The 144,179-nt window shown below is 36.9% G+C and overlaps 4 protein-coding genes across 8 annotated transcripts; 1 reads left to right on the top strand and 3 right to left on the bottom strand.

Moving 5' to 3' along the window:
- Positions 1-52,682: 52,682 nt before the first annotated feature.
- On the bottom strand, positions 52,683-115,795 carry trmt11 (tRNA methyltransferase 11). Of its 3 annotated transcripts, none has more exons than XM_030157751.1 (13): positions 115,380-115,794; positions 114,947-115,012; positions 114,758-114,831; positions 114,517-114,598; positions 114,305-114,397; positions 114,073-114,207; positions 113,556-113,712; positions 113,384-113,464; positions 112,554-112,718; positions 111,944-112,016; positions 111,573-111,707; positions 106,524-106,644; positions 52,683-54,018 (listed from the first exon to the last, which is right to left on the bottom strand). In XM_030157751.1, the coding sequence occupies exons 1-13, from the start codon at positions 115,455-115,457 to the stop codon at positions 54,001-54,003; spliced, it is 1,278 nt and encodes a 425-aa protein (XP_030013611.1). In that variant the 5' UTR covers positions 115,458-115,794; the 3' UTR covers positions 52,683-54,000. The 3 variants fall into 3 exon arrangements, with proteins under 3 accessions (XP_030013611.1, XP_030013610.1, XP_030013607.1); XM_030157750.1 differs by lacking the exon at positions 52,683-54,018 and adding an exon at positions 99,158-99,259 and having other exon boundaries at positions 115,380-115,795; XM_030157747.1 differs by lacking the exon at positions 52,683-54,018 and adding an exon at positions 103,531-103,731 and having other exon boundaries at positions 115,380-115,793.
- Positions 115,796-115,950: 155 nt separating this feature from the next.
- Positions 115,951-119,803, top strand: LOC115435377 (actin-binding Rho-activating protein). Of its 2 annotated transcripts, none has more exons than XM_075353515.1 (2): positions 115,951-116,124; positions 117,045-119,803. In XM_075353515.1, exon 2 carries the CDS (start codon positions 117,053-117,055, stop codon positions 117,581-117,583), a length of 531 nt encoding a protein of 176 aa, XP_075209630.1. In that variant the 5' UTR covers positions 115,951-116,124; positions 117,045-117,052; the 3' UTR covers positions 117,584-119,803. The 2 variants fall into 2 exon arrangements, with proteins under 2 accessions (XP_075209630.1, XP_075209629.1); XM_075353514.1 differs by having other exon boundaries at positions 115,952-116,108.
- On the bottom strand, positions 119,770-123,325 carry hint3 (histidine triad nucleotide binding protein 3). Its single transcript, XM_030157752.1, has 5 exons — positions 123,153-123,325; positions 121,580-121,697; positions 121,408-121,477; positions 120,921-121,047; positions 119,770-120,675 (listed from the first exon to the last, which is right to left on the bottom strand). The coding sequence occupies exons 1-5, from the start codon at positions 123,288-123,290 to the stop codon at positions 120,628-120,630; spliced, it is 501 nt and encodes a 166-aa protein (XP_030013612.1). The 5' UTR covers positions 123,291-123,325; the 3' UTR covers positions 119,770-120,627.
- Positions 123,326-126,657: 3,332 nt separating this feature from the next.
- ncoa7a (nuclear receptor coactivator 7a) lies at positions 126,658-130,902 on the bottom strand. Of its 2 annotated transcripts, XM_030158670.1 has the most exons (7): positions 130,766-130,902; positions 129,873-130,065; positions 128,650-128,802; positions 128,411-128,563; positions 128,203-128,298; positions 128,024-128,097; positions 126,658-127,840 (listed from the first exon to the last, which is right to left on the bottom strand). In XM_030158670.1, exons 1-7 carry the CDS (start codon positions 130,789-130,791, stop codon positions 127,702-127,704), a joined length of 834 nt encoding a protein of 277 aa, XP_030014530.1. In that variant the 5' UTR covers positions 130,792-130,902; the 3' UTR covers positions 126,658-127,701. The 2 variants fall into 2 exon arrangements, with proteins under 2 accessions (XP_030014530.1, XP_030014531.1); XM_030158671.1 differs by lacking the exons at positions 129,873-130,065; positions 130,766-130,902 and adding an exon at positions 129,366-129,780.
- Between the last annotated feature and the right edge of the window lie 13,277 nt (positions 130,903-144,179).

Here is a 144,179-nt window from a genome sequence, read left to right as displayed (position 1 = left end):
GATGATAAAATAGATGGAGGTAAACTGGATGTAGAACAACAAATAAAAACATATCTGTATTATGATTATCTTTTATTAAATAATGACTAGAACTCAAAAAAACAATCAGCAGGACAAATGATTCAAATTATGAGTCACTCTCAATGAACCCATAAAGACCCAAACAGCCACCGCTGAACAAAAGCATCAACTGATATAAAATGTTTAATACCTGTTGATCCATTAATCCTATCAATATATGTAAATAATTGAGGGAAGATGCAGTTTTTCAGCTTTAAAATCATCATCCGATATGACCCATTTGGACGTTCAGAAGCTCCGTAGTGAACATCGAAACGCAGTCAACTACAACATTGATTCACTAGTAAAACCCATGGAGTTGGATCAATGACAGTGGATGGAGACACTTAGTTTGTGTTCAGTTAAGGATATCTTTGTTGAAAAAGTCTGTTTTTCTTCAGTTTTCTCAGTTTTTGATATAATAACCCTCAACTTTAATCTGAACTTTTATGAACATTTATATGACTAGCAAATTAAAAATAGGTAAATACTTGATTTTCATTGAGAAATTCAAATACAGAGGATAATTTTATAATAAATGATGATAAATCATGTAGAACAGGTTAATTACACAGAAAGATTAATTGGTAACTGCCGCCAAAGTAGCACTGGGTCTTCATGGGTTAAATTCTATATAATCCATCATGTTGTAAATCTTGTATTTTAACCCATCAAACCTGATTTTCTTTTTTTTAATACACCACATCTTATTTCTGTAGCATGACAAATATCTTTCTCTCTGAGCCCTCACACTTGATATCTTGTTTAATAAATTTTATATAAAGTGATTGAATGTTCAATAAACTTCAAAACCCCACATTCAAACAGTCAGATTTGTCTCATGAACTTTTCTATCGTTACCTAAAGCACGAAGGACAGATATCGGGAAAAAAAAAAAAAAAAAAAAAATTTCAACGTTTTTGTCATCCATCCAGTTTCTCCAGCTGTTTCCATAGCCCCTTGACCACAGCGCCTTTGAGATCTGTTAAACTAAGTAAGAAATATTACCGATTGTCAATACATCATACCTTAAAATATGAAAAGGCAAACTTCAAATTATGACTGATTTGACTTCAGAAGCCGGTGTTATTCTCTGCCAAGCGTGAATCTCCTGGTTGATCGATACCGCAGTGAGCTGGACGGAGCGAGGAAGTCGTCATCTGGATCCAATGAGCTGCTTAGAGAGAGTCAGCTTGTTGAACTTGTTGAAGGGGCTCCCTGACAGAGTTACACAAACTTAATTCTCTTGCTCTCTGCTCTTTCTTCTCAATCTCTCTTTTTTATTTACCTTCGTGTGCTTTCTGCTCTCTGCCTCTTTCACTTCTCTCGTCCATGTTTTTCCACTCTTTCTTTCTCAATCCATCTTCCATTTAGTGAGAAAATATGGATCCAATCAGACACTTTGCTGAGCCAGTCTTAGTTGGCCAGACTTTTCTTGAAAACACCTCAGGTTTGGTCTGATCTGCTGCATATCAGAGACTCAGTGTTGTTCTTAATTGCAGCTATTTGATTGCATCTCCTGCTAAGGTCCTTGACATATTCTTGAATCCCGTATTTGTTTTCGTACAGCCAGTGAGTAATGCAGACTGTTCTCATTGGCTCTCTTTTCTTATTAGTCTGTAACTCTAAAATATTACTCTAATGATATTAAAGAAGGGAAATTTCAATGCATGCACGCATTAAGTGAACAGAAGGTTAATCGCTCAAATGCATTACCTCAAGTGGAAACTGCAGTAAAACATTGAAAATTCTGTGTACACTTTACATATTTTTTTCCCTTTCCATGATGTTTTAGAAGTTTTGATTACACTAATCTTCCCACATATTATTTTTGATCCACATTTTGACCGTGGATTATTTTTGGCAAAAACACGTCTTTCCTTTTCAAACATACTGAAGCCCTTAAAGGGTTCGATTTCACTCCCTGGTGTCGCTTACATAAAACTACACACAAAATGCAAAACATTCAATATCACAGCCATAAAAAATGACAAAAAGGCTAAGAAAGCAACATTGAGAGAAACCAAAGCTACACATGAGATCTATTAGGACCGAAAAAGTCTTGCACTTGACATTTCCGCTGCTGCTAGTATGAACATGACCCTTTGCTGGGGACATGATTTGATGTTTTTTACTGGCTGTCAGATGATTCTTACTGATTTACCCTCATGACTGTAAAGGCAAAGTGTGTAGAGATCGATTTAAGTTTTTCTTTTGAGATGTCGCAGTGTGTGTATACAGGGTGGGGAAGCAAAATTTACAATGAACATTTAGTTATTTTTTCTCAGCAGGCACTACGTCAATTGTTTTGAAACCAAACATATATTCATGTCATAATCATACCTAACACTATTATCCATACCTTTTCAGAAACTTTTGCCCATATGAGTAATCAGGAAAGCAAACGTCAAAGAGTGTGTGATTTGCTGAATGCACTCGTCACACCAAAGGAGATTTCAAAAATAGTTGGAGTGTCCATAAAGACTGTTTATAATGTAAAGAAGAGAATGACTATGAGCAAAACTATTATGAGAAAGTCTGGTAGACACTATTAAAGAAGAATGGGAGAAGTTGTCACCCGAATATTTGAGGAACACTTGTGCAAGTTTCAGGAAGTGTGTGAAGGCAGTTATTGAGAAAGAAGGAGGACACATAGAATAAAAATGTTTTCTATTATGTTCATTTTCTTGTGGCAAATAAATTCTCATGACTTTCAATAAACTAATTGGTCATACACTGTCTTTCAATCCCTGCCTCAAAATATTGTAAATTTTGCTTCCCCACCCTGTATGTGTATAAGTGTGTAGAGTAGGGACAAAGCGGATCTGCTGTATCACGTAAGGCTCGTCAAACAATAAACTCACTGTTTTAATCTCGTTCCCCAAAATCCTTATGAGAAGGGCAGTCTTTTCCCCCACTGCCATGTCTAAACACATAGTGTGCTCTGTCATCGCCTCGTCCACTACTGCATAAACGGAGCTTAATTGGAACAAAATTCCACTATGGGCAGCAATTTTCTCAGAGTCCGGGAAAAAAAATGAAATGTTTTTCTGACCAAACACAGCAAAACACAGAACAAAATTCCAAACTCTGGATTGTAAAAACATCCAAAACGCCTCAGTACCTTCTCACTGTCACAGCGGTCAGGACTTAATTTATTGGTTGGTCTTCACTTAAACCCTGAAAATGTTTGTTCCTGAGGCCTGGCATACAACCCTGAGGAGTAGTTTCCTCTCTTTCCTCTTCTCTATTCCAGAAAAAAAAAAAAAAAAAACTTTCATAAAAGGAGAGTGATTTATTTTGCTGTTGGTCAGCCAGTGTGTGAACAGTGACAAGGAGGACGTCCAGGCATGTCTCTGTTTCTATGTGTGTGTTTATGTGTGATTTAGACTTTTTATGTGTGTCGCATTAGCAGAGGTTTTGTTATGGTCTGTTTAGGTCATGGGTGAAGGAGGCTGCCTCGAGGAAGACAACTGCTGAGTGTGTGTGCAAAAGACAGAGGTAGAGGGAAAGACGTACAAATACCTTATTACCGTAGAGCTGTATACATTTTAATACAAATACTATTTTCCACTCTTTACATTCTCAAATGCACTTATCGGTTTAGATTTGATGCATTTTAAGGGACTCATCTGGGCAATAAGGTGAATTTCAACTTAAAAGGACTGGACAATAACACAAAAAAAGACAGTTTTGGGGTGTGTCATTATTGCAACAAGTGTGAGACAAATGTGACATAAAAGACACAAGAGGAGGGGAAGTATTCTGCAAATAAAATGTATAATAATGTCCTGCTGATGACAATGAAGACTGATTCGCAAATTGGAGTGAAATTAATTTTCATTGCATGGTTATTTAATTTTATTTGAGTGTTTTATTAGTCTTCATATTTTGCTGAAATGACAGTTCGGGTAGATTTGCACAGAAATGGCAAATAGTACATGATCTTTGAACACTGGAAAAAAAATCTAAATCTTACCAAATGTATTTTTCTCATTTTTAGTTGAAATATCTCATCACACTTAAAATAAGACATAATCACCTAAAGAGTAACTTTTCAGTGAGACATAAGAACTTATTTTTAGACAATAGATCTTGAAAATCTTATTTCAAGTAATCACTTGTTCCATTGGCAGATTTTTTTTTTTTTTTTGCTTAATTCAAGATTTTTTATTTTTTTGCTTAATGCAAGATCTATTGTCTAAAAATAATTCTTATATCTCACTGAAAAGTCACTCTTTGGGTGATTATGTCTTGTTTTAAGTGTGATGAGATATTTCAACTAGAAATGAGAAAAATACATTTGGCAAGATTTAGATTTTTTTCCAGTTACTTTTTTACTTTGGGGACATTTTAGAGCTTTTACTTCTTCACTTTTCTTTGAGTAAATGGTTAATTTGATACTTCTACCAGGGTCTTTTAGTATCTGTACTTGTACTTGAGTAAAGAATGTGTGTACTTTTGTCACTTCTGGCAAGAGGATCTGCAGGGAGGCACATGGAAATCTCAGTCGTGGTGAAAGAGCAAACTAATCTTCTCCTTGGTTTGGCCTGATGAGGACTTCATGTAAACACACTCACTGTAATTAATGACAAAATTCCCTTGTGTTTTCTCCTCCTCATCCATCCTTCTTTCCGCATCCTCGCCTCCTTCTGTTTGGTCGTGCACTACTTCATCACCCAGTCAGTCGGCCTATCTGGGCGGCCATATTGCTTGTTTTTCTGCCTGTGTGTCCATCTGCCTCAGTTTCTGTCTGCCTACCTTTTCCATCCGTCTGTCTGTCTGGACAGGCCTCAGCACCCTTGTTCAGACCTAATCTGTCTGTCTGTCAGTGCCTGGTAATTGGAGCTGTTTAGGGGGTCATCAGGCCCAGGTGGGCGGGCTGTGGGAGTGTGTCTGTGTGTGTTTCTGTCTGTGTGTGTGTGTTCCTGCGTGCACTCAGGGACAGGAATGCGTGTCGGACCAGGAACCACTTCTTCCCACGGCCGTGCCACCCGTGAGCCGTGCATGACAGGCATACTGAAAGGCAGACGTCATACTGAGGAATCTTACAGGTGCACTGGAAACCTTACACTGGTCAAAATCGACACCAGTTTCCTCTGGCAATTAGGATTCTTCATCATTTACGCCCTGTCCACACTAACACGGATATTTTTCTAAACAGATATTTTTTTCCTTCTTTTTTTTTTCCAAATCTGTCTACACAACCATCATTTTAGAAAGTACTTTATCTGTGTTCACATGACAACACAATAACAACTACAAACTGGTAAAAACACATGGACAAAACCTTATTTTTCTGGTGGTCTTAAAACTGCAGATACAACAGATAATAAAGTTAAATTACGTCAAGCTATTAGTTCAAGTTACCTTAAGTGTTAATTAGTGTATTTTTTACATCATGTAGATACTGGAAAAAAAAAAAGCTGGCTCACTCTAGTCGCTTTCCATTTACCCTCAAATTGTGTGAATATAACTTACGCATAAAAATTTACCTAATGGAAAAATGACAATTTCGCCCAAACTGTCATTTCATTTGTGCTGGAAAGAGGTGGTGTTTCAGATGTAACACAAGTGGTATATCACGCAAAACTGCAATGGAAAGGCCTTTTTTTGCAACTAGTGTCACGTAAATAAAAAAAAAAAAAAATGGATGTTGACAGATGTTATAACAAGCGGCGAAGAAGAGTTTTAAAAGAAACATGGCACAGTATGTGTGGACACACCAGGAAGCTGAATCATTTTTTTAAATTTAGTACAGGATAGAGGGGTAATATATAATAATAATGAATATATCTGTAAATCAACACAATATTTCCGTTCGTCTCCATGTTTATGGAATGACTTCTTGTGTCATCTCGTGATAATAAATAAACAAATCATCGCATTTGTGATTTAATGGAAAAACCGACATTACACAGTTCTGTTTTTTCGACATTTAGTAAATATGGGTAAAGATTTGTGCAGATGTCCAATGGAAAGTGACTTCTGTCTTCGAAAGGCCTCGATCTACTGCATGTCTTAACTGATTCATACACCTGGATTTGATGCTACAGGTGCACATTTATTACACGTTTATTGGAATATCTGACTTTTGAAAAATAACAGAATTTCTAATCTCCTTTTTCCCTGTTCACACACAAAAGTCTTAATTTTGAAAAGAGGTTTTAAAAGCTCTGTTTTTTTTTTTTTTTTTTTTTTTTTTTACCTAAAACAGCATTTACTTTTAAATGAGAGGAACAAAAGGAATAAATATATTCATATTGCAAAATATTAACATTATTGTGGAAGGTGCATTAATTTGAACCATATTAATTTGACTATAGGGCAGAGATGCAGTTCAAAACCATAGAGGATTAAATAAACCAGAAGAAGCTGGAATCAGAAGGTTTTGACATTTTTTCTTTGACTTTAATTAGAATCATTCCATTTCTTCCTGCATATAAAACGAAGATAACATGGCACCATATCCAGAAAGCACCTTGTGTTAGTCATTTAGTGACTTTGACATGGTTTAACTTAGAATGAATTTTCCACTGCTCATGTAGTCCAATACATCCATTTGTCACTGTTGATTTAAACCTTTAAAGCGGATCAAAAGGTGTTACACTCAATAGGGCATGTCCGGTTTATCTTGACAGAAATTGGAGGGTATTTACAATATATCACCATTGTTTCAGAGTTTGTGAGCCTTTGCTTGTTTTTGTGCTGTGTTGAAATCGCAGATGGAAAGCCCTGATATCATTGTGCACACATGTAGTTTCAGGGAAGTCTTTCCCAGGGATCGCATGCCTCAGTTGAATCTAATTATATTGATAGGGTACATACATATAACAGAGAAGCATGCACCAAGGAAGTAACATGCTCCTCGGAAACCAAATGGAAGATACTGGAAATCAACAACAGATTGATGGAAAAGCAAGAAAATCATTTCCATTGCCTGAAACAAGATCTGCAGCTTTGTTAATAGCCAGGGTATTTTCATTGGTTTTATAGATTTCAGCCACAGACTCAATTTATTGAACTATACATAGATGCAAACAAATGCTAGAAGGTCGAGCAAAGTTAGGATGTTAGTTCAGTAAAAGGTAACTTATAGTCAGTCAAAAATCAGTTCATGTAATGTCAAAGTTTCAGGTTTAATTAACAGTGTATGTGTTAGTTTAAAGACACAGCACCTGGAAGCTGAGGGATCCCAACTCTGATGTTCTGGGAGTTTACAGAGCTAATTCAACACAATGGCAGCCTGTTATTCTGCTGTGTTCAGTCAGTCTGTCTGTCTGTCTGTCTGTGTGAGTGAAGTTGAACAGCAGGGTCAGATGAAGCCACCCATACTCTGCTGGAAAGAACTGATCATTTATCACCTGGTGATTCACAGGGGTTGGGTTTCCAGAGCAAAGGGAGGAAGGCTCAAAAGGAACGAAGGCAAGAGGCGCACAGAAATTAGAGGAACATGTAAAATACTGGATAGTTTATTTGTTCTTTTGAATGCTTTTCTTACTAGTAATAGCTGATATGAACAAATGAAGTCCTGTATGTCTGATTGTATCTGTAAAACATTCCAGTTGAGTTAGCTAACCTTGCACAGGTGCATTCGGACCAAACTGATGCAGGTGACAGATAACAGATCTCTTTGACATAATTCCAGTAACAAATATATATTAACCCTTTATAGGGCACTTATAGAAATACTCTGAAATTCAAAATTCCAACCTTAGTCTGTTATTGGAGGACATAACAAGACTTTATTACTTTTGCATAAACTCTCTGAATTTTTCATTGTTATGTAGAAAATCAAGGTCAATAAAGTTACCATATTTGGTTCCTTGCCCATAAGTGGCAAAAAAAAAATTAAAAAAAATCCAATAAGTATTTCTAAAAAATACAAGAAAAACACATGTAAGGTGAAAGGAACATGCATTTTAGAACATTAGAACATCAGTTTTACAACATTACACCAACTGTAGTTGTCAGTAGTCACTTTTCCACTTACCCTCAAATTGCACAAATATAACTTACACATAAAAATTTACCTAATGGAAAAACGACAATTTCGCCAAAAGTCAAATTTTTTGATTAAAAGTTTTTGCGCTGGCAAGAGGTGATTTTTTGGGCGTAGTGCAAATGTTATATCACGCAAAACTGCAACGGAAAGACCTTTTTTCACAACTAGAGTCAGGTGAATTAAAAAACCGGGTGTTGACGTATGTTACAACAAGTGAAGAAGAAGAAATATGTGTGGACACACCAGGAAACCCAATCATTTTTTAATTTAGTACAAGATAGAGGGGTAATATATAATAATAATGAATGTATTTGTAAATCAACACCATATTCGTTCGTCGCCATGTTTATGGAATGACTTCTCGTGTTATCTTATGATAATAAATAAACAAATCATTCCATTTATGATTTAATGGAAAAACCGACATTACGCGCTTCTGTTTTTTCGACATTTAGTAAATATCGTAAAGTTTTGCACAGATGTCCAATGGAAAAGCAACTACTGTCTTGTAATGTATGCGGAAATTACCAAAAGTAGTCACTTGCTCGATAAATGGTTAAGCACAGGCAGAAACTCAAAGTCTTTTATGGTGCAACACTTTAAATGAATGGTGTCAAAGCCCATTTTGTAATGTCTGACACTGTCATATTTTCCATAAAATCGGTCATTTGGACTAAATGTTAGATCTGCACTCTGGAATACAGTCAGTTACACTAAGTGAGTTTCCAGTATACGTAGAGTCATTACTTGTAACATGTTGGAGAGTTGGATTATCGGTCAGACACAGCTACTGGGAAAAGGTCAGGATGGAAACAGTGTTGGAGCGGAGCTGGCGCATCTATTTCAGCAGCACTCACATCAGTTGGTAATTGGTAGCAGGTAACATCTGTTCATGGGGAAATTAGGATCAAACTCCAGGCCCGCTTACTCATGTCCTCCAAACACCTTGCCTCTGTGTGTCTATGTGTGTGTGTCCGTCCTCTGAAGTACTCCGCTGACAGTAACCAAATCCCCGTCGATGTGTCTAGCCAACAGACAGATCAGTGAAGGCTGCCTGTCAGGAGCAGTGACCCTGGCCTCCTAGGCTCTTTAGCTGTGCATCCACCATGAAGACTGGAGGTCAATGACAGAGGAGGGGGGCTGGAGGCCAGAGGGAATGGGCAGGATGATGGGGGTGATAGTGAAGCTGAGGAGGATAGTGGGCAAATGCAGAGATGACAGAAAGTGTGTGTAGATGAGGCAGAACATTTCCTACTTCAGTATTCATTTGAAATTTTTTCAAATAATAAGCAGCCACAACCCAGTCATCAGAATAAAATATGACCCCTGTGCACTTCTGCAAACTACTTAACTTTTCTAAACCAAAATATCAACATTTAAAGGTATGTATATATCACACGTTTAGTGTTTTAACTGATCATGGTGCGTTTGGTTTGAAAGGGAATGTGGCTATGATGACAACCATAACTCCCAGAAACAACTTAGCATAATAAAGGATAAGATAAGATAAGATAAGATAAGATAAGATAAGATAAGATAAGATAAGATAAGATAAGATAAAGCCATTTAAATAAATAGTGAGTAGTAATGTAGTGAATAGTAATACTCCGAAGTGGTTTTATTGCTTAAATCTAGAAAAAAATATTAGTAACAACAAACACAACTCTTAGAAATAACAGCATTATTAATCTTTTAATGGGTACATGTAGGCGTAAGGTAAGGTAAGGTAAAATAAGATAAGGTAAGGTATAATAAGATAAGGTAAGGTAAAATAAGATAAGATAATTACTTGTGACATTGACTTTGTTTGGATTTTTCCCTTATTTCAAGAGAAAATTCATAATAACCTTTTTACATAAAAAAAAAGAAAATTAATATTCCACCAGTATTCCTACTAACATGTGTAAATCTGTTAAATCAGAGATGTTTCATTCCCTCAGAAACCCTCTTTTTGATATTTGCTCAAATCAAAAAACAAACAAACAAACAAAAAACACAATGATATGCTGTTTCATGTTTATCAGTACTGGTGTTTCTCCTTCCAACCAGAAGTGTAGACTTTTCCTTGGGTTCATTCATCTTCATCTGTTCTCCAGCTGACTGTAAACAGGAGCTGTGTGTTGCCACCAGCAGTTAAAACAAGCAAATGTGACAAGCAAATGTGTTGTATACATGGTCAAAGAATCCTCATAAAAGTGGAACAATTTCAGCATGTTCTTCATGTCTTAGTCACAAACTGGTCCAGTTGGAAAAGGGCCTGATTCTGAATATCTAAACAGAGTATACTGTTTACATCACTCCTGTCAAATTCAGAGTAGTGTCAGAATAGTGTCACTGAGTAAACATGCTCAGTGTACAATATTTTACTGAAACTGGTAAAATAAACTGTCGCCATGTGTATTTTATTATTATTTTTTTTTAATTTAACTGTTATTTAACCTAGAAAAAAATCCCATTGAGATTCAGAACCTCTTTTTCAAGTGTATACAACGTTGCATGCATCTCTCCTGCTGGAAAAATGTCAACAATATTCTAATCATTTTCCTCGTGTCTGGGGCAGGGGATAGCACTTGAGAACAAGGCTGCGGTACAGTGTATTTTTGGCACAAAAGTACAGATTGTATGTGCAAAGTGAAGTACCAGGATACGGCAGTAAACTGAGGAAACCCAAAACCACACTATCATATTTGTATATTTAATTGTATGGAATTGACTTCTTATTGGGCACATTTATTTATTGGATATAGTGACAATACTGGGTTTAGTTACGGATGTGGGTTGCATAATACAGTATGTTACCCTCCGCTGCAAAAGTCAGCCGACATTACGGCTTATTTAGACATTTTCTAATCAGGACAATCCTGCGAGTGTTCAGATCCTGTTTCTAAATCTTTGTCTAAACCCCTTTTCTCTGATTGTTCTCTGTCTTCTGGCTTTCTTTCTTTCTCTGTTTCTCAATCCATCTGTTTTGTAATGGGATCCCTCCATCGTTATGAGTTATAGAAAACAGTCGTGGTGGCTTCCCAGCTATGTGACTGTTTATCTCCTCTGTACGCCACAGCAGGACCATGTTATTGGGATAAAAGACTATCACGACAATGGACTTGGCTACACTTTCACATTTCTTCGGACTCTAATCCACGGTCTGACAGGTTCAACTCTCTCGAATAAACCTCTTACAGAAATGTCACATTGTTAAAATCTAATATGATTTATATTTTTGGTCCAAATATGAAACCAACACCACATGAATTTTTTGAGATTAATGTTGTTTTACTATTTTGTTCTGGCTGAAGAATGATTGATTACATTGTGCAGCCACTGAAAGTTAAGTTTGGTTCAGCTCAATTAGACTGGACCATCTGAGTGGAAATTTACAGTTTTCCAGTTAAGCTGAAATCAATACTCACAAAGTCTGATTTGATAAATCTATACAATGCCTTTTAATAGTTCTTTGCTGATATTGTAACCTTATTTTAAAATTGTTTGATTCATGATGGTGAACCTAATTGGAAACATGTTCTCAGAGGTGGGAAGTAACAAAGTACAAATACTTTGGGTATTATCGATTATTTTATTTTGCATCATCGCATGCTTTCTCAACATCATCATCTGTCGCTCAGTTCATTGGTCAGATACTCGCCATTACATTTCAAACCCAATATCTCAGGAACTGTTTGACAGAAATTCTTCAGCTCTGGAAGAAATATCTCCAAGGACACAAGGATGAATTGGAAAAACAGAATTCACTGTGACCACATGTCTGTTGTTTCTAATGACACAACATCTTAGGAGCGTTTCATTGGAAGCTCTTCAAATCTGGCACAAAACTCCATTCAGACTCAAGGAAGAATTGATTACATTTTGGTAGCCAAAGGTTAAAAAAAAATCAAGGTTGCGACTTTGAAAATCATGCTTTGAGGGAACCGTACCAAACAGATTACAATGCAAGACTAATCTGATTGAACAGCTTTATTTCAGGCTAAATAACTGATGCGAGGTTCATTTAATCATAGATATGTCCTTCAATGAGTTCATTTTTATCATAATAGTGTAAGTACATTTTGCAGGCTGCAGTTTTTCCTGTTTTACTTGAGTGTGGGGCTTGAACCAGTGTTGTTTTTTTTTTTCCATACTTCTGTTTGAGTAAAGAATGTGTGTACTTTTGCCACCTCTGGTCCTCATGGCTAATGCACATTCTTTATGCCTCAACATCAGTGAAACAACACTTTGATTGTTGGCTTCTTCATTGTCTCAGAAGCATCCTATTGTATTTTCCTAAACCACAGAACAACCACTAGGAATAGCAAAACTTTGTGCTCATAAAGCTAATCTGTATGATTGCTGACAGATTTTCAGCTACATATGTTCTCGAACATCAGTTGTTTATATGCCAATGTACAGTGAAGCTGAAGTGATGGACTGGCAGCACATATGAAGATTTATGTCTTGACCCAAATTCACCCAGTGGAAATTGAATCCCACATGATAATTACAACATAGTCTGCTGAGCATATCCTGAAATCCAGTCATTTAGGTTACAGTGTTTTCTTTTGTTTGAGGATTCAGTAGCTTTGAGGTAAGTCTGGTGGAACTAGTCCTTTCCTCATATTTCTGGTTTCATCAAGGCTGCTTGGTGATACCCTCCAGTTTCCATTCCACAATTCCTTCTTTGTGAAACCATGGAAATAGTCATGTAAGCATATTATTATTATTATTATTATTATTATTAATAATAATAATAATAATAATAATAATAATAATAATAATAATAATAATAATAATATGTGGGGCAGCAGACAAGAGGAGAAACAAACCAGATACTAGAATTAAGTGTTGTGACTTCATTTCTGCAAATGGCAGATATATGTAATCTTGATGTTTCTGAATTATTCATTCATTCATTCATTTTCTGAACCCACTTTATCCTCATGAGGGTCACAGGGGTCGCTTGGAGCCTATCCCAGCCACTTACGGGTGACGGCGGGGTACACCCTGGACATTTCGCCAGTTCATCGCAGGGCTAACATATAGAGACAAACAATTATTCTCACCTATGGGCAATTTAGATTAACCAGTTAACCTATCAGTGCATGTCTCTGGATGGTGGGAGGAAGCCAGAGTACCTGGAGAGAACCCACGCAGACACAGGGACAACATGCAAACTCCCCACAGAAAGGTCCCACCCCCGTTGTCTGGTGTTTCTGAACCAAAAATGTTTATATCTACATTTATAGATATGTGTTCATCATTGTTATACTACTTTAACCACTCACCGAGCTTTTCAAATGCATTTCTTACAAATTATGTTCATATATAACTGACAGTTTTTGCAAGTTAATCTTGGGGACTACAGGACTTGGTTAGGGTTAGCAAAAGACACCAGGGCTCGGTTTAATACAGAAAGAAAAAAAAAAAGACTTACATTGTGTTTAGTCATATTTAAACCAAACCACAATCTTTTCAGAACTGTAACCAAAGCATTTTTATTGCCAGAAAAATGACTTAATATATTTAGCGGTCCTTCAACAAAACCTCAATCTCTTCTAAATCCTGAATGGAGCGCTTTTGTTGTCAAAAAATGACTCACAGTGTCTTAAGTAAAATTTAAACCTCACCTCATTAAATCACATAAATATAGTCTTTCTAATGTATGGTTCCAAGTGGTTTATGTAATTTTCAATGCTTGATGCCTGAAAATGTGTTTGATCAAAATGTTGCCCCTCCCAAAAAAACAAAAAAACTGTGTATCACCGTTAACAGTGTGTAGACTTTTTTTGTGAGTGATAGTTTTTCATGTTTTCAAGATGAATACTTGGAATATTGGGACTTTTGGTTTCTTTTTTAAAATATTTGAACCAAACTATGATGTTTTCTCAGCTTTCACCAAACCACTTTCTTTGTCCAAGTCTAAATCTGTGGGAGTCGGGATGCAGAATCCAGTCTCAAGTGTCAGAGTCCTGGGGTTTTTCAATCTACCATCCATCCCAACCACCTCCTGTCTACTGAGGAAAGTAACAAATCCTCTAGTGACAAATTACGTTGACATTATGCATATCTGTGGTTTGCAGAAACAAACAATGGTAACATTTTATTCTGGCGACTGGTTCGGGAGACACACTAGGTATGTGGGTCATCTAAAAGGATCTAAAACATTCCCACAGACTACATCCACCTTGTTCCCACCAGTAATTTATCACCCACTAATCCATTAATTGGCTTATCTTTGTAGTGTGTGAGTACTTTTGTTATTTACTACTCAAAGGAAACACGTCTATACAGAGTCAGCAGGGCAGGGGATCAGATGTACTTTGGCTTTTTGACACTGCACTCTCCCTTTACATTTTCCAAAGCATAATCACACCAAACCTCCTGCATGAAGCATCCTGCAGGTCCCACTGCATCTGCACCATGAGTCAGAGGGCAGGCATATCCTGGCCTGGCCTGGCCTGGCCCAACTTGGCCCAGACGAGGTCTTAAATTCTGTCAGTGCTGAGTATTAGGTTACAGGCATGTAGCTGGGGGAAGTAAATACCATCTTTATTGCAGCTCATCCATTTGGTTTATGTCTTATTACAACAGGTATGTCGGGCAAATTTCCCCCCTCTAAGTTTATATTATTTCCTTTTGGGAAAAACAAGTTGGGGAGAATTTGTTTTGCCCCAGGAGACCAGCTTAAAGCTGAGTTGGTGAGCTGAAAGAGTCTATGTGCCTGTGTCTCCAAATCTAAAAGACCCCACATGAAAACACACCTGTGGCCTGAAAAAGAAACAAGCAATGGTATATTTTACATGGATGTTTATTTATTTTATGTGTGACCATCAAAATACTGCATAAGCAAGCAACAATCAAAGGTTTCTCTTAAATTATCAAAGAAACTCTTTCAATGAATTCCTTGAATTCTTCTTTAAGGGTCAAATCAAAGGTAATAAATTGATATAACATGTAAGTATAGACTCAGAAGAGGTACTGACAAATGCCTGGTGTATAATTAGAATGTCTAAAGCAACTTCATAACTTTACATTAAAAGTTTTATTTGGTAAAAATACAAATGAAACATATGACACATTTATTTTCTACTTCCACATGAACACAATCATACAATAGAATTTAAGTATGCAAGTCTGAATCCCTGCAGAGGAAGTCTTCCTGCATAGGTGACCATATAGGGGTGTAAACTAACTGATCCTGTGACCTTGAACTTTAACGTTTTGACCTCAAACTTTATGGGTGCCCAGAGTGAGTCATGATCAACATTGCTGGTGAATTCTTTGTCTATCTTTTTGTAATCAAGTTATGGTGTAAACAATGACCACTGCATTAATATTCCAGACGAGCCCCCATTTTGTCACGACCAGAGTTAGGACAAACTATGAAGCACACACCAAACTTTTTGAAGTAAGTCAGTTCTTTAATATTGTGTGTAATGTGTGCATGTGTGAACCTGTATAGGTGTTAAACCAACCAAATTCTAACCAAATAAACAAACCAGAGAGAAGAAGAGGGGCTGACAGCACAGGCATCAATACTGTATATCTACTCCTTTTCTCAATTCTCAAGTTCAAGTAGCTCTTCAGTTCTTTGCCTTGACTCCTCAGGCCTCAAACCACCCAAAGAGAGAGGAATCCAGACGACAGATATTTAAGTACATGAGACATCCTTACCTCAGACCCATCATTTTTTAATTTGATGTCAGCTAAATATGTAATGCCTGGTTGTTATTTAGATGTAATGTACCATTGTATTTTATGATCTCTGTCAGACGAGTGCTCACATGACCCTGTGATTAACTTTAATTCTATTCACAATGTGGCATAATGTGTCCATGGGGTGATATTTGACAAGTTTGATCGGTCATTTAATCATTTTTAATAAGTAATACAACTTCCAATTGAAGAAAACATTTATATTTAATGTTTTACTCCTGTTGTTTCTATAATACAGAAGATTGTAACACTGTAACTCTTTTACACATCAGTGGTTTTATTGCAGTAAAGACTTCCACAAAGCTTTGACCAAGTGTGTGATACACTTGTGTATCACACCAAAGCCTGACCTCATTTGTGTGTTTAATGAACAGAATATGCTTTATTGTCCAGCAGAGTCAGGAAAATTGTCTTTGTGATTTATAGCCTTTGCTGTCATATTGTATATAAGTGAATAAAAGCTTATCAGAACATAACTTCCTGCTACAATAGTCCTGTTACTGCCAAGACTGATAGGAAAAGAGAAAGATAAACACTCCCCATTCGCACCTCTGGCATTTCAACATTTCTCTCTGCAGATGCAGGTTTAATCTCGACAGTATAACGGTGGTGATGGTGTCTCTACAGTACAAACTGTGCAGTAGTGAGTTCACAGAGTTGTATATCATGTGTAACCTTCCAACAACTGGGTACAATAAGCATCTTGTGAGAACATCAAGTTAAAGTCATTATCCTTCTGAAAAAAGGCTTGTTCTACAACACTTTTTAAAGAAATATTTTGAGCATGTTTCAACCACTGCGTGTAAATTCATGCAGCAGATAGATTTCAATCACATCTATTTGATTTGCGAAGAGTCAGTGTACGGTCAAGATGGTTTGTAAGAAAAAAAAAAAAAGTTAAATTATGCAAAGTCTGTCATTTGAACAGGGATTTCACACACTGGTAAAATGACAAACAGAAGAGGACATTTACTTCTAAGCCAAACTGAGAGGAAATGTTCTTGACATCCAGAATGGTGGTTTTACTGTAACCTTTCCAACAGAGGATTCAATTACACAAAAACAAACATTTCCATGTCTGTCAGAAATACAGTATGTATCAAAGCATGTGTCAACAAGAGTGAAAGAACATTGGCTTCGTATGTACGCCTCTTGAACTACGGTGGTTACTGTCTCTTATTTTATTTAATGATATGTTTATTTATGAAGCATTTTAACCCTGTAGATGCCTGTGTTGCTCATAGGTACGTGTTAAAGGAAACTATTAGCTTGAATGGATTTCATAAATCATTTCATTGCTTTACACAACATGTCTTTGATAACTCATTCAGTTACACAGCTCTGGCTCTGCCCTTAGGTTTGCCCAAAGTGCCCCATTTAGCCCTCACCGTACATCTTACTCTTGTACAAACATATTGTACCATATATAATACAGTATATACATTTGTTTAATGAGTGTGTACACCGAATCAAACAAGAAATCACAGGCAGAAAAAAGGAAAGGTCAAGTTCCTTCCACATGCGCAGGGGTACTGACCTCGATATATCAATGTTGTAATTAAAGCTACATTTCATGTCTCAGTGGCTTTCCCCATAATATTTACACTCCTGATGCTGCACTTCAAGAGAATTCCCCCCTGTACATGATACAGACGGGAGGAGAATTCAAATAAACATCCACTCGGAGGTAACAGGTTTAAGATGTCACAGTCAGACAGTCATCCATCTTGCGGTTGAGGTCTTTGTCACCTGCACAGCAAGTGAACAGGAGGGTTCTATGTGTGTGTTAGCACAGCAGCTATGTGCATACACTCAGGACTTGGCATGTGTGGCTGGATTCATCAGGAAAACGGCTGCCCCGACATCCCCCAGAAGATCAAATATGGAAATAATTAAGCCAACAGTAAATAAAGCAGAGATGAAACAATAAACAGTGAGCTGCTCTGACACAGATGCTGCAGACGAACATCAGGCCTCGCTGTTTGATGTCTGATGTCTGATGTCTGGTTTTACCAACTGGCTGTCAACAGTATGTGGAAGACGGAGAAAGTACACTGAAAAAGTACACTGAATACAAGCTGTGGAGGTAGTGTAGCTACTGAAGAACCTCATATCACAGACAGGCAGACTGTTGAATGGCTTTCAAGGGTAGGGTCTGGTTTTTGACTTTGGTTTTATGGAGTTTCACGAGTGCATAAGCTGTTGTCGCTGCAAGAAATGTAGTTTCTATTTAGTTTTTGTTGATTATTATGAGGAAAGCTTTACATTTACTTGGGAAGGAAGGATGAAAAATGTACATCAAAACTATTCTCATATTGTGAAAAAAATATACTGTTGGACAACATGAACTGTTGAAAGAGACAAAACTGATTTCACCTGCAAATACATTTAGTTAATGTTGGTATTGCATTGATTGTTTCATTTATTACCCCGCCCCCCGAAGGGGAGGCAAGGGGTATTGTTTTCGGTTCGGTTTGTGTCTTTGCTCATTTGTTTCTTTGTTAACACTCTAGCTGCAAAACTATTGGTTGAATTCATACCAAATTGAGCTTATAGATTGCCAGTGACCCAGAATAGATGTGGTTACATTGATATGTTTTTTTTGTCCCATTTACTTATAATGGGTGAAATTTCAAATGTCTACAAAATCGGCAATTTTGTTTCAATTTACTTCCAACTTGGTACATATTTAGAGGCAATTGATATGCTAACATCACCACATGCATAGACTTGATGACATCAGCTGGATCGATGCCAAAATAAGCTACAATACTTGCAAGGGGCGGTGTTTGTTGTGCCTGGCACCACTTGTTATTTTTCACTCTCTTATTTCACTGCTAGTTTGATGTTTTTATTAACTATGGTCAGGTCCATAAGTATTTGTATGGTGGCACATATTTCATAATGATGCCTCTGTCCACCACTATAGTAAACTTAGAATGAAGCAATCCAGATATGAATCAAGTGTGAACTTTAAGCTTTAATTCAAGGGGTTAAACAAAAAAAATATTGCATGAACCATTATAAATTATAACCATTTTCAACTTGAGGGGCTTATGGACCTGACTGTATAGTAATCACACTCATTATTACTGTATGACATTAATGTCTTTTGTGTCCATTTGTTTTCAAAATAATACATTATTACAATAAAGTAATCAGTCAATCAATTTACACGCACTAAATGAATAAAGTGGAATCATTTTAAGTAAAAGGTACTCGGCTAAATGCATCTTGAACCCAACACATTAGCTGTGTAATATCTGTGTACATTTACATGAGGTTTTTCTCTGCAGCTCCAGATTCCTCCCATCGTCCAAAGATACACAACCTGCAGTTAGTTCAAAAAGGAGTGTGTGTATGCATGTGTTTATTTTTTTTTTTTTACTAAGACTATGGTATTAGTCCTGTGATAGATAGTACTTTGCCACAGACCCAGTGCATGCTGAGACAGAGCAGATCAAATTCTACACTAGAATTTCCGAATATGTTCTCAGGGGACCCACTTGTTAAAAATACATGCCATATTCACAGTAGATCATATTTTTAGCCAAAGAGAAGATAAGATAAAACAACGAGAACGAACCTGATATTTTATTCTCATTTCCACATTATTCTCTATAATTATGCTAAATTCTTAAAATAGGTTTGGAAGTGTTATTTCAGTCAATTATTTCTCCCCTTAAAAAATACCAATTGGTTTTGTATTATATATGGGTGCTGGTCCCTAAAAACAGGACATGGGGGCTAAAAATTCAAACCAAATGTAGACTAATGTTATGAAACAAGTTTGGAAGCACTTTGGGTGTATTTTAAAACTAAATATTTACTGAGATAAAAGAGAAACTATTTTTCAGATATAACACATTTTTATTTTTTTTTTGTAAAATAATTTTTTATACATAAATCCGTATGTAACACGGTAAAAAGGAGATGAAAATTACGTGCTATTTTTTATAGCTAGAATTATTTAATGTGTTTTGTTGCATATTTAAAATAAACTGAACTGAACTGAAATCACAGCTACATTTTATACACGTTATTGAAAACACATACACGTGTTGAAAGCTTTACAAATAGGATCAAACAAATGCATTAAGGCAAAATAACTGGCTCTCGTTTTTTCCCTCTCATCAGTAAATCTTCAACAGTGCACACCAGCCTTCCTTTCAATGTTCAAAGTATAGTTATCAGAACAATGCAAATATTCAGTACTATCAAAAACATGCGTCTTATCAAATGTTTTGAAATGTTTGAAATGCAAATGTATTTGGCAACACTTAAGATCTCATATGGGCTAAGTCTTTGGAAGTGGATGTCATTATTGTTAATTATAGACTGAAGATCAGACAGTGTGTGAAAGATTATGAATATTTGGATCCAAAATGATCAGGGTCAATGTCAGTGACGCTTTTTTTTTTTTTTTTTACTGTAAACAATGACAGAAAAGGGCTGGAGGATCTACAAAGCTACTGTGGCTTATTAGTTGAAATAGAAAAAAAAAAACAGCCGCTATATCTGGTCTTGCCAGGAATATGGAGCATCTCTGCTTTGCATTTTGGGTAGAGGTTAGCGAAACCCCAACAAAAAACTCAAGACAGAGAAGCTTTTTCCCCCCGATTCTGTAGGGCATTAAAAATTGGATAGTTCTTCAGTGTGTGAGACTCGAGTTTTTCATGTGCATCATATAACTTTGAATTATGACGTCAATTAAAAGCTGCAGATCCACCAGGCGACCGGTGACTTATGACCTGATAGCAGACAGAAAGAGTGTGGTCGAAAATACACAGCTAGTGTTTTGCACATGATGATTTCTTGTTTTTTGCCCTATTTCTTCCATTTTTTTATATGTGTGCTGCATCTTTTACTCACGTACCTCAACTTCAGCACCTCGTCTTACTGTCAGATCAACTCCTCGACTACACTAACATGACCTGTGTACTATTCAGAGAGAAAACACCTTAATTATCAGTGATGGAAAATGTCAAATCAGGAGTCCATCGTTAATATAAACTGCCTTAGACATATTAAAGCGCTAGAGGGGCCAGCACATGATCTGGAGTTGAAACACAGCTCTCACAGCTTAGATGGGCCTTACACAAACACACACATTCTCGTACCAAAGGCGGTGGGTCCTCAGCACTGACCGTGGATTGTGGCGATAATAGCATCCACATGTTCTAGGACCTGTTTTACTGTAAATACACATGCACCACTGCACACTCTGAACACATGCAGAGGAGCATGAGAACTAATGCAGCACCATGTGTAGGATACCCGTGTTTTCTCTCTGGCTCTGTGTCGTAATCTCTCGTTTCCAGCAGATTTCACTCTCCAAGTCCTTCTAGTTTTTAATCACATTGCACTGATTCATAAACCTTTTAGCAGTGCCTGTGATCAAACAGGATGAGGTAAACGAAGACACTTTTCTGACCTGTACTTCACAGAAAAATACAAGCTTATTTATAGCAACAGCTGTTGGAAAGGGTTTTCTATAATCAGTGAAAAGATAAGCTGATAAATAATACCATTTCAGTTCTTACACTGATATGTGTTTTACAATCTGTTGGCTTGATTGCAAAAATTGACTGACTCCATTGTCTGGCATCTATATGAAGTGTTTGGCTCAAGAAGAGTAGATTGATATCATATGTTTTTATATTGCAATGAATCAAGATGCAAATATTTGTAAGGTCAGTCCAACCAGAATAATTGTTAATAATATGCAGAGAAAGCAAGCCATGTGCATTATGGTAATGAGGGCAGCTCGAGAAATCAGTAACAGTGTGTGTCTGTAAATGATGGAGTATTTGAGCGATGACAGAAAAAAATAAAATATGAGGTGGAAGACTGTTTTGTTTTGTTTTGTTTTGTATTCTGGTGTTGAATGTGCAGTGTTAGTGCCAGGCATAAAAAGGGAGAGGATTTTTCTTTTCTTTGTTGATGATCACGTCAAAATCCTGAGACTAAACATGACATTTCAAGATTAAAGTAAAACTTTTGGGATTCATCAAAGGAATTAATCAATTTAATTTAGCGTGTTACTGCAGATGGCTGCCTCTGCCATGTATAAATGAATTAGTACAATTGCACTTCAGAGATGGGTTTAACAACAAGGATATTGTTTCTGTTTCAGCGCATAAACACAGTATGGTAATAGGCATCGGGACTTTGAAAAGAGAAGAAAATAGCATCTGTTCAGAGGAAGAAACCACATAAACTTGGAAGAGGAGGACACAGTCATGCAATCTGAAATAGCTGGTAATGACCAGATGTACAGGACCGACAGTTACACCTGTGAGCGATAGAGGATATATCGCATCACAAAACACAGTAAGACAGTTAATCAAGTACTTTGATTCTGAAGGTGTGGAGCTCAGGTGGGCTCAGGGTTTGAGGGTCAAACATTACCACTACAAAGATCCCAACACACTGTGGCATATGGATCCATTTGACAAGCTGAAGCCATATGGGATTATCATCAAGGGCTGCATTGAACTGTAAAGAGGAACTGATTAAATGATTATGCAGAGTCAGATCAGACCAGAGATGGAATCTACACAAGTCAAATATAGAATAGAATAGAATAGAATAGAATAGAATAGAATAGAATAGAATAGAATAGAATAGAATAGAAAAAAACAGTCATTTGCAGCAGATATTGGACAGTGAAGTTCTGCTCAACAAGTAATTTTGTAAACGTTGAGTATAAAGTAGGACCATATGCCTATAGTCTAGTGGTTAAAAGAACTTACAAACACTTGAAAAATACCAAATAAAGGCACAAAAACACCATGATGTTGTAAAGTTGCTGGTTAGCTTGTAATGAACTACTTCTGATGATGTGTTGTATGAACTGTTTACAGTGTTACTTGAAAGTATAAAGACTGAAACAGCAGCATCTGGAACATTCACACTGTAATGATGCAGATACACGACGATATTAGAATCTGAGGTTTGGACTTACACAGATATTTAAGTTATAATTAAAGTATGTTAATATCACAGATATTTTAAGATATAAACAGAAATTATAATTTTTTCACGGCACTATGGGGTTTCACTTGGATTTTGAATCTGATTCCCTAAAAAATTGCAATAACTACCAAATACAGACAAATACATTTATGCATATTGTCTGATTATATGATATGACTGAATGTAATAAACTGAATGAATAATGTATTCATTTTTTTATTACTTGCACATTTCTAACAATAACTACCACTACTGGCTGTTTTATGAATTGAAAAAACTGCACAACTGGACAGATTTACCCACAGATGTTGAAGCCGTTGTTTTACTGAAGTCAGTGCATTCATTTATATTTCTATTCATGTAATTGTTTTTCAACAGTTTTGAGATGAATGTTTAATTAATATTTGAATTTGACAATCATTTTTGTATGCAGTTACCACGGACAATCAATTATTCATTTCTTGTGCAATCTGTATCTAAACCTTCTATTTATTTGGCTTGTAGCTAAGAAAAAAAGTTGGACTTTGCATAAGGGAAAAATAGAGCATATGGGTCATGGTAACCTAAAACACAGAGGAGTATTGACATTCCTTCACCAATGACTGATGAGTCCATTCTTGATGAGGTGGAGAAAGAGCAACAAACTGAAAACCCTATCAAGAATTCAGCAAACCTGAGCTGTGTGGTACAGCTCCATGTATGTGTGTGTTTAAGGGAGAAAGGTATCAATAATTCCCATCAATCATCCACTTCCTGCCTCAGTCAGCAGCTGGTATGTAGTAGAGCTGTGAGAATCATTAATTACACACACACACAAGCTCACACACTACATCATTACTGTCAACAGCTGCCGAGCAGGCCTTGCGAGTACCCAAATAACATCATTATCACAAGTATTCTTCAACAATGTGCCCCCTTTCAGTCCCCCTGGCCCTTTGCTCCACAAGGAACCAAGACGAATATGACTGGACACCTCAGTCTGGTTCCCTCCCTGACCCCACCGCTGCCCCCCTACAACCCCCTGCTCTTCACACTACTGAGGTGGCCTTTGACCCCGGGGGACGTGTCAGAGAGAAGTCGAGGGCGAGCGCCTGTCAGTGGACGGTGGCTCAGGGGGTAAGAGAGTTCTGGGTAATGAGTGAGAAGTGTGTGTTAACGTGTGTTTATGGCTTGAGGAGACGACTTATGCGTAGATGTTTTTTTGTGACTTTTTGTGTGTATGTGTGGTTATGAGGGATAGGAGACTATGCTGTCATGTTTGTGTATTTATATGTACTGAGGGTAAACATGAATAAGTGCGAAAGTGTGTTTTTGTGACAGGGTTTTGCCTATTTAGTGGTGAAAGACGTCTATGACCTCCTCATTTATAGCTGTTACAGAGTGAATAAATCAGTTAGTGACAGGATTATTGTAGCCCAAAACTAAAACCAGCAGTGAAAAAAGAAATAATAATAAAAATGACATAACTAAATCAAACATTACGAGGAATAATGCAACACAAAATGAAAATAATACAACCAGATTTATCTTTGATCCAGTCCAATGTTACTAGTTCATGGTTTAGAAGAGTAAAAAGTATGCAAATCAAATTAGATGTTGCACATTTAACCCTTCTCAGCATCTATAAACCAACTCTTTCCTCATAGTAGATGAAAAACTGAAGCAAACACTTAGACCAAATAAAACCCAAACAAAAATTGATCAATTTCATAAAAGTAAAAGTAGCTTGCTCTTGTGAAACTAAAATAAAAGTGGTGAGAAATTAAATAGAAATTAGTGACAATCTGAAAACTATAATAGCTTCAGTGAGTGATAGCCTTTGCTCTTAGCTCATAAATCACATATGTCTCTTCACTGCAGATGAACAAGTCAATGAACATAATTACACTGGTCTAAATGACTTCATAATAAAAGTAATGAAACTAATAAAGAAGAATTCAGTCAAAAATGCAAATTGGATTAAAACATTCAAGATGTGGTATTGGATGAAATTCGAGGCTTTATGATTTAATGATAGAATGGGTATTAATCCAAAGGAACACTTGTTTCCGAGCTATAGGCTGACTTAATATCTAAAATTTCATTCTAAAATGCTCATTTGTGGGTTAAAACAGTATTTTAGCCTTTTAAATATGAATGAAACTAATAGTAATTTGGAGCATGGAATCCAGTACCTGGTATGTAGTTTTACACATATGTTGGTACAGTCTGTAGTATTACATAGACATGGGCAGTCCATAGAGATGAGATGGGCTGGTTACCATGGTTACAAAACCCTAACTCATGAGGAAGATTTCAGGAAGTGACATGAAATATACATTCTACTATTTACACAAACGCATGTTGAATGTTAATATAGATTTTGTATATTCAGTGCATTGTAGAGGATTTTGGAAGGACCGACTGCACATTAGAGAACATTCATTTCCTTCTAGTGTAAGATTTAGAATTCTGTTATATATTATGTACTGTGCAAAAGTCTAAGGCCACCTTTAGCTTTGATGTTTTTGCAGGGTTGAAGTGAACATACATATTTATTTCTCTGCTTTTTCCTTCACATACAAGAAAATACAGGGAATATGTGCACAGCCTTAAATGACACACAAAAACTGAACTAAATGAGTTGTAAGGGTTGAAGCTGGTATTCACTGTGACCCCTGACCTCATGACAAGAAGCAGCACAAACAGTTAAGAACATCTCACATGTGTTGAATGAAACTTGGTTTTAAAAAATCTGAAAATTATGCAATAAATCTCATAATGTCTGATGTAACCTTCAAAGGGAGGTAACACTAAATACAACTACTTTGGTTTATAGAAGCTGTGTTTTTTCTCTGAAATTAGAAATGTATATGTGTGGTCATTTACTAAACTGACCTTGCCAGTATTTTCTCATTTCTTTTCCAATTCATCTTATCAAAGTATACAAAATTTCACACATTTTATCCCTGAAGCAGATAAGTTCCACAAACTATAGACCGGTGTTATGAGCGCAGGGTGCTGAACTCAGTGTTTTCAAAGGCCCAGTTTACATGACAGCGCTCTCAGGTGAAAATGACAAAATATTTTATCAGATATGCCTTTCGTTTAGACAGCAACAGCATTTTTGGGGGTTGAAAATGCAAAAAAAGTGAAATCACCTTTTAAACGCTCCACTTTCGCGACACCATCTAAAGCAGGGGTGTCAAACTCATTTTCTTTCAGGGGCCACATTCAGCCTAATATGATCTAAAGTGGGCTGGACCAGTAATATAGTATAAATAATAGGTTAAGAACTTATAAATAATGTCAACACCAAAGTTTTCTCTATGTTTTTTAGTGAAAAAAGTAAAATTCCATAAAGAAAATGTTTATATCTACGAACTGTACTTGAACATAACATGAACAAATATGAACAACCTGAAAATTTTAAAGAAAAATAAGTGCAATTTTAACAACATTACACCTTAGTTTATCATTTATACATGTGAACCACAACTTAGAGATCACAGTAGATCTACAAATACACAAAATATTTAGTAACAGGCAGAATATTGGTAAAATTCTACATACGTCTCTTAAGAAATTTCATATTGTCCAATTTTTTTCCACGTATTTACATTTTTTGTAAGAGGATAGTCTGTAAATATAAAGGTTTTTGTGTAACTTAACTTTTTTTACACTAAAAAAAGACAAAAATTTGCATTTTTCGTTATTTTTAGGTTATGATTGTATTTAACTGGTCTGACCCACTTCAGATTGAATTGACCTAAAATGATTTTCACATCCTTGATTGTTAATATCTTCATTATAAATTTTGCATTTCACAAATTCATCCGATGGGCCGGATTGGACCCTTTGGCGGGCCGGTTTTGGCCCCCGGGCCACATGTTTGATACCTGTGATCTAAAGGGTTGAAAACGCAAAACTGTGTTTTCTTGTCGCGTAGAGTTTACATCACAGGAACGCACCAGTACAGGAAAACAACAACATGTTGGATTATTTCCCTGCGACATACCTTCAAGTTGCCCTAGCCCAGTGGTTCCCGACCTTTTTGGCTCGTAACCCCATTTTAACATCACAAATTTCTGGCAACCCCATACATTCAAAACAGAGACTTTTTTCTCTTAGAGATGTTTTAGCAGGGTCAGGTGGGTGAAGAAATCTTTCCATCCTTTGTTCAGTCTGGTTTTCTGACTGTGACTGTGCCCAGGCAGGTTGAAGCATAGTAACGTACGTACGTGGTCACATGATCGGGTCAATCAAGATATGCCCTCTCAGGTATTATATCCTGCATTGTATTTGAACTTGATTTTTATTAGGAAAAGTGTGTGGTGTTTTAATTATAATGAAATACATATCGAATCATTAAAAAATATTTTTATAAGTTCTTTTTTTTTTAATCAATTACTAGAAATTTCAGGCAACCTCATTTGAATTCCAGGCGACCCCAAGATTGAAAAACACTGCCCTAGCCACTCTAATTTACATCCAAGAGTCGTTTCAGCAATTGTCACAATTCTTTATAGAGAGTAGTGTTCTGTTTCCTGTTTTGCGATTGTGTTTCATGCCACAAGAGAACAGGAAGAGAAGTAGAAAGGTTCTATGCAGGCATTTGGTCTTGGTGGGGGTGATGCCACCTAGTCAGCTGGTGTGCATACTACATTGATAAATAGGAAATTTCACACACTTTTGTGAGTCCGTCTGCATGCAGATTTTCTCGTGAAAATGCACGTCTAAATGCGGAATTAAAAACTAGAAGCACTCAGAGAGCACAGACCTCCGCCAAGGCAGATCAGTGCCCCCCCTCCCACCCCACCACCAAAATTTACTCATTTGTTCCTTGTGCCAGTGTCAACATTTCCTGAAATTTTCATCCAAATCCGTCCATAACTTTTTGAGTTATCTTGCACACAAACAGACAGGCAGACAAACAGACAAACCAACGCCGACAAAAACATAACCTCCTTGGCGGAGGTAATGAGAACGCAACCCCACTTCTGCATTTTCGGTTCAGGTTGTTACCGTCTAAATGTAGCCTAAGTGTAGAGACTGTAATTCAGACACAATACAGTTTTGAAATACTGAGTTGATAATCACTCATTAAAAGTTATCCCCTAATGCGTGCCACAGAAACTTATCAAAGAGACAACAGCCTGGTCTTGCTTGCTTGACCGAGAGCTCGATGACCCCGGGAAGCACATAAACAGACCCAGCACTAGAAAAAGACACAACAAACTCCCCATCACGAGCCCCAAACAGACTCACACATACTGTCATAGAGCCCCCACTTAAACCGGCGGAAGAGCCTGTGGAGGATGTGGCAGGTCAAAAAGATTAGCACGGCTCCCTGATGGTGAGGTGTCAGGGTGGTGTGGTGTGAGGAAGAAGGAGAGGGACCAAGGAAAACCCAGGAAACGGACAACAAAACATGAAAAGAGAGTTGGAGCCAGTGATGAGGGACAGAAAAGAAAGCAAACAATGAGCTCTGGAGTTAATGCAAAAATAATGGATGCTTGTTTCAGTTATTTTCACCTCCTGATATTGCAGATACATACATTAATCTACTCCACATTTATTTATTTTTATCTTTTTTTTTTTTTTACGTGAAATCTCATAACACATCACTTGATTTTAAAGCAAACTTGTCAAAACGATTGCATTATGAAGTTTGCATTGAGATGATTGAAAAAAAAAAAAAAAAAAAAAGAGTACAATAATAAACGATAAGGGTTTTTTGGTTTTGTTTTTGTAGAAATAAATCCCTGCATCAGTTCTTGCTTTAATCAAATACTCTTACACAGTGATAAATCTTTGCAGCTTTTATCAGAATTCATACGTATAAGATAAGATAAGATAAGAAAAGACTTTATCGATCCCACCGTGGGGACGTTTGACCGTTGGCAGCCGCAAGTTACAAAAATAAAGTGCATGGAAAGACAGGCTGAAAATATACAATATGAAACATGAAATATAAAGAGACATAAATTTGCAACATTCTGTAGATGCAGTGTGTATGATGTATGTTTTCCTGTGTGATTACTGTGGGAGTCAACAAGGGTTCACCCTGTTTGCAGACTGGTTAAAGTGGTCTGAGACCCAGAGGAACTGGTACTCAAGGACAGTCATGCAGGGTCAAGAGTGCCAGTGTGATAGAGCTGCCCCGGCTGCTCTGCCTCTTACTGTTGGCGGGAGATAAGCAGTTATTTGTGACACTGAGCTCATCTTCTCCTACAGGGATGTGATTCATAGACGATACAGATGGTAACTGTGACTCTCATGAGATTTTATTTCATTGGTTTAATGTTTACTGTTAGTGGGTTTTCTTGTGTTTTTTTTTAACAAAGTCTGAGAAATGTAAATGTTCAAGTGATTTCTTGCTGTACTGTTAAACTTTTTTTTTAAATCCTCATGTATAATAATGCATAATAATACATATATTTTTGATGTACTCTCTCGAATATTTCATCATATGCTACATCGATAAAAGTATTGGGACAAACTGAAAAACAGATGTTTCGCTGCTGACAGGAAGTTGTTCTACAAAATGATAATAACACATGTCCGTATAATTTTATCTTACACTCAGTGTAATTGCAAGGAGCATTTTTAATTTAACTTTGGGGTTAATTTAATTTACAGTCAACTACACTTTCTTTCTTTCTTTTTTTTTTTTTTTTTTTTTACGTAATTTTACTCGAAGTACTACCTCTATATTTCTACATTTGTATTATTTTTTCCTCTTATCAAGAAATAATCATGACAACATGATTTATTCTTGATCAATAAAGTGTGACTGGAACTCAGTGTGGAATCACCATCATTGTCAAAGATGATACTGATGTGTATGAATAGGAATAAACAGAGTGTCTGAAAACAAAATTTTTCCAACAGTGTGTTTGTGATGCACTAGCCATAAATAATAATTTCATTCATTCATTCATTTTCTGAACCCGCTTTATCCTCACTAGGGTCATGGGGGTCGCGTGGAGCCTATCCCAGCTAGGGCGAAGGCGGGGTACACCCTGGACAAGTCGCCAGTTCATCACAGGGCATAATAATTTCACACCATAAATAAATTGTTTCTTCAAATCTCAGTCACAAAGAAAATCTGCTTTTAAACTTAAAATAAATGTTGATTTGATGTTTATTCTGATAATTATTGACATCAATATTTTTATCATAATATTTCAAATCAACAATCTGTATTCATGTATTCTAACATTTCTGTCCTTAAAGTGCATCATCTTTATTTTATATTTTTTGTTTTAGTGTTTGCTACACTTTTCAACCACGTTGCTTAGAAATTATGTAACTATGAAACACTTTATGGCTAAGTTTTTGAAATTGCAGAACCTGTTTGAGATGAAGGAGACACCAGAGTTTAGTTTACATAATACAGAAAGCAAAGATGTGAATTAAAAAAAACAAAACAAAACTACAATATGATTAGTGTAACAAACCATGAGCCATCCAAAACCCTACCTAACATTTACAGGAGGCAGGATGTGATCCTCAAACTCTGGTGGCAAAGTCTGACGTTTTGTATATCCACGATAATCCATCCTGCTTATTGAGGAGAGGCAAAATGTCGCAGATCATTCAATGAAAAATTATGTTAAGACTATACGTATCCATGGTTTACAGAAGTGAACAGTGGCAACATTTTATTCTGGCAACTGGGTTGTTCATCAATCTGTTATTTTTGTAATAAGTGACAGGTTTAATCTCAGCTCTCAGAACTAGACCATCTAAATTAAACCCCCAACTGACAAAAAATATTAAATGTTATTTTTAACAAATCTCACATTGAAACCCTTTATAAAATGATAAACTGCTAGTGTATTTCTTAGAATGAATGTATACAGTTCAGCTTTGTGATGTATGCTACGTGAATATTTATATCCATTTATGTCTCTCCCTTATGCCTTATTCATATTCCAGACAATCAAGTTTGTTCCTTAATTTCATTTTATATCTAGGTAGTTAAACAAAAGGGATGTTTAAAAAGTGATCCAAAGGGTGGAGAAGGGAACCACTGGACTGAAGTAGTTGTGTTGTGTCGTAGCTAAAGTGTTGACCCGCATGTTTATTAGCAAAAACTATAAAGTCCATAAGAGCTACACAGAACTCCTACTTCTGGATATTTAGTTTTCCTTATACACTATAAGCCTAGATAAATTGAGTTTGCTTAAAGAAATTGAGAAAAGTGGTTGCCTTAAAAAATTAAATAATAATTAATGAACTTTTCAAGCACATTAACTTAAAATCTTTTGTAACATCAACTGCTTTGCATAGTTATTATTACTAAATATTTTTAGTAAAATCAACTTGGAATTTAGCGCATTAAACTTAATTATTTTAGTGTAATAACTATGCAAAACAGTTGATATTACAAAAGACTTTAAGTCAAATTTACTTAAAAGTTCATTAATCATTATTTAATTAACAATTAAAACACATTATTGCAAGAATATATTGATAGAATGCTGCTAAATTTAAGAAACCAAATTTTTTTTTTTTTTAATTTAGTACAGGATAGAGGGGTAATTTAAAATGATCATGAATATATCTGTAAATCAACACTATATTTATGTTCATCGCCATGTTTATGGAATGACGTCTCATGTCATCTCATGATAATAAATAAAGAAATCATCACATTTGTGATTTAATGGAAAAACTGACATTACACACTTCTGTTTTGTCAACATTTAGTAAATATCAGTAAAGTTTTGTGTAGATGTCCAATGGAAAAGCGACCACTGTGACCCTATGCCTGTCCATTCTTGTGACTGTGGTGTCTCAGAAACATCTTGGGGATTTTTTTTTAATATATTTAATTTAGCACAAACGTTCACTTTGGACTGATTATATTTCATTGGTCAAAGGTCAGTGTCCGAGGTCACTGACATCTCATACGCATTTATGGCTTTAACAGTCAGTAATTATAAGAACTGTACTGTAACAGATTGTAACGCAAAGATCATAGCTGCATCTGACTGAACTCTTGAATCCTTTTTTCTTTTTGATCTGATGCCTGATAAGCTTCTCAAATTGATTCCATGTTTAACTGATGCTCTATTTATGATCAAAACATATGTACATCAATCACAGGCACTGGCACAGTAGTATCATAAACATATGAAAGTGTTTAGCAGGAATTAAATATGTTTTGAACTATTATGAGAAAACTAAAAATAAGTGAAAGGATTTTATTGTTTAAGTCAGTGTTTCTTTTTAGTCTTCCTTTCTGGAAAATTGATTCTTTAAGTCTGTTCTTTCTGCTTTCTGGAAAAATATGTTTTTTATTTTTAGTGTCTTTCACTCACAAAAGCTTGAGGAAGGTGAGTTCATAAGATGTCAACGCCGATCAGTGCCGATTGAATTACGGCTGCAGTATAATAACATCAGCTGATGACTCAAAGCTCAATACTCTGCAGTCTGAGTGAGTCTGTACATAAAATTGACAAAATATAACTGACACCCTTTCTTTAGTGATATAGTGATGCAGCTCCCTCATACTGACATCACTTACACATTCTTAATGTCATCTCAAAATGAACCTTTATCACTGCACCTTATGCTGATGTGTATTTTAAGATTTGCGTCATGCTTATAAAATTTGACCTCAGACTGTAAAGGTAAACATGAAAAACAGAACTGGATTTTTTTTTTTGTTCATTGGTTTATGATTCCCTGATGTCATCTCTTATCCTATCCCATTCATGTCCTGATGGTGAATCTAAGTCATAAATCACAGTCACATGTTCTCAATGACAAGCAGATGCTCTCTAAAGTTCAATAACCACATTGTGCCGCATGCAGGATTCAGTATATCAAGCGGGTTGATCACAATAGCAGAGTAAAAAAATGCATTGTAAAAATGAAGAAGAATGACTCCTCCTGTTTATATATTTTATCATCCCAGTCTGACCTCTAAATCTTTCGTTCATGCTTGTGTTTTTCATCTGAGGATGAGTTTTGTAAATCTTTTAAGTTAGTCACAATACTGGAGTGTTGTGTCAAAAGTCTTAACTTACATGAAGTGTGATCATGGATGGATGGATGGATGGATGGATGGATGGATGGATGGATGGATGGATGGATAGATAGATAGATAGATAGATAGATAGATAGATAGATAGATAGATAGATAGATAGATAGATAGATAGATAGATAGATAGATAGATAGATAGATAGATAGACAGACAGACAGACAGACAGACAGACAGACAGACAGACAGACAGACAGACAGACAGATAGATTACTGCCTGCAATGTACACTCACACTGGAAAAATGCCCCTCTAAAAACAAGTTTTAAAAAAATTATACAAGTTTTTTTTTGCTTGAATTAAGCAAAAAAAAAATAAAAAATCTGCCGGTGGAACAAGTGAAAATTATCTTGGTAAGATTTCTTGAACTAAGATTTTCAAGATCTATTGTCTAAAAATAAGTTCTTATATCTCCGTTACAAGTTACTCTTTAGGTGATTATGTCTTATTTTAAGTGTGATGAGATATTTTGACTAGAAATGAGAAAAATACACTTGGTAAGATTTAGATTTTTTTCCAGTGCAGAGAGGATCATGTCTTCAAACCTACATAAAACTGTTAGCACTGACTCCCAAAATGACATATATGCACCAAATACCTGTGAAAATATAAAAGATGCTACGAAATTGCTGCATTTAGTGCTAAAATAAGACAGTGTTGTGACAAATATTGTAAAAATGTGAAAATAGATATGACATTTAACTTGATTTAAAACAGTTTTCATACACTGATCTCATAATGCTTAAATTCACAGAGTTCCTTGTTCCATCTCTAACCACAGCCTTCTGAGGACTGTCAATATTGAATGACGTCACCTGGATGGAGTTTTACTTTTTACAAACATTTATTCATACAAAAACAAGAGGTCAGTTTATTCCCTCTCAGAAATCATCCATCATTGTCATTGTTTGGTAAGGTTGAGCTGGATGAGGGTGCACATGCAAGAAATATATTTTAAAACTATTTTTACTCTGGATTACATCTCCAGTCATTTGTGTGAGACTGAGAATCCAGTGCCTAGTTTGCGACATATTTTTGACATTCAAATGAAACACACACCCTTTAAATATCTTACATGTTCACACTTAGACTGTGATGACATGTTAACATACTTGTTTATAAGTGCCAATAAGTCAAAAAGGTTGGCAGTAACAGATCCAAATGATACAGATTTATGATGAATTTTGTTTGAACAGCATCCTGAGCAGAGAAAAAAAATTAAAATAAGCTTAACTTGGTCAGGTCTGTAGTATTACACTACCTGCTGCCTTACACATCTTCAAATAAAAGCAAATTCATCACAATCATTTTGTCTTAATGCCTACCAGATGGCCTGTTACCGAGTTCACAATCCACAGAGCCCTATAATTGTATCAAGTTACTGTGTATAGCAGGACAGACGTATGTCATGGGAGGTTAGTCTCAATAGCTTTGGCCTTGTGCCCAAATATGCCAAGCAGATTTCATAGTGCAGGTCCTTTATGGTGAAGGCACAGATTTGGCTTAACACATTCACTGCAAATGTAAATGGTCATCATTCTCTGTAACAGCATCAGATGACATATCATAAGACACGCATATAGCCCACATAATCCAACAACGAGTGTAAAGCCTTTAACATATACCCTCTGTGGCATCAAAATGCCTGCTTACACTTAAAGTGGAGCGTGCAGAATGGTACTCATGAAAAAGGAATGTTGAATATAATGGTGCTATTGATCATTGTCTGTCTGCAGAGGTATCAGCTATCAATTCCACTTTCCATCTGGACCAGAAAATGTAAAAAATCAGTTTTAATATATTACTTTTGAATAGGATCATTGAAAAAAGGATGAGAACATCAGTCCCTTATTGCAGTCTACATCATGTTTTGGGCTTTTTGATGTTTTCTGAATTTACAGGGTGTATAGCTTGCTTTAAAAAAAAAAAAAAAAACACCAAAAATGTTCATGCATGTGTAATATAGATTAAAAATATAAATCACAGATAAAAAGGAAAGAGGGAAAATAAAAATGAGTGAATGACTCAAACAAATGAATAAAGGATAAGACATTAAAAGCAACTTCACTATATTAATGATGTATCAAATATTTATAGTCAAATAAATTAGATGCTGAATGTCACATAAACCACTTGGGTGAAGTGGAACTTGACCCTCTGCTCTTATTGCTTTGTGACCAGCTGGGGAAGTCACTGAGGTCAAAGGTCAAAGCTATGGGAAAGAGAATCAGGTCATCAGTTGTTAAGTCGGTCAATACCCAAGGGAGACCCTCAAGGAGAAAACGGTCAAAGAAGTAAAGCACTAAGTTTGTCTTTTCCGATTTTTTTTTTTTTTTTTTTTTATCATTGTGTTCTTTTTCCTCTGTCTCTGTTTTTTTTATTTTGTCTGTTTCCGGCCTCTTCTTCCTTTGCTCTTCCTTCCACTATTTCTCCTTCTCCGACTTCTCTTCCCACTGCCAGACCTCAGCCGGTGTAAAGCTGCCTCTATGTTTGTTATGTTTTGTTTTCTCCACCTCTTCCTCCTCCCTCTCCTCCTCCTAACCCCTATTTCTGGGTGTTGTGAATTCGAAGGAGCCATAAAAAGGGAAACGCAAAGCTCTCAGCCATAACAGCAATGCATCCCCTGTGAAATCCTAGACGGCCATTAAGCTAATGGGGCACTCTGGCCCAGCCGGTGGTATAACTCAGTTCGCAAGCTATAGGGCCGAACCAGGCACAATGGGGCCCGTGTTCCAGTGTGTTGGTGTAAACATTGCACAATGACTCGGCTTCACAAAGCATTAAATAGACTTGAATGGGCAACTCTCACGTAAACAGAATTAAACCCAGGTGTCAATGGTACTCTGATTTTCCAGAAAATTATTCAGAAGTGATAGCTACTGTACGCTATAGGCAAGAGCTGGACCAAACCCCTGAAATACACATATTATATGCAGTACTTTCAGTTGTAAAGTAAAGCCACAGATGTCACAAAACCACTTTTATTTGTTAAAATAAACACTAACTCACATGCTAAAACCAATACATTGCCACAAGTGATCATTGTAACCTACTTTTGAAAAACTAGTGTGGTTTGGACACAGGTAAGAACATAATGCAAATGTTGACAAAAATTACATGTGACATTACATTATATAAAAATGTAAACTACAACTGACAAGTGAAATTGGTGGACGATATCTAAATGTAATATTTACGAATTTAAATCTTAAATCTTAAAATAAATTTTGGTTCAATGTGAAAGATTTAAGAAGATGTTGTACGACTTAGCTGTGGTACAAATAGAACAATATATTAATAATTTCACTTGCATTACTGTGTAACTTTTGTGTGAACTGTCACATATCGTTACCTTACAAATCAGCCCCCTCCAGTTTCCATTGCTATGCAGGCGTTTTTCTACAATAGCCCAAAACAGACTTCATCTTCTCCTGTTTTGTGTTTTATCTTAGGTGGTATCCAGCTTTAGGTAAATTACTGTCTCCTATGACTCAGCGCAAATCAGAGTTAACACACATCAAACAGGGCCTAAAATGAGGGTCTTTATGCATTTTATGTGGCCACAATAGAAGAGGGAGATGTTCAGATGGTTGCAATGTGAAACATCACCCCTAGATGTCACTCAATATCATTGAGTGACCCTTTAATTATTTACTGGCTGTTTAAGTTTGTGGCTCTCCTGTATTAAAAATAAGAAACAAAAAGGCAAAGAAAACTAATTTCTGCCACTGCTCATTTTTATACTGTAGACCTAAAACTTTAAACGCGTTTTAGTTTTTCTGACCACCATCGAGTGACTCACTACTCCCTCTAGTGGTCACACAAACACTCATTGTGAACATTCAGTTCATATTTCTGCAATCCAATACACTAGGGACCTTGGCATAATTTCTTCTAATGATAATTTTGGGTCATTTTTTTAAAAATATTTGAATGTATAAATATGACATTTAGTCCTGCGATGAACTGGCGACTTGTCCAGGGTGTACCCCGCCTTCGCCCCTGTGTAGCTGGGATAGGCTCCAAGTGACCCCCGTGACCCTAGTGAGGATAAAGCAGGTTCAGAAAATTAATCAATGCATGAATAGGACATATAGCCTGTTTAAGGAACTTATCATATCCATGCCACATTTTATTTCTGTGTAATGCATCACATGGACAAGTTGTAATGATCTTATAACCTCTTAGACAGAGGTAATAAAAAGGGACATTCAGTAAACGATAAACCCTAAAGACTAATAAAAGAAAATCTGCATAAAACAATGACGGTAAAAAATAATAACCAACTGAATTTATCAGCGGGTGTCACTGATCATTTGAATGACTTTCACTGAACTGGGACTTCATGGAGCTTGTCTTACTGTGTCTTGGTTGGCGGAGCCAGAGCACAGCACTCGACTGCTCCCTCCTCGTGAGAAAGGCCAGCCGAACTTAAGCTTTTACAGTCAAAACCATTTACTGTGTTTACTCATGGTTAGCAGGCCAGCACGCACACAAAGACCTCAGGTGGTAGGAGACCGCTCACTCGCTCTCTCCCTCCTCCTCTGTTTGTTTTCAACAGGGAGGGGATGATACCGTCCTCAATTACAGGGGAAGTGCTTTTTTATGGGCTTCTCTTACTTTACACACAGAAACACAATGCAAGTGTGAACTAATGAATCCAGAACAAGGGAAATTTCTTTACAGAAGTATTTACAATAGACTCCCCCCTGGACACTGGAGTTCACAGACAGACAATGAAAACGCTGATCTGATTTTCCCTGTACTGCTGTTACCGTTATTATGGGTGTAATGTGGCCTGTTAAATGAAGAGAAGTTATCTGTGCAGAGGGATACAAGCTTTGGTATTCAATTAAGGAAAAATACTGAGTGGACATTATGGTCTGAAAATACAGAAAACTAACTAACTTTTGTTTTAGGAAAGATACTGATATACACTTAATGATATATTTTTTAACTTTAAGAACCCTGCAAGAAGCTCGTAAAGTCTCCTTATGAGACAGTCAGTGGGTAGTTACAAATACTTAGCTGCTTTACTTCAGTAGAGTTTCAGGTATCTTTTCCTGTATTTTTCTGACTTCTTAATTTTATACTTTGCATTTTAGGAAAAAAAAAAAAAAAAAAAAAAAATCTGATTTACTCTTGTTATTTAAAAGGCTTCTGACTTTACATTAAATATACTTGATCTGCAATTTCAAATATTTTTGTTTTTCATCATCATTGTCATCATTAAGGCTGATTTCAGTCTAAATACATGGGACACTACCAGTGCATACCACCTCTAACAAACAATGTAATAAATGTAGACAGACAAACCAGACAAGAAATGGAGCAAAGAGAAAAGGCATTGTAATGTCTGTGGTTTTGCTGATGACGCTTGTCCCTCAAAGGCTGGTTTGCTTTCAACCTTTAACAGTTTAGAGTTGCGCTTTTTACATTTGCTGCATGAAGAAGCTGAATCAGTTCTCTACTTCTACTTGAGTAAACAATATGCTTTTGTACTTTTGCCACCTCTTAGTCCCTCCAAGATGCAACAGATCACTTTAATTTCTTCTCTGTTTGCCTGTGCTCCTTGCCTCAGACTTATGTAGGACCTCCTTCTCCTCCTCCTCCTCCTCCTCCTCCTCCTCCTCCTCTTCTTCCTCCTCTTCCTCAACAATGGGAGGGCAGAGGAGTGTGGATCCCATCCATTCTCAGGGCCAGGGGTGTAAATTCCACCGCAGCCCCAGGACTCCGGATAGAGAGGAGATTGAGCCCCGTCTGCCCCCACCTCCCCATGGCCCTCAGGGGGCCAGAAGGTAATGAAGACTGGGCGGCAGGGGCTCGTCCCACTGCAGAGTGTGTGTGTGTGTGTGTGTGTGCAAGAGTTTTTTGGGGGGATTTCTCCACAGACATGAGGGAGGGGATTCCAGGGCTTGCTCTCCTCATCACCTCTGGTGACCACAGGGCTAATTACACAGCAGGTCACACACACAGACACACACATTCTGCTGTCTCACACATGGAACTTCAGATCTGAGGGTCTCTATATGGTTATTTCACTTCTGCCTCATTTTTTTTTTTTTTATTAAATTGGTTTAAACACATGCAACTCCTACTTTATTTAACTTCTACCATGAACTGCAAAACTATGGCATAGTGTTGACTTACATGCAGGTTTTATAAGGATTCTGAAACATATATATCTTTTTTTAGTGGGGGTTGGGGTTGCAACATATGGCATATTCTACATTTAACAATAAGAAGGCATAAAATTTCTTCTAACATCAAAATATATGATGACATAAGTTAACAGCAGCAATAACTTCTGATAACTCTGATACATTAATTTCATCTTTACTTTTTTGTCAACAATGTGTTTTATTGGTCATACTTGATACAATAGGAAACTTATGCTGATAGTTAATAAGTTAAATCACTCACATAATATGATATGATATGATCATAAATCTCCCACCAGCAGTTATTCCATAATATCCTTGTGGAAAAAAACGTGTATTAATAAATATAATTTCCTTGTTATGTAATGATACCTATATTTTGTAAAAATTTGACAAACCGTGTAATACACAGCATGAACACAATATGCAATACCATTCATGATGGGGGGGTCGGATGTTATTCTACAGCAAATTATGTAATAATCAACCAAAACTGATGTTTTCATCTCTTTGTTATATTTTTTTCAGCAAACAATCAAAATGTTAAACTAGACAGTATTATAATCTACTCTTATTGAGTCTAAGAATAAATAGCTACTTAAAAACAGCAACAGTTTTTTTTGTTTTGTTTTGTTTTGTTTTTTTTAATGATGTTTATCTTAATTACAGGCGAATTCAAGGATGCATGTCAAAATCCTTCCTAGAAAAATTCATTCACATTTGTTGTGGGGTTGAAAAATACTGTTTTCACTGGTATCAAAAAGAACCATTTAAATTTATTCAAAATATAGCTGAGGCAGCTGCTGAAATCAGAACTTAAATCATTTTCAATAACCATGGGAATGTTAAATAACATGTTTGAAAAATTAGGGGAATTTTATTACATGTTATTTTCGGGTTGCTTATTATTACAATGTGATTGATATTATATAATGAAGTTTGTACAATTAGCGTCATTTATGTTGTTGCATAGAGACAAAACAAAGCAAGACACCACACACTCTGAAACACACTGACGTCCTGTCTCCATAAAAGCAGATTAACACTAATATTCTGCTAACATGCTATAGTCTCCAGGGGTGGGCTCTGCTTTGTCAGACGGAGAAGCACCAGCAGCTTAAACTGTACTTAATTACTACTTTCTCAACTGTTTACTAGCCCAGTCGACTACCTCAGGCCATCTTCAGCATGCACACTCAGTGGTCGTCGGGTAGACATACTGTATGTACATCTATTATTGTAGTCAAAATGGAGGAACACAAGCACAGACATTTTGGCTGCACCTTGTATGTGGTGTGGTCACCTACCTGCAGACAGTACCCCACACAAAACCCCTACAGGTACAGCTAACAAAGCAACAACACAGCAGGAAGTGCACTTTTATATCTTTTACACCTATCTGATTATCCTGTAAGTCTTTTTGTGGCCTGGGAACACCTACAGACCAGCTATTTTAAATGCAGAGTCACATATTTATTGCAGCTTTTAATACCTCTGGCATGAGGTAGATTATGAGAAAAATATGTCTCATTTTTTAAAATATAAAACAGCAGAGACTGTACCAGCATTAAAAGTTATTGGTTTATAATAAGTGAAGAAGTGCATAATTGGGAAAACATTAAATCACCAGGATGAAGAGAGGAAGAGCTATAATCACTGAGTCAGTTTTGTTATATTTTCAGTAAAACATGATTATAATAAAGTCTTAGATTGAAATTATTATCTGTTTTTGATCATCAATACCATGACAAATTTGACCCCATAAACATTTCACCTGCAAAGCCTTGTACATGGTGTGCACGTAAGTATTATCTGCACATGGACTTAGACTTTGGCACAATTTAGCATCAGGGTGAGTTATGGAGTTAACAGAAGTGTGTACGTGTGGGAGATTACCTCATGACAACAGAGGGCAGATACCAAGAATCTCTGCCTCAGATGGTTTCCACTTTGTAAACATGCGCATATATCCAAATTCATACATAGAAAGATGACACATGATACATAAATTATTTTACTCAAGGAAAACTACTGTTACTGTTGTAAAATTTTACTCAAGTGAATGTAAGTAACTTACTAAAAATGTACTGTATAAAAGTGACTTTTTTTTGCATTTAGTAAAAGGATACTAAATTTAAGTTGTAGTGTTAAAGAGGACTACTTTTGTCAATTCTGTGAAAAAATAAAGGCAGTATTGCCAGGTTTGCCAAGTAACAATTGCAAGACAAAAGCTTAAAGTATTAATGAACAGGCATTTTTCCGTAATATGACAAATGAAAAGAAAGTAAATGAAGTGAAAGCTTCTTAAAAGTAGTCAAAAACAGCTTTGCAACAGTTATAAGAGTAACTGTAATCGATTACTTCCATCCTTGGACATTTAAGTGAATCAGTCACCTAAAAATCAGCAGGTTTGCGTTTACTCATCTCTTCTTAAGGCAGTTCAGTGGGAAGTGGGAATTGAAGAAAGGCTACATCTGTAGTCCATAGAGGTAAATAAGATTAATTTCTCAGCAGTGTAGTCATCCTCCTGTGTGGTGAGGCTGCCTGATGTGAACAGGATGAAGACCAGGCGATGGGAGGAAGCACAGGATCTGTGGTTGTGACCACCATGCAACACATTTGTCCCTTGCACTTTAGAGAGAATTTAGCATTTCTTTCATGTTGTCATGCATGAACATGCCTTAAAATGAAACAAAACCTTCTATTTATAAATGTGTCTATTCATCAGTGTGTCCCTGTGTGTCTATGAGTTACATAACTGGACCACTCTCTTTAAAACTTGCTCCTTAGGAAATAGTGGATGGCAGTGTTTCACATTTTGGGATGACAGGTTTATGGAGTCATATTGTGTTCCTGCTTTTGGTGAGCGTGTGTGTGGCCGTCACAACCACACAATCAGCAGCCCCACAGACAACGGCAATGACTAATAAAAAAATATGGAACCGGTAATATGACTTATAACATAGCCTAAGGGACATGACTACTCCTGATTTAATGTCACTGAGACATGCATAGTCAGGCCCATAGGATTTGGACATGGATTAGAAATGAAGGTGTGACTGAAGAGTGGATTTTCAGCTTTAATTTAACATAAATATTGCATCAGTCATTTAGGAATTACAACCATTTTAAATGAATTGTTTTGATTTTTCCACTCCTAAAGTTGCAACTTTAATTTTCAATTCAAATTCTGTATTTATATAAATATTTATATAAGTATCAAATTTCTCTTTATATTTTTCATTTTCACTTGTGTGGTTTTTCTACCTGCTTTTTGTCTCTGCGATTGCTTGTTGTATGGTGGGATAAATAAAGCCTTATCTTATCTTATCTTATCTTATCTTATCTTATCTTATCTTATCTTATCTTATCTTATCTTATCTTATCTTATCTTATCTTATCTTACCTTATCTTAGCTTATCTTATCTTATCTTATCTTTACTGGAATAAATAATTTGCATGCGATGTAAGTATTGTAAGTAAGTATTTTTTTACTGCTGTAATTCCTCTCACATTATCATACATTATTAGAACACTTAACTCAGGTTATTGTAAGAAGAGATAGTCGAATGGTCAAATTTACCTCCACATTTATTTTTAACACTGTGGCAGCTGTGGAGAAAGGCCTGGCTGAGCCCTTTATCATTCAGGATGTGGAAGAAAATATATCTCTGGCTTTGTTTTTTTCTTTACCAGTCATAATAATCTAAGTTTAAGATGCAGAGATGGTGCCTTTACATGAAGTGGAACATTCACACATAGGGATGTGAGCCCGAGCATTAAAATGGATAAATCTCTCCAAAAGAAAAATGCTACACAGAACCATACAGGCCTGCTTCATTGCCTGAGCCAAATTTATGTCAAATCTTTTCATTGTCAACTTAGCGTAGAGGTTGGTGCTGCTTCAGGATACTTTGAAAAGAGTAACTTTCAGGTAGTGGAAGGAAGAAAATTCAGACTGACCAGTATCAGTAGTGTTCAAAATTGCACCAAATTAATGTTCAATTACACTTTCTACCAAAACAGACAAGTTAGAACCATGTATATGTTTGTTTTTGCACATTTTCTTCAAATGATAAACCAATGCAACTACAAATATAAATACTGGTATAGATTTAGACATGTTAATATACTAAGAAAAATCAACAGATTTCTATGATACTGATATCCATGAATGTATACATCTGTATATTACCTGCAATTTTACATACCCAGTACACTTTCACTCCAATAGAATCTGAAGGCCTCTAGAAACAATGGTTTTCAGACAACTTTATCTTGTGATTCCATCATTACTACTGATCAAAATATTTCCAAACAATGTTTTTTAGACCGCCAAGTGTGCAAATAACTCTCCCCGTGCTTATAAACTTTCTGCCATTGGTGCAACAGGGTTGGTTTGGAATCATTCACTCACTTCAATTTGATCCACACTTTTTAAAATTAAAGCATGTAAAGTAACGTTTGTGTGACTCCAGTCGCTGTTCATCATACATTGCACTCAGTACAGTAGCCTGGGCCCATCGGAGATTTCATAAGACAGTCACAGTGCTGTATAATCAAATATTAATTGTCGTAGTCAGATGTGTGTTTTTACATTGTATGATCGAATTTAGAATATTCACTGACAGCCCTAAACTGCAGGCTTATTCCAACAAACCATTTCCTGTGACTCAAACTGTCTAATACAATAGTGATTGTTCAAAAAGAATCTGAGTCCCTGGGTGGCTTGATAAACATAGTCACACACAGTTTCAAATTCACCCTCACAGTTTCTGGATGGGTGGCCTTCACTGTGTCTCTTCTCAGTTCCAGAGAAAAAAAAATTTACAGTGACAAGATGAACTCTGTCGCTAGTTAAAAAATGATGCATCATTGTTGTATTTGTAACATTCCCGCCAGGGAGGAGATGATACTGTTGAGTCATCCCAATTATGTCATGACACAACTGCTGTAGTTTAGCAGATATCCTCAAGGGACAAAGGGTTTAAAGTCAGGACACAGATTTTTATAGTCTGGACAACAACAGTGGACAGGACACCACATTTAGACTAGGCTATAATTAGACTTCCTTTGGCAAATCTGTTTGTGACTGGAATAAAACAATGGACGTCCACCAAAAAACATATTTACAGAGTGTTTTTGCAGAATGCTGTGAACTGGGTGGAAATATTAAGGAAAACCATATTATTTCTTCAGTGAAATCACAACAACTTAATGAGATTGATTGGATGAAGGGCTTTAAAACCTCAAAATCCTCTAACCAGCTCAGATAAAATGGTGATAATGTTGTCAAGTTCTCTTATCTCTACCTTACTCAAAAATTAAAGGTTGAATAAAGTGGTGTTATCACGTGTTTATTTCTATAAAGAACAAACAGGACATAGTAATTTTCTTTTATCACTGTCCTCCACTGGCCATTTATGTATATTTTAGTTTCTCTCCCTCATTTTTTAAGTGTCAGTTGTGCAGGGCGATGAGGACCAGAGACGCTGTTTGACGTCACAGAGGCCAGGAGAGAAATCCCCTGTCTTCCCACTCAGGTCTTTGTTTCTCCTCAAACACAAACAAGAAAACTCTAAGAGGAAACAGGTACCAGGTGTCTTCTAAATATGTCTGTTTCCTGTAGGATTCAGAGGCCAGACAGGCACGTTGTTCAATTCGTCTTTTTGGGAGGCTGACACTGACACTTTTAGATGGACTCATACACACTGACTGCCCACAAACACTCAAAGACACCAGATGAAACAGAGTGTGGCAGACGTAGACACAAACACACCATCTGATAGACAAAGAGGAAAACGTGTATACAGATTCTAGTGCAGACAAGCGGTATCTGACAACCAGATGGACTGTAGCATGCATGAGTGGAAATACACACAGCTCTGTATTCATGAGGCGGCCACATTGTCAGAACCTCTGGATCCACTGTAACCTTTCATCTGATCCAAATAATGTTTTATGTTAGTATTTAGTAATACTCTTTCATTAAGGAGGCTGTATGCCTTTATAAGATGCTTAATAGGATTCATATATTTGTAGGTTTGCTAATAGTAGCATTAAGAACATATTTGAGTTTAACCCTTTAAGACCTAAACAGCTACCGAAAGCATCTACTAATCTAAAATGTTCAATAACTTTTGAACCAGTAATCCGATGAATATGTAATATAGATCATTTAAAAGTAAATAAATAACTATTTCAGGTAAAATGCAGTTTCTCAGCTTTTCATTATCATCACATTTGACCCATTTGGATGTTCAGAGGCTCCATAGTGAACATAATACAATCATTCACCAATAAAATCCATGTTGTTTGACAAATGATAGTGGTTGTAGATGCGTGTTTTTATGTTCAGTAAATTATGTGTTTTGCTGAAAAACTCCCTTATTCAGCTTTCTCTATTTTGATATAATACATTTGAATTTACTCACATCAGTAGATTACACATCACACATCAGACAATTAAAAATAGGAAAGTTTTCACTGAAAAATGCTAAATTAAAATTAGAATAAATAGTGATGGATCACTTAAGAAAGGTCAAATGTAAAGAAATATTCATTTGGAAATTGCCACGAAAATAGGTCTAAGTCTTTAATGATTAAAGACCCAACCTACCTATTATGTCTCTGTTACATATTCACTCAGCTTTAGCATGTCTATCTAAAGGGACCTTGTTTGATGTAATTGTTATTAGGATGGGTATATACTTTATATGTTGGTCATCTTCCTGTTTTGAATGTCAGTAGTGTCTTATAAGCCTATATGTGCTGGGCACGTAAGTGTGATGCTTAAAATATTCATTCATTCATTCACTCTGTTGCTTTTTTAAGTTTAAGACAAAATTCCTTATTCACTTACCTGCAGTTAATTATGAATTAATTTGGAGCTAATGTATAGTGAGCAGAATGCCTTGTTCGGGTTCATAAGTCTCTTGTTTTGCACTTATTAATTGTTAACTATGCATTTTACAGCCACTAGATGTAAAGCCAGGTACTTTGTGGAGGTTAATAAATCCTTTATTAAATTCACTGAAATCATCCATGGATTGAACTATTTGAGGAAAACTAACTCCACCTCCTACAGTGAAATGTACTTATTAATACATTATGTACTTTTCAGATACTCCTATTTGTCATGAGTTCATCCATGTTGTCAAGATTGATAAAACATAGAAAAAATAACATATACATGCATTTTTTTTTTAGCAGTGACACAAAAAAACATATATAACATAACTTGAAAGTCAGAATATCTCTTACAATATGCAGTTTACCTTTTGTTCAAAGGTTCTGTAATTGTACTACATTCCATTTTATAGCTTTGATTTACATGAAAGTGATAAAAAGTACAAAAACACAGTTTCAAAAGTGCTGTCTCTTGTTCTTCACTAGTATTATATATGCTGTTTATTCTTACTTTATGATTTTAAATGGTATTGATGTGACGTGGGGGCTACAAAAAGCTCCTAACTATATACAGGGGTTGGACAAAATAATGGAAACACCTTAAAAAATCAACAAAATATAATTTAATATGGTGTAGGTCCGCCTTTTGTGGCAATTACAGCCTCAATTCTCTGAGGTATTGATACATACAACTTGTGAATTGTTTCCAAAGGAATTTTAAGCCATTCTTCAGTTAGAATACCCTCCAACTCTTTTAGAGACGATGGCGGTGGAAATCGACGTCTTACTTGAATCTCTAAAACTGACCATAAATGCTCAATAATGTTGAGGTCTGGCGACTGTGCCGGCCATACGAGATGCTCAACTTCATTAGAATGTTCCTCATGCCATTCTTTAACAATTCTAGCTGTATGGATTGGGGCATTATCATCTTGAGGTGAAGGTGTTTCCATTATTTTGTCCAACCCCTGTAACTAAACTCCATGTCACTGTGGACAGCTGAAGTAGAGAGGGTTTTACAAAAAAGGCCTTGTCTGAATTGAATTGTCCTAACATATATGGTTTATTTGTTATTAGATATCAACATATCTCAGGTAATATGGATAACTTTAATGGCACTAAAGTACACAGCTAATAAAGCAATATTACTCTTTATTCTAAGGAATGGGGTGAACAAGGGAAGATGGTGGTCATGAAGGTAACATCAAGTTTTCAACACCTCTACTTATTCCAAAGGCTGGTGGTTTCAGAGTCACTGCAATTTGACCTGAAAGGAAAAAAAGGACGATCAGACAGGATATTATCTAAGTGCAAGTAATAAATGTAGCATAAAGAGATGGAGAGTGAAGGAATTTGAGGGGCGGCTGGTGAAGAGTCCTTTGAAAGGCGAAGCCGTTAGCCCCCTTCTCTGTGACCATGCAAGCCACTGATGACAAGGCCAAGATGGCATCTGCTGATAGGAGCTGATCATCAGCACCTTTATTTCATGGGCCACAGATGGGGGGGGGGGGGGGGGCAGAGGAGGTATACATGTCTGGGTGTGTGTTAAATGACTGTGTGAGAGATGGGCTATCAAGAAGAGTATGGAAACTCTGACTATCAACATTTCACAACGAATGACAGTTTTATGACATGTGCAGGGAGTGGACTTGGTAACGTGGTGTGTCATCAACAACAGTAAACATGTTGTTCACAACAAATGATAAAAACATGAGATAATTGGGATTCCCTGTGGATTTCAGGTTTTTTGTGTTGGGTAATTTAACACTTTTCCTCAAGTACTGCACTTTGGTACAAATTTTAACTACTTGTTCTTTATTAGTGTTTTTTCACATAATATAACTTTAGTCCCCTGTATTTCAGATTTGCCTTCAGATTAGAGTTTCTACCTCCTTTTTGTTGCATTAAAACCATGTATAGCTCTAAATGTGTTGACTTTGAAGGATGAAATGAAAAATTCAAAAATTCAAAAAGCTGTTTTTCTCATGGTCTACATGGTTCTTACAGGACAGCGATGCCAAAAAACAGATTATCTTGTTTAATATCATACTTTGCTATGTACTAAACTACCTATAGCATGTAACAGTGGCGGCCGCTCGTCTTTCAGAGAGGGGAAGCTCATTGTCTGCTTGCATAAAAAAAAAAAAAAAATGTCAAGTTATTTTAATTTGGCCCTCCGTTCCTTTTTAAGAAAATGGTCAGTGACCTTATCGTACCAAGTAAACAAGAAAACATTGAAATTATGTTAAATTGAAACAAGGAAGTACAATGAGTATATTTTATTTACAGTGCAAGAAATGAACAAGTAATTTCGTAGTGGTTTCTCTCTCGATTTCACAAGCAGAATGCGCAACGGTATTAAACTGAACTCTGTCAAGTGAAGGAGTAGATCTCAAAATAGCTGTCAATCAAACTGGATTCAGCCTTTCGACTGATCCTCCAATCAGCACGTGGAAGCCCAGCGTCCAGCCCAGCCGAGGTCCGACCACAGCTCCATTCACCCCCAGAGACACTGAGCGTCCAGGGGCGGGACAACATCGTGACATTTATCCAATTACCGTCCAGTTTTGAGGCAATGAAAAAAAGTGTTCCACTCAGTCCCATTGAAGTGCATGGATGCTGAGCGTCTACGGGCAAATGCACTGAGCAGAGATCATATGAGAAAACAGCACAACGGGAATGGATGAGAAGTGAACAACATCGAGTCCATTGATTTGTGATAAAGCTGATTCTGAACAAACTCGTCTTTGACATGAACATGTTGTAACACATTTGTAGTCAATGAAATGTCAACACAACCGGTTACGCCCCGGCCTAGGGGTTTGCCAGGGTGAACATAATATGCTCTACTTTGTCCCCTCCCAGCTCCCAAGCGCACACGTCAGTCACAAACTAAAGTTCACAATATTTATTTTTTAGCAACTAAAGGAGGGTTAGGGGAGGGCGCGGCTAAAACAACAAACAAAATATCTTCTTCGGAGTTCAAACTAAATTACCTACTCCAAAATAAATGCAAGAAATAAAATACAGAAAAACTAACCTAAACTCCCTAACCAAAAACAGGAGAAAAGTGAAACAACAAAAAGGCCGACCTCTCCTACCAGAAAAAGGACCAAATTACAATAATACTATTTACAACTATAAACAAATACAAAGTCACACTCGAACACACAACGACTGACGCTCACACACAGGAACACATGGTTGGAAGCTGGCAGGAGGCAAGAGAGAGAGTGAACGGCTGGATCCAGGGCCATTTAAAGGGCCGGGCAATCATGCTCCACCAATCAGCTTCCTGCAAAACAAACAGACACAAAAAGGGCACAGCACACCTATAGGACGGGGGAGAACACGCACACTAAACAGAAACATACATACATAAACACAAATAGCCAAATTATGACCTATGGTCATAACACCATACATATTTAACCATTTACTTTTCATAATTTTAGGGGAAGCCAAGCTTCCCTTGCAGTCTATGAGAAATCGCCTCTGGTATGTAAAGTCTAAAAAAATTACCTAAAGCAGTGAATGATAAGATACACATTAATGAAGCAATAAAATTAATCTAAAACATGATGTTTAATAGTAAAATGCTAAACCCATGTTGCTGATAATACTTGCATAATATTGTTACATAACTTTTTGAAATGTGAGCTTGTAGTGGAATATTTTCACAGAGTGGTATTTGTACGTCTATTTGAGTAAATATGTTAATATTTTTTCCACAACTGCATGTAACAGGTTAAACTATATTGTGCAGTGTCTTGTGCAACTGAGCTTCTGAAAAGAACATGGACAAAAACCAAATAAACAAATAAAATACATGAACAAGTGATACAGATGAGGTTATTTGGTATATCTTACCCAATGACTTTGTACATCAGGGTCTCAGGATGATCAGGATCAGATGGACTGGGTGTTCCTGAGAGTCCAGTTTTATATGATGAGAGCAAACATGAGGAGCATGTTAGGAAAAAGCAAAAAAAAGACATACAGGGATTCAGGGACTGGCCTCGTGTGCACCGACTCCCCCAGCCAATACTCTTGCTTTCTTCACCCCATTAATACACCCCCTCGAAGCACACACACACATTTGGTAAAGGGGTTTCAAAGCAGGTAAATAAACCCTGGGGATTGAGGACAGAGGTAATAAATAACAGCAGGATGACAGATGGGGGAGGTGGGGATAGACAGAAATGGGGAGAGGGTGAGAAGGAAAACAGAGACGTTCATTTTAGTGAACCATCAGTAATGACCATGAGGACCACTACTTTTTCCTCATCCAATTATTCCTTTTAATCTCTCCTTTTCTGTCATTTCCATCAAGTTGCAGAGCTTTTAGCTTGAGCTACTGCTATATGAGAGACATAACATCTATTAGCATGTTACAAATCATCTGACAAAGAATAATGAATGAAGCCTCTGATGCCTTATCATTTTTCAAAGAATGCATCTGCAAATGTTTTAGGTACATTACCTTAAGCCTTAAAGGTTTTGGTGGTAACATTCAGAAAATCCTTGTTATTAATGATATAAGTGACCCTAAAGAGAGCAAAAGTCAGCACTGTCACCCATGTGTTTATGGAGTTTGTGTTGGAGTCTGTGTTACAGGCAGTTAATAAAGTTAGGGAAGGTGCTGACTTTAGATACATTCTAGTCTTTCCACACATTGGAAAAGGAAAAAAATAATGTTTTCAAATTGTTACACATTGCACTTTTCAGTTTTTAGTTCTCTGTTGCTGGTAAAGGCAGCTTGCTTCTGTAAAGCAGCTTAATCAGAGCAAATATTTAAAATTGCAACTCAACAATATCATTATTACAGCTGAAAGCTAACTGATCCAATCTGTGCAAGGTGTTAACAACAAAAAGCCTGGACAAAAACATGTTTTAACTGAATCCAGTGGACAGCAGTGAGCTGCCAGTTTTTTTTTTTTCTTGCAGGGAAAGCAGATACACCTCTTTGTTTAGTTTGGCACCAAACATGACCTCTATTCTTGGCCAAACATGTTCTGTCTTGGACTGAACAAGCATGAAAACCTGCTTAGATGACATAGATGTATTTTACACATACACTATGCACAGCATGCACATATGTTCATACATAAACAAACACACATAAAGGAACAGGCAAGTGCAAACACATTGGATTCTCTTAATTCTGTCCTGTATTCACTGTAGATCATGTGGACATCCCACAATGCACAAGTCTCTTTTCCCGGAAAATCAGCCTAAAAATACATCTTTCTAAATGTGTTTTTATACACCATCACTTGTCACAAAGGGATCGTCACATCCAAAATGAAGAGATAATTACATTTTCTGTACACCTGTGTCTATAGAGCTTGCTTCTGTTTGTCTGTCAGTGTCTAAGTTCGGCAATGCATCCTGCCATTAGATCCGCTATCTATTCGTCTTTCATTTCCCATGTTAATCTGTGTTCTCTCACATCCATCCATTAAACTATCACATCCACATTCCTCACTCGGTTCTTCATTCATCCATTTGTCACTTTACTTTGTTGTTTTGTGTATGTTTCCACATGTCCTTTTAACAAGTCTGTATGTCTGTTTGTTTTCTAGTTGGACTGTCTGCATGTCTGCATACCGATCAAATTTAACTTTCCCAGAAATGTCCAATTCTATTCTATTCTATTCTATTCTATTCTATTCTATTCTATTCTATTCTATTCTATTCTATTCTATTCTATTCTATTCTATTCTATATGCCTGTCTTCTGGCTTGTCTTTTGGTTGTCTGTCATCCACATGCTTTGTAACAGTAACATGCAGTTGGTGTAAATATATCGATATACAGTATATTGCCTAAAACATGAAAGTGTTTTTGGGAAAAGCAAAAAGCTGGAGAGAGCCTGTCTGCTGGGGTCTCCCCACATCACTGCAGTTTGACACAACATGGCAGCGATACCCAAAGGTCTGCCAGCTGTGGCTGCAGCCCATTGGATCTGCGGTTTGTTTTCCCATGAGTCATCATTAAACAGCACTCAGGTGCACCTCTGGCAATCAGAATTACATCGTACTCCCTGTTTCTGATTTTCTTTTTCTGGTTATTTTTCCTTCTTCTGATCTTCTCATCTTTCTCTGTCTCCAACATCAAATTTGTCAAATTCTAAATAATTTGTACACTTCTTTCTCCTTAGCTTTCACCTTTGATACTTTAGTTTTTGGCAGTCTTGCACAACTAGATCTGTTTTGCAAACTTGCACAGGTGATTTGAATAATGATACCTCTGAAAATCCTTAGGCAGCTGTTTTTCGTCTGGGTGAGAGTGGGAAATGTCTGCTTTCAGAGTAAGCACTGGTCACTGGTTTTCTGGTTGTGCAAAAAAGCAAGTTCTGCACAATAAAGACTTTCATCGTGACCAAAAAAATACGAGTTAGGTTTAACAAACAGAAATATCCATAGTGATGGTCTGAACGTCTGTATGTGTTGTTACTACGCACTGGAAGGCTGAAAATGCCCTAGCGTGCTGCATGAAGGCAGCTTTCTACACGTGGTTTGAAGAAACGACTAATGCTTGTTTAAATGGAAGGCAACCAAAAACATCTCTCACAGTTCCGCTGTAGGTGTAGTTCAAACCAGTGTGTTTTCCAAGTGCTGACAAAGCACACATAGTGTAACACCTTCACACACACACATAATACAGGGTCAGATTACGTGCTGTGCTGGGGTATGGTTTAGCAGCTGCACGACCTGCTTGTGGCCAGAACTTAGATGAAGTAAGCACCAACAGGTAAGCAGCAGGTCACCTTGACCTTAGACAGAATGCTTCACTATGAACTTCCTTCTGTGCAAACACAAAACCTTAGCTTTGTTCCTTAAGCTCTGGAACAACATGTACTATGAGCAACACGAGGAATGAATTCCTTCATGTATGTCTTTTTTTTTTTTTTTTATCTAGATGTACAGTTGATGAAATCCAAAAAAAAGTGCACTCACTGTCTTGCCTTCTCTCCTTCTTCTCAGTCCACCTCTTTCTCTCTCTCTCTATTTTCCCTTTTCCCTTAAAAATAGTTTTTTAAACAAGTGGTCCTCTCACACGGCCAACATCAACATCTAATAAAGCCCAAAGATAAACATGGACCTCGGTCTACGGCAGAGTTGATTTCATCCCCAGGGAGCATCAGCCAACTCCCGTCCATCTGCCCAAACACAAACCTGCTGTTTTTCACAGGGAAAAAAGAGAACATCAAAACAATGCTGTCAGATCAGCGTTACTTGGGCTCTTTAAGAATATGATTATGCAGTGGTCTGTGAATATCAACTACTATGCCTTGTCCTCAGTGTTATTATCTCTGTCATGAATAGTCATCATGTCTGGTTTCTTGACATAATGCAATTTACTGCAGCCAAAATGCAGACAGAAGAGAAAAGTAAGGCCAAAAAAAGACACACAAACATATAAGGAGAGATTTGAGTTTGGTAACCATCATCACTATCACAGTCTGTCTTTCAGTGGCCTTGACACTTTTGTAACAGTGAATAAAATCTTTATGTTGGAATGAATTTCAGCACAGCACACGAACAGCAGGTGGTCCATCTCATCCCGAACAGTGGAAAATGGTTTCAGTCGTAGATATACAATGTTCATAAAAGAAAAACATGAGTGGGAGAGGCTTAATAACATCTTAGTCTTAAAAACAGCCGCCAACTGGAACAGTATCGCAGCTACAGTAAAACAATCACATCTGTGTCCTGGAAATTGGGTGATAACCTTTTTTTCCTGATTTGTGGTCTTTCTAACTTAATTTTGCATTCACATCTTGAGTTTCAAGGACTGAGTAGGTTTGCAACAGGATTTGTCATGCTTGCCTTTATTGTTTTCTTTCTAGCCGGCGGTCTCAAGGTGAGCTGTGAGTGGACAGAAGGTGTGTTTGATTTTCAGCATGCCTCTCCAGCTGCTACACCTCTCTGAGTCTGTGTTGAAAGTTGACTTATTGAGCACCTGCTAAATACATATCAGTGAGTGTTTCTGGACGTAGATTTTTATGCTGTATGTGATGGAGCACCTCTATGCGCAGAGGCGTGTGTATGTGAGTGTGTTTTTCCATGCACATTACCAATCTGCAGTAGACCTGTCGCTGCTCAGTGCCAGCACACAGATGTTTGGCCACTGTCCTTTCAGCAAGAGTCTGGAATCTGTAAAGATAAACACAGAGAACAGTTCACACAGGACAACAAGTCTGTGATGTCTGACGGCGGAAAAGTGATACTCATGTATTGTGCTTTGAAAATGTTAGACATTTTATCATTAGGACACTTCCTGATTTATTCCAAGATATGTGATACTCTGATGGATATTTAACTGCTCAATAATACCAAACAGAGAGACACCTAGTTAACGTACCTTTACAGGATATTAACCAAGTGCAAGTGGTTCAGATTCAGAGTAATTAATCGGGCTGTACGTCATTATTTTATGGAGTTATATGGAAGGTTTTTCAGGAACTCATTTAACTGAAAGCAAAGTTTTGTATTGACCTTCTTGACTTCAGACAAATTTTCTGATGGGAAACCCTGATGTGCACTTTTCTGATGCCTGAAAGGTATCACACATTCCATACAAATCATTAGATTCCAAAACCAAATGTGTAAATACTGTATGAATGAAGAAACATGTGCGTCCTCAGAGTATTAAGCTTGAAACTGGCTGATTGCACGTACAGCGAGGAGGCAACTTAATAGAGATAAATTGAAAAAGAAGAGGAACAAGTGGGGGGAAATAAGGTTGTAGCTTAAAGGAAAAAGATAAAAACCCACTGTATGGGATCCCATAGACAAGGGGGGAGGAGGGGCTTTAGGCAGTGACGGAAAGACAAGTCGTTTCTCAGACCACAAAGCACAGGATGCTCCACAATTATACCACTGCCCTTGAAGTGGAATTGTATCTTGTTTAGTTCAAACCACTGTTATTCAGCATAAAGCCTGGCAGGAGATGTGCTACAAGGAGCAGCGCATCAAAACAGCTATACCCATACACAGAGTTTACTGGTTAATTCACATGTGCTGCTAATAAAATATGAATATATGTATGTGGTTATAGGACAAAGACAAACCTTCATGATAGACTGGAGGAATCATGTCACTGTAAATATGCACAAATACACTACATCTCATCTGAAGAAGACAGAGCTACAAGAAGGGAAAATATTTTCATCGCTGTCATCATGATTATATAACTGCTAAACCTTCATCATCAAGATCAGCAGGACACAATACAGCAAGAACAATGACTCAGAATGACTAACGCTCTTTCCTGCCTCTTGAAAATCTGTGTAATGTTTAAAGTCTTGAGTGCTCCTGCAGGGGAACTGATCAATAGTGTACTGTTTCACTCATACTGAGCAGTTTACTGCTATGCCATTATGTCATTACAAGTGTTTATAGCAGACTGATGATAAAGTGCAGGTACGTGCAGGTAAGTCATTCCTTTTCCCTTCATAAGTCACGAATACAACAGGAAAAAAAAGATGACATTCATTAAGAATTAACAGTAATGATATCAAAACATCCTCCACCTGCCAGTTGCAGTCCAATAATCCCAGTGACTATCTGGTACAGCCTGTGCTCTGTAATCAAACCCAGCTGAGTCATGGTGCTAATAGTCATACTCTGGCTAAGAAATCCAGCAGCTGCAGTTACATGATGGCAAGATGTTTGCCCAGGGTCACAACAGCCACTAAACACTTGTTCTACTCATTCGGTGCAGCCGCTCATTCATCATCAAAGGGGAACACTTCTTTTCTCTGTCCAATATTTTGTGTATGTCCATTCTGTCTTCTTTTTCTCACTTACATAACGCTGCTCTGTCCATTATTCATTTATTGACACTTTCCATCTGTTCTCTATATGAATTGCTTTAATGCTGTGATGACAGATATGATGCGGAAAACACTTTTGAGTATAGCATATGAACATACTGACACCGTTCAAAGCACTGGCGTGTGTTTTAAGGAACCCTTTGTATTTTTACCCCCAAAATGAATGGATCATGCTAATTTCATAGTCTTTCCAGATTGTGCAGGTTATAGACTTTGTGGCATGATTAGCTATGGATCTAGCAGCCTATAGGGAACACAATAGGTGTACACACCCTTAGTGACTTCCAGGGTAGAATTAAGTATGCCATCTCCATTCTTCATTCCCATCCCACTACTTTCCCCTTTCTCATTGCCCCTCTCAGTGTGAGGTGCATTGTTGCGTTGGGGATCATGCAGTGCCAAGCACCAACTAGCCCTCCTCGTAAAACCCCCATGTCCAATTTCAATTCTCCAGCACTTTCCACCAGTCCCCTTATCTAATTAAATCTGCACTGAGTGGGCCCTGGGCACTGGAAACTGCATTGTAGGGTCCTGGACAAGCAAAACAAATGGAGACCCCGGCATGTGGAGATTAGAAGCAGACCCTCCATGTGGCCTTTGTATGTATGCAGGCAATGCAACAAGGCAGGTGACACTGGGAAGTGGGGTGAGGATTATAGGAGGTGGGGAATTTGAGGAAGGTATAACAGGGGAGAGGGTGGGAGGTGGGTGTAGTGGGTAGAGTTAAACAAGTGAAGGACATTGGAATTAAAATTAGAACCTAAAAATATAACCCCAGAGTCAATTGTCACCATTGTATATTACTGCAAACTACAGATACCCACATATGTCTTCTGTTTTTCTGAACCAAACACATAATCAACTAACAAACTCAGGCACCCAAGTAGGGTCTTTGGAGTCAATGGGGGATACATACAATCCAGGACTTTGAGAGCGTGAACTATACATCCAAATGTAGTAAATGCAATGAAAACACATTGATTAGAATCCAGATATTCATCACAGTTTGGTTTAACCCCTTCATGCATGAATTATAAGAACCTTTGTCAATATTTTTTTCTTGAGTGATTTTATTCCTCTTTAGGCATGAAAAAAACAATGCAAGTGAAATTTTTTAATGAACCTATTTTTCATGGAGTTACAAAAATGTCCACTCAGTGGGACACCATGCGTTTAATTTTTGAAGCAAAGAAACCTTTATTTAAAGCCCATCATTAGAAAGTGATATACTGTATGAAAACTATGAAATAAAAGCATTTTTAATGCCGCTAATGCCGTTTTCTCACATTTTAGTGTACTCTAATACTAGTTGTTACTCACTTCATGGAGATAATATGCAAAAAAAAACTTTTTGTATAAGAGAAACTGTTAATTTCAGTCTAATAACAATCAGCAATTGATTTACCCTAAAACATGTTCGTTTAGATCAGGTTTATCAAGAATAGCAAAGTTAAGAGTAATGGTATGAATTGCAGTGTTTGGGATGATGCATAAGCATCCACTGTGTTGGCTGATATGGAACTAAAACAACAAAACCAGTGAATATACAAAAGAACAGCTGTCCACTGTAGTGACCATGATGCATGAAAGGGTTAAATATTACTAAATAAACAGTGCATCAAATTTCACAGACTTCATTAAAAGTTAAAAGTGTAATATTTAGTGTGGAAACAGCCACTTCATTGTCTTTTGACTCTCTGAGCTAAGCTACTCAGAGCTCCAAGCTAACTACACACCTGCTGTTAACCTGTGCTAAATTCATTGCTTGTGTCCCTTTTAGGCTTTTTGGTTGAAACATTAATAACTCTTGCCCACACCCAAATAGGGACGATGGTAAGACATGTTAACACTGGATGCTACCCAGCATAAAATGATGAGAATAAGTAGAGGATGCCCTTTCAGAGCTACTGTAGAAACAGAGGATTCTGTCGAAGGGCTGCTCTCTCTGTACACACAAGCTTTTATTTTAAGCAAATGAATGCACAAGAATTCTTCTCTATTTAAGTTCTTTCAAATGTCCAAAAACATTATTAAGAATGATGTATTTCATTTCTGCAACTGGATCTTGTTAAATCCCACTAAATAGTGCACACACTGAATCTTTAAACCAAGCCCTGGTCTTGTTCACTAACTCTAAACAAGTGCTCACATAACATATAAAAATATCTAATTCATGCACAATAAACATCATTTCCGCCATTACTCTGACCCTAAAAATATTGAAGTTTTAGAAATTAGTGTAGTTTCTGAGACAGTTGAAAAATATTACAGGGGATACAATAAATATGTCTGGTTCAGCTGTTCACTTTTATTTATTTATTTATTTATTTATTTATTTATTAGGATCCCCATTAGCTGATGCAGGACTTCAGCTACTTCTCTGAGTGATTGTATTCATGTTGCTAAAAAAAAAAACCAAAAAATAACAATGCTAATAAAACTTTCCTTTCTACCTAACATTGTTTTAAATGCCTTGTTTATTAGTGTAATTTCAGTATTTACAAAGAGCATTCCAATAAGTTGTGGGTTTGTAACATTAGTGTTAGCACAGGTTGCTAAACTGGTGAGTTTATTTCAGTGTGTTTATACTTGATTTATACAGTTTGTGTAATGTGTTGTTTTGCTGCTGCTGAAGAAATGATGGCATGAAAGAATAGCAGCTGAATCTGTCAGCTGCTGGTCCTGCTTCTGAATACTGATGTGCAGTGAATTTGCAATACAAAGATGCTTTAAAGTTATGTCTGACTGTAAAAATGTTTATTCTACATAAAAGTCAGATGCAACAGTCAGTTAATGGAAGCAATTAATGACAACACTGCAGCTGTCACAGATGTATGAAGAGTCTGTAGTCAGCTAATAACAACACAAAGCCATCACACAGACTACGCAGAAAAATATCTGACATGTTGGTTGTAACTTAACTATATTTCACTATATTTTGTTGAAAGTGACAAAATAGTGATTCAGATTGTGGGTTATGATGCAGCCTCGAAAGTTCTTTATATATTCTTTTGCCAGGTTGCTCAGCTCTAGTTATATGTATTTTATGGTTTGCGGAAATTCATAGTTGTAAAATTTTGTTTTACCACTTCAGTTAGAGGCAAATATTCAAAATATTCAAAGACAAAAAAGAGAAATAATGACCAGGATGTCACACTTCATTTGTGCTTCTCCTTTAGCATTAACATTAAACTGCTTGACCACAAGTGTCTCCCTATCAGTTCATATCCAGCTGTGTAAATATGTGGATGTGTTAAATGAACCACAAGCTGAGTGCCCTGCGTAAGGGCATCAGCTAGGCAAACAAATAAACACAGGCACTCTAACCTCATAACCTGCTGTTATGTTATGGTGAGCGCACACAGACACACACACATGCACACGCATGCACACACACACACACACACACACACACACACACACACACACACACACACACACATACACAAAATATGTCTGCAGAAAAACCAGCAGCTACACACATACAAAATAACATGCATGGACACACTGTGTTCATGGAAATGCCTGCACACATGCACAGAGGTAGATGCACACACACTGATATGTAATCAGATCAGGCGTAACAGTGGTTTCTGTGGTCGTGTTTCTCTCAGCCCATTACCTGTCTAAACAACAGCTCTCTCTCTCTCTCTCTCTCTCTCTCTCTCTCTCTCTCTCTCTCTCTCTCTCTCTGACAACTCAGACCAGTCATTCAACTGTCATTCAAGAAATCTTCAGAGACTGGATCAATCATAGAAAAAAATGTTTGTGCTGGAACAGCTCATGCACATTCTTGAGGCAAATGTGAACGGAATGTGGGTAGGAGTGGATAAAAACCAAAATGGAGATATTTTAAACATTGATCATAACAACGTGTACTTCATGGCTGAATAGTTATAGTGTAGAAACAATTTTAATCAATTCACCACAGCAATGTAACTTACTAAACTTAGGCTGGTTCAGATACCTAAAACCAACATTAGGTGAAGTCCACAGACACTATTTATAGTAAAAAAAAAAAATAAAGTCTTCAGTTACGGTATTTAATTCTCAAAGTTCTAGTCATAAAGAAATGTCTTCTTTTGTCTTTTTTTCCCTTTGGAACTAATTGCTTTCCATGGCTCTCAGTACAAATCAAAGACATTGAAGGTACATGCCATACCTTTTATATTCTGCTTATAGACTTCTGACCATATAATAATATATACAGATGTAACCATTTCTAATGATCAGCATGTGATTAATAACAGTTATATCTTATTACATATTTTCTTGCTGTAACTGTAATGGATTAGTGACATTCATAATTTGATTGCATTATACAATAGCATTTCATGTATCTACTTACTGGCATGTAAATAAGGACATGAAGTGACATCAGTAAAACTGATGCAGAAACAAAGCCACTTGAAGAAGAGACAATTTGCCATAACTTCTAGTTTATATGCTGCTTTTTCACACCTGGCAGCTATACCATCTATTTTATTTGTTTTTGTTGATGAGACTGAAAATGTCATCCTACTTTATTTCACTCATCTTACACCCAACCTGTAAAAACTCACTATGTCATTTATATAATTTTACCTTTTTAGGTTTACTGGAATCTCAATGAAAAAGAAAAAGAAGTCAATAAAACTGGCCAGAGAGTAATTGCAAAACTAATATAAAGTGAAGGCATCCTGTTTTAGTGTAAAGTGTTTCTGGAGTTTATTGTGTGATTGAAGTTGTTTTTCTTAGGCCAAACTGTGAAAAAAAAGAATAAAATCTTCCAAATGGTGAAAAAGGAGGAGAAAGAAGCAATAAAAACATATGTGTTGGAGTTTGTTGTTTTGATGGATGTCTTTAGCGATTTGCAGTGCCAAGTCTGGTTAGTTTCACCCAGCTGGTCACTTTTTCATCCATTTCTCCCTTTTGCATCTTGCAGTGTGTCTTTCCTTAAGCTGTTCACCTCCAGCTCTCTGAAAATGCATAATTCAGTCTGAGATAAAGCAACTTCCCTCACAAAGTGAAGTGCACAGATGAATGGCAGTCGAGGGGATGGAGATCTTCACCACAATTGTGAACTGCTTTTGCCTTGAACATAATGATGGGTCATGTGTGTCATGATTTACAACCACCTCCCTTGTCTCTCTGCTGTTATAAGACACACCACAGCTTCATTTGCTTTAGTTTCTTTCTTTGTTCAACTAATATGTCTTCCTTAAAAGCAACAGAGATAATGGATCTGTTTTGTGTGTTGGAGTGGGAGTGAGACATCAGTTATTGTAGTTTTAACTGCATTGCCCTCTACTGGTCAAGCCTTTTAATCTGGGTATAATGTGCTGTTTGATGATAATAACCATGACTTACAGAAATAATACAGGTTGTTTAGGACTCATCTGTTGCTTTATAGAAAGGAAAATGTAAGATATCTGATTATTTTCAGTGAAATACAAATATATCACAAATTTATAACAACATGGTCTTTTGTGCTGTAAGTTTAGAAGATGGGCCAAAAGTACACATATTTCCTCAAGTAGAAGTACAGCTATATGTATAAAAAACAAGACTTTGATTAAAATGCTGATTTGACTTTTTTAATTATGGGAAAGCAAACAAGTAACCTCTACTTGCAGTTTAAAAAAAAGCACATATTACTATTATAACATCATATAAAATAGAAAAACTTACTGAAAATGAAAAACATTATCATAGCTATAAAATGCAAATGTGTTGTCAATGTCAACAACAGAACTTTTTGTCTAGCAATCAGTCCTCTTTATGACTGTTTTGTCCTGTTACATCTTTTTGCATCATTTTCATCTTGTTACATTTGTTTTGTGTGATATGCACCAATGCATACACTGCGGGATTGCCTTTTTGTCATGTCATTGTCCCATCTATTAAGGATGTAATCAGTGTAAATGTTGGGAGGGTGCCAAATGATGCAAAAAAAAAAAAAAAAATCAAATGGATTCAAACTAATGCATTTACAGAACAAGCTTGTTTTGAAAATGTGAACAGTGTAGAGTACAGTGATTTGGGTTAAAACTCAGAGTAAAAGTCTAAATATGAATATGTATTCAAGTAAAAAAAGATACCTGAAAACTCTACTGAAGAGCAGTAATGATATATTTGTACTTCATTACTTCCCACCTCTCTAATACATTATAGAGTGACCAGTTTTAACATGTAAACTGAACTAATCACTTAATAAATCACTTTCTTTTACTCATGCCTAGATTCTCTACCGTGTGGAGCCAGATAATGAACTTCAGCTAAGAGGCCATGTAGGGCACCGGCAGATGCATACACACACACACACACACACACACACACAGAGGGCAGAGTAGATCAATCCCCTACTGCCCAATTAGGACTGACAGTAGGATTAAGGAAGGCTGACTCCCCAGGTCACGTGAACTCTGTTGTCTGATACAGTTTCCCTCTGGAGACCCACACAGGACTGATAGCACACGGAGCAGAGGGTGTGTGTGACTGTGTGTGTGTGTGTGTGTGTGTGTGTGTGTGCGTGTGCGTGCAGAGCGGGAGTACGCGTAGAATCATTTGTTTTCCTTCGACGTGTGTGTGTGTGTGTGTCTATGTACTAGATGGGGTATTTGTGTGCGCAACTGTCTGTGCAGGCACGTTGGTTCATACATGTGCACTGGTGCAGGAGGAAAACATGCATATGTTATGCTTTTTACTAAATCCTCTGGACCCCCTTCAGGTGTATTATATTACCATATAATCCATCATCATATCATTACAATCTATCATTATAACGTGAAACTTCTGGATACCCAGAGATATGCTGTCATATGCAAGTAACACTGAAGTTATGTCTATTTCATGGAGCTTTAATGGTGCTTATATTTGCTTACATGCTTTAACGTTTAAAAATCTCTACAACAGCTGCGTAGTCGGTTGAAAAATGTGATGGTGACTATGCTAACAGCCTAATTGAACCACAGCCATATACAAGTTTTATTAATATACTATCCATATTTCATTACACTTCAGGTTATCTGATCCCTGATGCCTGGTCTTCAGCGGAGGCCGTGCTGAACGCTCCCTGTTTCAAAGCTGCCTTCGTGAGCATGTAGAAGATAATGGGCCTCAGTGTTGTCTGTGGCTCAGAGCCAAGTATTTTGTTTTTCACAACTGGAAGAGGAGAGTGAGAGAAAGTCAAGGTGGTTACTCAACCGTGTGTCAGGATATAATGTATTACCCCCGTTAAGTGGCATAAACTGTTTATTAACAGCTATTAAGTAATAGTGAAATCCAAATATGTGAGGGCAGAGAGGGCTGCCTGGAGATATACTTACCTGATAGTGTCAGTCAGGAGGTAAGAGCACATGCACATGTACACATGCACCGACACAGACTGGCTGGGATACAGGTGTTTGTGACACCTTTTCTCTGTCTAGAGTGTTTAACTTGGTGTTCACTGAATTTTAAGTCACAAGTGTCAAATAATGTCTAGAAATTTTACGTGGGGTATTAAGAGGTTTTCAGTGTGCCATCAGAATCAAGGTTATAAGAGCTTTGTATTTTTCATTATAATTTAGTTTTATTTAGTTTTGACTTTTTTTTCTCTAATTGAGTTAGTTTTAATTAGTTTTTAGTGCAGGTTTGCTAGTTTTTATTAGTTTTTGTTTTTTCTAAATGTTTAGTTTTAGTTTATTTTGAGTGTTAGTTTTACTTTTTCACATCTTTTATCTTACTCGCAGTCGTATTCAAAGAAATCCCATACAGAACTCTGCTACTTTCTCCCAACTTTAGTGTCCATGTTATCAGGTCGAGTGGGGACAATAAGACAATTCTAAATGAGAAGTGACGAACCGTGAAGCGCCATATGGTGCCTCCAGCTAAAATTGCTAGAGTGAAATAAATCAATTTTACATCAGTCTGACTTTTTCCAAAGAGGAAAACGAAGGAAATTTTATCTATAATTTTAATATGTTTTAGTTAGTTTTGTAAACACACAATACAGTTTCAGTTAGTTTTTGTTTTTTTCTTTTAATTATTCATTCATTCATTCATTTTCTGAACCCGTTTTATCCACACTAGGGTCACAGGGTTCGCTTGGAGCTTATCCCAGCTACATAGGGGCGAAGGCGGGTACACCCTGGACATTTCGCCAGTTCATCGCAGGGCTGAACATATAGAGACAAACAATCACTCTCACATTCACATCTATGGGCAATTTAGATTAACCAATTAACCTATTAGTGCATGTCTTTGGATGGTGGGAGGAAGCCGGGGTACCCGGAGAGAACCCACGCAGACACAGGGAGAACACGCAAACTCCACACAGAAAGGTCCCACCCCCCATTGACTGGTGTTGGAATCAAACCCAGGACCTTCTTGCTGTGAGGTACGAGTGCTAACTACTGCACCACCCTTCTTTTAATTATAGTTTTTATTTATTTCAGTTAATGAAAATATTTTTTCAATTCTGGTTTTTGTCATTTTGTTAGTTTTCATTAATGATAATGACCTTGATTGGAATCCCCATATATTTATAAAAATATTAAACAATAGATTCTGAAAAATACTTTTAAACTACTTATTTTTATATCATGCCCTGTATCAACACCAAGAGGGAAAGACTTCAAATCCAGAACGAAGCTAATGCAGAAGTATTTTAATGTTGTAGTTGGCTCCAAAAAGCCCTGGACTTCCACTGCACATATCTCTAATGATACTACGTCAGTAATTTTTCCAGAAGCAATTCATTCATTTATTTTGTTTGGACCCTCTAATAAGAGATCTGGTCGTTCATTGTTTTTTCCTCTATTAATTAGCGTTTAGGTCAGATTGAATGTTATGATGTCGGACATTGATTGACAGGTCTGTATGACAGCTCACTCACCTGTTGAGTCAAACTTTGTGAGTTTTACTTTATTTACGAAAACACATTTTTCCTTGACAGACAGCTCCACAGTAGTTGTGAATAACAGGCTCCACTTACAAGGGTTAAAATGTTTCATTATATTTACTTCCACTGAGTAAGTAAATTAGTCTTTAGCATTAGTTCACCTCTGACCCCCTGGACTCCTCCTCAATCCACCCCTTTTGTCCAATTATGGTCACTTCTGACTCTCAAACATCAACATGGCAAAGGCAAAAGTACAAACTACTGGTTTCAAAATGGGAGTTCAGAAACCGATGGGGGATGTCAAGATTCCTTTGTCCCCTAATTATACAGTCTACGGTCCACACATTAGCTAAACACTTTTAATGTACAACAGGAAGGAGACTAGTGTTCAAACAAAACAAAACTTTGTAGATTTTAAAAGTAAAACTATCAACACCAAAATTAAATGTAAGGATGGAATAGAAAATTAAATCTGTACCTGAGTCATTTTTGGTTTCATTATATTTACTTTCTACTGAGTAAGTAAAGTATGATTAGCCTTTAACATTAGTTCACCTCTGACCCCCTGGACTCCACCTCAATCCACCCCTTTTGTCCAAATATGGTCATTTCTGACTCCAAAACATCAACATGGCAAAGGCAAAACTGCAAACTACTGGTTTCAAAATGGGAGCTCAGAAACCAATGGGTGATGTCAACATTCCTTTGTCCCCTAATTATACAGTCTACGGTCCACACATTAGCTAAACACTCTTAATGTACAACAGGAAGGAGACTAGTGTTCAAACAAAACAAAACTTTGTAGGTCTTAAAAGTAAAATTATTAATAGCAAAATTAAAGAATTCCACCACCACTTTAAATGACTGTAAGGACAGAATAGAAAATTAAATCTGTGCCTAAGTCATTTTTGTTCAGTTATTATTATTTTTTTCAATACTCTAAAACACTTATGGACATAGTGGCAGTTTGGTTTTTTATAATTTTTTTGAAGGGGGGGGTGGTCTAGGCTCTACTGTTAGACGGCAGCCACTTGCCCCCCACTCTTTTTGCCAAGGTAAACTTAAGGAAAGTATCAGGCCAAGACACATCTGCACCATACAGAGCTCAAAACCAATCAGACTGAGATTCTCCCAAAAACAGCAGAAGCCCTTCTCCAAAAACCGACCGCATTTAATCAAATGACCCTTGGCAGAGATAAAAGGATTTAGTGAAGCCCTGATGAGACCTAGAGATATTGAAATGTCAGAAGGATGGATTATGTGTATATGTATCAGTAAAACTTCTTGCAGGTCATAAATAAAACTACAAAGTGTATTTCCTTCAGTAAAATCAATAAAACACCATAAAACAGTGAGTCAACACATAACTGCACATGCTCATAATATTAAGATTAACATGCAAGTGAGTGTGCATCCCATATGTAAAACAGTGTATGTAAATGTACTCCATGGAAGCCTTTAAATGTGTATAAATGTGTAATTTGAATGTGAAAGGCAGCTTCGATATGTCTGTAATAGTCTAAATGGGTGTATAGTATGAATGTGAGTGAAGCCTTCATAACCCCAGGAATCTCAGGAGACTCTATTACAATCAGCAACAGAATGAGCGTGAACATAGTCAATTTTTCAGACCTTCCAACAAATGTAAAATCATGTTTCGTGTTTCGGTTTGAAATCCCTCGTGTAGTGTGAAACAGGCCCTGAGCTCAACGAAACCTCAGCCAGCACCAAAGCTGGACAGCAGCTCGGAGCTTGTAGTGTAATCGAACATGAAAAAGGCCTCCTCTCTAAGCATTTCCTTGGCTCTGACACCGCGCTAATGAGGGTATTGATTGCAGTAACACATGCTGATGAAGGATCAATGGCCCAGACGCCATACAGTGACATCTGTTAACAATGTTGCATGATTAAATTAATATGTGGCTAGGAAATGTACTCTTAGTCTCAGCAGTCACTCTGGAGCTATAGCTTCTACCAGGAAAGAGTCGCATATATATTGTTTCTGTTGAAGTGTAACACATAGTTCTGCTTCATCGAAGTTACAATTCTACAGAAGGAGGAAAAAACAAGGAAGAGACCAATAAAAACAGCTTCAGGAATATTATATGTATAAATCTTTCCTTTTCTATATTTAAAAAAAATTGAGAAAAATGGGAGAAAATTAACACATGTAATCATTATTATTAACATTATGATGTTGTTTATGTTCAACTAAAATTTTATTTGTTTCTGTCTTATTCTTATGTTTTTGTCATTTTAACCAGAACTGGGTCATTCATCTTAAAATGACCTAAGAATTTTAATATCAGTTAATATTTTTAAGAATCCCAATGAGAGAAAAAGCTTTATTTGTCATAAAATTGGCCATGGATTATACACCGAAACTGTTCTACAGTTATCACTTGTAGAAACACAGCACATATTCAGTTGCCTCTCCTAACTCTTAAACACTTCACTGGCAGTGGTGGGATTTGAACCCACAGCTACATAGGGGTCTTTCTCCCCTATGTAGCTGGCATAGGCTCCAAGCGACCCCCGTGACCCTAGTGAGGATAAAGCGGGTTCAGAAAATGAATGAATGAATGAATGAATGAACCCCCAAAGAGACTAGAACCTTAATCCAGTGCCTTAGACCACTCGGCCACACTACCTCACATACAAACCTTCAACCAATATTTATTTACAGTATTAATAATACTTTTTTGGCCTGGGTGAAAGTCAAAGAAAGCAGATGATTATTTGTGGGTTTTAATTATTCATCAAAGAGGAAAAAAGACAAAATAAGATTAAAACAATATAAAAGATGATATAAGGCATAAATGATATAACATAAAAAAAAACAAGACAAGACAAAAACACACATCTCCTTTAGTGCTTAGTTTGTACTACACATAAAAACAAATACAGTATATGAAGTAAATTAGTGAAACAACAAAATACTGAAACAAGTGTTTTAGCATAGAAGAATAAAGAAAACTGTACACCCCAATAAATATAACTATCAAAATCTAAAAAAAATTTAAAAAAAAAAAAATATCACAACAGTAACCAATTTTATATATGGAAGTTGTTAAAGAAAAAAATGAAATTACCAATAATGCATAAAAGAGGACAGTGGTAAATACTCACTCTGGGTCTCCCCCTGTCTCCTTTCTTAGTCTCCACCTGGGATTAGTTCAGGAAATTGTCTTGTTTTTAGGGTCTCATCCATCTTTCTCTGGCTCCTAACATGAAGCTAAGCAGGGGGTCCACGCAGGAGCCCAGAACTAAAGTCCACTAAAAAAAACTATTTACAACAGAAACCTATATGTCTGCTGTTCTCAGAAAATCTGATATGATTTACCATTTCCAATTGTGATCCAAACAATCCTAAATACCTGCATTCTCATGTACAGATGTCATGTAAAGAACAATGAAGTATTAGTATAAGTCAAAGTTTATTGTACAGATGATGGAACAGAGCAGAGTTTTACTTAAATCACTCAGTTTTATCAAATAGTTCCCTCTCAGCCCAAAGAAAATACTTTTTTGCCAAAGAGGATAAAAAAGGGACTTTTTCTGACTGCTACCTATTAAATCTCTTCTTAAACTTCAAAGTATTCCCTCTTTCACTTAACTTTGAAGCTCAGCAGAGCTAATTGATGCATTGCAGAAATGAAACATGACATTTTCTTCCCACAACTGGGGGAAAAGGGAGCTTTGAATGTCTTAGAACAGAATTTATTCAGCATTGTTATACAAAAAATGACAAATAATGTGTTGTTGTTTTTTTTCCTCTTTGCAAAACACATCCCTATAAGCAAACACTTGGACACAAAGCAACTGAATATCTGCCATATACTTGTCAAGTCAGGCTTCAAGGGTGAGATTTTAGATACTGAAAATACGGACAAGTTTACAGGCATACACATAAATTCCCCACTGCAGGGAACAGCAAATGTCCAGAATACCTCTGAACCTCATCCAAGAAAATTTTCCAAACTCTGCTAATGATTTCAATGGAAAGAAAAAACAAACAGGTTTTTCTTGTGTGCTTGCATGATACCCATTTGGGTGCAATTTGAAGCTATTAATACTTCATTTTCATAATTGTGGGGTCATCTCTGGGGTGTCTGGATATTTCCCCAACAGCTGGCTGCAAAGCACAGTTTAGTCTGGCTTGGGAGATAATCAAAGCACCGAGTCTGGTTAGAGTTACACAGTTAAATCAAAGGTGATTTTTTGGCACTTGTTTTATTACAGTATACAATGAAGACTGACAGTCGAGGAGAGAGTGGCAGAAATAACCGTATTAGTGTCTCAATATGCAGCCACCTTATACTAACAAGAGTAATTTGGAAAAGGAAAAAACTGTACAAAACAAACAATTCACTGATTTCCTACCAGGAAAAAACACAAACCACACCAGAGAAATGATGTTTGATTTTTGAAGGGGAATTAAATTATCAGTATTTGTATATGCACCCTCTAGCGGTCACATAATAATAATATGCCAGTGACAAGGAAACGCCATTAAATAAGTACAGTCCTTAGAGGGAGGTGTGTTAGGACAAATATGGCAGAAAAAGAAGGTCTGTAGACATGAGGTCATTGTTCTTGTCACTTTTCCAACTGAAGGTAAATGCTGCATTTGTTTGTCCTGCACCTTTATTATTTGAACCCTTACCACAATCTATTCCTAACATGAACTGAGTTGTCTCTGCACCTAAAAACATCCAGAACTGTGAGTTTGTTTCTGATACCATAGCATATCTACATATCTGAATGACAAAAAAGGCTGAGGGACAATCACTCCGAAAATGTCATATGAGCACAAAATTTGCAGACACTTAGTATTATTGACAGCATTACAAATGTTGTTGTAATGTTATAGAGGTTTCCCAAATGCTTCCTCCCAAAGTTAGTCCCCATTTACTTATGCCACCAATGCCACTTTTTCTTCACACATAAGTCTCATTTTTCTGGTGAAGTCAGGCTGGTAATTTTGAATGAACTAATCATGAACCTTCTTATTTTAGCCTCAATATTATCCTGACTCTAACCAAGTCTTAATCTGGACATTAGTTGTTTCCAAAAAAAAAAGCATATTAGATGAAGAGACCAATGAAATGTGATCATATAAGAGCAACTGAGGAAGAAATGCTTTGTATTTCAGGTCCCCAATGAAGCTCAAGTCATGCATGTTATTGTATTAAATTCCATGTCTAATACAGCATACGAGTAGTGAATGGAAACATGAATAGAATTGCAGATATTTTTGGAAAATTGGGATTACTTTGCATAAGAAATAGTTGAAACAGAATGGAATAGCTCAATTAATTTACAATGGATAAAGAAAAGAAAAAGACTCCAATCTGAATCAAATCAAGTACACTGATTTCAAATCTGAAATCCGAACTTCAAATTAAATGAAAATGCAAGAAACACTAGGTTTTTTTTTTTTTTTTTTTTTTTTTTTTTTATCTTGTACTATTGCTTTTTACTGTGAATCTGAAGATAATACGTGCTAAATGGGACGACAAAGCAAAGCCCTTCACCTTGTTCCAAACTGTTCCAAACTGTATCAGACACTGTCGCTTGTGTTTATAGGTTGTGGTATGTTTTGCTGTTGGAACCAACAGTAATCACCAACATGTTTGGGTTGAATCTCCTTGGCACCTGGTTTCACATCACAAATATTTGGACAAAATCATTTACCTTCTCATTACTTACATCACTCTAACAGAGAAAACTCAAGGTGTGCGTGGAGGAAATGAATTTTGAATGAGATTCTGCAAACCATCTAACTGATCATAATTTGGGGCTTTATTGGTGACCAGAAAATTTTGCACCATTTGAACAAACACATCCTGTGTTATTAATTCTATGGAGCTGAGCTTTGAGCGGAATTTGAGATCAACAAAGAGTTCTTGAGGAAAATTCTCACTTTCTGCTTTGCATGAGTTTGGACGGCACCACATTTTTCTTTCACTTACTCAAAGCCATCTGATTTGTGATCACACAGAACTTGAAGAACTAAAATGCTGGCGTGATATGGCGATAATGGCAACATATTGACTGACTCAAAATCCTCACATGCTGGAGATATTGTATGTCAAATTTGGACTCAGTGTATCGGATTTGCGTAAAAAAGAGATGTTTTTCTCACAGTAGCAAAGTCACTGATGACCAGCATCATTAGTTATTAATTAATTAGTTATTCTATGACAAAAATAATAAATTTGGAGTCAAGATTCAAAAGTTTATTTTCCATTTGTGCATATACACATGAATTCTTGTGCTGTCGTTCAGAGTCAGATAGAATACACTAGAAAAAAACACATAATTTTATTTTTTAAAAAAAGCATGTACATCTATAAATATACATATATATAAGTGCATAAAGACCAATAACAGTGCACAAAAACTGACCCTGGGAACAATAAAATAAAATAAATCAATTAATGAAAATCAGATTACTCTCACAGCATGAACACAACAGTTACCTAGAATGTTATCTGTGGTTTGTGTCATTTTGGGACTTTGGCAGTCGACTCCTTTTGTCTTATAGGTATGAAAATGTGTTGCATTTGGAAAAGAAAACCCAAATCCCAGTTCTGCTTCCCATTAAATGTTGTGCTACATGAGAGCAAACAAGTGCACAGGCTTTAGTAGATTCTCATTAACTTGGGTGTAAATGATGACCTGCAGAGACTGAGGAGTGCTGAGTGTCAGACTATGAGAAGTACACTGACTCCCATTTCTCAAAACTAGTCAATTTACTACTCAGCACTTCTCTACTGGTTGTCAGCAAGGGTTTAGAGTGTTGAGGTTTCGAACATCATCTGTCTGTCCACCACTGTCAGTATCAACTGGAGTACACAGAGGGAAGGGAGACTGACAGTTTCACGGCTTCCTCACAGAATGCAGCCGAGTGTTTTCGTGTTCAATCAACCATCAAACGTGGCCAAGGCAATGCCAGTGCAGAGGGAAAACAACAGACTGAGCCCAAAGCCGCTGCAACCACCCTGAAAACTCTGCATGTGTAAACACAGGACCGGCTTCAGCGCCGCCACGCACATGAAAGTGGGCTCGAGGAGGCTGCATCGTGACATCCACTCATTTTTAGAAGTCAACACCTTTCCACTCCACCTCTGAGGCCTCTGCCGCTTTAGGTCGTGTGTGGCCACAGGATTTTTTGTTTTTCTAAGTAAAGCAATCAAGACAGCTTATCCCACAGGTGCTTAGGGAAATCTGCTGAAATAGAAACTTAAGAATCTCACAGTGACATTTTATAAAGTGTCCAGCTAATTTCCTCAACTGTATCTATTTTTTTGTGCATGTGTGTGTGTTTCAAACATAAGGTTTTCATTCATTTGACTTTTATTTAATCTTTTAATAAATTGAGGAAGAAGTTTCATTTATAATACATCCAAGAAGCAAAAATAAAAACCGAATAATGGACTATAGAGACACTGAAATAAACAAAGGTCTTTAACTTCTTATACAAATAACGTCTAAAAGCAGGTCTGGGCGTATACAGTTCTGGAGTAGAAGGGGCCAGCTCACGTACATGGGACACAACTTTTGCAAATTTAAGCCGCGTATATTTCAAACCCAATGACCCCAGTGTAAAAACTGAAGGAAAACAAACGATAATTAACTCATGGAAAAATATGTGAAACTTATGGCACCGGAGGCTAGATCAAACCAACATGAAGGAAAGAGTGGGCCGATGTAAAAGTACACTGACTGTTTCTCTGTGTTTTCGTCTTTTTTATGTCTTTATTGCTGGATTAGACCCCTGTAAAGAGCTGCACCTTGCAGACAGGGTCTGCTTTTACATGCAACAGGGGTCTCAACCTCAAGGCCTGTAAAATCGGACCAGCAGGCCCCAGAACAGATGAATTTAGTCATTACATTACATATTGAAAAAGGAAGTCGGGAAGAAAGCTGGAAGTTTTTCTGGTGTGGCCCTGATTCATCAGCCTCCTCTTCCTCAGTTGTTGAGCACTTTAGTGACCGCTAATGATCTTGGTCTCCAAGTTCCAGTAACACAGAGTGGACATACAACTATATATAAAAGCAGAACAGAGTCCACAGAAACCACATGAGACACGTATATACTGTGCTTCATTACCTGAGTCATTTCTGTCTTTTTAAACCGGTTATAAGTAAAATGTAATAAAACTTTCCCCAACTGACCTCCTAACCGTTCCCCTCATAACAGAAAGCATCCACTCATTCCTTTCCAACACAATGGGCCAACAGTTGCAGCCGTGGAACAATATGTCAAATTTTGCTTCACAAAAAAGCAAATATTTCACAGAGCACCTGTTTATTACTGTCATTAGCCAGATATCTGAACAAGAGGCTGTGGGTTCAGTGCATCTGGCATGGCTTAATATAGCACGCAAACTACTGCAATGGCAAGTAACCATAAAACCACACATGTAGTAGTTAATATCCACCTCAGTCTTTACCATTAAAAGCTGATTAAGGACTTCAAACAGCCTCTATTACAGAAGCGGTCTTCTGCTTTGGTTTAGGAGAAAACACTAAGGTCTCTATAAACAGTTCTGGTTTGGACTGTTGTGGTCTGATTGGTGTTCTACTGTATTAATGTGGTCAAAGTTAGTCATGATGATTGTTCTGTACTTTGCATCTGAGCTTTGTGTGTTTCTGTAGGCAGTATATGACTTTAATGTGTTTTTGGACATAAGTATAGACGTACTACTGGATGGATTTAATGACAACTGAGTTTTTGCAGAGACTGAGGGAACATTTAGTCACACAACACAATGTTTATTCTACTTTTCTAATCCCATAAGCACTGCCTTTAAACCTCCGTATATATAAGCCTCTTAAACATACACCACATACACAGTAATCTATTTCTTATGTCACGTTCTATGAGCAAAATACAAAAAAATTAAGGTGAAAGAAAAGTCAGAGGGATCCAAACTCAATACAACTTCTATCTTGCACACTTGCATATGGTACAGGGGAATTTCTGATTGAAATGCACCTGAAAATAAACTGAAACAGGCTACACTTTAAAAGCTGAGCATTTTTCTTTGCTACAACTAAGTGAGAGGGAGAAAAAAAACACTCAGCATATGTTAGGTACCACCACCATTCTTTCATATCGTCTCCCAAAAAGCATAAGGTATGTGAAACATCTGCAAAGCATTTGCAGAATTAAAAATAAATTAATAAATAATAATGGTTGTCTGGTGCACGGCCAGGATTTTGAGTCCAGTTTAAAGGCACATGGCTTCATGGTTCGTATTAATTTACCCTGGGCTTTGGCGTTTGGCAGCAGGCTGAAATGAAAGAGAGCAGCCCTGGGCAAAATACTTCATATTTACTAATAAAAATATTGGAGCTGCAGGTTTTTTGACCTCACTTTTTCCATCCTAAATTACTGAGCTTGAAGTGCAAATGTGTCCGTGCCTGGTAAGAGGTTAATTTAAGTGTGAATATAATGTTCCAGCCACGCATACCAGCAGAAGATGATAAGAAACCTGATAAGACATTAATGCTCTTATGGAAACACAACTCAAGCATGAAAACACTAACTTCCAGCACTGTTGTTAAGATTTACTGATACTAACACTTAGTGCTCATGATAAGTATTTGGTTTTTATTAAAGCTTTTCACAGATTTTGATCATAGTAATTGCATCCACTCGGTAACACTTGTGCATTTTTGCAGCACCTGTTAAATAAAACATGAATACACTCTGATCTTAAGGTGATGCTGTTTTTTCTGTATTTGCTTGTGTTTTTAGTACACTGACGTCATATATAAACATTCATTTCTAGTGCGGAAAAATTTCATTATGATGTGACAGTTTCATTGTTTTCTATGTGGATGCAACTTTTACAAGCAGCCTGAATAAAGGAATCTGCCATTTAATGAAGGCCATTTATAGAGTACAGATGCTATCGTAGACCGTATTACTGATGAAAGGTTATGGAAACTGTTTTTCAGTTTGGTCGAGAACAGAGGCAGCTTGACTGCCATCTTGGTAACAGCTGCTATTCGAGTTTTATCTTTTCATAAATCAAATAGTGACTCAGGCCTTTAACAGTAAATTGTAATGCTGAAAATGAAAATTGAGAGAAGATCAAAACGCTCTAAAGGCTTCGTGTTGTTTAGGGATTGTTAGGGTTTAATTTATTCACATTTTATGTGTTTGGACAGACCAAGGAAGCTATTTTAAAGTCATTTTGTAGATAACCACCGTAAAAAAGAAAGGGTATTTTTGATAATTAGCAAGTCATTTGCTGGCCTCAGCACATTTTTCTACTCTCTTTTTGCTGTGATGGTGGCTTAAGGCTCTGAAAAGCGATCAAAGGCTCTTCATACACCATTAACCAGGAAGTGGTGCCATAACGACTCTAGGCTGTTGCCAGTTTTGACACCCTTCCTGAATGTTTGCACTCACCCAGAATTAATCCTCCTAGCTCAGGTACACACAGGCAGTTTTTCATAGATGTAACATACAATACCACAACAGAACAATCAATAATAATTTTAGATTTTCAGTTCAAAATGGTGTACTGTACTGCTCAAATACTTTAAAATAAAATTAGTACATTTACGTAGCTGCTGTATATGTTCAAACATGTCCATAACAATCAAATCTGTCAATCAATTCAAACAATTCCTCAATATTAATAATTTGCTTTGCTTTTCAACACAACCAAATATGATATTCATCTACTCTGTGTCTTTCTTTTGCTTGTGGGTGTGTTGTGACTTTTCCACTGGGGTTTACTGCTGAGATGAAATGGTTTCCAGTCCTCTGTGAACAGCCTGAAAGCAGCTTCTGGATGTCATTTGGGTCCAAGAACAGGCAACTGTACCACACATAGACCCATGCACACACACATCCATACATTTACACACACAGCATAGACTTCCCTTTGCTCAAGGGCTTTTAGAAACCAGTTAAATGTGTGACAAGTGCCGTGTCTACTCTGATTACGTACGTCCAGCAGAAATGCAATCGCAGAAGAAGTTACTAACATACAAGCAGATATTTTAATTAGGATTAAACACAAAAACAGCAAGAATACTTAAATGTTTCTCATCATTGTTGGTCTTATCAGTTTGAAGGTGTTGCCTCTCCTACTGGCATTTCTCTGTCTTCCCTCACTTGAACCGAAAAGCCTGGAGGCTAATCCTGACCCAGTGAGAGGCATCTGTTGACTATTGGACTCTGCAACCTGCTTCAGAAGACCTCCAGAGTTGATAACTAAGAAACATAAAACAGGTGCATGAAAAACACACACACACCTACACACATGAACACACTCGCATAAACAGAAAGAGAGGAAATGGCCCCCAGATTCTGACAGAGAAGGGGGATTTCTCCTGGTCCAGCTGAATATCAATGCATTTTTATTCCAAACACCAAAGCACATGTGCAGAGGTGTGTGGGCATCATTTTCAACACCATTTGCATTTAGCGAATCAACAAATGTTGATGTAAAAAGGTGAGGAGTGCTCTCAGCTGGTGCTGCTCGTAAGACGAAACCAACGCAATAAACCAAGGGAAAGAAATGGTGTTTATGTTGAACAAAGTGTGAGAATGTTGCTGAAATAGTCAGTGAAAATGTATCATAGTGACACAGAGAGCGGTTTGTGGAAACTGTAGACCAGTAAAACACAAAACAACACTGAGTCAAGTCTCTAGAAAACATGAACTAATCTGAAAGTCTTCATAACTGAAGCTAAAAAAAAAAAGGCAAATCTGTGAATATTGATATGATGTTATTTGATATTTGTTGTTCATGTGTTCTTTGTATTGTTTGTTGGTTTATGTTTTATTGTTAGTCACCTGTTTTATTTGTTTATTCTAGTTCTTAACCTTTTATCAGGCAAGTGACTATTTTTGGTAATTCCCGCATACATTACAAGACAGTGATAAGAACACTTCTAAAATACATATTCCTTTCATCTTACATGTGATTTTTTTCTATTTTTTTCTATTAACATCTTGGAATTTTTTTTTTTTTTTTTTTTTTTTTTTTGGTACTTATAGGTAAGGAACCAAATATGGTAAATGACCCTTGATTTTCTACATAACAAACAAAATGGAAAAAATTTCACCAAAGTAATCAAGTCTTGTTATGTCCTCCAATAACACACTAAGGTTGAAATCTTGAATTTCAGAGTATTTCAATGAGTGCCCTATAAAGGGTTAATCTGTACTGAAGTGTGTGTTTGTTCATTGTTGGACTCACACTTAAGTCCAACACCTATGTGTAAGCCTTGAGTCTTATATAGCCTGCATAATAATAATAATAATAATAATAATAATAATAATAATAAATTAAAATAAATAAATAATACATCACGCTTATTTAGCGCTTTCTTGGACACTCGAAGACGCTTCACAAACAATACATATCAGTCTTATACTATTTCAATGTTGCATCCCACATGTATTGTCCCTTTTCAAATACATTAAATACATAAATCATACAGACTTTCTTTGTTGTTCTGTGTAGCTCTCAGGTAGGTACAGCCTTATCCAGTTTCCTTCAGCAGCTGGAGGCCAAAATGGAACAAATCTTTAATGTTACCACACATTTTCCTACTAACATACAGTATGTGGTTACTTTTCAACATATATTATGCTCCACATGCTGAACAACTGTAACATTAGTCAAGTACTCTAAAGCCTTTTATCTTATTCAGTATGAATTTATAAACTGTCATGCTTATCTTATATAGCGTGTATCTTCAGAGACTTGGCTCTTAACCCCCTGCTGTGCGTGCATATGTGTTTCTATAGCAGGTTATTACAGATATCAGAAATGCATGAAAGGGAATTTGTCATGGTTTTACAAATGGCTGGAGGTCTAATGCCAACTAGGACTTTTAACAGTACAGTGACAGATTACCTCTTCTGCTTTCTTATCACATATTAAACATAAATTAAAGAATAGAAGGAAAACTGCAACAATATGAATAACTAATCCACCAAGATGTTAATAGTGCATGGAGTAGATATAAGGAGACACAAATTAAGGGGTCCTTGAAATGATATATAAGCTTGTGATTTAGTTAAGATATCTAAATGGTGGATCCTTTTTCCTCTTGTATCATGCACTTGTAGTATTTTCATTTCAGTTAAACAGCATCATGCAACTTCATAACTGCTCATGCTTTATGTTTTTTTTGTGTGTCTCTGTGTTCACGTACTTATGCAATGTGCAGGTTCAAACCAATCTACAAATTCTGTACATGAGCAGAAATGTGAGTTTTTAAATTTTACTGTAACATCATGAAATTTGGCCATTCCATAGGAGAAAACTGCTGAATTGATCCTAAGTCTGCGGAGCTGAGGAAATGAGATGAGATGAGGTTTGCACAAAGAGAAAAAGAGAACCAGAAAAAGAGTTTGTTTGCATTCCCACGTAGTGTTTTTATGCACGGTGTGCCACACAGTTACAGCCCTGCTCTCTAGGAGTGTGTGTGTGGAACATGAATCCTTCTCTCGAGGATTTTGGGTGAGTCTCTGACAACAAAATGAAACCATTAGACCTGACAGGATATAAATGAAGGATATTTCATTCACAGAATTTAACACACGACTCCCTCAGGACCCAAACTTACCAAAGTACATCATGAATTTCCTTAGATCTACATTTTTACTGACACTTCCATTGTCAAATTACTCGTCTTTTTATGTCATCACAACTTTTATATCATTTTCTTCATGTGTTTCATTAACTGACATCTCTCCTCTGCATTTCACAAGGCTTTACTGAGGCCAAAAGCTGTTAAACATTGTTCTTCTGCATTTATCAGGAAAATGAGTTCACAGATCATAATATTGTTATAGATTTTTGTTTGCCAATTCATTGCCAAATAAAACAGCTCCATGACCCATTGTGGGTTTCAGAAAAAGCTCTAGAACAAATTACACTGTTGCCCATAAATAATTACATTTTCAGACACATTCCTCTTTTAATTCCTTTTTATATACATCAGTAATCACCTTTGACCAGGTACAATGATTACATACTGAATCCCAGTTACACATTATCTATCAAGAATAAATCACTATATCACAATCATTTCATGGAAAGAGGCAAAAATATTTAATTTCAACTTTATGACCAACAATATACTTGCCTCATCATTGGAAAAATATTTAGCATTTATGTTTTGTATCAATTCATTACTAAATGTTGTAGTGGTGACACTCCTGAAAAGAAATAGTTAAAGGTTTTCTGGGTTAAAAAAAAAACATAAGTCCAAGATTAAAAAAAAAAAAATATATATATATATATATATATATATATGTGTATATATATGTGTGTGTGTGTGTGTGTGTATATATATATATATATATATATATATATATATATATATATATATATATATATATATATATATATATATATATATATATATTCTTATTATTTTCTCACATATTTTTGACCCAGAACTGCACTTTTCACCTATTTCCATTTGTTTGAATGTTTGTCTGTCCTGCCAGAATTTGAAGAAAAAAACAAAATTATTGTCCAATGACAACAAACAGCAAAATATTACTGAGTAATAATTTGAAAATATAATAATCTGTTTGAGGAACCAGGAAAAAATGAAATTGTTTTGTGTTGCATCCAAACCAAACTGAATGTTGTAAAAAGCCATGTGAACTGTTCCTTTTCCTCAGGTGAACTACGTTTGCACAAAAATAAATCCCCCTTTACTACCAGCCTACAACAACACAGCTGCAATAGCAAAAGCCAGCCAGTCCATTCCTGTGGTGTCAGGGTCTGGGGGTGTCAAGAGAGCTGACCCCCAACACACAGCAAATAAAACTGATTTACTGCTGCTTCGCTGGCTGCAGCGCACTTTATAAAACTGTCCTGGGTAGAGTTATGACCCCAGGTAACACACACATAGACACTCATTCACAGGAGAAAACACACACATATGTACAGTTGTTGAATGCACACATACTTAGAGATACATGGGAAATGTGCACTGAAGTAGACCCATGATTTTACATGTGAGCAGATACTTTAACACAGACACGTGTAAAGAAACACAAACAAACCTTTTAAGGGAAAGAATAAGACAGTCATATAATGATATTCATCTGTAACAGTTGTAAGACAAAAAATACGACTAAAAGTCGTAGGGGCATGTGCTGATATATGCTGACTCTGTAAAATCTTTATCAGTCTCACATATTCTCACTTTCTTTAAATCCTCCTTGTTTCTATCATATGTGCCAAATCCTTGTGTTGTTAAAAGATAAGTGAACATTTGCATAACAGACTGAGCCAATGAAATGAAACATGGAGAAACCAAGAGAAACAGAGAAGCCCATGTATGTTTACATGCTAGTGTGTGAGTGTCGTCTGCTCTGCTGTGCCATGCTTCACAGAGGTTGTGCAAAGCAGTGGTCCCATTGGAAAGGGGGGAGCGAGACAGAGCAACAGAGGGGAAGATACTTTAAAGCACGAAACAGTGAAGCTTTGTGGTTGTTTTTTTTTTAGAGCAGTTTGTGCTTTTCTTGGATCCTGTGATGGAATTAATAAGTAAACTTTGCTGTAGTTTCTACTGCAAATACCACAGACACACTTTCTCTATAAAAATGTTCCCAAACCAGCATGCAGTTTCAAACCAATGACCTCCAGTTTCAAACCCCTCTCTCATTAGGTTGACTGTAAGAATCCAGTGAGTGGTAATGGGTGATGATAAACCCAAACCTTTAATCCAGATGATGTGGTTCTTCCTTGTGAGGGTTGTGCTGTGCTGTATCCATTACAGACTGGCTTATGCAGGACACTGAATATGTATTTTGCTGTGTGGTAATATGACAGAACAGAAGATGAACAAACACACTCATACACTCTCTACTTTGAGTTTTCAATCAGCCAATATCTGCAATGTAAAAGAAAAGAAAATTCCAATTAACATATTCAAATAGGCTAAACACAAATACACAGTCTGATAGGACAGTATAGTTCTTTACTATCAGACCCTCTGGTTTTTAAATTGTCCCTCTTTTCCAAAAGAGGAAAAACAGAGCTATCATCTCATGAGTTCACCCATCACCCACCATTGCCACACACTCCCCTCAACTACTTCATAACTCCAGCCCAGTGCCGTGGCGGACCACTGACACTAAGCAGATGTGTTATGTTTTATCTTGTCATGACAATGAGCTACTGAAGGAAACCCTTAGCACTCAGAGGTTCAGCCTGAATTTGATTTTCAAAACTACTTGATACCTCATTATATTGTGGGTAATGGAAATATAATAGTCTGATGACAAAATGTCTGAGCTCTGACACTGAGCAGACACAGACAGCCCCAAGTCTTCAGTTTCATCAGAGTCTGGTCTACAGGAAATCACATTCAGGCATGGGATTTGGTTGAGATGCAAGTGCAAAGAAATACTGTACATGATTGTACACTCAAGCATTAGTGTATGTTTATTTGCCCTTGTTGCCAGACGATGCTGTGTGGACTGGACATCTAAAGTGAAGTGATAGATGTAGATAAACATTACTCATAATAAAAGGCCTCTAAGATGTATTCTAATCTGAGATGCCCACTATCAACTAATGACCTGCTCGGAGCCCAACACAGACTCCAACACAAACTTCATATGCACACACCAGCATGATTGGCTGTTACACACTACACCTTTAAAATATTGATCATGACAAAGTATTCATTGTAAATCTGAGACTAAATAGTTATACTGTGCGTTATCTTATCAAGTTAGTGTGAATAAAGCCAACATCCACTTTTCAGAAGGCCTTGTCTGCCCACTGCCCTCCTTTGTCCCATGAAATTTCTAACAGTTTTCTGATTAACAGCAGCTGTCAGTGCAAAAGGATGATGATCACACCCATATTTGACTATTAACTCTCAGGGCAGCCGAGAAATCATGTAGTAAATGTCCCTGTTTAACTTGTCATGATTGCATTGCACATTATCGTGTCTCTTCTGATATCTACTGTACATGGTCAAATAAAATACCCCCAAAATACCATTAACTCTTTCACTTAGGGGCAAAAAATGCATAGGAGTGTCTAACATTTGATATACTATGAGTCAAGATCATCATAGCAATATGTATATACAGTACATGATATGTTCTTCAAGGTTCATTTACTCTAGATTTTGCAGAAGATCAGAAAAATAGGTGAAGTCTGGATTTTTTTTAATACTTTAGTATCACTGCAGACAGTTTACCATTACAGGTTTATTAAAAATGAAGAGTTTTATTACAATTATAAAAGTCAGTTAAACTAACGAACAAAAAGGAAGAAAATATAGGTAGTAGTTTTTGTTTTGTTTGTGATTTAATAATATCCAGGGATGCTAAGTAGAACTGACTACTGCCCTCTGTGCTCTCTGAGTCATCTAGATTGTGCTAATGTTCAGTGTATGTTCATGATGTGTTTTTGATTTGATAAAGAAACCGAATCGAATGCACAACATTTTTTGTGACTTAAGCTAATTACAGCAGGGCAGGTGGACTGTATGACCCTGGTGTTTGACCCACGTGGGGGGGTTTGAGCTGTCATGTTTAATTCTTATTTCATCACATTAAGCCTTAGGGTGTTTTTGCAGGCTGATCTGATGTATTAAGATACAAATGTGAAGTTTAATTCACCACAACAGAGTACAGGACACAAACAGCATGTCAGCTATGATCACAATGTTGTTACAAGCTCTGTTCACACATACACAAACTCATAACATGTACATCTACATCAGCCCCTGACTGAAATTACAAAGACAATAAATGACCATATGTCAGTCTCTGTCATTTTGTCTGTCCCACTCCCACCATTGTCCTTTCTCCTCTGTCTCTCTGTGGTGTGTCCCAGCCATGAAGACTGGAGATTCCCGGAGGTGATCCCACTCTGTCGCCCGGTGATGAGAGGTGATCCGAGGATTAGAGCTGTGTTAGTTCAGGCTGGGTCACAGGAGACAGACTGGGACTGGCTCCGAGACAGGGGTAAGATGAATGGGAGGGAGGAGGGAGATAGGAAATGGAGATGATAGAAGTGGATGGATATGAAGGACAGGGATACCCAGTATATATAGATATATAAGGAAAAAAAGACTTTATCTTGTTATTATTGCAAGTAAATCTGACTTACTCATTCAGTAAGAGTGGGCAATAATGACTGCACTTGAATTTGTGAAACTTGGTGGAAAGGTAAACTTGGACTGTGGACAAACCTAATTCAGTTTTGGAACAGATCAATGTAAATGGAAAGAGGCAAGTGGTATTTTTCACTTTAATGTTGAAGAGTGTTTGTAGGTGAAGAATAAAGACACAACGGTAACAAGTACATACCCCGCTTTTTACATTTTTCTCATTAAATTCAACATAACTTTATTTTTTACTTAAAAGGTCAAAATTTCTATGTTTGAACAAATAGTATGTTTTCTATATTTGGTTATGAATAAAATATGGGTTTATGAGATTTGCAGATTATTTTAGTCTGTTTTCATTCACATTTAACACAGTGTCCCAATTGTTTTGTAATCAAAGTTGTACACTAACCAGTGGCACCAACTCACAATATGATGACAAATACAGGAGATCATAATTTGTGTTTTGTTTTTTCTGTTCATATAATTTATCAACGTCTTGGCGGAGGTCTGTGCTTTCTGAGTGTCATTTAGTTGATAACATAACTAAATAATAATAATAATAATAATAATAATAAAGTAATAATAATAATAATAATAATAATAATAAAAGAAATACATCATTAAATAATTAAACTGTGCCAGAAAACTATCCCACCAGGACTCTTTGATAGACTAGAAGCACTCGGAGAGCGCAGACCTCCGCCAAGGCTGATCAGTGGCCCCCCCCCGTGGGCCCCCCAATGCCAAGGAGGTTATGTTTTTGCCAGGGTTTGTTTGTTTGTCTGTCTGTCTGTTTGTCTGTCTGTTAGTGTGCAACATACCTCAAAAAGTTATGGACAGATTTTGATGAAATTTTCAGGGTTTGTTGGAAATGGGCCCCCCCGTGGGTCCCCCCACCCCCGATCACCACCAAAATTTAATCATTTCTTCCTTATCCCATTTCCAACAAACCCTGAAAATTTCATCAAAATCTGTCCATAACTTTTTGAGTTATGTTGCACACTAACGGACAGACAAACAGACAGACAGACAAACAAACAAACCCTGGCAAAAACATAACCTCCTTGGCGGAGGTAATAAAGTGTGGGGGACTTTCCTGGCTAAATTAGGGATAAATAAATATTCAAACCATGCAGTATTGTCATATTTTTGGTATTTAACTTGTATATATTTTGTCAGGTTGTTTCTCTCAATATAAATAATAAAAAAAAAACATAGCAGTTGATGAGGTTTGGTGGAATCATGGATGTTGTTTTCAGTAGAAATATACAAACGAAAACCTTTTTGAGAAGATTCATGCAGAAATATTGCTGTTTCATAGTGACCTTCACATTTTTTGCTGCAAGTTAAATTAAACTTAAGCCAATATGCTACTGACAGATGAACAAATTAAATGAGACATTAAATTGAATCCAAACATTTTCTGGAAACATTAAATATAAGGTAACAAGTCGACAAAATATATAACACAGCCCAATCATTTTTGCATTTTGGAAATATTACACATTATATCATTAAGTTTGTTATTTAATCCCGGTCCAAAATACTGCTATCATTTAGTTTAGATTATTCATCAAATTCTAACCTCTACAGGCTGTCAAATGCCCAAACTCAGAGCAAATATCAAAAAAGACCATTGTCTCTCTTGTCTCTCTGTGATCCCTTCTGGACTCTGTGTTTGAAATTGATAATGAGGGTAAAAAGTAGAAATGAATCAAACTATCCTGCACTGGACCTCCTCTAACCACAGGTGCAGCACCTATTCTGTTTCAGACAGAGGTCATTGTCACCCCTCTGAGGGGTGGAGGGATGATGGGAGGGATGAAGCGACCGGACGACAGGACCATTCAGCGCCTGTTTGGTTTGACAATGGGCTGCCTCTGCTCGGCTAAACGGTGGGTTTGTGTGTGGACGCAGGGGAGAAGAGTGCATGTGTGTGTGTGTGTGTGTGTATGTGACCGTAAGAGACAGGGAGAAGAGTTGTTACCTCATAGAAACACACAGATCCCGTCTCTCTGACCTTGTACTGACCTGAGCCGGTATCTGGTTCACCTGTCCACAGGGGATCTCCTCATCCTGCTGTCAACTCATCACTCTCTGTCCAAATATAATAACTCTGTGGCAGCAGACTGCACTGAGGACTAGGACCTGCACTTTATTGTTAGCTATGTTCCACAACTGTGCTAGGTTAGAAATAGATTAAGTGTAGAGGGTCAGTTACAGAGGGGTGGGGGTGGGTGGGTGGTATGATAAAGAAAATTGGCCCTTGTGCTCCCTCCGGTGGGCAAACATCAATCTTGTCCAGGTCTCTTTTTTTTTATTAAATAATGTCACAAAACATACAAAAAGTACTGACTGTACTTTTGATAAGAATAAATCATGACTTGAGCTGAAAACTTGGTAATGCCAAAAAGCAGAAACTGTAATATTGTTAATTCTGGTTGCTTCAATGAAAGGCAAAAATACTAATGATAATTTGCCTGAAATGAAAGAACAAGAGATGAAGCAGTAAAACATTAATCTAGAGTTAGTTTACATTTGGAAATATTTGTTGTTGACTCCGTGGAAAGCACTAGTGGATTATTCCGGTGTGAAAATAAACGTCGACGCTAAAATAAAATCAATCACAGTATGAAAAGGAAGAAGAGGAAGAAAAGAGGCATGAAGTCTGTTAAGTGATTTAAGAGCAGAATCATAGTGTTGTCCAGAAATGTGGCATCCTGCAGTGAGGGCTGAGTGATGGAGAGAGGAGAGCGTGGACTTCACCTCTTCATGACACCCATCCATCCACTGCCGTAACAGGAGCGCATCAAAAAAAAAAAAAAAAAAACAGCCAACAAAGGGAGCCGGACTGGTCTGAGCCGTGCACTCACCACAATAAAAGGTCATGGAGAATATCTGTGTGTGTGTTTGTGTGCATGTGTGTGTGGATGACAGAGACATCCATGGTTTGGTATACTTAGCCTCTGTCCTATCATCAAAGCACACAGGTGAGAGCAGCATTGTGGGTACTGAGTTCTCGTATTACCCTTTCAACTCAGGGAGGGCACATCAAAGACTGGGGCTTACAGAGCACTAAATACATGCACACACAAAATCATAAAAAATGCAAGAACACACATGCACACACACACACACACACACACACACACAGATGCACATGCACAAACAGTCAGGCATGTGCTTTTGCCAATGGGGAAATAATGTAAGCAGGCTACCACAGAAAATGAACATGCCTGTATAAATATGTGCATCCATATGTGTGGAATAAAAACTAAATTCCATAAATTATTCCTCTTTTTGTCACTATCAATGCTGTTATCATCCAAAAAACATGAACAATTTGGCCATGCTCGTAGCTCATCTGGCAGACAAAGGCGTCCCATCGAGATAGTAGTAATGACCTGGCCAACTCATCATAATTTAAGACCCATCTTCAAGTGTTTTCCTCTTTTGGACCTGCATGAAGCAGACCTGTCAGGCCTTGTTAGCGAGACAGTGTGGGTATGCCAGGTGTTTCATAGCAGCAGCCAATGCATGTTTGACACACCATTTACAGGCACGACACACACGCAAATAGATATTCTGCATACCATCACTCGCAAGAAAACCCAAATACTGCATATCTGCATGCCTACACCTAAGAGCCAAAAAAAACAAAACAAAACAAAACAAAAAAAACATTTTGCCGCTTCTGGATATCACATTGTAAACCTTCTGAGCTTCAAGGAGCCAGTCAGTGCAAAATAGTCAGAAGTAAAGGTTGGAAGGTGACAGAATGGTGCCAACTGCAGCTTGAAAACGAGCCAAGCAGATGACATTTTCTAAATGTGATAGTTTTTCATTTGGTTCTCTCTGGCTGATGTAATAAGACAGAGGATCATAACAATGCTTACTGAGATTGAAAAGACCAAGAGTCTCTGTGCTTTTTAGAGATCAGTATGTCAGATTGAGTGATACAGGTCAGATGTGTTTATGTGCTCTCGATACCTCAGAGTGTGCAAATGAAAACAAACCATGTCTCAGACCACTTTCCCGAAAGCAACACAGCGCTAACATCATTCGCCTTGTTCCATTTTAGGTTTTCTTACATTGAATCAAAAAGATGAAAACCATGTAAACCTTACTGATGATACTTCACTACTGCCATGCTTTAAGGTCTTTTCAAATCTCTAAATAAGGTCAAAGTGAATTCACATACTAAGTTCATTTAAGTGAGGAAATGGATTACTGATTGCAAAATAAACTATTTCTTTCCATCTGGTTATCACAGTCATGACTGTTTTGTATCGCCTGACACAGCTTAATGCTTACATGCTCTGACATTTTTGGAAGTTTTGGCAAAGTTTTTTGTCAGTGTGGGAAAAAAATTCTTTGGACACTATACAAGGAGACCATGCTACATTTTTGCAGTATGATAATTTTGAGGTTTTTTTTTTTTAATTTTATTTTATTTTAAATGTGTATCTTCTCATTTTCAGATCCCGTGAAGAAAAGTTCTCTCTGAAGACATCTAAAAAAAAATAAGACGTACAGATTGGAATAAACTTTGGCAAATAAAATGTATTTTCTTTAGAGCAATTTTGGAATCAGATTTGATAGATTTCATCTTCAGATTCTTTCTTTGAAGAAGATATACAGCTGTGATCTATTTCATTGATTGCACCTTATCTAGATGTGTCCTGAATAAAGCCTGAATGTTACTGATCTGTAACACTGAACCAAATGGATTTGCTATGGAAACACTGTATTCATTGGCTGATTAGCCTGCTCATGTGGAATTGGGGAGGGACAATGTACGCTGGACCTCTTCCTATTTGGACGTTGAGTGTTGTTGAAGAGTCACAGTGAAATTGTTGTACATTTGTGTGATATTTGTTTTATTTTTTTGGTTGATTTATTTCCATATATTGGAGTGTCCTTTTGGATCTGGAATTTCTCTTGCCAACTTATGTTTGAAGTGAAGTCTATCTATATGTGTAAAACGGCTATGAAATGGACGGAGTTTATTTTTGAAACGTATAATATTTTTAGCATTTTGTGCAGGATTGGTTAGAACTTATTTTGACCTATGTAAGATTTGTTAAGGTTTTTGAGGAACTGACATGGGAGACTTTGTGATCAGTAGAAAAAGATGGGATAAGGGGGTGGGAGTATATAAGTTGTACTTCATCCCGCCCCTTTTTGAATGTTTTTTTTTTTTTTTACTTTTTTTTTTCCTTGTTGTTTTTGTTTTTTTGATATTCGAAAATAGAAAAAAACACAAGAAAGCTAAGTCTTTGTGTTCTGTTTACCCACTGTTGAATTACTTTCAATAATTTGTCATTACACAGTTAGAAAGTAGGAATACGGCACTTTACTTCCTACATTCTTTTTTCTTCCCAGACTTGAGCACCTGTAAAGTTGGCAGAGATAAGCTCTCAGGGGTGTGTTTTTCTTAATATTGCTGCTTGCTATGTTGTGAATCACTTTAAGTAACTGAGGTAATGTTTTCCACTTGGTCGTAGAGCAGAGTTGGTCATGACAGAGTTTGGCACAATACACAACTTTGAAGTCAGATCCTCATCTGATCCGATGTCTGCTTTCATTTCTGAGACACTATCTGCGGCATCGTCAGCTCACAAATATGCATTCAGAATGATATGAAACATATCCAAACTGTAGATTTATCCCTGTCGAAGGAAATTTTTATTGAAATAAACAAGAAGCCATTTATTATTAAATGATATAAAAGTGCCCCCCTTTTGCCTATGAAGCAGATTTATGGGCCTGATGTTTCATTTCCAAGAGTATTCAGACTGCACACTGTGTGCACTGCATAATGTCTATGCGGGTGATTATAAAACAATAAGGCATATTATGTAAATATGACAAGGTCTGGAAAAACAATAATTCAGTAAAAAAGATATATTATTGAGATTTTTTTTTGCCATAAACATCATAATATTTCCATGCATCAACTATACAGTTATTATGTTCCTATAAATCTCACAGCAAACATGTCCTCCTTCGTGATGTATCAGATGTCACACAAACCAAATCCATATCGGTGCTGATCACTATCATCTGTGTGTACTCAGTTGTCCTCAAGCTGGTTCAGGTCTTTCACAAACTTCAGTGGTTTTGACAAAAGCACGATAAGACACATAACTGATTATCCAGCCACCACAAAAAGACACATTTAAACACATAAAACGTGAGATATGACATTTGTTTTTCCACTTGATATCCCAAATAACAATAATGCAATCCAATCTCCATCACTTGACATTATTATAATGCTAACCATGTGGTGTTTTTGCATCAATAAGAGAAGAAAAAAAAGAGAAGAAAATAATATAATACAGATGAACCATGAAAAAAATTCATCTTAGCCTAAAAACCGATGTCTGTTTTTCTTAACGAGATCCACCACAGACAAACTACTTGAGGAGGCATTTGTGTGTTCCTACAAACATGCACAAAATGCCAGTGTCTGCGTCATTATGAATATGACACTGAATTATTGCCCCAGCTGTACTGCACAGGAATCTACACACTTTCACCCAAATGTACTGTAAACTTTTAGGGACAACTGCTAAAATGATCTACAACTTGCTGCTTAAAAGGCACCATATCCGGCCCTCTTTTTCACGGTAGTACTCAGCTCCATAACACAACTTTCTCTCAACTCTCATCATTTATGACAGCAGTAGCTGAGAAGAGAAAGACAGGGGGAAAACAAGCTGAAAAAAAGGAAAATATGGTCACATAAAATCAGACAGTTGCACTCCAGAAAAAGAGGCTGGAAGTGCAGAAAATTTACAGTCATGTCTGCAAAGTAGAACATAAAATTAAACAGGGAAAGTTTAGAAGTTATGGGTGTATTGCAAACAAACTGAAGCCTTTGCATATATCGACCATGTACAGGCTTATACTTTATGATAGGTTCCATAAACCACTGTAAGAAAAGTGTCCTTCCAGAGCTGGCTGTTTGTTGCCTTTCGGATAACCTCACAGAAACTAAATGGAAAGAAAACCTATTACCCCAAAGATTTCCAAAATGGTTAGTTTTTTCTCTAAATCATAATCCAAAACCCTTGCCTGAGACACACTGCATGCTGTATGCAGTGTGTGTGTATATTTTTTAGTCTGCTTCTCCTTATTCTTGCGTCAGTGCCCTCTGCAAAGATAAAAGAAAACATAGTGTGGATGATTTTTTAACCTGTAAGCTTGCTGTTTGATAGCTAGCACCAAGAATAATTAACAGGCAGCTATTAAACTCTGTTAACTGGCATTAAATCAGAAAGATTTCATTGCCTGCACATGTGTCGATGTCATTCCCTGCTAAATAGGGTGTCAAAAAGAAGTACGGCACAGTAGTCAGCTGCCTCATGACTTCAAAGGTTTTGCAGTGTAATAATAATCACATTGTGGATTTAAAAGGGTAGAATATGCCAATTACTGAAGGTGTTTCACAGATCCAGCTTTGTGTAGTTGCCAAGATGGATGGAAACAGGTTCATGTTTGCATATGATTAAAACATGATTGAGCAGGATTTATCACATGTTTTCATCTTAATTCCTATATTGTCTCATTTTTTAAACTTACTGGTGCCTGTTATGTGGGTCCCCGCATAAACGGGACCATGATCCCCTGTGGCTCCTGCTCATACTTTGCAACACTTAAAGAGAACCCACTGCTCACCTGTTCAGGATTATCCAAGGTAATAGAGTTAAAAGTCCATGTAGGACAAAAGACACTTCCGCACATCTGTTCACATTGACCTGAGTCTAAGTCGCTTTTATGTGAATGACCTGTTCTTCCAGTCTTCCACTTCTCTGATTCACATTTCTGACCAGAACAGCTGAGTGTTTATGACCCAATTTTACACATTTGAACCATGCAAAATGCAAGCATAAACAAGGATTATATGCATGACCTCAGTATTACAGATAACCAGTGTTGAATAATGGTTGTAAGAAATGTCACTTTTTTTCTCCGGTGTAGTTCTGTGGTTCTGGAATAATTTTAATGTATTTGTTTAATGTCCAGTTTTAAATAATAAACTACCATTTCCACTGTGTTAGTGTGATGAATTCTGTGCTTTTCTAATCCTGTTAACTGTTATGACTGTTATCACAGTCTTGACAGAATTTAGACAAAGATAAAAAGTTCGTTCTGCCTCACCAATATTCATACATTTAACAATTATTTCTGCTTCAAACTAAACTCACTAGGTGAATGAGTTTGTAACCCAGAAGCATAAAATTGCTCAGTGTTTTCATCTTGACCATTTCCTTGTATTATCACTACAATTTTAGCACAAAGTCGATTTCCTTGCAGATGTTCACCAAGCCCCTTAGCTTCTTTTAAACTTTCTTTCCAGAGACATCTGCCTCCTCCTGGACATACATTCTGAACATTTGTTGGTGACATCTTAACAGCGGAAAAATGTGCCTCAGTTCTGGGAACATGGCAGCCTGAGGTGATGCCCTTCTGCAAGAGCATTCAGCTATTAAGAGCCAAACCGACAACGGTGCATGTGGTTCTGCAGCCTCTTAAAAGCAAAGAGCATCTAAGCTCCTTCTTTGCATCCAAGCCTTATTTCATTCCTTGTAATGTAAAGCCCCAGCACCACCTCGGGGAGTGCTGGCAGCAAATAAGACGTCACCTCCTCACCCACATGGCATGTCTGTTTTTTATTACAGGTTAAAAGTTTCTCTTTTTTTTCATTTTTCCATCTTTTCTCTCTGAGCTTTCATTGCACAAATGGTAAGGTTTTTTTTTTTTTTTTTTTTTTTTTAAATAAGTATATGATGATAAATGACTGCTGGAGTCACACGCAGTGTTACACTGCGGGCACCTTTGAAGATGAGTTGGACTGAACTACAGTAAAAGAACTATGAAGCTGGTGAAGAGGAAGAGATAAGAAGGTTGATTTTTTCTTTCTTAAAGGTACAAGTTCCCTCAAGATGACAGATCATGGACCAGTGGTAAAGTGGTCAATTTATTTGACTAAATGAAAGAACACTTATTTCCTACCTACCCTCATGTACAGCAAATGTGTACTGTACATATACTATTTGTCTAAATGTTTATGTGCAATATTTGTGCTTGAGTCTCCTGATAATAAGGTTAGAGTCTGTTTAGTGCAAGGAGCATGTTGGTTTTTGATGTGAAGTATTCTGTTTCCAAGCTACTGATTGCCTCATGAAAGTCTTTGTTTACTCCCACATTCATTTGTCTCTCTTCTGCTCCTCTACAGTTGAACAGTGTGCGACACTGGTTACCATTTGCTTAGAAACAGAGTTAGCGAATGTACATACAACCACCTACCGGACTGCAAAAATAAACTCCAAATAATCCCACACATATTGAACCTTTAAATACCTAAAACAATCAGCATACTAAGTCTGACCTCATGGTGCAGTACATGGATCCTAACAGTTAATAACAGTGGAGCTGGTATGGTTGTTCACTATAACTTCTTTCTTTAGCTTTCAGAAGGTGCTAAATTGATTTATTTATTCAACTGAAATACAATAATTACATTTCCATAGTCCCTGCTTCATTTGCAATAGGTTGCTTTTTTTTTTTTTTTTTTGGCCTTCAATACTGTTTAAGCTCTTGGTCCATTTATAACAATGCATTGCTTTACTTTCCCCTGAATTATACAACACAGATATATGGCTGACAAATGAATCAGGAGATTATATAACAGTCTGGTTGGAAGATGCAGTGGGAACTAACATTAGTTAGACAACATAATGACTTTAGTTATCACCAAACTTTTTTTCTCATTCATTTAACCCATAAAGACCCAGTGCTACTTTTGTGTCAGTTCCCAAATGAATTTTTTTCTCTATCTAACCTTTCTTAAGTGATTTATCACCATTCATTATAATATTATCCTCTGTATTTCACATTTTTCAAATGAAAATCTGGTATTTTCCTGTATTTAATTTACTGATCATGAAGATGTTCATTAAAGCTCAGGTTAAAGTTGAAGGTTATCATATCAGAAACAGAGAAAAGTGAAGAAAAAATGACTTTTTCAGCAAAATATATCAATAACTGAAAGTAAAAACAAGCATTTCCATTCACTGTCATTGATCCAACTCCATGGGTTTTACTGGTGAATCAATGTTGTATAAGATGACGGTGTTTACACATTCACTATGGAGTCTCTGAACGTCCATATGGGTCACATCTGATGACTATGAAAAGATGACAAACTGTATTTTACACCAATTATTTACATGTATTGATAGAATTAGTGAATCAACAGGTATTAAACAGTTTAGATCAGTAGATGATGTTTGGATGCCAGTGGCTGTTTGGGTCTTTATGGGTTACGACATGTACTTTTACTTATCAACTTCATCTACTTGCTCTGTTCTTTATTATCTTATGCAAAGTGATAGAATGACAAGTGAATGTCTTTATGGATTCAGGGACACAGAATTGAAGTGGATTAGATATAGAGAAATTTACACAGTGGACCCAAAATCAGGAAATAACAGCTCACAGCTTAACAAGTGAATGAGCTGCACACTTTTAGAAAAGCTCCTCATATCTGACAAGTTAAAAGCTGTGATCATCATTAAAATATTTTTTTTTTCTTGTATTTTCACTATTTTTCATTATTTTATCATTTACTGAATTGGCTCTTTATTGTTTTATTACCACTGCATAAGCATCGTTCAACTATTCTCCAATTGACACCACTATTTGAATATATTGTGAGAATGAATAATAGTTGAAACCAGTAGAAACCCTTAAAAAACAGCTCAGAGACTGATACTTTTTAAATGGTTTCAGCCTGTTACCAGTATGGTGGGGACCTTACCGGAAATGCCACCCATGGAAACACCCACCAACACCTGCCAGTCATGTTCACTGTGGCTGCAGGTTGGCAATCCTCCAATCATCCTGTTTTTTTTTTCCACACCAACACTGTCTGGAAAATTCTGATGAGGTGCTAAGTGTCTAATAAAGGGTGAGATAAAACTCCTTACATACTTCTCCGAAAATCTATTTATCATTTGCCAAGGAATGTGACTGAGCATATTACAATTTAATTTCAGTAGCTTTTAGGCAACAAAAGCTGTACCTGACCAGCCCATACAGTAGCTTTTCTTTTTATTTTTCATTGAAGTTTTTTCTATTCAGCTCTCCCTCATAAAAAGTAGTGGTAGAAAAACAATTTGGATAAAATTACAAATGCCACACTGTAAAAATACTCCACTAGTAGGTATCAGAAAAATGTAAAGTAAATCATTGTGCAGTATAATGTTTTTGGATTTATGCTACAGTGACGTTATTGATACTTTAAGTCTATATGGAAAAAAGCAGTACCATATATTAGGTTGATGTCATATACCAGGGCATTACATGCACTGAAACTGGACCTGATTTTAAGCACAGTTTCAATTATTCATCATCAGTGAAGCAAAAATATTTGTGGTCAATCCATCCAGTTGTTGTGGTCATATTTAATCCCAAACAAAAGTGAGACATCTCATATGGTACTCATATGGTATCTTGTATGGTATATGGTATTTCCTGTGGAAAGAAAAAAGACAGTTGTAGTCCCACCTCATGTGTCCAAACTTCAGAAAAAATATGACCGGTAGTCAATACCAGGAGACAAATAACTGATCTTGTTTGAACTGTGCCACCATTTACACCCATGATATTTGTCAGTTTTAAAGATAATTTTATGAACTATGTTTGTGGCAAAGACAGTAAAGAAACATTTAGTTTTGCATTAAACAGCTCAGTGGAGTGCATCTCTCCACGCACATGATACACATCTTCACCACCAAAGAAACTGATACCATGGAGTGAGGTTAAAAAAAATTATTACAAGTGAAAATGCTCACAGTCTGGTCATGCTGAAGCTGCAGAGAGATCTTCAGTGACTTTGTATAGATTGTGGAGACAGTTACAATAATGTCACCTCTGCAACTTTCCACTGAGTAGTCCTTGTATTTCAGTATTTTTATATTATGATGCTTGATGTTGTCTTGAATGTCCCTCTTGATTAATAATGTATGTACGTATGTATGTATGTTTGTAAAATGTCTGTCTGTCTGTCTGTCTGTCTGTCTGTCTGTCTGTCTGTCTGTCTATCTATCTATCTATCTATCTATCTATCTATCTATCTATCTATCTATCTATCTATCTATCTATCTATCTATCTATCTATCTATCTATCTATCTATCTATCTATCTATCTATCTATCTATCTATCTATCCCCATGGAGCACAACTGGAAGGTGTGGTGCTTTGGATCTCTATATTCCTATATCCAGTGTGCAGAAGTTCTGAAAATGGATTGTTGATGCTTGAAGTCAAAGGAGAATGGTCCAGCTAATACTGAGTAGAAAAAAGGCAACAGTAAATACAACTAAGCTTGAAGCAGATGAGCTACAACACTTTACAAGGTACTAGAAAGGTGTGCCCAGTAAAGTGTCTGGTGAGTGTAAATTCCACATTATTTAACTTATGGTCAAAGCATAGATGTTGCACAAAATGAACAGGAATAATTATGTTTTGTTCAAGTTTTTATGGGCTTGCAGTGCCACTGCACAGTGTGGTGCACACTGTTCATGGCAGGTACAAAGACAAAAAAAATATGTTCAGGTCAGGATATCTTGGGTTTGCAAGAAAAAATACTCTATATTATGAATTTAAATGAAAGTCATGAAGCTTAACCTATAAATAAGATTACAGTAAAAGGATAGATTTGAGTCATGGCTATCCGTATACTAGATGTAAAGACATTTCTTAAAAATCTGGATTCATTTTGCTTCACATGTGGAAAAACCCTGAGCCATGAAGAACGACCATGTTACACCTTGATGCAAATTAAATCCAAATAAAACAGAGTGGTGGTTTTAGACCGGGGCTGGTGGTTGTTTTATGGCAGATGCTGAATCGTTGCATGCGTCTGGCAGGTGGGAGGTAAAAAGCATCACAGGGGGAGAAAAACGGGTAGCGGGCAAATTTCAATGGGGGCAGCTGGAAGACAAATCTGCAAGCAAGGAGAGAGATGTCCTGGAAAGCCCCCATAACACAAACTGTACAGATAGTCAAAATCACACACACATAAGCGTACAAACACGACACCCACACACACACACACACACACGCACACACGCACACACACGCGCACACACACACACACACACTGCCATGCTGTAGCTTGTACACGCAGAAGCTTACACAAACACAAACACACATTTTATTTATTTAGATTTATAAAACCTCAAAAAGTTCAACAAAAGCTATGCAAGAATGCAATAAAAAAACAACAGCAACAAACTTTTCATCATGGTATATCCAAACAGACAAAGTAAACAAATGAGACCAACTTCCCACCAGCCTCATGTTACACACTATATATTGAAATACACACACTGCATTCATGTCCAAAACCATTTGTTGTTTCCAGGTGGAAGAGGTAAGCTTTGTTTAAGGTTTTATGTTATTGCCTCCACATCCAAAATTTGTAGCATCAGAAAGTAAAAAAAAACCACTGAAACATATCTAGATATAATCTTTATTTTTGTATGCACTGGATACTCCCGCAACCTGGCAACCCAACAAGTAAACCCTGAGCCACCAGCAAGGTCTTTGTGGTCTGCAAATTGTTTATGGTGTTACGGCAAGAAGAGGTAGCATAGCAACATTGTTTAAAAACAGTAAGAGAAGAAAAGAAGAAAAATAAACAGCAACTCTTGTGGTTGGTTTGAGAATGTTGTGTTTTTGACTTAATCTGCCCATAACACTTATTTTATATCAACCATTTAAAATGCCTTAAGAATCCTCTTCCTGCCACAATACTTGAGTTCCATTGAAGTGTGACTTATTTTTAAAACTTTATAGACAATGGCGGCGTTAGATGTCCTTTGTTATCTATTAGGCTGTTTAGGAAGGAAACCTGACAACTTCAAAATGTCTCACCATTATTACAGTTTTTCCTTGCTGTATTTTAGTATAAACCAAGGTTGTTACAGCTCTGGGCAGCTCTGAAGACTGCATGGAGGAAAGTCAGAGTTGGTCCTGGCCAACGCCAAGCCAAAAAGCTGTAACAACAAGCGCAGCACTAACTCAAATCTATGGGGTTTATTTGGTTTGAGTTCCACACTGTCAGATACTGGCAGAGCTGTCTTTGGCCACACACCACTGTAGAGCAGAAAGTGAAGCTTAGAAAAGTGCTCGATCCAAGCATTTTTATCTGAACTGATTTAACAGATAAGAAAAGTTTTATGGAAAAAATTGTTTAAATTGTCTGAATACTGAAGATAAGTCCTTATTTCACCTTGTCAGAGAGGGAGAAGTTTCCAAGGTGCTTATATAAGACACAGTTTTTGCATGTTACTATTTTTTGCATTGAAAAGAACAGGTTAATTCAAATGGATGCATCAGATGGAGGGAAAATGGGTAAAACGGTGTGGCAGGGGAATAGGATAGAGAGAAAGGGAGAAAGAAAAACAAACATAAATGGTGAAACACACAGAAACACAGACAGACTCTTGGTGCATGCAGGTGAGCTGGGTTCAGTCGGCTCTCAGCAGGCTCACCTGTGCAGAAAGGACAGGTGTGAGTGTGCTGGGAGCCAGGAGGCCCATTTTACAGATTCACTTAGAAATGATAGGGGTGATAGTCTGCTCTGGTCCGGGAGGAGAAAACATTTGAGCATCATGCGTGTATCCTTGCCCTGAGTAACGTACACCCACATGGATAAGACATTCCACTGGGCTAAACAGCCATGAGAGCCGTCAGACTGACACCCAGCCAATGGCAGGGCACATATCTATGCAGCTAGGGATGCTCACAACTGACTGTAATGAACAGAAAATTAACCTAAGAGATTCACCAGAATATAATGTTTCCATTGTACATTTGTGTAAACTATGGTCAGATGTAATCTTGACATTACTCCTTCCCTAATTTCCTCAGCAGGGAGGTGATGGTTAAGGTGGATGGTGGATGTTTATATCCCATCTCTTGATATTTACTTTTAGAAAACTGAAATGATTTCATTTGGGTTAGGAAAATATTGACTTTCTTTTTACACATTTTTGCTGAATTTTTCTGTATCAGACCCATAACTGGTGTCTTTCCATAACCTTAAACATATGCTTTAAGGACCTAAACTTAACCATAAAATGTTGAATAGTGCTGTCATCACAACCAAATGATTATTTGAGTTGGCGATCCTGTTAATGGAAAGCAAATGAAATGTGTTTTCTGTGAACAACTTACTTTCACTTTCATGCCAAAAGACCCATGAGTGGTTAAAATACTATAATGCTGATATATACATATGTATAAATGTTGATATGAAACATATTTTGGGTTCAGAAATATTACAATTATATGTATCTATGATCTGCAGAGGTGTACATTTTATTATGCGTCTGGGTTGCAAAGAGGCACTGAGATGTTTCACTGAAACTGAGATCCAGCAAAGACCAGCGCTCTCCCACTGAGAGGCAGAGCAGCTCATCCACAAAGATGTCATTTACAGATCTGAGGGATGCAAGGACTGTGAAAAGTTGGCTTTTGCTATACTGCCATAGGCATCATATTGTCTTTATACTGACATTACATGGTATTTGCAGATTTTTCATTACAGTAAAATGACATTACACCACTTTACAATACTATAGTGACGTCAAGAAAACTTTTATTCAATACTTTGTCTCTTACGATTTCTGTAGCTCAGACTACAACATAAAGTGCAGTTGTCTGAATATGAGGACAAGACTTTATTTCACTTTGTTTAAGGGGGAGATGTTTTCCTTATTATCTTATATAAAGCCAAGTTCATGCATGTGACTACTGTTTGCCCTCAAATATGCAAATATGACAATTTAGCATCTATACATTAAAAGGATTGAAAAGGATACAGCAGTGTGGCAGGAAAAGACATAACGTGTCTACACTTGAAAACCCTTGGCCTTCTGTCTACGCTAAAGTTTGTGCACACACGGACGGACAGACAAACTGATTACAACACCCTGCAGCGAGGGCCGAGGATAATTATGTGAATAAAACTTGATTTCATTACTTTATCATAATTACAGCCTGAGTCCAATTAGATGATGCAGTGGTTTAACAATAACTCCCATGATCCCACGCTACTGATTGACAGCATCTACATCACAGCATCATTGTTTTGAATGATAGTCACCTAGCAGCAGAAATTAGACACTTTGCATGAAAAAAAAATCAAGAGGTATGTTTCTCCTGGCACCCTGGTTAATTAGATTTGGGAATATATATTAGTGAAGTTCATAAAAGTCATTTTAAAAAACAGCTTTCTTCCTGTCTTAATAGAGGTTTCCTTTGGCAGCTCCAGTTTCCTCCCACATTGCAAATACATGTACGTCTATTGAGACCAAAGCCTCAAATTTGCTCATTAATGTGAATGGCAGTGTGAGGGTATGTGTCTGTATTTATTTGCCCTGTGGGTATCTGCATCCTATCCAAGCTGTTTCCATATCTTCTGCCCAGTGCACGCTGGCATAGGATCCAGTATCCTTGAATTGGGCAGCTATGGAAAATACATGGGTGAATGAAAAACACACTCATAAGAACCATATAAGACATCCTCACCAGTGTCTTGTATCGGGCCTGGTTAGAAGCATTAATGCTTTATGACCCTTGCAAGAGTAGAAGAGGAAATGTGTCACAGCCACCATGTTTGCCATCTTGGCAGTGAGTGTGTCTGTAAGAAAGGGGGGCTTCATGTCTGTGTGTACCCACTTGGCAGTTAAGTGTCATTAAAAAAGGGCGTGAGGAAGCCATCCAGTGGTTTTTTGTCATTAATGAAGAACAGCAGTGACAACCACAGACAACCCACACACGCAAACACTATAAACACAAAATGAAGCACATATGCACATATCCAAATACATGCATTGACTGTTTTTGGCTCTCTGGTTCATAAACCTTTCCTTCCCCCCCTTCTTTCCGGTCATAATTAAGTGTGTTGACCCCATAAACCCACATAAATACCAGTACACACAAACATGTGATTGTACAAAAACAACAATGCATGCGTAAAGTGCTGCGGAAGACTTCGGGTTCAGATGGTAGAAAAATAACAGGAAAACAAGAAGAGGGATAAACAAGTGGAATATCTGGTGGTTCGAGTAAAGTAAAACATGAGTGTTTGTTTGCAGTCTTGTCAAGCTTTACTCTCTTGAGGAAAACTTATTTTGCGACATAATAGTGACATATGGTCAGGATACAGTAGGTGAAAGAAGGATGAGGACGTTGTGTGACAAGGCGTTCAGTCACCCCCTTTACTTCCTGGGCCAACAACCTTCACCGCTTCCAGGCGAGTGTCTTAAAGAGGATGTTGTGTGATCAGAGCTGCTCTGCACTTTCTCAGCCACAGCTCTATCACTTCAAAAGCTTAGCCCCTCAAACTGTTTGTTTACATGCTGCACAGTATTGATTGTATAGCAACGTGTGTGTAGGCTGGAGTACAGTACATAGAGTCTGTCACACTGGAGGATATTCAAGGGCTTTCTCTGCTCAAGGCTGTCATCTAGTGGCACTGAATTCAGTCTTCCCAGAAGAAGGATGCACTCCAGTTGGTGTGTTGCTATTATAAAATAATTGGACCACTTTAATCTTAATGTATTGCACACATTTCTCTTCCCTGGCTGCCCACTCGTCTCCCACTGCTCCTCATTTTCATGTACTTTACTCTGAGCATGGTTTGAGTTTCACACAGCTGTGAGAGATGGAACTCCTTCTGTGATTTGTAGCACTATAATGGCCTTTCGTCTGCTGTGCTTCTCCTCCCAGACATTGAGATAACAGCTCTCATCTTACCACGATCAACAACTGAAGGGCAGTGGATGGTGTCCTGGGGTGGATGAGAGCACTGAGGTGACCTGAGGGTGGGGGAGGGAAGGCGAGAAGGGGTGGAGGACTTGCAGGTGTCCAAACTCCCCTGGCTATGCACAGGTGCACTGCACCTGCGCCACATATGTTCAGTTGCTCACACGTTTGTTCATGTGTGTGTATGTGTGCGAAGGTTGGACACTACTGTGTACCAGCTGTTCACTATGTTTCCCTCTCTCACCTTCACACCAAAATGCCTCCAAAAACACACACAGCCTCACAGCCTTCTTTCACATCAATTCCTAGAACACACACTTCATATCATGACACGGCCCACACAGATCAATATGTTAGCCAGTGTTGAGGGTCAGGAGGTGTGTAATTACTACTGCTATCCATCCCCATCAGCCATAAGGATATACGTCTCCCTCTATCTACAGCATGTGTGTGAGTCTGTGTATGTGATGCCTCTTTTCTTCTTTTTATTCTTGTCAGATAGTTTGACATTGTGGGAAATGTGTTTGCTTTCTTGAACAGACTGATGCTGCTCTTCAAGGCCGTCACACTGTGTTGAAATGTGGTGGAGACATGAGGCCTGAGATGAGAAAATATTTTTTGAACTTATGCATATTTTAAACATTGGGAATGATTTTGGGCTGTGTAATGATAAGTATGAGATCAATTACAGCAGGAAAAGAGGATTATATGAGGACGCATCAAAAGAACATAGATCCTTGATTATTACAGAACCAACAACATGAAAATACTCAGCAAACCACACAAGAAACATTCAACATTCATCCATATGCATCACATCCACAGCTGCAACAACATGTGAATCAAAGAATGCCTAAAAGAATGCCACTCATGCATGTGCATGTCTGTCCAACCAACAGCAGCATCTAGTATCATATCTCTAAAATATGGCAAAATAGAAACAACTGAAATAAGTTTGTTGGTTAAAATTATAACAAAAAGTCAGTTTTAACTATAGATGTTGAATTCAAGGCTCTGGCATTTCTTAGTTTGCATTGCAATTTATATGAATATTTTTAACAAAACTATGTTGTTAAAAAGTGATAGGGAAATTTCCAAAAGTGCAGGAACATTTCTCTAGGCTCCTCTTGTCTGTATAATTAATAAGAGGCCATGACCAGCAGCTGGTCAGCTTAACTTAACATAAAGACAGGGCAAAACAGCTAGAGAAGTGGACTGTACAGCATATGTGCTGATTCAGCAGTCTGAAGGTCACTCTCAGAGCGAGGGGAGGGGGTTTAATCAGCAGCCATCGTTCCAAAAGAGTGGCCCTCTCCTCCTACAGGGAGTTCCCCTTTGAGAAAAGCAGAGTGCTGCACATGACAGGGGAGAGAGGAGGAGAGGGCAGAGGTGAAGTGGGTGAGGAGGTCTAGAGGAGGCTGCTGGGAGAACCGGTGGAGGTGTGGTGGAGAGACCTACTGATATAAAGAATATGGATGAAAGGGGAGAAGCGGTGATGCAGAGTCTGTTTTAATATCAGAACTGAGGATGAATGGAGCAGTGTGTACGCAGAAGAAATGGAAAAACGGAGATTTATGAAAGAATCTATTTGCTTTGAGTCATTTTTCTTAATACTGTAACATAATAGGTCAAATTACAGAAAAATAGGCTTTGGTCAAAAAAAAAAAAAGTGATCAGAGCAGCTACCCCTCCACAAACCTTGGTCAAGCCCTAATAAAAAAATAAATGAAAGAATAATCAATAATATTACAATTTAGTAATTATGAACTACTAACTAAAGTGGTATTTACAGGTTAGATCTCAATTCATTTTATTGTCATTAAATTATACCAGAAAACTGCACGGCTGCACTGAAATAAAGCAAAACCAGATTTCACAAGTACACACACAGAATTTCCTCAACGTCTGGACAGCATTACGTGGTGTAGAGAGGAACCCCCCACCCCCTCCCCTCCCCCACCCAACCCCACTCTCCTAATTATAGTCTGCATCATTGGAGACTCAGGGCTCTTGAGAACATGTTTTATCACAGTATTGTGGCAGTGTGCGCACATATACACACTATAAGCAGTCCTCAAACAGAAATATATGGGCCCAATTCAAACTACTGAGTTCAAGTGGTCTTCTGTTGTGGCAAACGCAGACCTCATTTACATATGACAAGAAGAAATGCAGAGAGGGCGAGGACAGAAGTGATAAGTCAAGGAAGGCAAAGTCTCTAAATGTCTGGTGGAATCATTTGATTTTACTTGATGATGATAGACAACAAAAGGGCCCTGTGGGAACTGTAAACAGCCCGCACCGCAAACGATGGCGAGCCGGGTATCATGTGATGGTGCCTGGAAGCGTCTGCCTGTGAAGGAGGGCGAAATGGGAAGTGTGATGGAAAGGCAGAGGCCCAACTGATAAACACAGCAACAGGGTAATCTACATAAAGGCCTGCTGCGTCGCTCACAGGAGATGAATAATGAGCGGGGCTGCATGTAAACTGTGGTCGGAAAACAACAAAAGCTGCTGACTAACTGTAGTGGTGTGTGGCGAGGTGGGGACGCCCTGTCATTTGGGCTCATGCCTGCACAGGGAGGCCTCTCTCTCTCTCGCCTAAACATGCTCCTTTTGTCTCAAGTAGAGCACGACTGAGCCTCTAAAAGCTGCTTTAAAGTCTGCTTTTAGTGTATTAAGTAGTAAGTAAAGTTTATTTATAAAACACCTTTCAAACCAGAGTTACTGCGACAAGTTCTGTGCAGTGCAAACACAGACCAATTTTTTAATAATAAATTAAAACAAGAGAATTGAAGTATGTAAGCTGTAATGACATCCATCTATAATGCACTTTTTCAATACACCATTTTCATAGTTTTGAGTCAATACACTGAAAAAGTCACGATATTCATTCATTTATTTGCAGAAAAGACAATACAAATATGCAGAATTAAAATAGCAAGAATTAAAAAATAACAAAAAAAACAAAAAAAAACCATGTTACAATAAGTTATCAGTTTGTTGTTTTTCTGATGTGGTTAAGTATCGTCACTCTCCGTTGACATTAGATTTGTTGTCCTCCTTGGCGCACTTTTTATTTAGTCCACTGAAATACTTTTCTCGGAAGGCGTTGTGTCCCTGGTATGGGCTGAAACGAGGGTCTGACAGATGAGCCAGGCTGTCCAGCTCCTGCAGACAGACACATTTACACCGTTACCTGAGTGATCTGACAGGGTTTTTAGTGCCTGATTTTCCTACTGACTTTAGTTTCTCATGTAGCGTTTCCGCCATTTTGAACAATTCAGAAATCTTTATAAGACAATTATGAATGTAATTTAAGACCTAGTTGGAGTTGAGTTAAATGACGCTAGTGAAAAACAGAACAATAGTGGGTGATGGCAGGTGTTGGCTGGTGGATTTTTATGGTGACTGTGAGATTCTAATGACTTAAAGCTGTAAGAGCTGACATCAGAGGAATAAAAATGCCAGAATTTGGAAATACACACCATCCCTGTTTCTCCTCTCGGTGGAAATCAAAAGGCAAAATAGAAATTATAAATGACCTGTCATTGTTTCAGGTTGTTACTGAAAAGTGAAGCAATTTTTCCAAACTTCTGTGTTGTAGAGAAGCCTGTCATGGAATCTGATCAGCGATTGATAACTACAGATGTCGATCCCACCTCTCTGAAACACCACTGAGCAGCCAAACCCTCGCATTGGAGGGTTAGATTTTCTACAGCCAAAAGTAAGGTGCAGATTTGTTTATTCTCAAACTACTTGAATTACAATTGAGTTTGAGGGAATTATGGAATTTTTGACAAGTAATGCCAAAACAATAGTCATGGCCACAAGTTTTGGCAGCTACATAAACGTGGTTTATTTGCTGATGAAAGTGTTTGAGTCTTATAAAATGCTTATATTTGTTCTTCAGTGTGCCTCAAAAACATATGGAATAAAATCCAAAAGTACTGAAACAGTCAAGCTCGATAAAATCAAAATATGTGTCAAAGACAAATCTTTCAGTCACTACTTGTATTGCTTTAATTCCAAACTTCCTAATTTTAATGTTTTCTTAGGTGCAACAGGATTCAGATTTGTTATTTTTATCAGGTTTCAGCCAAACTAAAGATTTCGACTCTTTTTTAATACGCAGACATCCTCCTTGGAGCTGCACGCTTTCTAAGCCTTGGTACATACGTTTATTTTGACTCTTCGTTTATTAGTTTAGAAATCAAGATCAATTTGCCTGAATTAGTTTCAAAAATAAAATGAAGTAAAAATAAATAAAGTGGAAGTGGCTGACAGGCAGATGCCACATGACTTGTTTGACGGTTTAAGTTGAAACAGTTCTTTGTATCTTGTATTTCTTTGGGTCAATAATACACATTTAGTCCCATGTTTTTGCGTTGGAACAGGAATGTGCCCGTGTACTGTACATTGGCGATGTATATAAAATATGAATCTGTACAGTTAAACAGTTTGTCTTGGCTTTAAGGTAGCTGCTGGTCAATGGAGGGATGAAGGGAGGACAAGAGATTCTGGGAAGAAAAATAATGAGGTGAGCTGAGTTGGAAGTGATGACTCGATTGCTGGGGCTGTAATTTGTCAGTAACACCTCTCGGCCACCAAACACATGATGTCACACCCCATAAATAAGAAGATGTGAGGTTTTTCTGTGCTAAACTGTAGGAAACACTGAGTGAAATTAGACTGGCCTCTTTATCACGCCTTCACAGAAACAGTGTAGACGTTTGCACAACAGGTACACAAACACATATCCACGTACACGCACAACACACAGTGGACGAATACAGATAGGTGAAGAAAAACTCTGCGACCTGAGAGATACCAGTCAGATGAGATCAAACAGCTGTGTGTTTGTGTGTGCGTGTCATACAGGACGCTTTATGGGAGCAATTTGGGGTTTTGAAGTGGAATGGATGTCAGATCCAAAGATGGATTGTTTTCTATACGATGTGTGATTAAACCATTTAGGGTTCTTCTATAAAAGAAATGATCCAATCACAGCCAGATGGGGAGGATTTACTCCAGACAGACAGAGAGACACCACTACTTCCATTGGGATGACATGTAAAAAACACATACATACATGTATGACACATATGTGGTTACATATACAAACAAGTCCATAACTACACATTAAAAACATGAAAGAACAGGCACACATGCTCTCATTTTACATAAACTAAGTTGTGTCTGTGTGCTGTTCATGCTAAAAAAAACTATAAGTAAACACACTCAGCAGCACACACAGGTTGTTAACGTGTGTACATTTTATTTAGTAAGCTTCCTACCACAATACGCAACTTAAAACAATATCTTTAGGAGACTTCCGATTAAAAACCAAATCTAATTAGATGCTGATTAAAGGTCTTTACACACCCAGGAAGGGTTTGGGGCGATTAATTCATATGTTATTATATATTCTCAAAACACTGTGTATGTCATGTGTACTTTCACAGAGAAAAGCAGGCTTTTTTTTTTTTTTTTTTTTTTGAACACAGGCGATTTTTGTGAGCTTTCACAGCACAAAGAAAACCATTAACCAATCAACAATCCACCATGTGACAGCAATGATGGATCTGTGTGGAAAAAGGACCCAAAAATAACAACTGAGAGACAACGTATCACCAAATAAGTAAAGATATCAGGATAAATCAGGATAGGACCAATCTTATATAATGTAATGTGTAATAACATGTGAATCAGATCTTTATATATTTGGGGTTTTTTTTACCAGACAAGGACAACTGAACAGAAGATACTGGATCACTGGTGATGTTGACAGATTTACTATTTTTGACTGACTACCTGGTGTGAATATATAAAAGCTGTAAACTCACATCACCACTGGTATGAACAGTATTGATGCAAAATATTAGAACATTTCTTACTTTGTTATAATTTATTCTTGTTCTTAATCCTGATTTATTGATACACTTAGAAGCGTATGTACACACCTCCGGCTCCTTGACCTTCTCCATGGTGATTAAGCGTCGTGAGGTGTGGCTGGACAGCGTCTGCTCACAGTTACTGATGAGTCGGAGACATGGATGAAGAGGAACCATCTCCTCACAGTATCTGAAAAAGACACATATGTATATGCTGTCAATCACCGAGATGGGAGACATGAGAGACACATAAGACATTAATCCTTCCTTCATAGTCAAGTGAAATCTGGAGGCCACACAAATGCTTTTCAGATACAGAAACACACTTAGCCGTCAAAAGTGCAATGTAACACCATCCAACATCGGTACTTCTTTGTTCAGTTGTTGAAGTTTTGGTTTTTTATTTAGTCTTTCAGTTTGGATTTTGGTTTCACTTAAGTTTTACTGATTTTCATAAGTGGTTTCTGATTCATTTTACAGAACTGACCAGTTGAATTACAAATGCAGTCATTAATCACTGTTTATTAAAGGTGACATATCATTCATAATGTTCATATTCATTAACATTTGAGGAAAATGAAAACACAAGTAGTTTAACCACTAAATCACATTATTCATTATTCTTATTTAGTTTTCATGTTGTTTTGGTTTCATTCTTAGTTTTTGCAGAGTATTCTGTTTCTCTCTTACCAACCTAATCACAAAACATGTGAAAAGCTAAGGTAGATCATTTGCTGTTGAAGGTGGAAAAAGTGAGTCTGACCCAACAGGTTGACTGCTGACTCTGTCATCACCAGCCCGGCCAGGTTAGGGCCTATTAACAGTGGATGATGTATGTGTTTGCATATTTGTGTCAGTAGCACTTTCTCCTAACCACCATTGAAGTAGCAACACGGCCGACTCAAAGCCAGATTTGCACATCGCTGTTTGTCTGCACTGTTGCCATGGCTGCAAGTGGGCCTCCGCAGTTATGGGATGTTTGGTCGTCACGGTGACTAGCTGTGATCCAGCCAGGAGATAATTCTCTCCTGCCAATCAGGAGCTGTCGGTGGAAAACCAGACCTGTTGAGGTGGTGTTAATGTTTGATGAGAGGCAGTGGTTGTCTGTTACCTCTTTTCCTTTCATTTTTTATTAGATTCTGAAGAACATTTTCACACAAAAAGCCACTGCTTGCAAGCTTAGTTTGTCATTTCTGGCTGCAAAACAATATGCAATTATGGTGCCTTTGCATTTTTTTTTTATTTAGCCAAGATGTTAAAGGTTCAGTGGATAGGATTTGGCATCTAGAGATGAAGTTCAATTGTCCATTCTACTGCAGAAACACAACACACTCCACAGGAGAGGATCTTCTCCCTTTGCAGATAAACAAAAGGGGCCGTTCAAAGATTATTTTCTGGAGATTATTAGTGAAACTATATTATATAACATTTATGCCAATAAATGCTACAAAATCTTACACACTAGTTCTCCTGCCACTACCATTTAAAAAGTAAATAAATATGCTTTGTATGACACAGACTGATAATAACCTATTCTAAAGTCAGTGCATACATGCCTTAATCATTTTTCATAATTATTTGTAATCCATCTCCTTTTTAAGAAGCACACTGTAATTTACCATTGGTCAAGTAAAGCGCTAAAGACGAAACATACACAAACCCATACTGGAGGAAAAATTTTTGACCTGAAAGTGACTGTACCATAGTTTTCTGTCACTGACATAAATATTTCCTTACTATACAGCCACTTTATTTCCTTGCGTCACTTGTTTATGTTGTAATCAGGTAACTTTATGACGGTGACGACTGATATTCCATAATCTGTCTTTATACGTTATGGGGGAGAAAGAGAAGAGAGTTTAAGGGGTCTGACCTGGTCTAGACACAGTCTTTTGCTGACAGAACTTTGTGCCACCTGTCATCACACACACACACACACACACACACACACACACACGCACACACACACACATCTTCCCTACTCTCATGAGGCAGACACATACAAACACACAGTCGTCACTGTTTCAATCCCAGCCATGGCCACAGATACACACATATCTGGGGGTGACAGAAACTTGATATCTCCCCTGTAGAGCCCCAGATTAGGCCCAGGAGACAGACTACGTTTGGGCTTACAGACAGAGACGCACAATCACAAAAACACACGAGCTTGTGCACGAAAACATATACACACAGCTCAGCCTTCTGACTTAGCTTCAGACGTTTATTTTGGCACCGATCTGCAACAGACACACAGTCAAGCACTGGTAGATGAGTAGCAAAGACAAATGTGTGAACATGATGACACGCATGTATGAATGTCCTCATACATGAGACCACACACATTTATGCATATGTACTACGGCATCGACGCACAAACACACAGGGGTGCAAACTATACATGACAATTTATCTGGAATTCTGTGGGTCACAGGAGTCAATGTCCTTATTCATTATATGACAAGGACAGAAAAGAAAAAAGTGGAACGCTGGGAACAAGCAGGAATCACAATAAGAATAGGTTGGCTTTTATATAAATGTACAGTTTAAATAAGAGTAAACATCACTCTGAAGAGGACGCAGTAGTTTCAAAATGTTCGTCTGTTAGTTTTCACCACTTTAAAATTCCGAAATTATCGGCTTGCTTCAGTTTTTCATTTTTCTTAAAGTCTACTATTCTAGCTGATTAGCACCTTTTTGCCAGTTTGTACTGGAGGTTGTACAAAAAGCTCTACTGAATGAATGAGCCTACATTCTCTTTATTCTGAAATTGTCATTCTATTGTCAATTTTACTCTCTTCCACCTACACTGGATGCTGGTGGCAGAAACTCACCTAACCGGTATAAGATGAGTGTGAATTGAATGTGGGAGTATTACAAATGAAGGAAAATAATCTGTAAATGACACTGACACAACTGCAGGATGGATCTAAAAATTTTAAAATAGTTTGTAAAAGTTTAAAGAGGTCATTACACTATTAAAAGTCTGTTCTGTTTGTACGCCATGTGTGTATAAATGATCAAATACATCAATGACTGCACTGGTTTTTATTGTTATCATTCTTTCCATATGTTAAACTGGATAAAAAAATGCAATTAAACTGAACAAAACTAACCTTAACTAAACCAACACATTTGGAAAATGCGCTAGCAAATGCAGCCAAATTACGTCTTGTGAAAAAAAAAAAAAAAACCTCACATACAAGATGGGGCAGAAATCCTCTGAGTTTGTGACAGAACCAGAACATTTTTGAGGGAGAAAAATCGGAAAAATGTGAAAATCCACTCCTGTGTCACGCTCTAGCACAAACAGAAGTTCATGCACACTCAAAGGTTTGCTCCCACATCCCTGTGACACTCCATTGACATTATACATTCCTTAGCTTGTAATCCTAATTCTTCTAAAACCAAGTCTTAACTGTCAAAAACCAGAGTTCAACTTTGTCCTCACAGTGACAGAAGGCTTAAAATCTGCAGTGGGATATAAAAATAAACACACACAAAAGGATGTAGAATTATCTCATCTCCTTCCCGGTTTTATAATGACTGACCGGAGAGATTTCCAGCCCTGCGGGGTTTTCTGCTTCAAACGTCCGTTGCTGAACCTCTCTGTTGTGGTTCGTACCTTTACAGTCAAACACCTGCGCTTCCAGTCAGCACTTCAGTTTCTGCTAATACACAGGACATTTAACAATGTGCAACTTTGTGTCAGAGGATCTGTCTTATACAGGCAGTGCATTAAAGAGCCCACCACTGTCAGTTGTGGTTTGCTGCATCCCAGCTGTATGGGCGGGAACAAGGAAAACACACCTGTATGCAACTCTGTATAAACACTGTCATTCACTCAGGTGGTTACACACACAGGACAATGTTTTATGGGAGCGGGAAAAGAGCTAAAGGGAAACACTGGAAGGGTGAAAACCCAAAAGGAAAAGTGTGGTGGAAAAGAGCCAAACGGAATCAGCAAATAATACAGCCCATCATTATGAATGAATTAGGGACTCCACAAAATGAAGAGTCTAGAGGGTAAATATTTGATTTGACCAGAATTATGTTTGCCTCAATCACAAAATTACATCAAAATATAATGTACAGCAAATTAGGATTTGTAGTACTGAATATGTTTAAAATTACAGTGACAGTTTGCTTCATTTGGTTTGATTATTTTAAGACTGAATTAGGCCTGAAATACATGTAAATATGAAATACATGTAGATTGTGTTCATTATAAACCTGTACTTCTATTCTGCTTTGTGGTACAAGTCTGCCCCCTACTGACACAAGCTGTTACAACTGTTCCATTTCTCTTTTTCTTGAAACTGAATTTATACAAGCCAGTTTATGATTCTGATAGTGCTCATATTTTAGCTTTATTGGTATTTTTTAATATTTTACATAAAAAAATTGTATATATCATGTAACATTTTATATTTTTTTAAAAATGACCTAAATTTATCATTACAGTGTTTAAAGAGCTCTGAAGTTTTGCCAAAGGCACCAATGTATTGGATTGTAAAGATATGAACCAAATCAATACACACATACAGACTGTCGAATTTATGTGACCACTAGAGGGAGTAGTGAGTCCCTCTGTCAGTCTCCCATGGTGAGGAAAACTAACACCAATGGGCCATTTGACCAAAGAGTCAGAAAGTGACCAAATGGGATGAGAACCAATAAGAAAAAACTTTTAGAGTAAAAGCGATAAAAGTTGAAGCACTGTTGTTTTTCTTTTCTCCACTGGACACAGCTCTTAATGAAAAGAATGGAGTTTGATGCTAAAATCACAGAATTTCTTCAACATGGGTGAGTTTGATTCTGAGGCTTATGAAGCTATAAAGTTATTATGTGATGTTATTATCTTTGCTAAGTTGCTGTTTACTGATCTATAGTTCAGACTAAACTCTAACAGTTCTGACCTTGTTTGGATGATTCCAAACAGATCTTTAGTGCAGCTACTGACAACACAAACCATAGAGAAAACAGAGGTGACTTGTTTTTTTTTCTGTGGCTGTTTTCTGTCTAAAAACAGAGGTAAGCTAACAGAGCTATAAAGCAAACTACTGGATGAAACAGCACGTGAAGATTCCTTTTAACACTTTAATATTCCATACTCACTCTGGCCTGTAGACAGGGAGCCAGTAGACCAGCCTCCCTCCCATGACCAGATGATGAGCAGAGAAGTTTAACAGATCTGAGAAGATGTCACTCAGGTGGTACTCCTGTGAAACGGGGACATGAGACTCTGCATAGCTGTGGAAAAAAAAAACAAAATTAAAAATGAGCAGGTTCAAACCAGTGCAATTGTGACAGTTACTGACATCAAGTTTTCAGTTTTATCTTTTCTGAACAAACCAAAAGATTCAACAAAAATTTGACATGGCCTCAAAATAGTTGGTCCAATTTTATATGAGTCTAAATACTGTCAACTGATTCATGGAGAACTAGACGAACTAGAGCAAATATAGAACTGTTATGGGTGAACTTACTCGCCATCACAAGGTTTAGTCATGTCTTTGTTTGAGCCTGTTCTCCTGGTTGACTCACGGATGCCATATGGAGCTGATGACAAAAAACACAGCACATTAATCAAAAGAGGATGAAGACAAAAAACATCATCCAAATGGATCCTGTGGTTCCAAGGTCTAGGACTTTGTCTTGATCAGTTCTTTAGTGTTTTCTTTTATTGATCATCATGGGGTTCTGCTCTGTGGCTCAAACTGAACTCCATATTCTTTCAAGATCAAAACAATGGAGTCACTGTCGGGCAGTTTTTCATCTTCTGATTTATTTGTCTGGTTTATAATGAAAAGAGAACATGGCCTGTGGTTAAATACTTTCCCTAAATATGTTTACTCACATGAAACAAATTTCCACCCTTTTCTCCTATTACTTAAAACTTGAAAATAACAAAAAAGAAGTCATCAAGATACTGATAGCAAAATATATTCTCACCTATCAAAATGTTTCTCTAACAGTGATGTACTGCTCAACAGATCATCAGTCAAATATATTCTGTCTGGACAGGTTTAAAATAAAATCTCTGGCCAAGTTTTCAATGTTTGAATATCTGAATAAGCATGAATGTAGCTGACATACGATCAGTAATGATGGCATCAAACACTGCAGTTCTCCTCCACACGGGTTTAGATGCATCAGACACCATTACGTCTAAATACATCTTCTCTGTGCCGTACTGTCGCAGGTTAGCTCTGATATTCTCATCGACTCCTCTCCACTTCTGGTTTTTACGGCTTGACCGACCTGGAAAACATAGAATATACCACAAATTTAGAATACAATAGCCAAGCTTTGTGCCCAAAGTATTTTTATACTTCCAGACAATCATAAAGTGACACAACAAAGGCCTATAACTGAAACAAACACAAACAGATGTTCAACAATAACAAAAGAGAGATGAAGAGCCACAATGAAAAAACCTGATATTTGAAAAATAAAGTCATAAAATGTCAACAATAAAGTCATTACATTGGGATAATGGAGTTGTAACATTTTTGAATAAACTCATATCATTAGAATAAAGTTTTTAACGTCAGAAAAATGCTGAAGACGAAGATCATTGTCACAATTGTGAGCACAGGGACTACTGTTTGTGTATTCCTTGCTGAATAAACAGGCTTATAGTTTCATTAAGTTAGTCGGTGCTAGATTAACAATTTGCATTAAACTTCACACATGTAAAAGTGTATTTTTATACTTGCTTATTTTTGTAATATTATGACTCTATTCTCAAAATGCTACATATTTCCCCCAATTAGTCCTTTGTAACAATGAGGAAAGTTTACAAAATAGGTATACTATTATTGACTACTATTTGATTGAAATATTAATGACATAATACAATGAAGGCACAGTCACAAAACATAAAAAAACCTAGTTTAAGTGTCAAAAACTCTAAGCAAACTTACCTTTTCCATGAATGGTGTTGTAATCGATGTCTGTTCCACATACATAGGCTCCAAACTGAGAACACGCGACCAACAAACTTCCTAAAACACATCAGTCAGGGACAAAGATTTTGGTTACATATTTGTCCACATGTGTCTCCTCATACATGTTAGAGTGACAGACTTAACTCACCGGTGCCGACAAACGGATCAAATACCAGGTCATTTTCTTTCACTTTTGCATGGTTGGTCATGATGAAAGAAAGGCCGGCTTCCATACTAGTATTTCCAATGAAGTGTCTGTTCTTCACACTGTGGGAACGAATCAGTTCACGCTGTCCATCCGCTATCTGATGGAGGATTAAGTGATTAAGTGTATTTGAGAAAATGGAGGAGAGAAGAAGTGGATTAAACTTAATGTGGTTTAATATATAAACAGTACGTTATGTTATAATTCTAAAATATATTTTATTTCCATTTTGTAATAATATCCACATTTTTTATTAGTGAACTGCTTGAACATAATATTTAATAGGTTTCCCACGATTCTGTACTAAATCATTATTACATTTTTATATACTAACGAATACTGATACATATTGCTTACATAATGCAATGAGTTTCAATGTAGACTTTTACATTGATAAGATTTTGCCATTATTGCATTTAAATGACCATTACATTATAATCTGCAGCCAACTGTCTCTCACCCATCGGCCAAAATAGATGTAATCTGGATGTTCAGGTATGTTATTGGGGTCAGTGCCATAATCTTCCAGCAGACAGAAGACATGCTGAGGACTCTTGAGGCTCACTGTACCCTCAAAAGGAAGATAATCCAAAGCCTGACAAAGAAATGAAACATAATATTATGAATAAAAAAAGAGTTCAGATACTTCTATATTTTCATATAGGGCTAATTTATTTATGTAAAATGCTCACATCAATCCTTTTGATTCTGTCTGCAAATTCCAGAGTCTTATTGAAGGTGTAGACATTGATTCTGTATGTGGAGTCTTTACGCATGAAAGGGGTCTGTATTGTGATGTAAGAAAAGTGACAGAAAATAAACACACACTTCACACTCATTTTGCATGTTTGAAATTAATTTCAAGGTCGCTTATGTGCAGAAAAGTAAACCCAGCGTCACTGACCATATTCTCCATTGGGTAGTTCAAGAGGGATGTTCTGAGTTCACTGTGTGTTTGTCCATGACCCCATAATTCAAAAGCAGATCTAGAAAAATAAAGTGACAAAAACATACATACACATTCAGCTAGGGCCACAGAACAGATGGACACTGGAGTATTTGCATACAAAATTAAATATGTGTAAGAACACATCAAAAATGTTCTGACCATTATGACCTTTTCGCAAAAGCAGATTCACACTTACTTTGCACAAACAGATCTGGCCATGACACTGCAAACATCCTCCTCAGACAAACCTTCCAAGCACCAAAAAGGACACTAAAACAGACATGAAAGGGTGAAATGAGGGAAGTCTTGATCTGTCAGCTGTTAGTTCAACTTTTTGTAAAGAAATTTATCTGATAAACCATGCTGTTGTATAATATTTACAAACCTTTTCTTTGAAGTTTTCAGAGGGTGTGAATGGTTTTCCTCTGAGAGACAACAGAGCCTTAATCTCCTGGAGAAATGTGTAAATAAACCACATGTATGCCAGTTTCATTAGACATGGATAGTAGATGGTAGATGTGTAGATGTGCATGATTAGAACCGGTCACTTTCTAGGTAACGTTTTAAGAGAGATGTCAGCTAGGAAATTGATAGGTACGTGTTATCACTCTATCAAAGCATCACCATACTCTAAGATAAAAATAACTGTGCTACTTGAAACAACCATGACAGTAACAGGCTGATAGTGTATGAATTAGCTAAAAGCTAACACATCACACTGGGAAACATTTGCTACATTCAATTCTATTCCAGATTAAATTACTCCACATTCACATCATAGTGTTTAAAAGGTACTGGAATAATTTGTAAAAGATTACCGGCAACCTGAAGTCTAGATGATCATGTGCAAGATGTATTAAATACTGAAGGCATGATCGACTGTTGGTGGCCGCCATGTTTGTTGAGTCCTAAAAACACGTCCGGCTTGAAACGGGTTCTGAAACGAAGGTTCCGTTTGAAGACCAAATGTCCATAAAAGGTAGAAGAATGGGATTCCTCTTTCAGTGTAGTGCAAATAACGTCCTTCAGATGTCACTTAAAGGTGTTTCCACGGATTTCTACCCCAACACACGTGATGTTATAACAGTTTTGTTATCAGTGGTGACCGTGTTGATTCTCATTTAAGTAATATTTGTGTTTTCCAGATTACATTTTAATACAGGTTTCTCCAGAATTAACAGTTAGGTAAGTATTTGCAACCATTATCATCAGTTATGACTATCTGGCACCTGCGTGATTAGATTAACTCCTTTCTCCGCTTCTGGATGTAATCTGCTTTACTTCAGCGGCATCTTGTTGTGACCGCCCCCTCTACATGCTGATTGGCTGTCTGTATCGTCTCGTAAACGCCATTGGCTAAGACGGGTGTCCGTCAGCGTGGTTTTTGTCTCAGTACAGAGGGGCATTCGCTCTCTTGCAACTGTCAGCATTGCAGCTGCAGTGTTGTGAAGTTGTGCTGCGTTATTACATTGTAACCACAGGACAGTGTTTGGTCTTTGACCACTGTAAAACGTAACTGCGGGTGGAAAGGGCATCGAGTATGACATGTAAGTTAACTGATGTGTGAGTACTGACATGCTTCTTTTCTACTAGTTATGCTGATTAACTTTCTCTTTTTTATGTCTCATTGAATTTGAACCAGAGAAATAGGCCTAATAATAATTTCCTAAAGACAAGGAAAATCCTGTGGAATCCAGTGGTGGAGGAAGTATTGGGATCCTTCGGTGAAACTACTAAAACCATTCTATGAAAATACTCCACCATAAGTAAAAGTTCTGCAAATCTCATTAGGTTTTATTTTCAAAAATGTATTAAAAACGGTCAGTGACGTCATTATATATTTCTGGTTTCATATTATTGTTGGATTCATGTATGTGTTGCATTTGACTGTAATAATTTCAACTACTTTACAGTAAATGCAACTAATTTTGGGGTAGTTTTAGCCACATCAGTGCTTTTCTGTATCATCATAAGAGTATATATGTATTACTGTCCTGTGATAATCACAAGTCAATGTAAGGCAAAATTTTCATGACGTCTTTGTGATAGTGTGTTCAACAGTGAATCCAATAGATTTTTATAGAGTTTAAGCAGGATAACTTTCTTAATCCTTCACTTTAACACAAAAATTCAACAAGGCCATACTCAGAGATATGTGTTTTTACTAGATGGACGGGGGGTGGGGGGTGGGGGGGTTGTTAAAAATACATATAGTGGAGTAAGATGTACAATACTTGTTTCTGAAAAATAGTAAAGTAGAAGTATGAATTGACATAAAATGGAAATATTCAAATAAATGACCTTAGATAAATAGTTAAAACAAAAGTACTTAGATCTTAAAATCTAAATATTTATCTACTCACATATATGTATGCAACTTATATTTACTGTTTTATCTCATATTTTACATCACAACATTGCTGCTGAATATTGGACTCACTAATTAAATATGGGAATGTGATGTGAATTATTGTACTTTACAGAGTCAGGAATGGAAACAAACAGCCAGAGCACAACAATCATGGAGACTGAAAACATCCCATCTTCTGCTCAGCTGAGTGAAGACACAGCAGTGTGCATTGTTTCTGTGAAAGGCTTAAAGGACAATTGGCAGAAGTGGTCCGATGAGCGTCAGGAGTATCAGAGGCACAACCCCTTCAGTCATGACACCAGGCCCAGTGTGGCGGTCCCTCAGAGGGGAGGGGGTGACTATGGGAGGCCTCTGCAGGGCTCCTTGACAGAACAGCGGGGGAAGGACGCTCACACTCACATCAGCATGGAGGTGCAGGAGCTCTGTGACATCATAAGGAACATTGGAGATGGCAGATACAAAGATGTGGATGGCAGCGACAAGAAAGTGATCACTGTCGAATTTGGGAAACTATTTGAACATTATGTGACAATTTCTAATAAACTTGTGGGGATTCTTTTACGTGCAAGGAAGCAGGGGCTGGTGGACTTTAAGGGTGAGATGCTGTGGCAGGGGAAGGACGACCATGAAATGATCACGCTGCTGGAGTGAACAGAAAGTCACACTAGTGTTTATGCCTTGACTGACATTACTCAGAGCATCAGTTCCCAAGCTATTGCACAGCAGCTCTCACTGTAGTTAAACAGCATTGCTTGCACTATTTTTTTTACTTTATTTGCTCAATGGCACATTTGTGTTGTGCTGCTGCCTTGATGACGAGGTAATTGTGATTGATTAATTGAAGCATATATAAATAGAATAATGTCAGCCTAGTAATAGTTTATTTATACTCCTACAGTACACCTTAAAAGCACAAGAGCTACTTATTGACATTGAACACAAATAAAAAAGACAATTCTGTTTTCCTTTTAAATGTAGTTAAAACTGCATAGGACAGATTAAGATTAGACATGAATAAATATACAAAGCTTTTACTGACATATGTAAAGAAATTACTCATCATGAAGGTAGTGACTGGTCGTGAAGTGATTTAACTCGAGATAAAGAGGCAGCAACAAGTTGACATCATTAAAAAATAGGCCTAATGGTGGAAAATGATGTGGAATAGAGACATTGCTCTAGTTCCATCCAGCTGAATAGAAATGAATATTGCAAATAAATAATTGCAGATGGTTCAGATAATTGTAACAAGGTCTAGTGGCAATATTAGCCTCTTTTTAGGGATACTCAATTACTCCACATTTATTAATTAGGCCTATTTTTGTTTCATAACATTTGTGTTTCTAATTTAATTAAGGTTTGCCAAACTCTGAGAAACAAAATAATTTTGTAAACATATTCTGTCTGGGGGTCATATCTAATGAAATGTGACCTCGTAGTATTCATCAGCAGATTCAATTACCATCAGTCAAAACAATCCTTTCTTATTATTATCATATTATTATTATTATTATTATTATTATTATTATTATTATCATTATTATTATTATATTAGTTCCTTATTGCGATACGAGTATAAGTGGAAAAGGCTGAAATTGGAGTGTAATATAGTTAGATAAGAAGAGGGAAACTGACAAAAACCACAAAGTGTGATTTAACCACTACTGTAATGCTATTGTGGTTACTGAGGTTATTTATCTAATTACTCTATTGTACTGACATTATTTTGTCCGTTAGGTCTCACTGGATGTTATTAAACTACACTTGGTCTAGATAAGCAAACATCAGTGGGGTTAAATAACAGAAGCTTCTATTAATTTCTGTTGGACGTCTGTTTACCCCATTTCCTCCACTGTTCTAGAATGTGGGGAAAGTGAAGGCCTGAGCAGAAATTAAGCCAAGGTAGTTAACAAGACTGAACGGATGCCAAAGAGAACATGAGTCTGCCTCTGACAGACAATATGGTGCTATAGGATGAACCTGATACCACTTAGCTCAGGTGCTTTAGGGGATGTATTTATTACAAGTGTGCTCAGTAATTCGGGAAAGCTCATTATCATTTGAAGCTTGGTATAAGAAGCTGTAAGGGACATGACATGTGTTAACAAGAACAATGCAGTGACTAACTACTGAAACTAGCTTTAATGACTGTTATTGTTGATCTATGTGTCCATCTATCTATGTGTAAACTGATCACCAGAGACACAGCATTAGCAACAGACTTAGAATCATACGGAGAAGCAACAATATATTATTTATTGTAATTAACATTTCTTAAAGTGCATACCCTTTTATACAGTACATACAGCATTCATTCATTCATTATTTCACTGATATATTTATTAAAATGATTAATTTCATGCACCATCCTGTCAGTTTATATTATTTTACATGACTTTCACATATCACATCAAAAAACAATTCACATAAGCAGGTATATCGTTGTGTTACATACTTGAGTGTGAGAGGATTGCTCAGTTGTTTCTACCATAAAAGAGCCTTTTACAGTAACACAGTGTTACTATTACAACAATAGTATTTCACACATCCGCTGGACTGCAGAATGACCATCGGTTAAGAGGTAAGATGAGCATTTATCATCACATGATTTAACTGTATTTCAATTTAATACATGCAAAAATGCAGACCTGAAAAGTACTAAGGCATGTCAGGCAATCTGAATCATAAACCCTAATTGCAAAGGATTAGAATAACCTGGGGACCTCTTGTGATTTAGAAATTCACCTCCACCATCTGAGTTTCATGTGGTGCATTCACACAGGGTGGCAGTCTGTGTTTTTACTTGAATTTACAGACATTAGTCCCTACTTATGATGTCAAGGCTCACCACTTACAGAAACTGCAAAAGATAAAAATATTCCGTACTTCATGACATGTATGATATGAATGTCATTGTTTTTTGAGATGTCACTCTTCTGAAGAATTTGAGTTTGCTATTGCTCTGTCTCTGAATAGTCATGCTCTACCACGACATGAGCCTCCTGAATTGATTTATCATCATCAGGTAGCCTTCATAATCCTTGACCAGGAAACAGAATAAATAAATGCATGAAGGAAAAGAAAATCTCACTAAACCACAGAGATGGTGATTTGCATGGGACTGATATTATCACAGGACCTCTGTGTTTGCTGAAATAGTGTAGTTCATCAGCAATAGAATATTTACTTTGCAAATTACAGACACTGAAAATTCACACTGGATTAAAATCGCAGACGTCCTCCACAGTTATTACAAACTATCACTGCCCCCCAGGTTATACTAGTCCCACATGACTAGGGCTAGAGATGATTATACAATCTCATCATAAGTATATTATTCTACTCACCTCATTCCATTCAGCAAAAAAAAAAGAATGCCATCAACTTGGTCCGTGAAGTAAATGAACATTTTACTGTTGCGGAGAATTAGTGGAGATTTTAAAACATATTATCATAAAATATCCTACACAGGAAAGAACAGATTTGGCTTCATTTAAACCTGTACGTGGTGTCCAGTCTGAGAGAACTGGATATTAAAATGGAAAAAAAAAATCTTTAATACAAAGGCATCTCCAGTTTGAAAATACTGCCATTAGCTGTGGACAGTAGCTCCACGTGAGTGTGTAGAATCCAATATGGCATCCTGAAGAACTGCAGATGAAGAACTGCAAATGTTTTCGTCATCTTGAGTTTTGTCATTTTGTCTCTGCTTTAGAGTTAAGAAGCTCGATCAATTGATCTGCCTGCAAAACAAAGAAGTATTTTAGTCAAATGGTTGAAAACAGATTTAAACACTGGCATCTAGTCTACAGAGTTTAAAACAGAAAAAAAAAACTACAATTATTATAGACTACTACTTAACAATGTAATGACTATTTTTGAGAATCAATACAGTATCACAAAATATATTATCCAGATACTCTAGTGACTAGAATATTTCCTTGTAACAGAACAATACATGTAAGTTAATTAGGAAAAATGAGCTTACCGTGATGAACCAGTAAGAGTTAAGTCTGTAAACAAGGCGTGACATGAAGCCCATCTGACTCACAGGTGCCAGGACATGAAGGTGAAGGTGAGTAACTGAACAGAACGGGGGCCAATGGAAACCAAACCTGCCAACAAAATATTACAGAGTCCTATGGATTAGGTTTATTAGTACCTAACACTTTGGACTGATTAAGATTGGGTCCAAATAAAAATAACTTGTCATTCTTTAACAGCAGTAGTGGCAGTAGTAGACAATTTATTATTTGTGAACTGGTACTGAGTAGATATAAATATTATCAGGTGACTGTTAAAAATATTTGACAATAATCGCTTGTAGGACTTAAATGTAGTTTAATAACATTAGTTGCAGCTGCTTAGTGATGTCATAGATTGCTCTTACAGATTTAGGGTGAAAATTTGGAAATATTATGTTATAGTATTAATTTATCACTACAACAAAGTATTATCAAACGTTTATCACCCACCTGACATCGCTGAAATCTGTCACATTATTTTTCTGCAGAATCTCCTTTCCTGTCTCAACCATCCGCTTCACTGGGTGGCACAGAAAACAACATTTCAGACATTCTCAAATTAACACACTATTTCAGGTTTGATATGGTTTTCTAAAGCATCATTAAAAATTGCAAGACATACCCAGAGGCACATGTTCTTTGCTGAGTGATTTACAGTTTCCAACATGTTTGCTTGGTACAACCAGGTAATGATGAGGGGCTCCAGGTCTGATATCTCTGAAACAGGAGATCTCTTCATCCTGCAATTTAAGTAAAACACAAATTAATGCATCAGGTTCAGGACTTAACTTATGCATGTTTTCAACCTTTCAATCAGAACCACAACTTTTTCAGTTTCATTACTGCATGTACAAAGGGCATGAACAATAGATAACTGCAGTTGGAGAAAAATTTATTAGACCATCCAAAGTCATCAAAAACAATAGTTATGCAATCAAGTACTATTTTCTGTATGTATCATGTGACTAAAACAGACAGAAAAGAAAATACGGAATGCCTAAAAGCACTGTTTTTGGCAGTACAATGCCATATATATTGATGTAAGAACTTCAGTGATTTTGGTTATTATCAAGAAAACCATGGAAAATGGATAGATATCAGCTCTGACATTAAACTGTTATGAGCTATTTTTGTTATCTTTATATTTGTCCAAAAAAATTTACTTTTATTTGAATCAGCCATTAATTAATTATTCACTATAAGAAAAAAAAGAGAACAGCCCAAAAAATTATCCACTAGCCCAAAAAATTAACCACTATAAGAAAAAAACAGAACAGCCCAAAAATTATCCACAATAAGAAAAAGAAGAGAACAGCCCAAAAAATTGTCCACTAGCCCAAAAAAATTATCCACTATAAGAAAAAAAGAAAACAGCCCCAAAAATTGTCCACTAGCCCAAAAATTATCCACTATAAGAAAAAAAAGAGAACAGCCCAAAAAATTATCCACTATAAGAAAAAAAAGAGAACAGCCCAAAAATTATCCACTATAAGAAAAAAAGAAAACAGCCCAAAAATTATCCACTATAAGAAAAAAAGAAAACAGCCCAAAAAAATTATCCACTATAAGAAAAAACAGAGAACAGCCCAAAAAATGAACCACTATATGAAAAAAAGAGAATAGCCCAAAAATTATCTGTTGTTCTTTTTTTCTTATAGTGGATACTTTTTTGGGCCGTTCTCTTTTTTTCTTATAGTGGATAATTTTTGGGGCTGTTCTCTCTTTTTTTTTTTTGTATGGATCAATTTTTGGGCTGTTCTCTTTTTTTTTCTTATAGTTAATATTTTTTTTGGGCTGTTCTCCTTTTTTTTGTATGGATAATTTTTTGGGCTGTTCTCTTTTTTTCTTATAGTGGATAATTTTTTGGGCTGTTCTCTTTTTTTTTTTTTTTTTTTTTTGTATGGATAATTTTTTGGGCTGTTCTCTTTTTTTTCTTATAATGGATAATTTTTGGGGGCTGTTGCACCTCTGGGCCACCGCATAGAAGTAGCAAGGAGCTGGAATACCATAATCCTCTATGAATTGTACTTCTGACACAGGCTTAAAGAATTAAGCATGAATCCTCCCAGTGTCAGCTGTTATGTCTGCGTATTGTTATCTGAACACAGGTGTCATAGAAAAGTGTTTACAAAGGCAACAGGCTAACGCTTAGCTAGCTAGACACTCAGCATCGTTCACTATTACAACATTCTCACCGAGTGAAGGAGCTCCGTTCCCATTTCATTGTTCACAATCTTGCAGAAAATACATTTTTTGTCGTATCCTTCGGCTACAACGCTGTTGGATTTGGGAGTATCAGCCTGGACCGGCGGTGAAGTCTCTGGTTCTGCCATTGTTGATCAGCTGAACTGTCATAGAGTCGATCCCAGAGCTCATCGAACTGAAACATGAGGACAGGTAATCGATCCCAGAGCTATTCGAGCAGAAAATGGAAAAAGAAAGGTCGATCATCAGCAGAGGGCGATGTGGTCCAAGAACTCATTAACCCACATTTAATTCGTTTTACCAGGTGACCATGGTGGATGAAGTATTTAAAACATATATTACAAAGGCCTAATGTAGTAAAGTATGTGAGTAATAACAGCAGAATCAGAGTAAAATAGCCTCTGTCAGTGATTTTTTTACAATGATCAGCCTTAACATTCAGACCGCTGACAGAAAAAGTGGAAATCATGTAGATTGTCTCATCACAGAAGTACATGTCTGTGATACATATCAGGCAGCAAGTGAACATTTAGTTGTTAAACTTGATACATTAGAGGAAGTAAATTGGCTCAAATCTGCAGCCTAGTAATCTGTGTAAAGGGTCATTTCCAAACTGTAGGTTTTGTTGAGTGTTCCTGGTCTGCAGGTGTTAGGCTCAACCAAAAGTGGTCTAAAGAACAACAACCAGATCTTAAACCAGTCTTGCATATCCTCCCTTTTTTTCAGCATAATTGTCTTGGATGTGAAAAGAGCATGATGCAATATTTCAGATGCAATTTTTTTTTTAATGGAATGTTCTTTGCAGTGAAACAGCAGTGCACTTCTTTAATTAAATCGTTGAAACTCTCGTCCACTACTTTAATACTATACTGTATTTTACTGCCATAGATGTTTATGGGTCAATTCATTTTTATTAGGCTGCATCATGTTTACTTTAATCAACATTGCATCCTCTTCTAGTAAATCATTATGTTTGTAGCATTGCTTTCCTGTGAGAATTAGGCATCTTTGATATGATTAATGGACTCAGTTTAAGTCCCCTGTTTTCAGCTTTATTCACATTGTTAGATTTATATCAGTGCTAATCCAAGAGGAAAGTTTTTAAAGAGTTTATTTAGATCAACAGAATAAATAAACACTTAATTCCTCCTTTTATAAACAATCTTTCAAGATGTTTGGAGATACATTTTCACTGAACAGGAAGGAGATGAAAAAATGTTACATGAGAAGTAACTAAAGCTGTCAAACAACTGCTGTATTGTGGAATGAAAAGAATCAGAAGGACAGTTCTTTGTCATCTGGTTGTCTGATTCTTGTGACTGATTAAGCTATCTTAATTCCATTTACATGTCACTGTTTATGAAAAATTAAAGGTTAATTTGGTTTAGTCACAGACTTAAACAGTCACCAGTGACCAAAAGTATCTGTTGATCTAAAATACTTTGTAACTTTAGAACACAGGTGTCAAACTCCGATCCTTGAGGGCTGGTATCCTGCATGTTTTAGATGTTTCCCTCTTCCAGCCACACCTGGTTCAGTTAATGATCAGCTCATCATCATGCTCTGCAGAAGCCTGATAATGATGCAATGGCTTCCAGGTGTGATGGAAGAGGGAAACATCTAAAACATCCAGGATACCGGCCCTCGAGGATCTGAGTTTGACACCCCTGCTTTAGAACAATCAATCCTATCAATATAGTTAAATAATGGTGGTAAAATGCAGTTTCTCAACTTTTCAGTGGCATCAGATATGACCCATTTGAGCATTCAGAGGCTTGGGGATCAACTTCTGCAACACTGATTCAACAGTAAGAACCATATAGTTTGACAAATGACAGTGGCTATAGTGGATATCCAGGTAATTTTGCATAAAAAGTCATTTTTCTTCAGTTTTCTCTGTTTTGAAGTAATAATCTCTGAATTTACTCTGGGTTTTTAGGAAAGTCTATATGATCCATCAATTAAATATAGAAAACTGGCCGATTTTCACACTGACAATGCAAAATGCAGAGGATAAAATAATGATAAATGGTGATAAATCATTCAAAATATCAAAATAGTTCCAGGTTTTGAGAGGTTAAACCTGTTAAACAGACCCTCACTGATACATGTCCCGATCCATCAGCGCAAACCAATAAATGACACAATAAGTCATTTCATTAATGTTAATGCAGGTTTATTGCAGCTTACAGTAACTATTCCCTGTGCAGCTGTTAATACACTACACGCATCACATCGACTCACAAATAAAATGACAATATAATAAAGACTAAATAGACAATTGCATCCTGTATCAACAGATTTTCACTGTTTAAAGACCTCAGTCAAAGATCATTATCAGGACTGTGATGAAGATAGAGGAAATAAAACAAGTATTAGCGTAAACACTTTTCTATTTTATCACTTGCAGCTGATATGGTTGCTGTGTCCACGCATTGGTCAACTTAGCAACCATATCCAACAGTGTTACCTGCCTGCTGTAAACTAATGAAAGGTACAGAATAGCCTTTTTGTCCACTGGTGTCAAAACAGCACCTTGACCAACAGTACACAGCTGTAACACCTGAACTGAGATGAACTTTAATGTTATGTCATTGTATTTTTAATCCTCTACACTGTATCACTTATTCGTTTTGTTGTATAATGGGATGTATTGTATTTCTTTCTGATGTCAGCCTCTCAATTTCTGCAGTGTTTCTTTATCTATGTGTGATTTCAATGATCTTTCAGACAGTTTAGAATCATGTTAATATCTATACCCATGAGCAAGCAACATGACACATTCCTACATCAACGTCAAACAGGATGTACATCATTTAACTTTATGAGTGACAGTTTCCTGTGGTTTCATTTAGCAGTGGCGAAGATTTTTTTTTTTTTTTTTTACTATAGCCATTTTACGCAATATCTTCTAAAAAATACCCTTCCATGACAAATCTACTTATGAATGTAATTTGACTTTCCACCAAAAATGGTCACTTCCTGTGGTTAATTACACTTGTCGTTATTAAAAACATGTTTTTAGTTTTGACTGAACACCCAAATATTCAATTAACGTAACAAAAAATAGTTTTACTTCATATCCTACTGATATAGTTTTGAGTATTTTGACACTCAATTAGATTGATGCCAGGGGAAAAGAGATGATTTTGACTTATTAGCATCTTGGATGTTTAAGTATGTGGTTTTTAATGGATAAAATGCACTTTTTCTAGCATAAATGTTCCTAACAGTGCAGCATCCTGTTGTCTCGGTACATGCCTGTTTGTATTAATGAAGCGTAACTCTTATACACAATAATTAACACTTTTGTACAGTTTGTCTTTGTTATTTAAGCTTGTGGTTTTCTTGTCTCTGTAGTTACTATATTATTGTATGTTATACCATATTGTACTACATTATGGTAAAAGATCAGCAGCACCAGATATAAATTCCAAATGGGAGGATATGGTGTGTGTGTTTATTTCTAATGAAATACGACTGATTTAGACGGTGTCAGCAGGAAAGACTTTTAATAAAATTCAGTCAAACAGTATCAACAGCGCCAGCACTGCCTGTCAGACTCAAATTCACACACAAACAAAATTAACTGTAAAAACAGAGGAAAAACATCAATATTTTCTGTGCTTCCCTGTTTAGTTTTCCTGAAAAAATATCAAAAACAACACATAAAAGGTTTGAAACGTTTCACTGAGTTAAACCATATTAAGTCGATCTCTGTGAATAAGCTTGCAAATATCTCATTTAAAAAACAGAAGTGACTGTTAACAGTTGAGGTCCCTTCTTCCGCAAACAGCATTCATCACAGATAACATTGTTTATAGTGCAATACTAAACTTTTATTTTGCATCCCAAGCTGTGAGGTCATTACCCACAGCATTTTCTTTTTCTTTTTTTTTTTTTTTTAAATTTTTTTAATTTTTTCATATTGAGAGCATGAAAACTGGATCTGACATAAATGTACAATTTCAGTCTAGTTAAGACATTGTTGGTTCTGTGCTATTGCAGTGCTTTTACTGTAATAATAAGTTAATTAGTATTACATTCTTGTCTGAAATGTTTGTATGTTAATCAGCCAGGTATGTGTAGATATATGCACTTACTGTGAACTATGAACACTCTACAAAACTACAGTGGTTGTTTCTTATAAATTAAAAAAAAACTTTCCTAAAATCCCAAATGTGCTTACAGCAGGTACAGACATTTAATTCACCTGTTTTTTTCTGATTATGCCCCCAGAGCCAAGGGACGGCCTAGAGTTCTTAAAGCTTCAAGTGCCAGTCATTAACTGGACTTAGCACAACAGGACCTGATCCACAGGAGTTTGTCTGGCCAGTTTCTTGCAGAAAAAAACGGTGCAGATCAAACCAGTGTTAAGTGAAAGTCCATCCTGAGAACCATTAGAGCAGCTTCCATGCGGGTCAGACACACAGATTACAGCAATGGCTCGATCAGGTTTCATACAGCAGTGGCTGGTACTGGTCTTGAAATTGTCCAACTCAAGACAGGAGAGTGGTTTCTCTTTGCAGATCATCAGTCTCAGTTCTGCACAGTCCACACTTCAAGGTCTTGCACAATGAAATCTTCTTGTGTAGAGAGAGGTGCGTTGTGAAAAGTAGGACAGGAAAAGCTTGAACCATGGTACAGATCAGCATCCAACCACAGACCGAAACCTCCCCTAAAGAGGAAAAACATACTGTATGTTCATATACGTAGGTAGTTTTTGGGGTCTCTGTTATGCTAGTCTCAGTCATAACAAACAGAAGATAAAATATTTATTAAATGGCTTTCTTTTTTAATACTCTATGACAGTAAAGGATACAACTTTCTGTATCTATTAGAAAAAGAGATAAGTACACACCCTCCTCCGCCGATCTGCAAAGATTCCATGTTGCCACTCACAAAGTAGGAGTTTTCTCCACTCCACCTGTATGACTGCACAAATCAGATACACATTAGAGAGATATACAGAAGAAACCTCAGCATATTAACCTACAATCTGAAAAATAATATGACTCAAACATAAATAAATTATCTTACCTGGAAGTCAGGGTTGAAGCTGAACAGGAAGGTTTCTCCGGTACCGTAGCAGTATTTACTGACTCTGAATGGATCTGAACAAAAAGCTCCAAATACCTGAAAAGACCAAAAACCAGGTCACAAAAGGAATCACAGCAGATTATGGTTTATTAAGGCATTAATGAAACACATTCTCATCTGGGCATGTCAGACACTGTAAGATGCGAACCTTTTTTTGCATGTCTTTGATGACCAGCAGTACAGGACTATCCAGACCAGCCATGTTTCTGTACAGCGTCTTCAGACTGCTACCATGGACCGCTGTACTGTAGGCTAGATGCCATGGATACCCCTGGGTCCTTGGTGGCATCTGAACCACAAGCTGTTGAAATAAACTTTAGTTAATATCTGTAATCTTTACCTGATTGCTTAAATAAACTAAATTAAATGCAAGTAGGTGTGGCTTACTCTCTCCAGGTGATGGTCATCCATCAGATGGCTGTGGTCACTCAAGACAGGAAGAATATTGTCAACATCCTCGTGGTATTCAGGCTCCTCAGCTTCAGAGTCCTCTGAGCTGCACAGACTCAGACGGCGCTTAGTGTCCTTTACTGTGATGATCTGGAAAAGGCCACAAGAATAAAACTAAATTAAGTCAATTAGAAAACGTTTTGCTTCAGATTTTTTGATAACACATCAATATATCTCTTCTGCTTTTCCTCTACATACAGTAACAGACAGGATGTTGTAGGGTGTGACTCATTCTCAGAAAACAGATGTGTGAGAGCTAAGTCGCAAACCTCACATAATGAGTGAAAGCTAAGGTTTGTTTTGATTACATTATATTATATATAAGTTCTTCCAACAAAATGGAGAGTGGTAACCAATGTGAAGAGCAAAATAGGCATGAAGGAATATGACAAGCACATAAACAAACATCTTATCTTGTGTATAAATAAGGATATAAATCTAGTGAATGGTGTATAAATAAATATCTAAATTATGATTATTCAAGGTTTTTGTTTAGTTTGTGTTTTTTGTGCATTTAATACAGCACCATTTAAGCAGGGAAGAAGGATGGATTAATGCTGACAAAAATACCTCTTCTAAAATCTCAGCTATAAGGTTTCTTCTATCTCCCACATGCAGTTTATCAGTTAATACATGTCATATAAAAGTCCTACCTCAACATACGGCTCCACACAGTCACTGGCAAAATATAGAACCTTGATATTGTCTGGTAGCAGCTTCATAGCTCTTGATTTCTCTGTCAACCCTTGCACTCTGCAGGTCCACATGTCTGTGAGCCAGATGAAGGAGCACCCGCTACTTTAACACGCCTCATGTTACTTTCACTTTTTTTCCATTTGAAATTCTATTGGTTGGAAACAGGAAGGAAGGGTGCTCCTCATTGGTTGGCTCTGATACATATACAGTTTCTTTTTTCTTTAAACAGGAAGATGACATGCATTTCTGTTATGGCGGGAGGGAGCTGGAGACAGGATGCCCATATGTGGAGAGAGTGGGATTTCCCACAATGTCTGGGATAACTGCCAAGCACTTTGGTGCCTCAGTTACAGTAAATCAGGATGCTTTAGGATTTTTAAACTTAGTTGTTTAGCAGGAAATTCTCTTGAACTTTTGGTTCATCTTCTGCAGCATATGGTTTTCTACATTTATTTCACCCTTACCTTCCAGTTTTTGGCAGAAGGGTTGACAGGGTTGTTAAGTAGCTTGTTGATCACTGCCACCTTATCCTTCTCCACTACCAGATAGTGGTTCTGATGTTTCTCTCCAATGAGATAGGGGGGTTGCTGGTGCTTCTTGTTGCCTTTGTAGATGTCTGGCGACCACTGCACAAAGAAGGTGTAGAGGTGGTCAACCCTGTAGAAGCAGAGGACAGAATGTAAATGGAAGCACATCTCATTTGTGCATGTGTTTGCAGAAATAAGTTAATAAAGTAACAATAGATAACATAATGACAAAACAAAAAACATAGATTGTACTGTGCATTATTGGAAAAAAACATGTTATCAATTTAGGTTTGCTTTTTGCTTCTTACATATATTCCATGTGAATGCATTATTAGTCTAATGTGAACCTTAATCTCAGCAGCAGTTGGACCAACCCATAGAATAAAAGAAAAAGAATGCAGTAAATCTGTTAAGACGAGCCAGGACATGACTATCAAGGAAGTATAACACACTTTGAGTGTTTGAGGTGTTAATCATTCTAGACCTATGAAATAACAAAATCAACAGGATGACTCTTTGTGCTGCATATGTGATCATTAACACTACAACCAACCACCCCCTTTCTAACAAGGAATAAATAATTTAGCTCAATATATGAACAGAAGTACACCTACTGTGCAGAATGCAAATTGCTTGAGTATATGTTTTAGTGTAACTTTAAGTTTCATTTCATTTAAAGGGAAGTTAGAAGAGCCAATTCAATACTAAACTCTTCTCATCTGAATACATTTGCATCATGGAATCCAGAATCCTGTTTCAGATCAAAACCCATATATTCACAATGAGCTGTCACAAAGCATCATTTTGTTGTGGTGAATCCTTTCACTTACTCTCCAACGCTGTAGGCAACTCCCATGACTGACTGAAGAAGAAAAAAAGGTGTGATGAAACTCTGGAAGAGGAAAAGAAGAAGGAGAGGAGATGGTTTGGAGGCTCAGTACTGCAGCAGCATGTCCACACTGAGTCTCTGCCATTGCAGGCATTTTATACCTGCGGATCAATCGCTGAGATAAGCCCCTTTCACCATAAACCCTCCCTTTCTCCCTTCACAGCTCAGCATGGCCTGCACGTATTAACACAAGGGTTTCACAATGGTGACTGAAAGCCAAAGTTGGTGACACATTAACTTGACCTGCTCTGGTCCCTGTCCTTTGGTTTTGCCAAAGTTCTGGAAGTTAACTGTGTCAAAGTAGTAGCACAGTGACTAAATGACATGACTTGATGTAAAGATAAGGCCCTGTCTGTCTGTCTGTCTGTCTGTCTGTCTGTCTGTCTATTAGATCACTCCTGCATATTCGTCTTCCTGTCTGTCTTTATTTCTTTTAGCCTGCAGATGTCTCTCCCAATGCTATTAGAGGTGAAAACCAATGTATATACATACTTATGTATATGAACACAACCATCTTCCACTAGTTTATACTTTATATCAACTAAGCATTCAGATAAATTTGCTTGTTATACCCTCCTACATTTTGCAGCTATACTAAATAACAACATATGGTCATGATACTTTAATTAAATAAGTAAATAACCAACAATTTCCTCAGGGAGAACAAAGCATTCTGAACCTGAATCTTAACAATTTTCACCTATAGTGAGTCTTAAAAATGGGCCATTACTCTTTTCACTTCCTTATTTGATAGGAATACATTATAATAATGATAATGATACAGATCTTTCCCATGATGATATTAAAGACATTTTGATTAAAATATATGTGTACTTGTAATAAATCTTTTGCACTATTTCTTCCATCATTACCTTCTAAAACATTCATTCCTCACTCTGCTACTTACTGTTTGTTTTTTTTTTTTTTTCTCCTGTAGTGAGTCTGTTTTTCATTATGCCTTTTTTTTTTTAAGGTGAATGAGGAGATGATTAACTGTTTGGCTAAATACGAGATTCTTGGAACATGGAAAAAGAAGTGCAATTAGATAGTTGTGGTCTGTAGTAAAGCTGGGTTGATGTTAGATTTTAAGGATTGTGCAACTTCCTGGAATTTCCAAAAGGCCTTTCAATGACGATGTGATGAGTTCAAATGAATGGCAGAACTTCTTTTCAAATTTATCCTGTGTTTATATGTATGTAAATTACATTCTACTGTTTATGTAACATAGTTCCCTGCATTTAACATTTACACAATTTCAGTACAATCTCTATTATGATCAGTCTTAGACTATGTGACAGGATTTAATTAAAACATCCAGCCTTGTAATCTGTGTTGACCATTCATAAATGATCAGTGATCAATACCTGCCCTTCAGGCTTTATCAGTTAACAGTGCTGATGATTGTCTTTCTGCACTAATACACAGTCACAGATATCTGTTTCTTCTATCTGTGGTCATTAGGATTACTAAGTAAACAGAAATGACTCCCAGTTAGCCTGATGGTTTGAACCCATCGAGTTCTCAAAGCTTAATCCTATTTGTTAGAGCTGCTTTGAGGATGTTTTTTCCAAATTTCCCTGTTTTTGGCTTCGTAGGTGTTTCTACTGGCATAAAAAAAAAAAATGTAGAAATGCAAAAAGAATGGTTTTCTTGGTATAAAATATTTGATCAAATTAAAAACATGAGCAACCATTACGCAACATAACATAACTTGTCACATTTTAAGGATTAGGTGTACACTAGTAAGACTGTAATCAGCCAAATTTCAAAGTGATCACAGATGATAACAGTTTCAGTACAAACTTTGTTCATGCTTGGATATCAGGTCAGGAGATACAATAGGACACTCTGGGGTCAGCAGTCGGCCACTATGTTATTACAAAAGACCGAAAAGATGGAGGAGATCAATTTGAGACAGTGTTCGCTCTGACACACAAACCCAATCAATAGGCAAAGATATAGATATACATGCGCACACACTAAAATAAAAAGATGTAGTGAATAATATAAAATTTTTAAAAATAACCTGGAAAAACCCTGCACATTTGTGTTTTCTGAAGCTACTTTGCCCTCAAGCTCATTGTATTTCATGACATAAGCAGATGGATCTTGTATGACTGAAATGAGTTCTTCACAGCCTTAAATGACACACAAATTTCTTTAACTGTCTTAATTTAATGACTTATGTATTTACTCAGTTGGTTTAAGACTTTCTTAAAGTAAAAAGAAAAAAAAAAAAAAGAAAAAAGAAAAAAGATTGACATATGAAATGTACTCAGCTTGTTTTGGCGTCCAGTCTGAAATAATAATAGATTTGAAGCTAATTATCAAAATACCAAAATACAGAAAATCAATGACGTTACGTGCGAACGTGCACAGACCAGTAGTTGCTGTTATTGTTTAGCCTTTACACAGGCTGTGGTTTTCCACGAGAGTCCATGTACCCACATGCAGTTGCACATAAACAGCCCTCTTCACTCTTTTGGCAGTGAGCCGTAGCTTCAGTTGTTGCAGATGCTGTTGCGTCACTTCTACCACAATTCCTGTAAATCCTTTCAGCCCATGCCTGCTTCCAGACATGGGAATACCTCCATGAGTCTGACTCCCATCCATCTGACTACAGAACATGCACTCAGACTTATTCAAACACAGTGCAAGGGGATGTACAAAATAACAACTCAGTGAATACTAACGCAACAAACATTTGGATTTAAAACCTATGATATTAATGCATTTATTTTATTCAGATGAAGACTAAGCTGCACAGTAAGATTTGGATGTGCATGCGTAAGACAAACTTTTGGCATTTTAGAAAATTATAAACAGAAACACTCTCTTAGACAGATAAATGAAAACAATGATGTCAACTGATACAAATTTAAAATGCCTCATGGGTCCTATACTTTTACCTTAACGTCATTATTTCCATGTTTGGTAAATCAGTTTTTGGTAAATCATCAAAGACACAATAATGATCAATGTTTTGTCATAATGACAGTTAGCCTCAACAGACTTCCTGCAACCCACACAACCTTAATATGGCTGTGCTGCTGTGGTGCAGTGCAGTCTCTTACCAAACTATCACTTCTTTTTATTGGGAACAAAATGTGTTAAATTTTAAGTGTATCTAGATGACATGTTTGCTATCTTGGCAAGCTGTAGAAGTAAGAAACAGACTTTATTATTTATGCTTGACTCTCACTGTGTTTTGCTTATATGCATCTTTTGTTAATACATTTTACCATTAATCATTTTGCCATGATCAAAATCCATAATGAGTAGTAGATAGGAACCATCTAACATTTGTCTAACATCTGCTGAACTAATTATACTCATTGTCCAGGTTTCTTCCATGTTCTTCTATCATGCATTCATTTTCTAGAGGGTCACAGGGGTGTTGTAGCTGATCGCAAGGTACAACCTGGATGTGACACCAGTCCACTGCAGGGCTGACACATACAATCATTCACACTGACATTCATACCTACAAACAATGTAGACTGAATATTTAACCTATTAACCCTTAAAAACCTATATCTACTTTTAATGGCAACTGCTAATTATCTAAATTTGACCTTTAAGTAATTTATCAACATTTATTCTAATTTTATCCCTTGAAATTTTGCATTTTTGGGTGAAATTTCATTATTCTCATACATATATATTACTGATAATGCAGATGGTCCTAAGAGCTCAGGGCAATTTCAATGGTTATTACATCAAAACAGGGAAAACTAAAGAAAAAGTGAGGTTTTTTTAGCAAAATAACTGTAGCATCTACTGTCACAGTAATTTATTAAACTACATGGATTTTATTGGTGAATACATTTTGGCAAAAATAATCTAATCAAAAGAGACATATCCGATGCTTCTGAAAAACTAAGAAATTGCATTTTACCTGAATTATTTAAGTGTATTGAAAGGATTAGTGGCTAAACAGTTATTAAATGTTTTATACCAGTATGAAAGGGTTAGGGTTAGGGTTAGGGTTAGCTGTTTAGGCCTTTTACAGTGCATGTGTTGTGGTGGGAGGAAGGAGGAACCTCGGAGAACCCACACAGACATGGGGAGAACATACACACTCAAGGCTCTGATAAGGTCCTGGGTTTTGAGGATCAAACCTTATTGCTGTGAGGTGACAGTGCTAACCACCATGCTATCATCATTTTCTATCATCTGTCTCATATTTAGGGTCAATGAACAGAGAATGTTGTGTATAGTGTTGTAATAATGAGCTATACAAATGACTTGGAATCACTTTTTTCAGTATGAAGTAAAAAAAAAAAAAAAGAATAAACAAGTCACTTAAAGTATCATGACCACATGTTATTGCTAGTCTCTTTAGTATCCATGAATCCAAATGAAGTTAGAATTAAGCCTCACATACTGCATGTATGAGCATTTGCACAATTTGCGTGTGGTTTCTTTCAGTGCATGTTTATTTGCAAGTCACCCTGTGTCTGTTTGTGTCGTGCGTGCAAAAATCCAATAGTGTACGTGTCTAAATGATAATAAAAACAGGATGAACATTTCTCAATCAATCCCTGCAGTGGGAGAGCGCATGGCCAAAACACAGGCAAGTTCACACAAAGGTTACAGGTAAAAGTGTATCAGCTCAGCCTCGGTCAATTTACATGTGAATATTTACGTCATTATGTAAACCTGTTATCCTAACTACATGAATAAAATGGTCTTGCATGAATTTGTTAATCACTGTTGGAAAAAAATGACAATAAGTTTTTTTCAAATCCCCCATTGTTGCATTTCCATGTCATATGCTCAATAGTGGAATCCTGGTGCTGTTGGCTTTTCCTTGGCTGTTGTTTTCCATCTCCTTCTATCAAATGAGTGGATGTTTGTTTCAGATTACAAAAAATACACACAATAATACAGATTTGAGGTTTATTTTAAAAGAAAGCTTAAGTACAAACTAAGGGTAGAACTAGCTTATATGGGCGATATTAAGGCTAAACACATGACACACTCATTTCCCGCTGATTGCGAACAGTTGTTGGCATGGGTGGAGGGCCGGTGGGGGGAGGGTGAGTGGGAGGGCAAACTACCCATATTCTGTAGAGTTGTGACTGTCCAACAACCCCCCCCTCTAATATCTGTCTATTTAGTTGAACAAAAAAACTGCCCCGACACCCACAAGCTTCTCAAAGCATCGATACAAGCAACAAATTAACCAAAAGTGACATAAAAAGTGTTTTATTCTTCTATTTCATTACATCTTAGAGGCAATTATGGCATTTAGTTACAAAGCAGAACTTTTCCTGGTAGTAGAACATTTTCATTTTATTTTTATTGTAGTTCTTTTACATTTAAGAGCAACAAAATTTTGTTTAAACACCGGTCTCATTTCTGTTGTGTATTCAGAACATTTTGGCTATGTGTTGCTACAGGGCATTATCTGACAATAAATAGTATTTTTGTTGATCTTTTGAAGAAACAACTTACATACTGTATATATGGGGATCCCATGGCACTCTGCAAAGGCAACTTGTCCCCTTGTAAAATTTTCCATCCACAGTTGCTGGTGAGTATTAGTTCCTTAAATCAGGTTAATTCAATTGTGCTTTTGTTCTTTTTTTGGGCCTGCCTGTTGAGAATCCAAATCTCTAAGTACAAAAAACTGGTTTGGGCTGCTTTGCTGTCAGAGTGTGTGAGAAGGTGGGTGGGGGTGTTTGCTGTGATTATACACTCACACTATGGCGACATAAAGCTGGACTCCACAATGAGAATAATTAAATCTGAAGAGTTCAGATTGTCTTCTTCAAGTTATGGTAACATAATGATTTAAGCAAGTTTGGGTTAAGGCTGATATTTGGATAAGTCCCAACAAAGTGAATGGAAGGCAGTGTTAAGTCCCTTCAAATATAACATTTGTTCAGGAGTTTCCCAAACAGTACATACAAAGAAATTCCAGTAGATAATGTGATGTAATAACAGGCATAATTCTTATAGACCATGTAATGAGAAGCAAGTCAGGACAAATTATCCCCAAGAACATACAGCTTCAGTAATATTTGTTAGACCACTGTGATAAAATAGCAACTTTTTTGTGTGCAAATATGACATACATTAAATGTTTAACTCTTTAAAACCTGACATGTCATCCCTGGCACACTCTGCACATGTGCAGTTTGGATGGTTGTAACTGTTTCATCGTTTGTGCAACTGGAAAAATTCCAAGAGTTTCTGAAACCTGAGACGTTGTGTTTTATAAACTTTATTGGGTATTTGTGGTAATTTCACTCACACCTGTAGTAAAACCTGGAGAATAAGCCATTTTAGCAATATTATGACATGCATTAAACTGTAAATGACTGCTAGATTTTGAAAGTTCCAAGTGTACTCGAAAAACAGGCGGAAGGACTCACTCACAACATATTTACCTCCGCCAGGGAGGTTATGTTTTTGCCAGGGTTTGTTTGTTTGTCTGTTTGTTTGTTTGTTTTTTTGTCTGTCCGTTAGTGTGCAACATAACTCAAAAAGTTACGGACAGATTTGGATGAAATTTTCAGGGTTTGTTGGAAATGGGATAAGGAAGAAATGATTAAATTTTGGTGGTGATCGGGGGTGGGGGGGCCCACGGGGGGGGCCACTGATCAGCCTTAGCAGAGGTCTGCGCTCTCCGAGTGCTTCTAGTTTCTAACCTTTTTTTTTAGTCAAAATAAGAAAAAAGTCCAAACGGACCATTTTAGGCTGAGGGTTTAAAGGGTTAACATCGGAAATAATCTGGATTTGAATCAGTCATAACAAAAACAGATTTTTTTTTCACAGTAACAGCACATACATTAAGAGCACATTAGAATGAAAACAGTTAATTAATATTGTAGTACTATTACAAAGGCATACTGTCTCTGTCTTCATTCCTTACTGCTTTACTCAGTCCCCCTGAGGCAAAATGCAAAGCCAGCGTTTTGTTGTCTTTTAACTTTAAATGCCACTTTGAGCCACTGATCTGATGCAACATACACGTAGTTAAGGACACTTTTAGGCCTGATGACAGTGTAATAACTCTGACTCTGCTGTGTCAGTCAGGGTTAATCAGTGATGTTTCTGAGAGAGTAAGGCTTTCATTGACCCACATACAGAACTCAGATGCACTGTGGGTAGCAAAGGTTAAAGAAGACCACAGAGCTACCGGCGAAGAAAAAAAAAGTGGGACTTTTCGAGGTTTTGCTTCTTTGGAAACTTGAGTAGGTTTCACGTAAAGGAAAGAAATGTTCAGAAAAATATCGATGTTTAAATCTGAAAGCTTACGTGAATGTAAATGAATGTAATACTCATCTTGTGATGTCAATAATACGCATTTTTTTTGTTTGTTTGTTTTTAGAAATGATCCTTTCTGTGAGTAAATGTATTAACTGCAATCTGCTCAACTAAAAAAGCTTTTTAATTAAAGCCTTATTAATTTATATATACACATTTTTGTAGATGTATTTATTGATGAATATATTGCTTCCAGTATGCGGATTATGTGATCACTCCTGTTTGTCTTTCAATCCATCTGTCAGCAGGAAGTTAACAATGAACCCTTAAATAATGATGCAGAATCAGAAGACCCAGCAGAATCTGGAAATGTTTTTTGACTTTCTTTTTCAAAACTGGAAAGCCCCAAGCCAATGTAAAATCCAGTTTAAATAAAAAATTATTATAATGAACTAATCTCTTACTGGCACCAACTGATGCATAAGAAAAGAGAGATAAACAAGTCATAATTTGTGGATCTACTTGAGATTTTTTTTTAAGTGGAACAAGGTAAATAATGGACCATTAGCCTTTGCAGAGGTCTGTGTTTTTCAAGTTAATTTATAATAAATTCAGGGGTTTTTTTTTTACACATCTGTGTTCACAGCCTTTGTACCAGAGGCATTCAGACCATTTAAGACCATTAACACTGACTGTCATAACCTGCAGACTTTATAGTGAGTCTAGATTTAATTATATAGCAGAGAAAGTAAATTGTGCCGTTCTCAGAATTCAACTGTCCTGGTGGCCTGCCAAAACCAGCCTGACTCTTAGTAAACTCAGTAACTGTCACCTCTGCACTTGACTGGACTTTGCATATCATGGTCAGCATAGTACTCACTGTCCATTTAGCATTTTTGATTTAGCTTTTTTTTTTTTTTTTTTATGAACTGCCGTAAAACAAAACAGTCTCATCCTAGATTAAATGACTCACTCACAAAGAATTGCACCAATTTCACACATTAAATTACAGGTCAAGGTAAATATATAACTTTCCCATAAAATAGCATAGAAAGTATCGTTAAAGTTACTTGATGCTGTAAAAGCCATCTATCCATGCCATGGAAGTCACTATGTTAGTTTACCATAACCTAAAGTTTATTTAACACTTGAAATTGGTGCAATGTTGTATCAGTGAGGCATTTTTTCATGTATTGTTTTTTGCCATGTAATAAAATAATGCACGCCGAAGGTTATTTTCCCATGCTTTGTATTATGTTTGTGTCTGAACTAAACTAAACTAAACTAAACTAAACTAAACTAAAATTTTCTTGGGAAAAAAAGGCAAAATAGACAGTGTAAAGTGTTCCAATTAAATGGTAAAGAAACCATCACTATTAAAGTAATTCACTGTTATGCCACTTTTATGTGATACAGATTTTATTAATGATAGAAACCAGTGGCATAAACTTCCTGTCAAATGAAAATAATAGAAGAAGTGACTTATACTTGTGTCTGTCCTTCAGTTAAAGTCAGTTTCTAAATGAATCATCCCCAGCACTGTGGGAGTAATTTTCCTGTATGGTTAGAAGCTCATCAACTGTACTTTTTGTTTCATATGTAAAACAACACAGCATTTATCATTTGTTTGGGCAGACTTTGTGAGATAACTTCTTGGACACGAATTCCTAACCTTCAGTTTAAAAGTCATTATTTCCAGTTTCCTGCCAACTCTGGCTGCTCTTTCACCATCCCATGCGCTGCACTTCAGTACACCAGCATGATTTCAGTCCAAATCACACGTCAGCCTTAGTAATCTCTTTCTGATTCAGACACAAATATTAGGTTTCTCAGTCTGAGTTCACATTGTACAGTCTCATATTTACAGCATACTACAATGTAAAATGACCAACAGAAGATGTTATTGTTGACCTACTGAACTACATTAGCACATTTGCCTTCTTATTGGCATAAAAATAGCAGTGGCAGCATCCTAAACAGAGGCCTTTGTGGTAAGCTTTGAAATTTTATAAAATAATATAGCACTACATACAGTAAACACCAACAGATGATGTGCATTACATGTACTGTGGACTCAGGAAGAACATTAACATATATTTTCCTAAAACTTTTAATTCAAGCATAAGTTTATGGTACAAGTTGTGCAGAACCAGAGTAAACCATTTCTATGTGCAGAATTCAGGATTAAGACTGAAAATATTTTGTTAATGTTGAGCACCACCCAGATTAAAAAGATTAGCTCATGTGGTTTTAGAAAAACAGTTACAATACAAAAATGTAAAAAGAAGTCTGCACATTTCAGTCTATGTTTAAAAGTCACTTGAAAGAACGTACTATGCTATTTCTGTCAGGGAATGTGTGAATAAGGGGCAACAAACTTACATAATAAAGCTTTTTACTTTTTTAATAGATAGAAACATATATTATTCATCATGGTGGGGATTATAACCTGTAGCATCAGCCTACATGTCTATCATACTCTTAAGGTTGTATATTAATAACTGTTTGTCAGTGTTTATAGCTTATTTTTTTCATTAATCTTGTATTTTAATCTCTCTTAATATATATAAACCCTTTCTAGAAATTGTCACTAAACATGGAATAAACAATCAAATTAACTGGTGAGCCAAAAAAAGACTAAACTTCCCCTATCTTAGGATAACTATTATGAAACCTGTGTTTATTCCAAGGAGTAAGGAGTATTTACCCACAGACTTATTGAGATTAGAGAGAGAAGTACTTTTACATAAACTCACAACACATTCGGGTTTGGTAATATATTACTTAACCAGCTAGTGAACTATAATACCACCGACCACTGGTGTGTGAATGTATGTTTTTTAGGTAACGTTAAAGGAGTAGATAATGTAATATAATGAAAATGTACAGTAAATGAGTTACTAGGTGCTGAAATCATTGATCCTAATCACACTGAACATGAAGTGAACTCTCACCCTCAACGTAACAGGCTGGAGACCAAATTTATTCACCAATCAGTGCAAAAGTCACCTCAGTGTTAATCCACTATGAGTTTTCACCAGTCTGAGAAAGTAAAGTAGTAAGATGCAACATTACAGCGTTTCACACCTGTGGTTTTACAGGGGTTGGACAAAATAATGGAAACACCTTAAAAAAATCAACAAAATATAATTTAATATGGTGTAGGTCCGCCTTTTGCGGCAATTACAGCCTCAATTCTCCGAGGTATTGATTCTTACAATTTGTGAATTGTTTCCAAAGGAATTTTAAGCCATTCTTCAGTTAGAATACCCTCCAACTCTTTTAGAGACGATGGCGGTGGAAATCGACGTCTTACTTGAATCTCTAAAACTGACCATAAATGCTCAATAATGTTGAGGTCTGGGGACTGTGCCGGCCATACGAGATGCTCAACTTCATTAGAATGTTCCTCATGCCATTCTTTAACAATTCTAGCTGTATGGATTGGGGCATTATCATCTTGAGGTGAAGGTGTTTCCATTATTTTGTCCAACCCCTGTATATTAACCTGCTGTAACAACACAAATTTCCTTCAGGTTTATTGAGATATCAATGAATTAATCTTTTTTTTTTTTTCAAGGAAATGCTTTCTATTTGCTCAGAAAAGAGAAGTATTTGGAAATCAAAGCAGCAAAAGAAGTTATTTATAATGGATTTTACACTGCACTTCATTAGAAGAATTATTGATCTTGGCTAAATTGGTTGAACAGTGACACCTGGTGGACAGTTTAAGTTATGCAAGGACAAAAATGTGTACAAAGAATTTGGAAGAGCAGGACAAAGCTACAGTTTTTGCAGATTAGTTACACAACAAAAGTAAACACTTAGATACTGATATGACTATGCCTTACATCATAGCTCCCAGGTTTTTTTTAGGTCATGACCCAAACACGTAAAAAAAAAAAAAAAAAGTCTTCACAAGAAACAAATTTGCAAAAGTACATCCTTAATTGCTATAAAAAACATAATTTTGCACAATTTTACTATCCACCATCAATATAATGTGTGCAAAAAAGTCTCTTCTTGCACCTTTTATGTCTTGCCACAATTTTACTCTGTTTCTGTCATGACTTCTTTTAAATCATTCTAATCTTGTTGCATCTTTTATGTGACCACTAGAGGGAGTAGTGAGTCACTCTGCCGGTCTCCAATAATGAGGGAAAACTAACACCATGGGGCCTTTGACTAAAATATGAGAAAGTGACAAAATGGGATGAGAAACACCAAGAAACAACTTTTAGAATCAAAGAAAGTGACATAGTGATAAAGTGATCAGGTCTTTTTGGAAATTTTGTCATGAAGTGCATTGTGGGAATGGGAGCAACAAAGATGGCAACCAAGCGAAAGCAGTTTTTCACATATTTGTCAAGAAAACAAGCCAGATCACTACAGCGTAAAAAATTATACAGGTCACCAGGGTTGTTTTAACCCATAAAGACCCAGTGCTACTTTTGTAGCAGTTTCCAAATTAATTTTTCTCTCTATTTAACAAATTTGAACTGATTTATCACCATTTTTTACAATATTATCCTCTGTATTTTGCATTTTTCTGTGAAAATCAGGTATTTTCCTGTATTTAATTCAATGATCATGTAGATGTTCATAAAAGCCCAGATTATAATTGATAGTTATTATATCAAAAACTGAGAAAACTGAAGAAAAATTGACTTTTTCAGCAAAATTTTCAATAACAATGTAAAAACAAGCATCTACAACTACCGTTACTTGATAACTCCATGGCTTTTACTGATGAATCAATGTTGTAGAAGATGACGGTGTTTCCATGGTAACTATGGAGCCTCTTAACGTCCAAATGGGTCATATCTGATGACCATGAAAAGATGAATAACTGTATTTTACACCAATTATTTACATGTATTGATAGGATTAGTGGATCAGCAGGTATTAAACAGTTTAGATCAGTAGATGGTTTTGGTCACTGATGGATGTTTGGGTCTTCAAGAGTGAAAAAATGAGTATAGTCGGTGGATAGAGGTAAAGGCAACATTTGGGTTCTGCACTCACAAAGAGACAGCAAAACTGCTGCTGCATGGAATTCCCATTCCCACAATGCACTTCGCGACAAAATTTCCAAAAAGGCCCGAGTGACGTTTCAGTTTGTTATGTAAACAAGTGGACAGTGTTTATGATGGCATCATCTTCAAAGCCGTTCACCTTGAGGGAAGAGATTCAGGTGCATAAGCACAGAAAGACCAGTTAATAATTAGGCTATCACTCAGGTTTTACAAATCTGAGAAAAAATTTGTGATGAAAGTCATACGCTGCTTTAATAAATACGTACGTATGTAGTGACTCAAAATTCCTATTATCGTCTATTGCTCACATTAAACTACATCAGTTCTGTTTTGTACGACACCCTGTTTTTTGTTGTTTTGTCTACACATGCAGATCTAAATAAGTCAGATTAACTTGTGTACGTACATGAAGACATTAGAGTATTGGGGAGAAATCCAGGTGTGTGTCACATTTCTCATAATCAGATAACTGCTGCTATCTGATAAATCATATCAGATTATGTTGTTTATACAGTCTGATCACTTGAATAATCTGACTACTTCAAAAATAATAATAATGATCAGAGTTTCAGTGTGCAAATAAACGGGCTCAGTGATGATTTGTCAGTGTGTTCTGGTACGTGACTTCCCCCTGCTGGTTTGGTAAACTCACTGTGTAACTAAAAGCTAAGTTTATTCATGTGGTAAACCCTGCCGGGAAGGTGATAGAGAGTAATGAATACCAGTTGGATGTATGAGCAGTCTGTTCTTACATGAGCTCATAGGGTAAAGTCAGATCCCATCGAATATTCTTCTCTAAAAATATGAGCTGTTTGTCTCTGACAGATGATACAGAGTCCCCAACTCTTGAGTGCAATACTTTGAGCACAAGACAAATTCCCCTGTGGGGACAATAAAGTACGTCATGTAATTTTACTCATTCTGCAAATAGACCTGAGGTAAGATCATCTCTTTGTGAAAATGTGGGAAAATTAAGCAAGACGAGAAGGAGGAAGATGAGGACAACAGAGAACAGGCCACAGCAGAATATTTTCAGTGTTTTCTATCCAGGGATGGTGTTGTTTGGGATGTGGAGAATCTAAACAGACTACAGGATCCATA

Source organism: Sphaeramia orbicularis, chromosome 16, assembly GCF_902148855.1.
Source record: "Sphaeramia orbicularis chromosome 16, fSphaOr1.1, whole genome shotgun sequence".
Classification (NCBI taxonomy): domain Eukaryota; kingdom Metazoa; phylum Chordata; class Actinopteri; order Kurtiformes; family Apogonidae; genus Sphaeramia; species Sphaeramia orbicularis.
This window is presented reverse-complemented; position numbering and strand designations above follow the sequence as displayed.

Excerpts from the sequence above, each read along its gene's own strand:
- trmt11 (XM_030157747.1), bottom strand. The coding sequence starts at position 115,457 with ATGGCGGCCACCAACAGTCGATCATGCCTTCAGTATTTAATACATCTT. Across the intron at positions 114,599-114,757 it reads GCCAGATCTGTTTGTGCAAA|ATCTGCTTTTGAATTATGGG; the intron begins GTAAGTGTGAAT and ends TTATTTTTCTAG. Across the intron at positions 113,713-114,072 it reads ACATCTATTTTGGCCGATGG|ATAGCGGATGGACAGCGTGA; the intron begins GTGAGAGACAGT and ends ATCCTCCATCAG.
- LOC115435377 (XM_075353515.1), top strand. The coding sequence starts at position 117,053 with ATGGAAACAAACAGCCAGAGCACAACAATCATGGAGACTGAAAACATC.
- hint3 (XM_030157752.1), bottom strand. The coding sequence starts at position 123,290 with ATGGCAGAACCAGAGACTTCACCGCCGGTCCAGGCTGATACTCCCAAA. Across the intron at positions 121,048-121,407 it reads ACAGATTTCAGCGATGTCAG|GTTTGGTTTCCATTGGCCCC; the intron begins GTGGGTGATAAA and ends TTTTGTTGGCAG. Across the intron at positions 120,676-120,920 it reads ACTCTTACTGGTTCATCACG|GCAGATCAATTGATCGAGCT; the intron begins GTAAGCTCATTT and ends TTTGTTTTGCAG.
- ncoa7a (XM_030158670.1), bottom strand. The coding sequence starts at position 130,791 with ATGGGAGTTGCCTACAGCGTTGGAGA. Across the intron at positions 128,564-128,649 it reads ATGACCATCACCTGGAGAGA|CTTGTGGTTCAGATGCCACC; the intron begins GTAAGCCACACC and ends TTATTTCAACAG. Across the intron at positions 128,098-128,202 it reads GCTTCAACCCTGACTTCCAG|TCATACAGGTGGAGTGGAGA; the intron begins GTAAGATAATTT and ends TGATTTGTGCAG.